Here is a 144,179-nt window from a genome sequence, read left to right on the forward strand (position 1 = left end):
AGGCAACACCCTTCTTTATCATGCCAGCTCTGTAAACATTGATTGTGTAAAGCACTTCTGAAATATCCTGAAATGTAGCATATCATCTGGGATGTTACCTTGGTTTTAGCTGGTGTAATCTGAGGTAAAAGGCAATGTACCCTGCAAGTCAACTGTGTATTTTGGCAATTTCCTACATCATTACTCACTGCTTTGTTCATATATTTCTTTATACCATCCACTATAAATTAAAAAGACAAGAAGTTAAAATAAACCCCTGCATCTCTGCACTCTGTCTAGTACAATGAACTTCCAGTAAGCTTCCTGTTTTCTAAACAGCAGACATGAAGCTTTTGTAATATCTTTAATTAACTATAGTTCCCAGGTCCATGTGTAATTCTGACTGATTTATATTCTCTCTGTTTCTATAATATCCGTTTTATAATAAACGGATGGCCACATCACAGAGGATAGCTCAAATGCAACATGTTCATAAACTTAGCCAATCCAAAGAAATATTATCAACTGATAAAAGCCTTGAAGGAAATTAAATGTGAGGAAAGAGAGTTAAAAATGTATAGCTTAGGGAGAAATCGATGAGGAGGTGAGATGTAAGTCTACAAAAATCAAAATTGTGTCAACAATGAAGCAAGGAATAACAGAGGCATAGGGGTACAAAACTAAGCATGGGCACAAAATGACTTAGGGGAAGATGTAAACAGAATGCTAAGGAACTGTTGGGGTTTATTTACATATAGATCCCTGCAAGTCCAAACATAATCTCCATATAAAAGCACATTCTAAAATTGATTATAGCAGATTTTTTTTTGTGAATATTCTGGAGTAAAAGTGAGAAATAGAGACCATGAAAGAGAACAATCAATCTTCTTGAACTACTTGATCATTTGCCTGCTAATACCTTTTCTCCCACTACTAATTGTATTAGAAAAATACTAAGTTTACAGGGAAGTACCTAAAATTTATAGGGAAGTAGTGTAGTTACTGAAACAAACTAGCATTCCTAATATCAAAATTCCAGGTTTAACCTCAGCTTTAAATTTATCCAGCTGTACAAAGATAATGAAAGGTATGAGTAAAAATTATGAAGTTTTATCTCTGCCTTATACAAGTTACACCTTGTATTACATGTATCACTTGTTAAATGGCCATCATAACGCAAAGGAAGTTTGTGCTATCACCTTATTTTTATCACCAGCAATTCTATAATATTTTTGAAGGAGTTTGGTTTTGACCAGACTGCATATGTTTTTGACAAAGACCCCATGGCCTGACTGTTCAGCAGTAACCATGATATCAGCATAACTGACAACAGTATTTCAGCCACATGAGAAACAAGAACACCCATGGGACTTACTAAAAAACATATAATCATTAAAGCAAGCCATTTTCCCCAGGAACAGATGTTATTATTTTAGAAAACAAAACCTGCTGAAGGAAACTGGAATTTTGCCAGATCTTCTACTTAGAAAGAAAGAAAGAAAGAAAGAAAGAAAAGAGAATAAAAGAAAAAAATAGAGCATTTGAAGATTAAACAACTGTGCAAAATGAGAAAGCCTCCTTCACAGAATCCTGAGGCAAGTACCAAAAGAACTGGGCCAATATTAGCATATGTATTTAGTACACATCTGGAATCAAGGAGATGTTTAGAAAGATTCAAGTGTAGCACCTGTCTTTTATACTAAGTAAAATATAAGAATAAAAAAAATGCAGGAAGGGTAACAGAGGACACCGTTAAGCTGAGATTGAGCAAGCCAGCTGGACTGTTATGATTTAATTAAGGAGAGTATGACTCAGTGGGATTCACACATGGGAGATTATTCCTATCAAATCTGACAGAATTTTTCACAGTGGTAACAAATATCACAGAGGGAAACTGTGGACATAAAAATGATTTGACACCGTACTGCACATTGTTAAATTAGAAAGTTAATGATTAGGGTACATACAGCATGAAAAGCTTGCAAAAGGAAAAAGCTGGCTTTGAAATCAAATGTATGAAATCAAAAGATAAAGTGCAGACCAAATTTTAATTTGCTCAGCTTCATCAAATTAAATGTATCTGCCTACTCCTAGTATCTTTTGGTTAACTAACCATAGAGGCATAATACACCACTTTCAGCAAAACATGAATTCCCATCTTCTACCTAAAAGTGCATAAATTGTACATTATCTAAATGTGACCAATTCTTTCTCTAGATTCTGGTCTTGTATTTTCTTCCTGGGAGCTCACTGTCAAGCTGCTTTATCAGGAACCAGTTTTCCTATGATTCGCAGAGCCACAGAACCGTTGAGGTTAGAATGTACCCTCTGGAGATCATTTAGTTCAACCCCCTGCCAAAGCTGGGTAAACTAAAGCAGGTTGCTCAGGCTCTCAACCAGTTGGGTTTTGAATACCTCCAGGAGGGGAGACTCCGCAACCTCTCTGGGCGACTTGTTCTAGTGGTCAACTCCTGTTAGAGTATGAAAGTTTTTTCCTTATGTTTAGAACTGAATTTCATGTGTTTCCATTCCTGCCCATTGTCCTGTCAGACAGTCTGTCTCTGACTGCTTTAATCCCCTGATAAGATATTTGATTGATAAAATCCCCCCTGATCCTTCTCTTGTCTAGGGTGAGCTCTACCAGTATTCTGAGCATCTCCTCATAATGCTAATTGGTCTCCAGTTGAACTTCCTAACTCTAGTCACAACCCTTTGAGCCTGGCAGTTTAGCCAGTTTTCAGTCTGCTTCAGTGTCCACTTATCTAGGCCATACTTTATCAGTTTGTAGGAATGTTGCAGGAGACAGCATTGAAAGCCTTATTAAAGTCAAGGTAAACAGCATCCACTGCTCTTCCCTCATCCAGTGATCTAGTCATCTCATTGCAGAAAGATACCAGGTTGATCAAACATGATTTCCCCTTCATAAATCCATGCTTACTACTCTCAATCACATTCTTGTCCTTCATATGTTTCAAAATGGTTTCCAGGGTTCTTTGCTCACCACCCTCCCAGCGACTGAGGTGAGTCTGACGGGCTGTAGTTACGTAGATCTTCCTTCTTGCCAGTACTGAAGATACTAGTGATATTTGCCTTCCAGTTTTCAGAAATCTCCCTGAAACACCATGACTTTTCAAAGACTGAGTGGCCTTGCAGTGACATCAGCCAGATCACTCAGCACTCATGGATGTATCCCATCAGGTGCCATAGATTTATGTATGTCCAGTTTGCTTAAATGTTCTCTAGCCTGATCCTCCTTCGCTAAGGGTAAGTCTTCATTGCTCCACACTTTCCAACTTCTGTCAGAGACCTGGGACTCCTGAAAGAAAATCTTACTTATAAAGACCAAGGCAAAAGTGGCATTGAGTGCCTCCTTGTTCTTTGTCACCCTCTCCCTCGTGTCATTCAGCAGTGGGCCCACATTTTACTAGTCTTCCTTTTGCTGCTGCTATACCTGTAAAAGTCTGTTGCCTTTCCCATCCCTCACCACATTCAACTCCAGATGGGCTTTGGCTTTCCTATTCCATTCTTGCATGCATCTTGGGTCTCTATATTCCTGTGGGGTCACTTGTGCCTTCTTTCATCTTTCGTATGCCTCCATTTCATGTTGGAATTGTGCCAGGAGCTCCTTGATCATCCATGCAGGCTTTCTGCCACCTTAATTTGATTTTCTACACATTGAGGTGGACCATTCTGGAGCTTGAAGAACGTAAAACTTTGAAATCTCCTGAACTCCTCTCCAGGACCATCTTCTATGCAATTCTTACTACTAGGTCCCTGAACAGGCCAAAGCCTGTTCTTCTGAAACCTATGGTTGAGAGGCTGCTATCTGCCCAGTTTCCTCCTCCCAGAATCCTTAACTCCACCATTGCGTGGCCCCTGAAACCAAGGTTGCCCCAACCTTTACACCCCAGGCCAGTTCTTCCTTTTTTGTAAGTATCAGGTCCAGCAAACAACTTCCTCTCCTTGATTCCTCAGTCACCTGTATCAGGGAGTTATCATTAATGCACTCCAGAAATCTCCTGGCTTTCTTGTGTCCCACTCTGTTGCCCTTTCAGCAAATATCAGTGGATAATGACTCTGAAGAGTCTGTGAGCATTTTATGGCCATTGTTCCTTCTGTTGTAGTCAAATGTGGTAACTGTCCCAGCTGGGGAGGGGAAGTGACATACAACGGCTCATAATTACACTGAGAATACACTAGTAGATAATCAAATAGGCGCTATTTCTTCAGTAAACCTGCAGCCAACAAAAAGCCTTTCTACTGCTTAATCTCTACAGTGCTGCTGTGTGGCACAGAAGAAATTAGTCAGAAGCTTCCATTTCTATTTTAGGATGGTTAATATGCCAGGGCTTAACAAGAGGGAGCACACCCTATGTTCAGCTGAACGCAAGGACTTAATTATAACCCAAAAGACTGGTAGTTTTCTCATATGACCCTCTGGTGGATTATATCAGCTGAGGCTGTTGTACTACCCAGAAAGTAGTTCTCGAGGAACTCCAGGTCATTGCTTGTTGAAAAACTTCTTTACTGAATACTCCTCAGCTCTAAAACTCATCTCCCTGCTTGGCTTAAGAGAAACAAATTTTGGTGACTTTGGCCCCCAAACTGTACTTTAGTTAACACTGAAGTTATTTGTGTAAGTAAGTCCAAAACATTTCTAGAGAAAAGTTTGTTAAGGTTGAGGGCAGTCACTATAGATAATATCAACCAAATAACAAAGAATGTTAAAGTCAAAGAATTACTCATTTATTTTACCAACAGTAATGTTTACAGCAATGTAATCTGTTACAAAGATAATTTTAAAATAGCCTAATATTTGGAAGGAAATTAAATGCAGGCTTTGACAGTTATCTGTTCCGAAGATCAGAGCTGGGGCCACACATTTATTCTCTGTAATAACATTCTGAGTTCAGTTTGCAGACTTTCAGAGCTCTCAGTTTGGCAGAAAGAAAGCAACACATTCATCTCTGTCAGGCTGATATTGTGGTCATTTCATAGACAAAAAGGAAGATAGTGGGTTCCTTACTAAGAAAATGTAATAACAATGTACATACATTAAGTAATGCTTGGAAAGTTTAGTCCTATAATTTCATGTACATTGTAATACATTTTAAAATCCACATGCTAGCGTGGCATTTAATTATATACTTTGTAGGGTACATGTGTGAAAAGTGCATTGCATCACATAGCTACATCATATAACCCTGTGCCAGTATTCTTCCTCGGGGAAGAAAATGCATAAATGCCCTTTCTGGAGTGATTTGTGAATAGAGGGAGGAAGCCAGAGGAGGAATGTTTCCATGCCACAGTGTTGTGGTACACTTCTATACCATAAGTGCCTCCAGCTGATGAGTAGTCCTTGACTATTTATGTGTATGGAAATATAGCTATTGCTCAACAGACGTGAAGAGAGGATTGTGCAGTACTGACTGAAGGTCAAAAAGCAAATCCCACAACTGATTGGTGCTGAAGATACCAAACTGGACATGTTTTCCTTTATGGCTACCATGGACCATATTACCCAACCTATCTGGGGAGCCAGTCAGTCATAGCTTTCTAGTTGCACTGGTTTACGAAACCTGAGTCCTGAGCTCTGAAAGGAACTGGGGATTGGGAAAGGGATATATTGGACATAGGCTCTGAGTATAAGGCAAATAGATTTTTTTTTTCCCCCAGGCCTAAGGCCTAAAGAAAGCTTCATCTCGTATCTGGATATTGTAGTACCTCTCAGTTCTGCTGGTATATCATCATCTCTGAGCACTGTAAAAGTTGTGTAAATCTGCCGCAGTCAGTATCTCACTGTAGCATATGCTGTTCTCAGAACTTCCTGGAGCATGGACTCAGCCCAGTTAGTGCTGGAATACTTTTGCCAAGCCAGGCTAAGGCTTCCCTGGGGACCTACCTCAGACTTATCTTCAGGAGTGTCAAATGAGTCAGCGCTGCCTCATCCCAAAGTTGTATCATTTGTTCTCTATTCAGAACTACACAGCTCCTCAGAATGTCACCATTTCTGGGCCCTTCCCATTACTGCTCTTCCTGACATCTGCATTGTGACATATGCCATGGAGTCAAAATGCAGATGTGAAAAAACATGTTTTGGTCTCTGACCACATTATCTCTTGTTGAATACCCTTTCTTTTTCCTCAAATCTCGTCTACCTGGTACCCCTCATACTGATCTCTACTGCAGCCTGTGCCCAGAATCATAGCAGGAAAAACTTTCCACTTGTCCAACATGTCTTGGTGTCTCAGTTGGACACGTAGAACATTTAAAAAGCCACCTCTTTATTTTCCTTTACTTAAAGAAGCCTATATGCCTTTGTGTATGCGACTGAAAAACACTGACCTTTCTTACAGGTAGTCACTTATCATACATGGAGACTGAGTTTGTGCTGACTGGTGCCCCAGAAAGCAGCTAGGGACAACCTGAAGGTAGGCTTCAGTGAGTTGAAATTAAGACTCAGCTCCTTCAGCTCTTAAACATAAATAAACTATAGTGAAGCTTAAAAAGGAACGAAGATGTAGGCTTCTTTAAGAACAAAATGCCCTTCAGCAACAAAATGATGCAGAGTGAAGGAAGCATGAGCAGAACAGAATGATTCACACATGAAAGACATTGTGAACTGTGCAGTAAAAGGTGCTTATTGTGCACAGCAGCATCCAATTACATGGGCATCAGTGGGCTTGGCTTACTCCGCTGTGCTGTCACTCTTGATTACAGGGATCTTAAGTGACAGTAAATGTACAGGGAAATCCCAGACTGCTCTAACACAGAAAGATGGCACATAAAGGAGGGATTTACATCATGAAAAGTGGTTACCCAGTAAGTTTTCTGTTCTTTCCATAGAAGTACAACTTCTGATACATCTTCTACTGGCAATGATCCTGACTGGGCTCTTGACATTGACAGTTAGTAGACAAAAATGGGAAATCTAATACAGTTTCTTCAAAGATTAAACTCCTTAAAATCTTTCTGGTTTAGCAAGCCAGCTTTGAAAATGTCTATGCAAGTTTAAGCTTGCACTGTGCATAATCCATCTCAATTTCCATGTTTGCTACAGTGAGTGACATCTTTTTTGTAGAAGGAACCTATTACCTCTTACTGCTCTTTCCCTTCATCTGGTTGTTCATCTGGCATTCACACCTTTGATCCCCTATTACAATTCCTTCTGTCATAACGTTGTTGTTTCTGGCCTGTTTTATCTGTTCCCCTTTTATCTGTTTCCCCTTTCCCCTAGGTGTTTTGCCCTTTCATCCAAAAGGGAGGTTGTTCCTAAAAGCAACTGTTGGGGTCTATTTCCCAAAAACACTTTTGCTGCTTTTGCTCAATGATGTTTAGCAATTCTGCAAGAAATCTTTTGGTAAGATGATCTTTCTACTTTCCAAATTAATTTGGTCCTTCAAATATGGTCCATTCCTGACTAAAGAAAACTGCATCTCTTTTCACACTTACTTCCCAACCTACAGTATGTCTCTGCTAACTGTCTGCTAATATTCCTCTGTTCCTCTTCCTCCAGAAAACCTTTGTGAATCTTCATGCCTAGCCTCGTCTTCTTTTTCTCCAGTATGCTTTCTTTTCCTGATGCCACGTAGATGAACAGTCACCTTTTAATGACCCATTACTCCAAATCTGACCTCTTCTTCCCACCTCAACTTTCAACCTGACACTTAACTTTTATCTGCAAACTCAAACACATAAACTTCAAAAAGCAACCTGGTTACACCCTAAAAATGGTTTAGATTAAATCACCGTAGTATTCATAAATAACTGACTCTGAAGAAATTCAGTGTTTAAACTATGATTTACTGTCAATCTGTGATGACATTTCATGTATATTCCTACAGAGTCTGTCATGCATCCAACTCTACAAAACTGTTTTACTAGCACCTTGAATGCTACTGTAATGCACACAAAATCTCAGCTGATGCCAAACTGGGACAGGGAAAAAGGGAAGCTTTTTGGAATTCAAAAGAACCTTGACAATTTGGGAGGGAGAGTCTGAAATAAGACAAAATTTCATAATGACACATTCAAAAAGTCAGGAAGGTCAAAGCAAATACAACAGAGCAAAATGGGGAAATAAATGAGTGAGCAGTACTGCAGAAAATATCTAGGGTTGTAGCGGTTCACAGACTATGAGATGCCACTTTCAAAAAATGGAAAATCTCATTCTGGGCTATATTATCAGAAGTGTTGTATGCAAGACAAGGGAGGTAATTATTCTGCTCTACTTGTTACTAGTGAGATCTTAGTTCCTGCTTTGGGCACAGCATTTAAAGAAGCATGGACATAGAGACTATCCAACAGAGAGCGAGAAAAATAAGGTTTTGCAAAAACCACAATCTTTAAAGAAGAATTGCTTAAATGATAAAAAAGGAGGTTGAAGGAAGGGGAGAAGAGTCTTCCAGTTTACCAAAGGTTATTACAACAAAGACAGTGATCAATTGTTCTCAGTGTCCTCTGGTGGAGGGCAAGAAGTAATCTGCTTAATTTGCAGCAAAGAGGATTTAGGTTACGCACTAGAAAAAACTTGCTAGTATAAGGATAGTTAAGCTCTGGAACAGGCTATCTGGACGGGCAGTAGGATCCCTTCCATAAGAAGTGTTAAGAACAATTTTGGCTGACGCCTCAGGGACAGGAGCTGCATGTATTTAATGTTTCAAGTGAGGCAGGAGATCATTTGGTCATCTCCTGCATCTTTGATGTAATTTTACTGCTGCATCTATCCCTATTCTATATTTAATAACACTGGACCGGGCTGTGTATCTGACCTCACACTCATGAGCATGTTGATTGCAGAGTTAGCAAAAACTCTTGTGAGAGGCTTGCTAAAGTGTTTGGTAAACGATATCATTGAGTATATTCCAGCCACCTTTGATATAATTAGCTATTTACACACATGCTGACAAGGATCATTAGCAGCACTATTTGATGACACTGTTTCATTATGAACCAGAAAAGAATATGAAAGTAAATTATTACAGGGCAGATCCTGCTAGAGCAGTCTATGACTTTGTCAACAGGTTGCTACAGTATTTTTGACACTGGACTTCTCTAATTTCCAAAGTTCTTGTGTCAAATAATACCCACAGAGAGTACATCATATCTATATTATAAAGTGCAATGTTTTCACATTTGTGAATTTCACCTGTTGATTTTTGTCTATAAAGCTCAGTTGTTTGTGTCTTGTTTACCTTGGAAATCCTCTTTCTCCCCACATGACACTAAGTGAATTCTTGGTTACTGAGTTGCTTTGACACATAAAAACCTTTTCAAATGGGAGGAAACTGTTAGCCTGATATTTTCTTTTGGCAACCTGCATGTTGAATTCACCTCCTTCCTAGATATGACAAGACAATGTTAGTCTCTCAACATGTAATGTGGTTAGCAGGTTTTATTACACCGAGCTTAGGAGCTTTAAACTTTGCAGCGGAATAAGGAATTTTGTAAATTTTTAAGGACACTAAGTTTGCTGGATTTTTAAGTTTAAAAAATTTATAGAAGTGTCTAGCGGTCCAAGGCAAGTGCTTTGAATAAATTAAATTTAAATAAACAGATAAATAATCTGCTTATACTGAGCTGTGATAATGACTGTCACATTTAATTTTCATAATCTTTCACTTTCCCATTTGCAGGACTTTTATTGTGTAATGCCAGTAGCAAGCAGACTTGTTAAAATTTAAAAAATATATTACATGCTTTCTTTCCCAAGGATTAATAACTCCTTCAACAACTCCTTTCAAAACCCCAGTTCTTACTTCTGTGCATTGCAGGCCTCTTATTTTAACAAGCAACCAGTGATGCACACAGAAAGGTGAGAGCACTGTATTTCCAACTAACACATGATCTTGCAACCACAAGATAAAAGTTGGGAGATACTGGGCAAGAAATAATGTCTGCCAAATATTATTACAACAGGACAGAGATGCAAGAAAAGATTGTCCATGCAGACTTAATTAGATAGCTACTTATCATAAGACAGATCTGTCAAATAAAACCCCAAAATCCCAAGAGTTACAAAGCAAAGCAGTCTGAACAGAAGGTGCATAAGACATCCCAGAACAACAGGCTGGCCCAAACATAAGCCAGCTCAATTGCTGCAGTAATTAATGACTGAGGAGCTCAGAAGTTTATATGTTGAACTCCATTGTTTTAAGCTTGTGAAAAGAAGTCTATCCTATCAGATGCTCTCAAAGACCTCAGATACATAGCAGGAGCAAAGTAAATCAAAGTGCTTTTTCCTTACCACTGTAACAAAAAAACCCTCTGATTGATAGCACAAAGACCACCAGCAAGTACAAGCTGTTTTTAAACAGTTTTAGGAATGTCTGTGCTTTGCTCTGGGTCTAGATAGGAAAGGATTCCTTTTAAATGCTGGACTAGCCAGTTAACCAACTGCCAGTCCGTTTATTACATCAAGGAAAAAACATTTTGTTCCAATCCAAAAGTTTTCAGCTTTCACCTAGTATTTGAAGTTATTCATTGAGAGAAAAAACAGCAGCAGCTCAGGACTAACAATGGGACCGGTTGGGATGTGTGCTCTTTACTCTCTTCCATAATAATAGGACTGAGTTCCATTGTATTTGTAACATAGGACCAGAAGTACACACTAAGGTCTGCACAGGCCACCTCATGAGTCTTGGGAAGGGCAGACTGGGATGCCAAGCTTCAGGAGCTGGAATTGTTCAGAGAATCCAAAGGCACATACTAACCTTGTGACAGAGAGGGAAAGAGAAGGGGGCAGAAAATGTTCTGACAGTATTTGTAGTCTTTCATTAGCTCTACCTTCATGTCATGTTTACCATAATTCAGATTTTAAGTGAAAGAAGGCATATTGCATCATGTTCCCAAGTTGTACAACAGATCAGGGAGATGGTAATGGAGCTGGAATATAGGCAAAGGGAATGTAACTTTTTTTTCATTGAGTCAGCAATGCACAGCTGGTGTAAACCACTTGTGTTTACTCCATGCCTTTAATCTGTCTGTAATCTGTAGAATACATCCCTAGAGTCTTTCCTACTCCTTGAATTCTAGAAGCTGTCACTTTAAATTTATTTCTCCCCTTGTCTGGAAGCTATTTTAGTGCAAATGCAAGCACACGTGCTCTGAGCAATGTTCCTAAGAGCAGCTGGCATGAGAGGTACACTCCTGCATATGTGTATTATCTTCTTTCAACAGGCTAGAAACTGGTGGCAAATATTTTTCCTTTTAATATATTTTTGTTAATCCATGGCCTGTTGCAGTGTTCCTTTTCCCCGGTGCTTCCCAAATCATCCCCTATGGCATAAAGCATTGGCCACAGCAGCTTAGTACGCTTTAAGGCGGTACTAGGCTCACAGCAACCAAAAGATCCTGAGGAAGGAGTAACACAAGGACCTGTGCTAGGGATCAGACCTATTACAAGTCTCCTCCACTGCAGTCTTTCATGTCTGCATCTCTTGATCTCCAGCCTGTTCAGTCAACAATTGCTTTTCAACCATGAAAAAAGGAAATCTTTTAGACCCAGGAGTCACACTGCCTCATTTCTGGCTTTCTCATTGCTCCCTGAATGTGTTGTAGCTTCCTGCCTCCCCTTATAGTGCAGATAATTACCCCTACAACCACTTCTCCAGCACTGTCTCTTTCTGTGCCTATTTGTCCTATATTATGAGCTAGTTAGTGACCTCTAGAAAAGCCTGAATTTCATTCCATTAGTCATCCTCTCCCTTTACCCAGTATAAATTGCATTGCCATCATACCTTGCTCCTCAGAATAATAACCTATTAACCTTTTCATCAACATAGAAACCTGCATTCCTCCTATGCTCAAACAAAACTCTGATGGGATCCAGACTGTGTGTGTGGGGGGGGAAGGCTTAAGGAGGAGGGAGACTGGGAACATCAATTTAAGCAGGTAAAAAAAAAATGAAAAAGAAAAAAAATTTGCATAACATTTACTCTGAACCTATTAATAACTAATCAATAAATATCTCCTTGACCCCCAAAACTGGATTGCTTGGAGAAGGTTAAGAATAGCAGACAAGAGTAATCTTGCTGGGCTTTCTTACTCTGTCTAAAACAAGATTTTAGTAGCTTTCCCTGTGAAGAGACAGAAGAGGAACTTCTGGCTAGACAAGCTTCCAGGACAGACATCTCTAATAGCCAAAGGGTGAGATTCCCCTGTCAAAATGGAGATGTTCGTGGTGCAGACTGTCACCTTGGAGCTCATTGTCTGGACTCTCTTTACAAAGAGACAGAAATAGGCCTTTCAAGGGTCACCTCATCTCACTGGAAGATAGGAGAAATGACTAGAATTTCAGAAGAGTTTATTTCCCTCCACTGAATATGAAAGGAGACTCAAAGATTAGATCAGATGCAGATATCCATTCTTCAGACTTCTCAGATCAGGTGAGACAAGCCCCACTAGGTTTTCTAAATCTTGCCCACACATTTCCCATTTGTCCTATGTAACATGAAATACAAAAATACTGGATATAGTATTAAATATTAGATATTTGATTGCTTCACTACTGAGAATAAAATTCTTTAGTAGACCCCTTACTATGTTGCTACTGAGTACAACTGTACTAACTAGGGAAAGAGAGACTGCTGTGATGGGAGCATTTAGAAAACAGATACGCAAGGGCAGCTTTAAACTCTAAAATCAACCCCACTTGACTTGCCTGATATTAACTATACACATAGCTAATGTTTGTTGGTACTTATTATTAATAACCATCACCACATATTCAAATAAGTTAACAATCTTATTCTAAATTAGCTGTAAGTGTACAATACCATGGAGAGGATGCCATATAGTCAGGGCCAAGGGCTCCTGTCCTTGATGATCTCAGTCCATGAGGTGATCAGTTTTGAGAGAGGGGAAGCTGGAATCAAAGGGGAAAATTCTTTCTTTACAACGCTTAAATTCAATGTTTTCTCCTTTTATAAGTGTTTCAGTTTCTAGACAGTTCTTAGCCATTCACTTGTGCACTGCAGTGTGCTGGGGGGTGTTACTTGCCCAGGCTGCCACATGTATCTTGGCCTGTTGGTTTTTGGTTTGTGCTGGGATTTTTTTGGGGGGTGTGTGTTTTTTTCTTTTTTAATCTCTTGATAAGCTGCTGCTGTTGCTGTGCCCCCGCCACCTTACAGCAAAAGTAAGGCTTTCCAGGGTATGCCTCTTAAATCACCAGTAGCTGATCACCAATGATCAACTCATTGCTGACTCAGTTCAACATGTGCCCATATTTTCAAGGCCTTCGCTGCTATCCTATGTTTAAATTGTGTATATAGCTAAAGACACTAGTGTTGTCCCAAAAACTTGGGTCTGTTACCCTGTGTGCGTCACCCAATTCACACACAGAGTCGGGGTATTTTCCTTTATTATGTAAATGCACAAATACAGGTGCATGGTACAAACCAGCACACCGTTGGTGTAAACTAACAGTTATTTACACACAAGATTTTAACATACTTAATCACCTAATACACATTCATTGATACTCTGTGAAATGATTGGTTAAAAGTCTTCACCTACCATGTAAATTACTACACATGCTCACTATGATTTTTGAGACCTTTACTTCCTTAACCTTGTGGGTCGGTGGGTTTCTTGAGTGGGTGGTCTTTGAGTCAGTGGTGGTGATCTCCCCTTGCTGGAATTACCTTTCCCGTAAGTTCACTTAACTTTGGGAACACTAAGCAGTCCTTCACGAAGCAAACTATCATTCACTTTGGGCTTCCTTGTTCTGAGACAGATATCCTGTTTCACGATGCCATAGTATTGTTAGGATAAAATGGGCAAAGTTAATCTTTACCGACATCACTACCTCAAGCTTAAGTTCACACATAAAGTTCATGTAACAAGCTGCTAACAAGCCTAACAGGCAGGGACTAGAGTCTGGCACAGTTAGTATAAAGCCTGAGACCTGTTCCTAGCAATGGCAATACTACTTTTATTAGGACACCAGGTACAAAAATGCTTATATACTGTTTGATAGTTATGCAATATGAGCATGCTCATGTTTGAATTCAAAACAAGCTGATATTAATTATACCCTGCTTCTGGAACTCCTACTTCCAGGGGTGCAACAGACCTCTGATTTGGCTACAACCACCTTCAAGCCCCAGAATTTTTGAAAGCTTCATCTTCTCTAGAAAGAGCTATTGGTCTCAAGTGCCTTGTCCAAAAATACAAGTACTCATTACACTAATGAAGAAACAGTAGCCTTATTTACAATTTATACGACTTCATCCTTCAAACTGCTCTGTTTGAACTAGCAGTTTACTCTATTTTTTTTCAGTGAGACTTCTATGCTTGTTTTTTTTATGGGCATAAAAACTTAAGCAGCGGTTTAAAAAACTGTTACAGAAAAGAAGAAAGAGACTAATCTGGAAAGTCTGAGAACAGCTAACTGTGAATATAGCAGTCTTCAACAGTATAGTTTCACACCCATGATTTAGAGTAAAATTATTCAGAACAATTTGCAACACTGGGGACTAAGTAGCAAGCATAACATTTCGCATATTTGAAAACAAGGGATTTTCTTTTAGAACAAGTATTCAGAAACTGCCAAGATTTCCTGCTGGTCAGAAAAAAAGAGCTCAAAAGGTGGTGTTCAGACTCTAGACCAATGTCCAGCTATGTAACACCTCATCTTAGAAAGGCCCTCCTAAAATTTTTCACAGTGAGAGAAAACAACTGATTTCTTGAATGAAATAACTTCTGACTTCACATAATTCCTCAGCACTTCTCTGACATGGTCTTTTAAAATGTATTTTCTTAAATTTAGAACTTATCATCACCATCTTGGAACTGAGTACCATTTTTTTAAAACATTCAAAGTGATCTGGAAAAGTCTTGCCCTGTGTCTCTCTTCCCTTTTTGGTCTTTTCAGTAAATTTGTCAGAGCACTGGTGATCAGCACAGCCTTATTTATAACCAACAAATCTCAGCCAGAATTTTAGCAATTTCTTGAGACATTTATTGCATGACTTTAGCCAGTTAAGTAGTTGGTTACTTGATCTGAAGTACACACACACTCTCCCTTCTGAAAGGGGGAAGAGGAAAAGGACTTTGATCCTTTAAAAGAGAAGAATGAGTGTCTGCAAGTGATAATTCAATTCTAAAAGCACTCAGAAGAGTTGCCTTCCAGGAATGTTGTACTTTGTTGACTGTAGAAGCAGACCAGTCAAGTGGCTTTGAATAAACTCGTCATGTTGAATAAACAAAAAAGCAGCTTTTATTTAGTGAATAACTATTCCACTTCAAGATGTCTACAATTGGAAAGAACAAATCCAGGCTTTCACAAAGTCCTATTTCTATAATTATTTTTAACTATAGGAACTACCAGATTGTTTTTAACTGCTTACCACACCCACCTAATATCTAGCCTCTTTTTGAGGCAGAAGCACTACCAAATTTTGAAGCTACAATCACTTTGAGATTACACAGAAACAAAATTCTCCCCTCTTTTTTGAAAGAACCATTACCTGTGAACAAAACACAGACAGATTGGTGGCTTTAGTATTCTTAAAACTGAAGATAGTCTCTCATTTCCTCTTTCACCTGATACTTTGTTATGCCATTAGGGAAGGGGACAAGCAATTCTGTATCTTTTATAGGCTGAATCAAACGATGTTTCTGTAAACTAACTTGTCTAACTGAAACATTTTAACTAATTGGTATCAGTTCAAAGTACATGTTTGTACACAGCTGTTTATCCCTGTGACTTTGCGGTTATCCTCCCAGCCCACATGTGCTTCTTGATCTGATGTGTTTTCTCTACAATATTGCTACCAGACTTAAGGAGAATAAGCAAAATTAAATGATTCATTTTCTTTACATCTAAGATTCTTTAAGATTAGGTGAAAGCACCTTCTTCTTCTTTTAAATTCTGTCTTTTTTCCCCTAGACAAAGTATAGACTTAAAATGCAAAAATACCTCTTCCTTGTTGCAGTCAAGATCTGCTACTTGCCAAAAACCAAGAGCAAAGGTAGAGATACACCTTCAGCTCACTCGTTTTCTCACAACATGAAATACACAGGCTGTTTAGGACTGAGATTGCGAGGTAAGATCTGATGCTCTAGAGACCGATTCAGTCTGAACCCTTTCCGAAATCGTGTCCTTCCCTGACACTACCAGTCTGGAATGATAACTAGGGAGTTGAATATCATGGAATAAGTTTTATTTTCTTCCTTCTTTCTCTTCCAAACAGTGATTTCAGAACCTAAATGATTACAAGCACTTGTGTCTTATAAGAGGAGCAAACAAATTAATGTGACTCATTTATTTACCAGAAAAAGGCGTGAAGAGGAAAGAAAATATTTAAGCATCTTCCTAATATTTAGTACTACAGAAGCCCCCCATCACAACACTTAACAATAAATTGGGAGTTTAGCCTCATAACACAGCAAATAAGGAGGCAGGCTTACATGCACACAGATTTACTCAAAGCATTCACAGCTGACAGCACACATCAACTCTAACAGAAAAAGTTATCACTGGGCAAAAGTGAATTAAAGAAAAGAAGGCAGAAAGAACAGAAAAGGAAAGCTCTCCTAGCAACTGAAAGAGCATCTCCTCCAATGCAACAGGGAAACGCCAAATACTTTTCCAACTGTAACAATCTGGTTTCATCAGGCCCCACTGTCTCCCTATTATCACTGTTTAGGCTAATAGTGTTGATTGGAGCAGGCTTTGGTGAGGTGCAGATATTGCAGCACTAATGTTTATTAGTTGTTTAAATGACAGCTGCTTCCTGTTGTTATCTACTTAGCAGAGTGGCCCCTAGTAGTATTAGATTAAAGCTACAAAGCAGGAGGTGGAAAAGGAAAGACAATTAACCCATCAGTGTCCCACCACAAATTCAACATATCAGACCTAACAGGTATTTACAGTGTGCTAATGCAAGGCTCTGAGTGTTAGAGGACTTTGCGTGCAGAGGTGAAAGCACTGCCTCAGAGCCTGGTAGAGACTGCAGGGATGAAAGACAAACTGCAGGGATATAAAGGAAAGGCTTCAAAATTACAAATATCAGGAAGTTCACATTACAGAAGTGAAAGCACCGTGAGCAAATCTTTGCTATCGTTGCCTATTTTGGAGGATATCGATGTTTGAAGTTCAGCCTCCCACTAGTACAGCTGCAATTAGGTACTTTGTGGCCCAAGACAGTCTTTCTCATTAAATGATGTCTTACCTGGTCACTCACCTTTCAGTTTTTAAGTGTTAGAAGTAGATCTTCACAAGCTTGAAAAATCATTCTCCCAGGTTCAAAAATCTAACAAAGGAACTTTAAATTCATAGTCAAAAATATTGCTCTCCTACACAGTAATAGTAGAATTTGAGCTATTAGGTATTTAAGATGTGGACCCTCCACTGTTCAGTAGGTGTTTTCTTCTCTCTTTTTTTGTGAAAAGCAAATTATGCTTTTACATTTTTGTTAAAAGAATTTTTTTCACTTCCTCTATCCTCAGGGTTTTGACATGGAATAACCTTCTTTCCTAGTCTGAAATATATTAAGCTGTGCATCAAAAGAAGCTCAGCTACCTGTTAAATGCCAAAATCTTTGGTAAAATAATGTATTATCTTTTAAAAAATTACATGAGTGAGAAGTGCATTAGATAAAGCATTAAAGGATCAAATTATAAAGTCAGAAAATGAAGAAACTAGGTTAGCAAAATAGGTAAGATTTCTAACCTGATTCAAAACAATAAACCCAGCTGAGCAATTCTTTTGAGTACCAATGGTATTTGATTTCCAGGTCAACTGTTTTGGACCAAAAAAAAAAAAAATCATTAAATGTGTATAAAATTGTGTTTCAGTGTTCAGGATGGGATCACACAGTACACCCTGGCAGTGTATGCTCAGTGGGACTGCCAGATATTTTCCAACTGCGCTGGACTTCTTAAGTAGGCAAGTACCTAAAATTACCAGTTCTGGACAATTTCTCTAGCAGCAGCATACCCATGCAGCCGCTCATGCACTCATTTCTTTGTAGGATCTGGTGTGGTCATTGCCTGCAGCAGAAACGTACAAAGAACAGATGCTTTCTTATTAATGTTGCTTGGGTGAAAAAGAAATAGTGCCTGTTAATGCCTCGAGTCTATGTTTGCCTTTTCTTAGCCATATTCATAGTGAGTCACGATGATCTTAGCAGAAAAAAAAGCACTGATATGATCACAGTGACCTTGTTGGACATATTTGAGGAAGAAGCCCATCTATGCAATTGTAGCAGAAAATGTCTTGTACTGACTGAGAAAAGCAGTATATGTAATAATGCAGTGTTTTCAAAACATGCCAGAGAAGGCAAACTTGCCCCCAGCTTTTATTGTGGCATGTTACATTTCATTACTGTTAAAATCTAGAGGCTGATGAAAGACCTTGTGCCATTTTCCCACTGCATGATCAAAATTCTTCTTTTATTTCTGTTATTTCATGCTTGTCCTTGTCATACAGAAGACCATCTTGACAGCACATCTACATTTTGAAGAGGTTGTCCTAAGTCACCAGCCAGCCAGAGAAATGTGAATTGCCACATCTCAAAGAGCTGAAAATGGTGAAATGAAACATTCATAGTTCAAAAATCAATATCTTTAACTCTTTCATTTCTCTTCACATTTACAGAAAAGCTCCGTTATCTACCACTCCCTCCCACATCTTTTCATGTGTCAAAAGCTCCAATTTTTTCTGTAATAATTTTTGACACTTTCTATGAGACTATTTTCTGAGAATAGGACAATCAGGGCTCTTGAGAAAAAAAGGGTATGTCATGTATGTAATGTAATATTAAAGCAAACAGTTCAGAAGAACTGTACTGATTATGTGAGCAATTGGAAATGAAACCACTGCAAAATTTCTAGTCTTTTGCACCAGGGACTGAGAAATGAGATACCTGAAAGCAGGATTTAGGACTCAGTTTGCAGCAGCACGTACATGGCCTTGACAATTAGATTTGTGACATTTCCCCAGCTCCACTAAACTGCATTTGGCAGAGGTATTATATTGAATAGCATACTTCACTGTGGCCCAAGTAAAACATTTCATTAGAATCCTAGCTTCAGTACACCCCACTATCAATATAAGGGTAACTATTTATGAGATAAGAAACAAGCCTTGAGAAGCTGTGGGCGCTTCATTCTACAGAGCCTTGAAGGGGATGAGAAATTGCTAGATAACTATCTGGCAAAAATGACTGTTAGAAATGAGAACATTTCTAGACAGGTTTCTAATGTGCATAGATTTTCACTAGTGATTGTTATTTTATTAAAGTATTGGCTCAGAAGCTTCACCTGAAATGGTTGTTCTACTATGGTAAGTATAAAATAAACCTCTGCTGTGATGACAGTCAAAACAGATACAATACTACAAAGTGCAACAAGTGAGCATCTGTTTACATCAGTTTGCATTTTTGCATGTGTAAGTGCACCTGGAGCTGATGGCAGGTGAGCTAGATATCTTCGTTCAAGAACAGTACAAGAATTGGCTCAGGTCCCTTCAGTGATTGATTATTTTAACACCTCTTGGAACTCTGGAAAGAGACCAGCGAAAGAGGCCAAATGGCAAGAGCTAGAAAATTATAGGGCAAAGGGCGTGAAATTTGTGCCAGGAAAAATTAAGGGAAGACTGGTATGGTATGCAAACAGTAAAGAATAAAACTATGGTTTTATGAAAAATGGGTCTTGTCAAATAAATGCAATACAATTTTTTAATGGGTCATTAGCCTGATTTATAGAGAAAACTGTGCTAACAAAAAAACCAATCAATTTGTGTGCCTTAGTTTTACACAGCAGTAATCATATGTAATAAAGTTGTAAACTAACTACTAAATGTCTTATAACAGAATGCAGCAAGTAAGCGTAAATCTTTCTCTGGGATCTTTTGTGCATCTCCAGGGGATTTCTTCTTCACAAAATGCTGCTAAATTAATAATATAGAAGAAGACATAAAATTATTTAAGGAAAAACATGCAGATGACACACACTATCAGAACAGAAAATGTGACACAGGTCAATTATACAGACTAACCTGAACTGGTGTGAAAGATGGAGAGCAACTGAGACACATATACTTTACCACATCCAAAGGCATTAGCTTATATGATCAAGAATGTAGGTCGTGTCTGACTAGTGGAATCATATCCATAACAGCCATGTATTGAAAAGGGCTTTGGACTAGTCAGTGAATCAGTTCCATTGGGAGCTTATGCTCAATATGTCAGCTAGGATTGTCCCTGGATGTATGTGTTACCCATGCATGCTAGGGAAGAATTGGGACACTGGTTGATGGAGGCTGGGGATGCTTGCTGCCTTGATTTGTGTCAGCTCTTGACCATTCAACTTTACAAATGACCAAAAACCTGTGAGCCATCAGTTGCCAGGAAGGAAGGTACATGGCTTTTCAAAATATTTTAAACAGTTTTCTGAGACAGAGCTTGGGGTGGGTAGGAGATCAGAAGAGAAGCCAACGTGATGATAGGCTTAGACAGGAAGCATTTGGACAGTCTCTTCATTTTGAAGATGTGTCTGGGCATGGACAGAAATCCAGTCTTGCCAAACTTGCTCAGATCTGCATTTTGAAACAAGTTTTTGGAGGAGGCTAGGGGAGCTGGACTAGGGCAGGAGGAGGTAGTGCACGGTTTTCACCACCAAATTCTTTTATTTGTTTTGACAGTGTATAGAAAATACAGAAAGATGTCGTCTCCCCCATGCATTTAAAAGAGGACATAAGCTTTGTTGTTGAGCTAACTTATCAGAGGAGAAGAATGATAGCCCTGACCTCATCCAACTGCACAGACATGAAGAGACGTTGGGAGCTTTCAGGATGGGCTCAGGCAAATCACTATTTGCCATGTGGGTGGGTGAGCACCAGGGTATCTGTCCCGTTTGCCACCATAATCCCACCATTGACTGGCAGCATGTATGGATTTTGCAGCCAGCCCTATGCCTTTAGACAGAGCAGGTACCAGCAGCCCAAAGCCCACTGGCACCTACAGTCAAGAATATAGATCTGTATGGCGGAGCGTACACATGACCTTGCAGAGTGAGGTCAGGGAGCATGGACAAGAGCCTCTGGGGTTAAGAGTTTTTAGTACATACCTTGTGCTGGGGAGGGACAAGATTTAGCATAACAGAAAAATTTTCCAGAGTCTACCCTATGGAGTGTGCAGCTGTCCTGTGAGTGTTCATTGCACAGCGTACCATTTGGGCTGAACATGCTTATACCTGCAGTTTGCTTGTGACCTATTTATTATTTTATACAGCTGCACAATTCTGGTAGGCACTGTGGCAGTGAGCGCTTCACCATGAAACTCACTTGCTGTGGGGGTTTCACTTTGTAAGTTAATCAATGCAGAACTAACTGCACCATCAACATTGATCTGGTTGTGAAGGCTTTGGCATTATAGCACTGCAATATCCTGTTACTTCCAGGTTGCTTTGCATTATTAGCCTGTGTGCATACTGGTGAATGCCAGCACCTACATAACTTGGCTCAGCAGGTTCACAGGGGGAGTCCAGCAGCACACAAAGAGGGCCTAAGCAAAGATACTTGACAGGAATTTTAATTTTTTCTTAGGTACAAACAACTGGAGCAATGTAACTCACAGGTCAGCAGTTCCTGCCATCAGCCAAACAGCGTATTTGACAGCTTTGCAGATAATATGGGCTGTCCATTTGTGAAAGCTTGCTTGACCCAGGGGGCCATTAGCAAGATCTATAGGTGGAATAGCCACTCCCTGTGACTGAAAGTAAATGCATTTATTGCCCTGGGTTGACCTGTCACACTTTGAATCTCTGGTATCTTCTAATGTTGTTGAAAAATTCACCCACATAACACTCCCACTACTTTCTGGCTAATAAATGTCTCCTTGCTTGTGCTGCTGGCCAGAATCTGACCCTATGTGGCCAGCTGAAACCTCCCTTTGTGTGTGTGAAGGGAGCCTGAGGATAAAATAAAACCAATTTCACCTTTTTGTGTCATTTATTCCCTGAGAAGAGAGGGAGGTACTTGTGCCTGCCAGTCCTCAGTGCAGTCACCCTTCATGGTATGATGCAACTTATCTTCAGGACTGCATTTATATTTGCAACTGCACTGAAATAGATTAACAAGAGATTGTTACATGTGGCTTTGGGAAAGATCAAGGCAGATTTGTGATGCTTGATGGCAGCTTAAATTCAGTCCTACAAAGAACTTTCTGTCTACAGGTAGCTGGTCTACCACAATTTACACAACCTTGGGATTAGGCAGCTCCTGATTGTTGGATAAACACCCATAAGGAGCTTTGTGGACCACTTTCTCAAATGTCAGTACCTAAACGTTGCATAATCCCCTTTTAGGCATCTAAGAAGACAAGCAGAATTTCATGTTTTTTAGGCTTGTCCCTTAACTAACATGTGGTAAAGCCTACACCCCGGGGAAATTTCCACACTGCAAGGTAGGAGGTTGAGAGCAAATTCAGCAAAGTTAAGCCCCTTCATCCTATCACCACGCAGCCCTGGTGCCAGCTGAAGCTGCCCACAGCTGGGGTTCACAGTGCCTGGGAAGGGCCAGGTTGGCGTAGCTGCCCTAGGCAGGGCCTGAGCCTGCTGTGCTAGCCCACGGGAATGAGATCTTAGGTCCTCACTGAGCCTAAGGCTGTTTGCATCACAGGTGATGAAGAGGAAGGTAGACATCAGTCAGTAATGGTTTTGACAGTGTACATAATCTGGGGGTGGGGGAGTGGTGATGTCTGAAAAGCCATAAGTCCTACTGTACAGAATTTATTTGGTTCGTAACTGCTTAGCACACCATTTCACAGGTCGAGAGACTTCAGGCAGGATTCTTTAAACACCAACAGAGGGAAGACCTTCAATGTAGAGTGATTCATGTCTTCCTGAAGGAGGGCCATGATACACTGGGGGCTTAGTTAGGACATAGGATTACATCTGCACACATTTTAAGTCTAGTTTTCCTCAGAATCACACACATTTTTCCCGCTGAGGCTGCACTGAGTGGAATTTGAGTCCTAGAAAAGGTGAAGGATTTAGCTAACAGGAATACTATTGCAGGATTAAAAGTCTAGGGTGTCTGTGATTGATGTCTTGTCAGGCTTCTTGTGTGGCGCCATTCCTGTAATTAATGGGTAAGGACTTTCTAATTCTCCTCAGTGCTGCTCAAAGGGTGCCAAGACACTTGAACCTTCCATAAAATATCACCAAAGGAGCTGGAACAGGGCCGCCAGGGCCAGCTCTAATGTTATGCCATCTCAGTGCTGAAGCCTGAAATCAGGTGTAATGCCCCAGCACTGATGTGATATCCACTGCTGAGGCCGTAGGGCAGCCCTTCGGGGTCTCACATTTGGTTGGAGATGCAGATATTATTCCTGTTGGAATGGCGCACTCGTAATACGGGCTTTCACCCTCCACCTCACACAAAGCCCCATAGATGTGTCCAACACCTGACCTATGTGCCTTATTGCAATGGTATGCCTGTAGCATAATATTTTCCACCTGACAGCATACATGGGGTTATCTCTTCATGACGTGCCCCACTCCTCCCCACCGTAATGGAGCTCATTATGTTGAGGGACAAGTGAGCTGAGTGGTTGGAGTGACAACAGACTTACAGCTGCTCTACTTGGTATGAAAGCCAGCTTAATACCTCCAACTCTTTGTCAGGGTCCTGGTTTTGAAATCTGGTTTTCAAGCCTAGCATGTCTGTTTTGTAGTATGCTCCAGACATCAGTTCTTAAATGTGGATAAGTTACTTGCTGTCTTTATTCAGACAACAGTTACATAGCTCTGGGCACCACTGGCAGGCAAACATTTTTAATATTTGCCAAGCTGTGTGGCTTCTGAGAGATGTTTACTTCACTATATCTCCATCATCTTTTGATGTTAAAACCTGTGTCAGAGTGATTGCATGGAGGCAGTCCTGGAATATGAAAGGGAATCCACAGTGCAATGTAAGATACACTCTTCTCACCATGTGGCAGAAGCAATTCTGTGATACTTAATGCTGAAGAATTCATTTCACTATTTCTCTAAGCCAGCCAAAGGCACCTGAACAACACTTATTCCAGAAGTAGGTGTGTAATGTCACCATAATAGCATCACCTTGAAAAATCAGATAGATTTGGATAATAGGCTTTACCTTAGCAGTATTACCACTGACAGTACATGTTGCAGTATTCTGTATAACAACGTAATCAGGTCCCAGATTTTTTTATATATCTATATAAATGCCTGCATATATATATATATACACACACACACCTGTCTGCAAATGCAGAGCAGTATCACTGGATCCTCTAGCGAGGGATGGAAGCCATAGAGAGAGACAAAAGAACTCAGGAGAGTAGAGACTACAGCATCCCCATACCAAGAGCTAATGGAAAATTAACTTGTATGCTAGCAATATTGACTTTCTAGTATGCTGGTTTAAGCTGCACAAGGTCATTAAAATGTGATAAAGCATTTATTTCCTTACAGCTATTCTACACACCCTTGGTATGTTCAGTTGTGTGAGTACTGTGCAAAGCCAGCCACCCAGGCATGTGTGAGCATCATACAGGGCCTAATATATACCAGCCACCATATCAAGCCCTTCATATACACAATTTATTATTGCATTGCTTGGAGTCCTCAGCCTGCCTTATACTTTCCAGGACATACATTTTCTTCATGCAGATTAAACTATGTGTGATGATATCAAAACGTTGTTCAGCTGTTCACTCATTTCAGAGACATGTGAAGGAAGAAACCAAAGGACTTCAGTGTACACTTACTCACCAAAGCCAAAATTTTGATCAAAGTGATACTTCTGCATATTTACAGGAGCCTTAACAGAACATGGGACTCTTGGCACTGTCTTAAAAAAGTGTCTGTGTCAAGGAACAGTCAGTAGTTTCCTAACAAATAACAGCAAAACTGAGGAACCTACTCATTCTTTAGGACTCAAATGAGGATAACGGCTCAGCTCCTTCCTTAATACTTGCCTTACATGAGATCCACAAAACTGCTGCTAGGGAAGAATAGGACAAGGAAGGAAGATTGTGCACAGTTTATTTTACCCAGTTGTTGACACAAACTTGGCTATAACCTGGATTAAAATAAGTGAAGCCAATTGTGTAAAAGCAAGGCAGTAATTGACTTTAAGAACGTAATTACAGTTTGAGAACAGGTGATTTTAGAAACAGAGAAAGGCCTAACTGAAGTGTTTGTGACATAAAGCAGGAAGAATCATGGACTCATTTTTTACGTAAATATGTTACATATAAATTAGGGAGCTAATAAAATGAAGTTTCCTGGAGGAAATGCTATTTATTGGAACCTTGAAACTGTTAACCCCAGAATGGGCAGGTCTAAGTTTTTGACCAGCTGACATGAATTATGTATCCTATGGAAATCATAGTCACTCTATCATGTACTAATCACTGTTCCATAAAGGTGCGTTACTCACGTTTCTCCTGGGGATAAAGTCAGTTAACAGTGTAACAGCTTTTTCCAAAAATGGAAGCGGTTCTTGAAACACATCAAATGAGTGAAGAAGGGGAAATGAAAGATGATCCTAAAAGATATCAAAGCTGGCTGCAATTAATTCTATAATGGATTTTCATATATGAAATTTGGGAAATGCATTTTGGGTTCTATGTTCTTCCCCCTACATAAGATCATTGGAAAACTTTAATTGGATTCCCCTCCTGTGATGTGCAATGACCCAAATACTGAGCAGAAAGAAACTGCACAAGACTAAGTTTTAGAAGACTAATGTAAAATGAGATTTTTTTTAATGACAGGATGTAATTAATATACAACATAACTCAGGCTTCATTGTTACAAAAGCCCAATGGTTTTGGCTACTGATTTTCTATGCATACAAAACCAGACGTCCAAAGACAATATGCTCACAGAAAACACATGGATTCTGAGAGGAATAAATTCTTCAAGTGGTAAAAAGCCGTAAAACTGTAATTTCCTTGTTAACAAATTCTGCAGTGTATTTTGTCTGGCTCACTTCACTGTCAGGAAGAGGATAAAAGAAACCTTTGTTTCTTGATTCTTGTTGGTCTTGGCCACCACCCCTAATCCTCAATTCCCATTGTTTTGTGGTATTTAAACAGTAACCCCCAAAACTGTGGCAGAATGTGCAAATTCTTCCCCATGCTCCACCCCGCCCTGGGCCTCCAAAAATAGTTCACGCCAAAGGTTTCTCCTCTTTCTGGGCATCCAAAATCAGGGATGTCAAATGGTATCATTTGTATACTAGTTTTGAAATGGCCAAATTTCACTTAAGACACTTCAGCATTCCAGTTGTACTAGAGGGTTCAAATATGGAAAAATATTTTAAAAATCTGGTGAGGTGCCCAATTCGGTCCTCTGAAAGCACAGTGAATCTGTGTAATGTATATTCTATTGGTGCAATCCAGCCTCTTTTTAAACAATTCCAGCAAGAGCATCTCCTCTCCTTTGAGAGTTTTTTCTCTGTTCTATCAGACCTCCATACTGGAATGGTTATCTTCAGATACTCTCTTTTGTCTACCAAGTCATGCAAGTATACAGTCCTCCTGCAGTAGAGCACCTGCAAAAAAGCCAGCACTGGCAAATGTAATTTTGTGTTAAGACAGGCAAATCGGAGACATACTGCAGCTCTTGGTTCATTCTGATAGAAGCAAGGCTTGGAAAACCAGCTGTGTATGACCACTGATGAAAAACAAATTAATCAGATTGGCCTGTATAGAGGAAAATGCAAGCACTCAAAAGAAAAAAAAAATCAATTAAAATCTAAAAATAATCAAATGTTAAAGATTCCTGTAAGAATTAAATCTTTGTTCTGAATTTTTGCCAGAGGCATTGAGGAGAACTACTTTATGATGAGTACAAAACAACAGTATCCTTCTGTGTGTTTAAGTTACCACTGTAACTCCAGTTTATGAACATTTTGGGAGCTCTTGGATTAGTCACCAAATAAAAAAATAAGTTTAGATGTACTTGCATAGCACATTTGCATAAAAGAACAGCTCCCTCCCCAAATCCTAAATTTTTTCCTCTTGACTAGTCTTTAAAACTGCATAAAGGATTCTCTTTCTCAAGTAGCATCTTTTTCGTTGCCGGTAAAACAAGACTGGTAGCAAAAGAAAACTCTAAATAGATCACATGAGGCCATTGGTGGTTCATGCTTTGAGATATGAATTCTTTTATTAGAGCTTTACCTTCTGTGATGTTTTAAGACTTGCTGCAGGTTCTTAAAAATGAATAGGAATTGTCCTATTCTGATCTGTCAGCAGTTTGGAAACTTAAAACATCCAGGACATGTCTCAGGAAATCCAGTTGTTCTCTTTGATCCTAGATTAAAGGGCCTGTTAGAAATTTTAGAGCTCTGTAGTTTCTTACACAGTTCCAATTAATATGACACTTGAGCTTTACTCTGTGAATGTACAATAATGTAGAAAACTCCTTGGAATTCCCTCATCAGCTATATTCTATTTAAAAATACATGTATTGGTTTTATATCAACATCCCTGATCACATTCAATACTCTATTTATACCCTTAGGTTTAGTAATTCACAGAGCTTTAGCTTCACCGATTCTTACCAATAAATCTCAAAATGCATGCATGGTTTGATTTAAGAAAGATATTTTACTTGTGTTTCATACACAAAAAACTCATAATCAACAGTGGCTTAAAAAATTAACACTACTCCACTTTTTCACAAGTGTACAAAAAAGAAATAATGAATTTACATTCAACGGTAAAGCTTAAAGTCCACTCTAATAATAGTTGCATTGACATTCACATACACAAGCACAGAATAAATATTTCAGGATTCTTATAAGAGCATATAGCATACATACAGTACTTGAATTTTACATAATGAGTGTTAGTAGGGTCAGAAATTCATAATCTCATAGAAAAGTAAAACTAAAATCAGAAAACGTTGCGTGGGAGGTAACACCAAGGTACTGCACAGAGCTAGCAGGTCAGTAAATCCATTTGTGTGAGGAGTTCGCTTCTGCTTCTTCATATTAGGACAGTTTGTTTGCAAAGGTGTATTCAAAGTGCAGATTAATGCAAAAAAAAAAGATATTCTTGTATTTATTAATACATGCAAGAGGCAGCCCCCAAGTCACCCGACAGAATAAAGCTGTTATTGGCAAGTGGCTGATATAGTACAGATGTTTCAGGCAATTTTTCTAAAGCACTTTAATAGCAGCAATTGTAATTTATAATGGCTCTAGATTGACTTCTGTTTGGGTTAAAGGGCATCATATTTCTTTAACATTTACAGCTATATTTCTTTATAAATAAATATCTCAAATAACAAATAGCATAGTTAACGTTTCTTTTTTCTCTCTTTTGCATAAGTGTTGTGGAAAAACTCTGACCTTTTCAGAGACATAATGTGCAAAATAACGTTAGAGTGGAAATAGGGACACAGAGCATCACAGTCAGTTACATTCCTGGGATGTCAGCCCAGCCCTTCTTACACTCTGAGGGCTAGCCTTGCCAGGGTAATGCTGGGCTTTAAGGGACAATTTTCCCAATGGCTTGCTTGGTAAGAGACAAAATTTATGGTATCTTAAAGAGCTGTAAATGTGAGGTTTTATTTGCAGGAGTGTGTACAATATATCATGTATAGGACTCAGTATTCCCACACAGTGACTTCTCAAGATTTGAAAAATCTGGTCATCTCCTTTCAGACATTTCCTCCCCAGCCTGAACATCTTTGAACATTTGCGTTCATTAGGCGTTTCCTCTGTTGCATATTTACCAGCTCTTCTTGCATTTTATAATCTCATCTCATATCACCTAGCTGACATCTGCACAAAAATCTTTCCAATCAGATAGAGGGTGCACAACATTAAAACTTTTAAACCTGTCCTGTAAGTGTCATCAAGACAGGAGCACAGGAACCACAGTGCAGAGAGTCCAACCTCTCACTGGCTGTACTGTGAAGATTCTCCTTTTCGGCGTAGGAGAAAGGAAACTTGTGTCTGCTTTTTAGATTCTGAAAACAAGCCAGAGTGGAGAAAAAGAGTTAACACCAGACTTAATAAAGCTTTTAAGACAAAACCTGTTAAGCAATTTAGACAGACACTCTGAATTTCCTGCTGATTTTCTCAAGTCTGTACATAACAGGAAATTTGTTAACAGTAGGAAGAAGTTGGGAGTTGCTACATAGGAGAAATCTGCCATTATTACAAAAACTGGCTAAGTGGTTTCTTTCAGTGTAAACCCCTCACTGGTCACTGTTCTCAGTGGTGCTGTTGCCCTTTTCTTTTTTCTCCTGAGTCTTGTTTCCCTTCTTCTTTTTCTTCTTTTTCTTGGTCTCTTCCTTCTTGCCAAAGGTTATGAAGTCACTTTTGTCAATTTGGCTGTTTGGTGGCTCCTGCCGGATGGAGATGATTGCAGGAGATCCTGGGATAATGAATTTGTCTGGCAACTCACCAGGACCACCTGGTTGGGGAGTGCCCGGTCCAAATTTAAAGGTCACAGCTGTTGCTGTTCACACCAGCTCCCACTGGGGGGGACTCCACCCCAGCCTCAGTCTGAAGTCAACAGCAAGAGCTAGGTTCAATAGGCACTCTTTATCAGCTTCCTTTAAAAGCTATGGCTTTAGCCTGGCTAAAAGCTATGGCTTTAGCCTGGCTCTACATTGGTTCTTCGTTGCCTGGCTGCTCATCTGTGTGTTACTGACTCATTCTTGTCCAGGCTGCTCAATGCTAGCATGCACTGACTCACTCCACACACTGCTGGGCCCAACATGCTCTGGATCCCATTCTGTGCCTTGAAATATGGTTGTTCTCTATGTTTCTTTTGAATTTGAAGTGCTTGGAATAAGAGATTACTGTGATGCAGCCCACTGTAGTACTTTATAGCATGAAACACAAGCATGTGTACTGCATGGCACAAGGGTGTGTTTGAGGGTGTGAAGTCTTTTGGGATAAGGTTAGAGGAGTGTCAAGGGCAGCGGGAGTCAGCCTTGACAGTACGCACATCCATGCTGGATGTCTTAGCAAATCACCCTGTCAGCTATGCTCAGGATTCCTCGTGGAGGGAATGACTTGATGCATCCCAGAGAGGAACCTGAGAGCCAACTAGCACATAAGTATGTATGTATGTATGTATACATGCAATGTGGCTGATCAGCAGACACAGCCCTAGAGCAAAACCACAAGTGAACTGAATTGCATGGGTAGAGATACCACAGGGCTCCTTCAATCAGGGTGCAGAATCTGGTCTCAAAAATATTCATAGTCTTCTTCAAGGCGAGGCTCTAACAACCTGTTCTCTTTTGCCAGAAAATAGGGTGACTCTTTTAAGAGAGTTGTAAAGTTTTTCTAAACTATTAATTTATAAGCAAAATGGGAAAATTGGAAAGGTCTGGTGCCATATTTATGGTAAGTTGTCAAGAATGGATCAGAAGTAAACAATACTTCAGAGAGCTCTCAAACTGGAAAAGTCCTCGCTATTATGTTTCTTTTTTTGTATTGTAATATCACAACATAAAGGATGAAAAACACCAGACTGGTGACTAACTCTTGGTTCTTTGAATTGATATGGTAGAATGGTAGATCACAATATTTTATATAGGCAAATATAAAGTGAAGTTCTGATCCCAGCTTCAGGCTTGCAGTACGAAGCAAGTTTTTAATTTTATTTCCATGATTTTACCAAGATTGAGCTAATCAGATTTAAATGTTTATGTATGTTGTCCTGACAAGGACAATTTTCTAGCATAATGAGATGCAATATAAATCAGATTCTTCTATTAGAGAAAGTCTTAAAACCTGGCTATTTTCTTTTTTCTTAAACTTTGAAAATTCTTTGTAATTTACATAACTCCCAATTTTGAATAGGAACATCATATTTATTTTAGTGTATTATTTTAAGTGTTTAAGGAATTGTGATCAGGGGAAAGCTCAATGCTTATGCATTGATGCTAAAGCCCTCAAATCTGAGGAAAACATTCTTATCTACACTCTAAAAGTGCAGTATCACAAACACAGGACCTGTCACACTTGTAACACTCCTAGTCACACACAAATTCTTGCAATACCACAAGAACAATGCCAATACCACTGATCTGATTAAGTCTCAACATCATTGTATTCTGCATCAGAGCTGTTCAGCTGAAGAGCTAAAGATGTTTGGGGAAAGAAGGAGATGGGATCTGCATTGCTACAAGGAAGGGTTGGAAAACGAGCCAAGAGGGAGTCCATATCCCTTTGAAGAGGAGGCAAGGGCACAGAAAGGAAGAGAAGAAACGGAAGGCCTAGGTGTCCTGCTGGTGAAAGAGAGCAGGAAGAGGAAACAGCATAGACAATCTAGAGGGAGATCTCCAACATCTTGCCGGACCAGAAGATGCTATTCAGTAAGCCTCAGCTACTGACTGCTCTGTAGCCCTGTAGTAGTAATGAAGAATATTGCATTTGCTTTGGCAGCCATTTCCTGAAATGAACAGCATCTCCTGTCTTTTATTCTTTTATGATTCTTCATCTTCTGTAATGTTGTTCATACAATTTTCTGTTTTATGAAATAAAATGTGTCATGCATGCAGTCTTAAGGCTCTCCTGGTTCAAAAGCTAAAGAACACATTTTGCTGCTTGACAATCTTTCTCTTGCCTGGCAGCAAAATAAACACCACTGGAAAGCATGATTCCTTTTAAGCTTTTCCATACTTACGCAGTACGTGCATGTTACAGAGCCAAAGAAATGTGTATACATGACACATCAGAACTGTCTCTGAGACCATCTGTGTAATAGGTTTGGCACATGGAATCTTTGTAAAGGAGGTGATATGACTGCTTGTACAATGTGATGTTTAATCAAGAATTAGAAGAGCCTGTACACTTCTTTTCCCCCTAACACTGTATTCAGTGATGAAGAAGATTTGACTTTATGTTCTTTCCAGGAACTGCTGAAGTTGTTTTAGCGACCTTAACATCCCTAGTCTCAAATATATTTTTTGAAGTTATTATTAATGTGGAAGTGCCTCTATTTCATCACTTGTAGCTTTTCTGTAAATTTCCTACAGTCTTAACTATCAGCTTCAGATTTTTTGCATGTTTCTTGTTGGTAACAGTAATGTCCTAGCAAGCCCTTTCATACTAAATGCATTAATATGGACTAGCTTTCATTTCTGCCTAATAAAGTATTTTGGTCAGGTACATTTCATATTGCTTTTGTTTCTTTGAGATGATAAATTACAAAGGTGAATGTTGTGTCTCTTGGCCTTTTCCCAAATTATTAATCAATTGTCTTTCTCCAGCAATATAAAAATGTGTATTCATATTTCATATATACAATATTTCATATTGTATATAATCAGTTAAGCCCTATTTGACAAATAAATCCTTTCTCCTTCCCAACAAGCCCATGCAACATTTCATTCCAAGCAACATTGGCCCAGACCCAATGCTCTTTTCCCATTCCTGGCAGGAAAAAAACAGCTGAAGGTGACCTCAAATAATTTTTGAACCATCCTTGCTCTGGTTGGGGAGAGCCCTGTAGCAGTGAATAGTCCAAAAACTGCTTTTAAGTTTTACTTCAAAAACCTGAAGTATTACAGGCTTACAACACTCTATGGATCGCAGCGCCACCACAGCACACCTGCAATAACATGGTGTGTAGTTGTGACATTTTGATGTGACCATATTAGGCTGAAGATAGGACATGAGACAATGACAGTGACTTTATATTATCCATTTTACCACATAAAATACACTAATGTGCAAGAATAGAGGGTATCCTTAAGGTACAGCATCGCTTTTTCCTTGCATGAAAACTCTTGCCAGTCTAACAGGGTGCACATACACGTCTGCATTATTGAAATCTAATTCAGAACAGGATACTGACCCTTTAATCTGGTTCTGCCTAGACAAATCAACTCACCAAATGAAGTCAGTAACATTTATCACAAAGCCATCTGACATAATGTATCCAAACACAACAAACCCATCATCATCAACCCTGGAATCAGGATTCTGTCAAGCTAAAGACTAAGGGGGTTTGCTTGCATTTCTGTATGTTTTTTTCCCAGCCCCTGAATATGTTTGTTGTCCATACAAACTAAGCATTTTAATACTCCTTAATACTCACTAAGCCAAAGGAAACTAATTATCCTTACAGCTGTGTGGAGAGCTCACATACAAAAAGACAGAGACAGACAGAACTTAATGAGTTAATGGCCATCATTTCCTATGAGTGGAGCTTCAACAGTCTCCTCGGGAAATTCCCCTTCTGCGTGATTTACCTGATAACATGTGTTGTTTATCTGTATTGACAGGCTGGAAGGTCACAGTTCAGCTGTATTAACAATGATATATGTTTAGGCATTTCAGATCAAGGATAAATGTCATTTACCACCTAGTTTCCAAAGCTTCCTTAAACATCTCTTCTGTTTCTTATCAGCAGGAATTTAACAACAAAAACTTTCCACTTAGATGCTATTTTACATTTAACAGGATTAGTTGTACTTCTCTTGCATATTTTCTGGGTCTTATTGAATGCTTTAAAGTTGTTTGTTAAACTTAGAGGAAAATCTAAATAAAGCAAATCCACCAGCTATATTTATGACATGCAATTTAAAACATTACACTTCTTCCTACAGCTACACAGAGGGGTTTTGCCAGAGTTCCTACATAAAAGCACAGAGTATGGCCATTTCCTGGTGTAACTCAAAGGATTACTTTGGAGATTACTCCTTCTTTTTATTCCCAAGGAATATGGCAGTCTTCATGTTCAATGACCAAATGATTTCTTTTTAAAATGCATGCATGCAGCAGAACTCAAAATCTAGGCTGCACCTGCAGCTCCTGATGCTTCTTCGCCTATGTGTCTGCATGCTAAAATGGGAGATGAACTTTTCACCCCTTCCATTTCCTCGTACACTCACCAAAATACAAGTGTCTCAGTAGACTTTAAATGGAATTTGGAGCAACAGAGACTCTGCAGTCAAGTAGGTCATATATTTAGTTGGGAGGAAAGGACTTCTAAGTTGTCTTTCAAAATACTTCTTTTTCTATCCAGTGACTGTTGAAATGCACAGGCAGGTCTACATACAAAAAAACCCCACATCCTAAATCACCTCTCTGAAAGCTTGAAGCAGTAGGGTACAGTGTCTAGCTACTTTTTTTCTCTTCCAGAGGCATTTACGGGTCATATGCTGTAGACCTCTACCTCTCACAGGACTTGAAAAACACACAAATCTCAGTCAATAGGCACTTATTCAACAAGTCCTAATTTCTCTGAAAGCACCCGATTTCCTACACATTGTCAAATAGAAAGTGTCATATGGATGTCATAGGCTCCAGGATCCCAGAAAGGGAGCAGGTTGCAGGAGAGCTGTGTCACCTCAGTGAGCACAAAACTTCTCGCTCACATGCTCCAGGCAGTCCTGATCTCAGCACACAGTTTTTTCAGAGGTACTTAACTCTCCTCGTGCTCTGTGCAGGGAGCCCAGGCACCTACTACAAGGAACAGGGTCCCCAAAATTTAGCTTGTAGTAGCTGTAGGCACCTAAATTTTTTTTTATTAGATGTCATCCATAGAGTAAGGTATCCCTTTTCTAAATTCAGTCACCAAAAAAGCAGGCATCCAAACTAAACTGTCTAATTTAGTTCTTGCTACAGTCTATAGAGACAAACACCCTCAGAAGTCAGTTCAACTGAACTCCAAAGTACAGGTCTGTCACTGAGATTTACAGCACTGTCTTTTCAGATGTGGCATTTGTGAATTCACTCAATTTGAAGGGTTGGCTTTCATCAGCTTGCAAAACCATCCCAGCTGATATGTGAGTGGAACAAAGTTGAAATACTGAGTGATGGGTACAAACAGTCTGAAATTGAGATGTCTTCTAAATTTGGGGCAAAACGCCTGCTCACAGAACATGTTATCACTCAGCTCACAAATCGATATCCCATTAGGTCTAGGCTAAGTCTGCAGTTTCTCTCTCACTGACATTTTTCTCTTTTTTTGGGGAGGCCACGTGTTTTCCTGTCCCTGTATAGCCCTACAGCTCCAATCTGGTGTTTACTAGGAACAGGTGGTGCTCACTTCCCATAACGCGAATATGGCCATATATTCTGAGTGTCATGTACATCATCTCTACCTCCTATGCCTCTGCTGCTTTCTTAAAGAACCTTTGTCAGAAGAAGGCTAGCTCATGTCAGAACAGATGTGCCCCTGCTCAAGGGGGAGAAGACGAAAGCATTTCTGTGCAGCTCTGTCTCCCTGCAGAGACATTTTTGACTACGTGACATGCTCAGCCAAGACAGCAGCTTGCTGTCACTCTGTTCCACCCCTCCCCACTCACCGCTTTGTCTCTGTCTTCAAAAATTTGGTGGCTCATGGACTCAGGACATCATTTAGATAAAAGCTTTCAATCAAACCATCTATTATTATTAAGTTTAAAGGAAATCTTTTTCAATGTTTTTTTCCTACATACCAGAACATGCCGACTAAAGCCACCGTGAGACTAGGAATACCCTATCATTAATCACAGACCCTTCTGTCCGCAGGTCAGAGTAGCAAAACACATTAATTAAATGAATTTATTTAAAACTGAGATCAGGCAATAAGCAGGATGCAAATTGCAGAGAAAGCTAGTCATTAACCTGATTTCTCTCTTCCCTGCCTCCTCCACTGATGCTGTACTGACTGCAGCTTCTGCCTTTGGCAAGCTTAATGAATATTCACTGTTATAGAGTCTGACATTCTGCACTGATTCTGAAACAGAACATCAAATGCAAACAGCATGCGCTGAAAAACCCTCTCTGTGTCATTTGGAGGATCTCTGCAGACATTCTGGCTTCACTGATCATCCCTAAGCCTTTTTGGGATTAAAATGTCCATTTAATCTTTTTTTTTTAAAAAAACTAAAAAATATCCAAACCAACAACACAACAAAGAAAGCAAATAAAAATCCATCATCAACATGATAAAATGACAGATACTGAACTGAAAGACAGAGAAATGATTCAGTCAGAACAAAGTTGAACCATTTTAACTATCAGTTTGCCAAACAATGCCAACCATCTCTAAGGACTATGACAATTTGGAGTCTTAAAGAAAAAAAAAAAAAAAAACAAACAAAATTCTTGCTCTCTGCCCTTCCATCTGTTTGACCTGTTCTGCACTAATGATTCAGAGACAGGAGGAATGAACAAAATGAAAACTTCTCCCCACCAAGGAGCCTGTAGCTTTAATCCATTGCTTGGATTTAAAGTCAGCAACATTAAACGGGGTAATTATAGCACATATGTTGTGGGAGATCCATAACCCCCCACTGCTCCAACATCCAGATGCAAAGCAGGGGGTGGGCATGTCACTTCCAGCTCCGTCTTGGGTTACTCTCCATGCTGACATTTAAATGGAATTTAAATAGAGATTATCTATCTCATTATAAGAAAACAATCTTACGTGGCTGTGTATTAAAGCAATTGTCTCAGCTACCAAATAGTTCTGCCAGCATATTCTGAGATACGTGAAAGCAAAAATTTATTTGCTTGCTACCACAGCCTACTGTGACCAGAGCACAACACAGGCTAAATGGCTTCTCGCAGCTGCCGAAGAAGCAAACAGAGCCCAGCGTCTGCAGCCCCAAACTCCTCCCACTCTCTTTTCACTAAAAGAGGCTTTTCCTCCCACAAAAACATCAGCCTTCTCAGGTAACATCCTTTTCATGCTGTACTTAGGCCCAGTCCTGCGCCCACAGTAGAATTTGTCTTGGAAAACACTTGTTAGTACTTGCCCAGCACAAGCTTTAACCTTTTCATCACCAAACTGAGGACTAATCTACTGCATCACCAAGACAGCATGCGCACACATCCAGGATGCTCTGTATCATCTTTCCAGCTCTAATCGGATGCTGGACTCTGGGGGATCCAGCATATGAACATTGGTGTCACATGCAGAGGTTGTTAGGGAGAGACTACTCCTGCAATATAAGGTAGATGGATTTTTATTTGGGCATTTCACCATGTCTGCAGGCCCATAATGACCATTTTTAAGAGTTCATAGTTGAAAACACCCCCGCCCCCCCAAACCCCAGATTATTTTCATCTTATAAACACATTGTAAATATAGTGTGGGCAGCCAGAGCATCAGCTGTTCAGCCCTTGTTTTAATGCAAACAGTAAGGTTAAAGGGCAGTGAGTAGTGCAGGAAAACTGGACTTAGTGTTCGGGGGACTGCTGTGGGAAGGGAGAGGGGAGAGGTGGTGTGGGCAGCAGCTGGGGACAATGTTCCCCTGAGGATCTGCAGTAGGTTGGCCTCACTGACACCACAAAAAAGGCTTTTCTTTGCCTTCATATCAAACCAGGTGCTATGTAGCCTCCTTAAATGCCCTAAACAACCATCTGGAGTGGCAAACAGCTACCCAGGCCTCTGCTGAGGGCTGATTTTAGGATTGCTGGGTGACATATCCCAGAAATGTGGACTTTGAGGCAAACCTTTAAAAAGTGGGATGTCTGATTTGTGGCTCAAATCTCCCTCTGGATGTGACCAGGAGGGAGGTGGCATTCTAACGGCTTTCAGCTGGCTGGTGCTGTGTGCGGGTGCTGCCTCTATTATATAAAGACATGAAATACTGCAAAGAGAGCAAAAGTCATTGCAGAAGACAAAGCTCCAAATGTCAGGAGGACAGGAACAGATCTGTGCACTGATTAGTCTGTATTATGGAAAGCCAATTCTGGTTACTGTGTTCTGTCAAATTCAAATAAAAAATAAATTAATTCTTACATACAAGCACTTTTATGTGAAAGACAACAGGCTCACAGACCATCATAAATCCTGCTGTGAAAGTGAAAAGGAGGAAGCGTTTCCTGGCTGCTGCTGCGGCCTGTAACAGTATTCTGCAGACAGCCAACCCCCGCTCCCTTTGCTCTCTGCTAGATGAGCTACTGAACTGAGGCCAAGAGCACAGACAAGCTATCTATCCAGTTGCCTCCTGCCACTGGAGGCCACTCCGCTTCTATGGGGTGATCGCAGGATCACCGGCTTGGATTCCTGTCTACAGCCACTACAGCCATCTTCTGCCTCAGCCCCCATCTTGATGGCTGGCTGTGATTGATTCTCCAAAGAAGGAAAATTTCAGGTCAGGTTACCTGAAGGTAAGACAGAAGGCAAGAATTAGATGTTCTCCTAGCATTGGATCTCCTGGACAGGACTAGTTTGTTTTTATTTGTGTCCACCTTGGAGAGTGAACATTCCTAAGAGAATTCAGTTGAATTCAGTCCCTTCTGCTTACTCTCAACAAAACTGTTTACCAAGTGCCAGTCTCTATAGCTGTGAAAACCTTCTGCAAGTAAACTTACCTTAGCACAATCCATCTTACTGCTGGTGCATAAAGAGGAAAGAGCCCAGCATGGCTGCCAAAACCTAATGATGGTAAGCAAAAGAGAATCCCCACTTTTTAACTGAGCAAAATTAATAGAAAGACAGTAACTACGGAAACTTGAAGCATCATTTTCAGTCTTTCAAAGCAGAACCTAATTTTAACCAACTAATTGGATGCTTGAAGTGGTAGTGAAAGAAAAAGGGACACATTTATTTCAGTGCTTTTAGAGGCATCTATTTTAAATGTGAATGAATGTGTGAGCTTCACCACTTAAAAAGCATAGCATAGTAATGGATCATGGACACTAAGAAATGGTCTTAAAAGATAACTTTTTTTTTCTTTCTTCATCATCTATGTTTAGCTTACAGGCTTCAACCGTTCCTCTTGTACATGGCTCCCACCCCAGCAGCCCAAACCATTGTAATCTCTAGGCCAGATGCCTACAGTGTGAAGCTTTCTGCTTGAATCTTCCTTTCAAAAAACACACAAAGCTTCAGAGAATAGAAAATGCAGTGGTTCAGAGGTTGAAGGTGGCTCCATGCTCTGAACCTCAGAGCTGGAACCTGTTCCCCAGCTCCCTCTGGTTCTGATCACAAATAAAGGGATAATTTTACTGGTGTTTTATGGATGAAAGCTGGAACTGGCCTTTTCTCTATCTGGACCATAAAGGGAAAGAAAGGGTACTATTACTGTTTAGTTTAATTTAGTTTGTTATCCTCAAGGGATTTCTTCATTTAAGAAAGTAAACTACACCATAAAGGCATATAAAATTAATTTAGGCTTAAAAAATCCTTTAGCTGACCTAGTCTGACTAGTTGATCACTGAACCTCTGCAAACTTCTCCTCTGAAAGCCAGTTAACTAAATACTAACCAATGCCTATTTTGATTCTCACCAATATGGCTGTTTCTCACCAATATAGCAACCTGCCCTAAAAGTGGTGTGTTACATTAATACCCTCCACAGGAAGGGGCTGTAAAACTGAAGACATCGCAAGCCTCAAAACACACTCTGGCAGTCACAGCTCTCTTTCCCTTCCACAATATATATATCACATTAGCAGCTTCCTATCATCTCCTGTTAGGATCACATCCCATTATTATTCCTTTTTACTGATATGGGATGAATGGAGCTAATAATATTTCACATCAGCTAAAAAGGAATCTTAATTAAATGTGATGAGTAACTACTAATACAATATGATAAGCCCCCTGGATAAGCACACTACACAGTTTCTCTATTTTTCAGAATCTTTTAAACATTCTCTGAGGAGAAAATGGAGGTGACCTTGTGAAGACTCCCCACATCCATTCTCCTACTGGAGAAATAGCTTTGCTCTTTCAAATGGTTCTGAGGTCCATGCTCAGAGGACTTTTTCTTAGGTTGTAGGTAAATCCAGATATTATGATCATTTAGAGTCATCTGGGTCTTTAACCCTTTAAAGTCGATTATTTTGGTACTGATGAGATGAACAGGACTGACTGCCCTGGAAATCTGCACCTACTGTTTCATGGCTCCAAGCCTTCTACCTGTTTGTCCTTCCCTGCAGCTAAGGTGTCCTCTCTTAATTGAGAGGACAGTACCTGCTTGAACCCTATGATGAAAAGTTTGCATTAGGTTTTCAACAGATGTGTATCTGTGTAGTTCTGCTGAATTTAATAGATCTGCATGCAGTTCTGCTCTGGTTGGCTGTTAAAAGCCAATTTAAATGTGGTTATGATCCTCCTAACTTGTTCATGCTTTATTCTACTTGGTTACATAAATTGAAAGCACAAACTGCTAGGTGATGTGCTGTAAAGGCCATATAATGGTGAAACAAAATAAATTTAACAAAGAGATTACTTGAAGGGGGATAATACACAATTATGGAATATTAAGGTATGGTTGCCTAAGTAAAGATGAGATCAAAGTTGACAGTTGCTTGAAATGGATGGCACCACATTGCAACAGCCATTTTAACAAAGTTGCAGATGCCTTTTGTGTCTTGTCTCTAGGACTACACTTTCTTAAATATTCATCAGATAGTAAGTATTAAGTCTTGGAGGTTTAACACTTATACAAAAAGTGGGTAGAGCCATCTCTGTTAATTTTTGATCACTAAAACCTTTTCAGAATATAGCCCTTATAATCCCAGTTTAAGAGTGAGTAAATGACCTACTTTATATTTCAATTATTTAAATTTTATAGCCCCAGTCATGCTTTAAGACAAGAATGGTTCCCTCAATGGAACTATTGGAGAACTGGCTCAGGCTTGTCCTTCCACATAAAATTATGCTTTACATTATACTCAGGAACTGCTCATTTGCTAATGAACTCTCTTTCAAGAAATGCATTGCTCAAACAGTTGTAGTAACATATCAGAAAGTTATTTATATAATATGCCTGCCATTTCACTTCTCTGAAAGAAATATTAAAAATGGAAGAACTGGCTTGAAATGAACAGGAAGATCAAATCTGGGAAATGAATTATTACACAGAAAGTGTAATGGATGTAAAATGGATGTCTGAGAGCAAAGTAAGGAAAATTAACTTCATTTCTCTATTATTGCTTAATGGCGGCTGACTTAGAAAAAAATCCCATCCTGATTAAATTTTAGAAAATTCACATTTCTTATAGCTGTGATTCCTTTAAATGAAAAGGCAGGGAGAAAATCAAGGACAGACTGTATCTGGATTGAGGGCATAGTTATTTTCCTTCCAGGAAACATGTCATATGCCCAGGTAATTAGGACAAGCTGTCAAAGAATAGAGACATTTAAAAGATCTTAGTGTTTATAAAGGCTAAAAGGGGATGTTATTGGTTCTTGAATCCTTCACTTCAAAAGGAATTTTAAATTACCATCTGGTAGGATCTACATGTAGAATATTTAAAAAATATTTTAACACAATTAAATTTAAAACTTTTGATTTTCCATTATAATTGTGTGTATATACATACATGTTAATATACAATTGGTTCATTTGTTTTGAATTTCTGTGATTGTTGAGGAGGTGAATGGCTTCTTAATTATTACATATATGCTTCACATGTAAATGCACTCAGAACGATGCAGAGAGCAACTCCTGACAGCAACAGGGACCACCATGAAGTGTCAGCCTCATGTACGCCAATCCATAACATGGACAATTCTCTGAACTGCAGCAGATCGGGGGCTGTGCAAGGCACTTTTTTAGCAGAAAGGAAACCGGTGTCGGAGGTGCGTGTATTGATACATTCTTTGCATAAATTGTGGCCTGCTAATACCCACAGTAGTCCTTCCACAGAGGTGGACATACATAATGTAAAAACAATGTTTCTTTCAGAAACTGTAGGCCAAATCAGATGCTTACACCTCAGGAACACTTTAAAGATTGATTTGAGTTGGAAATGGGAGGTGAGACCACATTATTTGCAATTCCATCAAAGCCATATGCAACCAGGGCCTCCTGAACCAGTGTTTGTGATTCCCAGGATGGGCCAAGCCCTCTCCCACCTCAAAAAACACCCCATCTCAGATTCTACTTTCCCAGCATCTTTCCTCAGTCACACCAGTACCAGGTCAGGTCATGGAGGAAAGGGCTTGTTACGTTATCAACTCTCTATCTGGAATAGTAGTTTAATGGGTATTATGTCCCGGTCCATTTTAATCCACACAGACCACTCAAGTTCACAGAGTCCTGATGTGTGGTGCAGCTCACATACGTCAGAACATATGATGATAAATGCATATTCCTGCTATACCAGGGAATAGTTTCTCCCACTTGAGGATCCCCTGCGCCAGGCAAACCAACTCACCCACCAGCTCTCCAGATCTCTCGCTGACTGCATTTGGTGTATGAGTTGGCAACAGTAGCAATTCTTCATTGCAAAGGTGTGAGACCAGCATGTGTCATCAGGGGAGCACAGAGCCCAAAGAGCTGCACCCCCCGCTTCATAAAGGTGGAATTTTTGTCAGCTATTTCAATATATTCCCTCACTGGAAAGGGAAAAAAACCGGCAACTTCTGCAGCAAAAGGCCAGTTGCAGCAAGAGCAGCCATTCATTAATCGTGATATGCCTTGTCCCACTAAGCACTAGGTGTAAATGGCTGCAATCCTTACACCGCTTCATAGTTTCCCTATGATCCACAACTGCAGCACTGAACCTAACTTAAACATATTCCCTCTACACCAGACTTGAAGAAGAAATGGCTTGGGGTAGCCAGCAGAAACACAGTTTGTGACAACAAGGAGGAAAAAAAGCTCTATTTTTATCTCTTCCTGCTGACACATGGAATAGCACACATTTCATTCAAGCATACACGCAGCTGCTCAGTGGCTGGAATTTCTGCAGTGGCTTAGAGACTAGAGGAAGTGCAGTCAAAGCACATATACTGTGTACCAAGGAGAAAAGACAGCAAAAGGATGCTTTAAAATGCTGTGCTTGATCTAGTTCGTTCTACTCACCAGAGAGGCACACAATTCTGAATTTTATATTCAGAAACATGTGTGCATATTTACTGAAACTGGCACTAATATTTAATACCTCTTCCTGTAAAAACAGTATAATCATGCATGCAGATCTTCAACAAGCAGCTATCGACAATTTTTGCATCAGCAATTATCCACTTTGCATCTCTAGTGAAACAACTCAGTGAACAGGCAAACAGATTTGTAGCTCTGTGGATGAGCAAATCTGCCAGTTGCTTAGAGCTGATGTGTCAGTCTTTAGGAGGGGAAAATACCTGGAGAAAGCACAAATATTTTGGCTTAATAGCAAATACTGACATGAACAGTATAGCCTTGCCTATAGTATCGGAGAGAAATAAATAGCAGAAATGAATTATGATGGCTTTACTCTTTTTTTTGCAGGGGCCAGAACTTTCCTCTTGGCACACAAATATTTTTTAGAGATACAGACACAATTAAAAAAAAAAAAAAGGTGAGAGGGAAAGCCTACAATTTGCCAACAAAACAACTGTTTATAAATACTGAAAATAATCTGTGAATTGCCCAGCTGCTCTCTTCAGGTCCTCAGTCATTCATCAAAGTATACCAAATGGTGCCAGGTGGGATGATTTTCTCCTCACTGAAGAAGCTGAGATAAACTAATTGATTCAAGGCCACAGTGGGACCCAAAGTCACCTGTTTGGACAACTGTGTCTGCAATTGCACCCAAACCTTCAGAGCTTTCTTAAGGCAAACCCCACTACTTTTCTCCTCTATAAATAACTTGGGAATTACTTCTTACTTCTCCTAAATGTCCTTACTGCTCCTGCCTGCAGCTTTGATTTAGTGCTTGTCTTCAGAAGCCAAAGTGAATCACCCATTTCCTGCCTCCTAATCCTCAACTATCACAAGCCTATCTGCCTGCTTGCTGCTGCTCCCCCAGGTAATTCTGCTTTGGGCTCAGTACAAAAGCTGCATTAAGAAAGAAAAATGCTGAGCAGGTGGCACTGTCATAGTCTAACACACAGAGAATGGAATCAAGCTTTTTCTCTTGTGGCTGTTGTATTTTAATCACAATTAAATAATGAAAGAGCATAAACTGCAGCCTGAATTTTCTCATGTAGCTTTTCCTACCCATGTGAGACTTTTGTGTCTCTAGTCTTTGCACTGTGGGATCATGTCATGCCCACTCATCCTGCCAATTCTCAGAATATGTCACTTTGTTTAAACATTAGTAGTTTTGTGATTGTGTGAGAATCCCAGATTTCACATGGGGAAAAAAAAAGTTACTTTTTCCTGCTAATGCACCAGAAAGCAAATAAAAGGAACTCATTTTTGTTTTAGAAAAAAAATCATAATTTCTAAAAGACTCTCTACTTGAGGATTAAGTTTTGAGTGTTCGGGATTGGCAGCGTAGGATTGACCCAATACAATTTCATGGTCTGTTTATCCATCCTATTCTCTACAGCATCATTCATTTAATAACAGGTGCTCTCCATTACCCAGGCATCTGTGACAAACGGAACATGCCATGCATGTGCTACCACTGCAGGGAAAGCAACTGCCTTCATAAATCTAATTCCAGCCAACAAAGAGCTCGTGTTTGAGAATCACAGAACTGAGTAATCAATAATCGTGGTCTGCAATACAGAAAAATATGTTCCGATGGCTTCCTTCAAAGCTGTGCGCTATTTACTGGATTCTTTTTCTAGTATTCTAGTATTATGCTGCTTCCCTAAAGGCTGTGTGGACCAACACTATTATTCTGCATAACTGTATCTGGCACTTGACCTGAATATGTTTCTCACGATTAGGCAGTGACATTCTCATCTGGAAACTCTGTTTGTACATTCAAACTATTGTCTCAGCATAAAGGTGTATCCAAGTTGTTCTGAAAACCCAGCTGAATGTTTGCTAGGATGTACTGTCCATATCTCAAAAACTTCAGTGATCGGTATGATTTGGAAGCTTTCACCTTCAGATTCCAGCATCTGCTGCAACTTGCACCTCCCAGCCTATGTGTTATGAAGTGATGGGTCTCTGTCAAGTGGTGGGAGGGACAAACCTCCACACTGCAAATAATAATTACAACATCTTTTTTCCTAACTGCCAACCTTAGCAAAGAAATAAAAGAATGATTAACACATAAATAAGAAATAGCCAGTGGCTACTAGCCTTGATTCTTCCAGGTCAAAGATGAAACACAAGAAGGTCTGCAAAGGAGGCAGAAATTTCTGCTCTGCACCTCTCCCCTGCAGTAAACAGGAGATGTCACTGCCAGGTGCAGCAATTTGCCCCCTTTCACAAATACTAAATTTATCTCAGCACCCAAATATTCCCCTTACCCTAGTCCACATTATATATTTTTCATATGTACCATCAGAATTGCACACTCTCAGACCACACGTTCTGTTCAAAAAAAAACTGCAACAGTTGCCTCTTTTCAGAGTGAATAAAGGCCATTCAAAACACAAACAATCCTCTCTTGTCTCCTCAGCTCCTCTGTGAAAGTAGAAGGAATTTGTACATAGCCCAGAAGGCCACAAACTCAGTATCTGGCAGAGCAGAAAGCAAGCTCTGCTCTATAGGAATACCTATTCACCAGTTTCAAGAATGATACTCTCAAGCATCTGAGCTGACCTTAACTATTAACCCAACATGAAGTGAGCAGCTGGGCATCCAAAAATCAGGACCGAGGATATCTAAAAATTCACAGTTCAGCAGCAGCGCTATATGTTGAACATTGGCTTGACTAGTGTGCCAAAACTGTTGTAGAAAATTGTATTTATATCTTCACAAAAATTAATACCATGGAACTAATACAGCTCCACTGTTTACCAGTAATTACTCTGAAGTGCAAAATGGCCAGTTCTCGGTTCTCTCATTTTGTGCGTGCTACATGATGGCTGCTAGACTTTTTGAAGGTTCAAATGTTGCTTCAGCGCTATATAATCTCAGAATTTAACAAAATCAAATCTATAATCCCTATGGCTTTAGGAAAAGCCTGGGCTCAGGGGGCAAGAAGAAAGAAAAAAGAATCATAACTCTGACAATGTAGAAAAAACAAACAAGAAGTTTAATTGTTTTAAATCAATGATCTTTGGATGTTCAAGTACTGAGCTCTGTACATGGGACTAGTAATAATTAGCTTTCAAGTAACTTCTCAAGTATAATGTTCTGCACAGCTCAAAGGAAAGGTTATTGCTATGAAGCTGAAATGGTAGAGCAAATATTTAATTACTATTTTCTACTCTTCTCAGTTTGTACCTCAGAAGTAGATGTATGAGCAGTCCAATGCAATCTTGCCCACTTTTGCCAGAATCCATCAGCATATTACCCAAATCCCCAGCAGTAGTATCAAAGACTGCTGAAATGTTTGGAAAAAAAAATAGTTTGGCCTTCCAGGCACTGTGTATCATTAAGGGAAGACATCAACTAGATTGGGAAATCTACATTCCATAAATGAGCTAAAAATAAAATTTAAAAAGATACAGGAGTCTCCAAACAACCCTCACCACAGTCTCAGCATTGTAGTTCTTGAACAGGAGCAGGTACAGGTAAGAAGATGACGAGTCAGCCCATGTAAGGACAGAACAGCCACTTGCTTGAGTAGTACAGAGCCTCGTTTTCCATAGAAAGCATGGGCTAAATATGCATGTAAGATTTTCACTCATTTCCAGCATTCAGAAGAAAACCTGGGGCTTGTCCACAACAGTAACTGGATAACCTGTTCATTTCAGTAGAAACAGAAAACAATGAGATTTCACAGAAGTCCAGGTCTCACTGGTCTTGGTCTAGGACTGCTCCTAGAGCATGAGATGCAGTGATAGTCTATGCATTGCATGAATCACAATGGTTCAAAGATGCCATGAGAAAGGGCATGCCAATGCAAGGCTGAGACTCCTACTCATGAGCATAGCTATTCATCACTCCAGGGGGAATGAAAGTCCCTGTCCTTGGAAAGGAATCCCCAAGGGCAACAAGGCAACTATGGCTTGCGGAGGACAAGGAGCACAAGCTGGGGTTCAAAAAGAACAAAATATAAATATAATGTTTTCTGCTCCCCACTCAGATCTTCTGTCCCCCTCTCTCTTTCAAATAAATGGTAAGGATGCTAAAAGCAATAGCTCACTGCATGAAAATAATGCTGATTACCTAAAAGTGAGATACAATGCATGCAAATAGCACTGTCACTTCAACAGGATGGAGGAAAGAGAGTGAAAACTAGAGCAAGGTATTACAGATATGTGGATTACAGAAAAAAAATTATGGCCATGTAGATGGAGAATTCACTAGAAGTGAAGGATCAATGCACAAGGATCTCTATACTGAGAAATCATGAGAAAACCTGTAGCTAAAAGGGTTAATAGTGTAGGAAGGAGAGTGGATATAGGCAGGAACTCTGAATGATTTTTTTTTTTTTTTTTACTTTTTCAAGAATCTAGTCTTGTTGCATTATTGCAAGTCAGCAATCTGAAAGGCTTCCTGGATACAGATAGGAAAGTACAGAATTTGGAAAGGCAATTGGTGACACTATAAACTGCTTACTCCCTTCCTGTCCTTTGGTCTGGGCTTGTCCATTCAGGCTCTCAGTCTCCTGTGGACTACTGGAGTTTTCAGAAGTTAGCATTATTCAGATTTCTTCTGCAGTATTCATCTTTATCCTGACTGCCTCGCCAAATTTTCCTGTCTTGGGGCAGGTTTCATCTCACTTAGATACACTGTAAAGCTGAGTCTGCAATGAAAGGGAGACAGTTGGCTACATTCTTCCTAGCTCAGTAGAAAGAGGCATTTCTAGGGTACGATTTGGGGATTTTGCTCCAGGCTTTCTTTCTTTTCCACTAAAATGGTAATCTCTAAATGGGTGCCACTCAGATGTCTTGGAGTTTCTCTGTTGTCTGTATATATCAACAGCAAAAAATCTTTCAAGCCCTAATGCCCTTAAGCATTTACTGACAGAAATGCCTATCAAAAGCCGAGACAAAGACAGTCAGCTAGTCTGATGAGTCCTCTCATTCTGTCTGGCAGAACACAGCCCTTGCACCACAGTCAGGAAAGACTGCCTTGGGCAGATCCGTTTGCCCTCGGATGGTGGAAATAGCTGATATATTTTTCAATGAATTGTCAATGCTGATTCTCAGTTTACCTGTAGGTTTTTAAATAATTATTTGGCTGTGGATCCATTTTTCTAATTTTAGTGGATATAACAATTTCTTTTCTTCACGGACTCTGTTCTTTCTACAGTGGTATTACTACATCTGATGGCCATCTGCATTTCAGTAGTTTCATGGACTTCACAGTGGATTCTGTTTTGACTTCAGCTTCCTCTTAGAAACATATCCTTAGAGGGCATGAGAAGGGCAGGAAGAACCCACGAGGAGTTCTCCTTCTCTTCTTGTGAATATGCTCATGCAACACTGCAACCACGGGTAAGGCTTACTCTGCCTGCTACGATGAATTCCAAGCAATAGTATCTCATGGGTAGTGGGTTTCTTCTCAACAGCCTGCAATTGCCCACTAGCCATTAAATACTTCTGTTAATACAACACAAGCATTTGGTCACGTTCTCCCATCCAATATTGCTGCTTATCAGTATTGCTGATTATATTGCAGCTGGCAGTACAATCCATCTGCAATAGAATTGGTCATTGATCAAATAGACTGGCTGCACATAAGGCACCTGAATGCCTGGCAGCTCTTTCTGACTAGCGTTATCTACTGAGAATGTCTGGGTCTGCTAAAATCATACCATAGGTCTCATCTTCATAGTAAGTTTCCACATCACCGGGTGCATTCTTGTACCTATTTTTTCTTAGGCTGGGTGGCTACAGTATCCAGACTTAGAGTAAATCTGTTTCCATACACAGTGTCACTGCTTGTCTTTCCCAGCACAGGGCAAAGGTTATAGTTTTAACTAAGAACACAGAAGTCATGGCTCTGTGTATTTTAGCCTCCATCTACAATACAGATGTCAGCATTTCCAGTGGTCGTGATAGGCTACTTGAATAATACTGGAAAAGGAACTTGGTGAACATAATTCAGCTGATCTGTTTCAGCTACCTGCTCTAGAAAGTGACAAACTAAATGTAATATGTCATTTCTCTCCACCAGAAATTGCTTGAGCTCACAAGTTTGTGTGACCAACTGGGATGCTATCGTTTACACCAGAGGTGACTAAAGTTAAACCAAAAACCCACCCTCTGCTTTTTCCTGATTCTTAGTTTCTGTCCTGGTTTCAGCTGGGATAGAGTTTATTTTCTTCTTGGTAGCCGGTATGGGGCTGTGTTTTGGGTTTAGGATGACAACAATGTTGATGATACACTGATGCTTTGGTTCTTGCTAAGTAGTGCTAAGCTGTTGCTAAATAGGTGCTAAGTGGCGCTCACACTGGTCAAGGACTTTTCAGCTTCCCCTGCTCTGCCGGGGGCACAAGAAGCTGGGAGGGGGCACAGCCAGGGGGAGTGCTGACCCAGACTGGCCCAAGGGCTATTTCATACCATATGACGTCATGCTCAGTATATAAGCTGGGGAAAGAAGGAAGGGGGGGACATTGGGCGTGATGGCGTTTGTCTTCCCAAGTAACCATTACGCGTGCTAGAGCCCTGCTTTCCTGGAGACGGCTGAACACCTGCCTGCCGATGGGAAGTAGTGAATGAATTCCTTGTTTTGCTTTGTTTGCGTGCACGGTTTTTGCTTTGCCTATTTAACTGTTCTAATTTATTTTACTTCAATTATTAAACTGTTCTTATCTCAACCCACGAGTTTTCTCCCTTTTACCTTTCTGATTCTCTCCCCCATCCCACTGGTGGGGAGTGAGCGAGTGGCTGCGTGGTGCTTAGTTGCTGGTTGGGGTTAAACCACGACAGTTTCTTACAAGTTGACCTGGTACACTTGCCTTGTGTTCATAGTAGTCAAATGTTGATGCATGCCCTAAAGACCTGAGCATTCCTCTGATATTTTACCTGGGTTTTTTTCTGATTCTTTTTTTTTTTTTTTTGAGTGGCCTCAAAGTCAGATTCACTGACTGTTGCAATGCTTATTCACGCCTGAGGCTCTGCATAAGCAAACCAGGGAGCACAAATGGGAAAAAGGTTCAGTATTTTTGCAAGTTCACTGCAACATAGAGGAACCATGCATGCTGAGCATAGCCTAAGTTGTTGTTACAGTGTAGCTGTAACCCATCTGTATCTCATCTCTAATTACGGAAATCAGTGTCTCCAGTGCTGGAGTTCTATGTTCTTCATGCAGATATCTATTCAATATTCTACTCATAAATATACTTTAAAAATAACATATTTCAGAATAACTAATTCTGCCAGGGGATTACTATACTTTTCAAACCCCTTATCAAATGCTTCATTATTCTCGGACATAGTATCTCTTTCATTGTTTGTGTTCTTACTCAGATAAGGAAAGTCCTGATCTTCCTTTTCTCTTCATTATCTGTTAGGATCAACTCTACAACAAGATCAGTTCTTGTTTCCTCTTTCTGCCACCATGTTTTCACAAAGTTGATTCTCTACAAGGACAACAGTCCTTTGTTCTGAAGATGCAGCTCCACCATTTAGTCTGTGGTATCCCTACCCCTTTTTATGCCAGTATTAGTTCTCATCAGCAGCTAACTGAGTAGAAAATTAAGCCTACACAAGCGTTTTCAGGCAGATCAGCTCCCTGAACCAGCTAACTCTATAGTCAAAGGAGAAACAATGCTGATTTGAGAGAGGACTAAAATGTATGGCAAGAACTTAAAAAAAAAAAAAAAAAAAAAAAAAAAAAGCAAACCCAAAAATCCCAGACTTCGACTGGTAAAAGCTGATACGGAACTACACAACGCCCATACATTTAGTCCACATAGCCTCCCTGAAATGCATGCAAGCTCGTCCCTGCTACGAAGCCTTGCTATCTTCCCTGCCAGCTGGCTCCATGTTTCTTGGAATACAAGCTGGGTAAGAGCAAGGAAGCATCCCGTTGTCCTGAAGTTAAAAACTAACTCTTTTTAAAATTAAAGTTACTTGCAGTAAGCCTGGTCCTACACAGGTAGGACTACAGACATCAGGACAGGGATCAGCTTCCTAGTGCTTCCTCCAAACTCTGGCTTGTGCAGCGTCTCTCCTCCTTCCATCCTCCACAACCTTGCTTAACCATCACCAAAAGAAGAAGAAAAAAAAAAAAAAAAAAAGATGAATAGCAGCAAAAATCTGCGATTTTTTTTTGGTTTCCTAGCAACTCTGCAGGCCAAGTTGGCAGTGATTTTGTACTGAGCACCAATTAACATAGGGTTGTTGCAGCTGTGCTCAAAGAGATACTTTAGAGTCTTTAACTGCCTGTTTCTCTCCTTTAATGCCACAAGTGGAGTGCACTCTAAGGCTGCCTGCAAGATTAGTATGACACAGGAAGAAACTCCTACATTTTACTTTTACCTGCTTTCCATCCTCTGATAATTTTTTACTCCACATGAAGGAACTGTGAAGAGTTCTTAAACTAGTATTTAATTAAAATTAATCAGGGGAAATGAACAAATGGAAAGGAGAATGTGCAGATTAGAGTGAAGTTATTAAAGATCTCCAGCCAGGGCTGACCTCTCATCATATCTACGAAGGACCCAGATGCAGTTTCTACAATGTCTGTTACAAACATTTACCATCTGGGAATGGCAAAAACCAAAATACCAGGCAAGAATAAGGAGGTTAATTGTAAACCTTGATGTGGAGTAAGCTTTTTAAATTATATTTGACATATAATTTGAAGAGTCATAAAAATACATCAAGAAACAAACAATCATAGCATTAGTATTCACGGCTGGGAATATATTTTCCACTGAGAACAGCTACAAAGCTGGTAGAAATGCTCCGAGCTTCCATCATGCTGGCTAGCCAACATGCCTCAGAAAAGATCAGAAGCTTACCTGCATGGATTTAGTCTGCATGAACCATTGGACTCCCTGCTAGGGCTGTCAATTAGTTTCAGTTGTAACAGTGTTTTCTCCAATGTGGCAAATTGCCAGTGGGGAACTGGATTATGATCACCAAATTATTTTGCCGTCAGCCCAGAAGTAAGTAGTTCTTTTTCCCATCAATGGGTCTTCCAGACAGGTTTAGCTGCAGTTTGAAAGGCTGTATACCGAGATGGATTTACAGAGTGGAACAACAGAAACTTGCTTTGTTCTGTCTCGAAACTTCACTACTGAAAATACTTTTATTATGTAACTGCACCTGCACTCTTCAGAGGGGTAAAGACAGGGATCCAGAGTGGACCACAGCATGTGTGGTCCTTGTGAAACTATGACTTTTCTGGCTCCACAGGAAATAAGCTCAATTAAAAGCAAAATGTGATGTTGATCATGGTCCTTTATTTCTCCCAACTGCAGTGAAGTCTGGGAGTAACTGAGGCAGATAATCTGACACTGATGTTATTCATTTATTTTAATTCTTCTGTTTCCAGCTACACATGTGGGAGACTCTGCTACCTACTTAGCATAAATTTGCAGCAAGATCGTAATCTACCAAGAACAGGTAATTTTTGCCATGAAGAGATGACATTATGCATGATAACTAGAGAGAACAAATCCCTTGGAAACCTAATGAGCAGTGTGGTGCTAGCACACTCCTCCTGCTGACAGCCTACGCATGCCACAGTTGCAGGTTACTTCTTTGGGCCAGCTTATCCTCTGGATGTGACTGAATACATTTGACTCCAGGCGTTTGGAAAGGACACTGTTTACCATTACAGTCTGTCTGCTTATACTGTCTGAGATGACAATGGGAGCAGTTTGAAATGGTACGGTGAACACTGAAGACAAAGCATTCAGTTACTGTACTTATTAATTATGACCACTTAAACACCACTGTAGGCATGCAAATTGATTTATCACTAAAATGATGGCCTCTTGCTCCTGGGAGCATACGGGATCATGGAAAAGTAATACTGCGTGAGATAGTGAAAAACTGAGAGCAGGAAGGAGGAGAATGTAATTTGCAACTACAGATCCTGAGATGTGTTTAATGTGTAATGTTCCTTGGTAATGAAAAATCCACTTTGGATTTTGTGTCTTAAAAGCAATGTTGTAAGGTCTGCAGGTAGTGTTTGAAGGAAACCTGGGGGAGGAATTGTTCATTCTGAATTTTTCAGATTTATAATATTTTCAATACAGGTTTTGCCATTTTTCACTCACTACTTTTGTTCAAAACCCCTCTGATTTTATTCTGAGTCTTACAACATTCTGTTCTTCCTTTAAGCTCAGCTACCATATTCAAGTGATTACGTGCAACAAAAATATCAGAAAATTGAATCAAGAGAACTAAAGAAGGTTCAGGATTTTCTTGATTGTTTTTGAGCTCAGCCTATGGTTTCTTGATTTCCAAGTGCTTCCCAATGTATTAAAAATCTGAATGTGAAAAACCTGCTGAAATTACTTGACAACCGGAGCTTGCCTCTTGGAAATAACTACGTATTTCTTTTTCAAGGTTTGAATAACCTAGCTAGAATAAGTGATCCATAGGACCAGGCACTAGACCAAGGAGGTTAGATTACAGGATAAGAAGGTGTAACCTAAGGCAAAATCCCTCAGCCAGCTCTAGTAACCACAGGGACAAACACAGAGAGGGAAGGGCAGAGGACCTCTCCTGCCATTAATTGTCTAAGTGAGCCTAAGGAGATTAGCTGCACAATTAGGTATTTAATCAGTGCCACTCCCAGCCCAGGCAGCAGCCTGTCTAGTGTCTGCTTCAGTATTATATGCCTGAGATCTGACCTTTACATGGAGATTGAACTCCCTTTGCAGCCCCTCAAATCCCACCCCACTCTATGGAACAGCATAGCACACACAATCCAAGAGAGCCTGTAAATCCACCTGGACAGGATTTGCTTGCCACTCGACAAATCTTACTTGTTTTTTCAAGAGCTCCTTTTCTTAACAGTCAAAAAACAAGTCATGAGAGGCAGGCACAAGACAGAACTGGGCCACTAGCAAATGTGAATGAAGCACTTCCTCTGTTCCTGGTTACAACCTTGATCAAAATATAAGCAATTTAATTTCATCATGTTTAAACCACTACTGATGAATTCTATTATAGCTCCAGCCTCCTTGATAGTGTTTGTTCTGGGATGAACTGCAGCTATTAACTGTTTTGCTCTGGTTGCCTTTTGGTATTTGATCCTGGCACTGCATGCTAAGCTGGGGCATGCAGGCTCCGCACAAGGTCTTGCAGGCTGAACCAAGTCTCCCCTGCCTTCTCTGAACCTGTCCTACCTACCTGTGTGAGTAGAAGCAGCACACTATTTTTCTCAGCACAAACACATAGAAACAATTTCCACAAGACCACAAAGGATTTGTGCTTGCTTTTTTTTTTTTTCTTCCTAATAAACCGATTTATTTTGTTACCTGTATGTGCATGCTAAGAGGGGATGCTCTTAGGAATGGGTGACTGTAATTATACAAGACAAGAGCAGAGAAGCTGCACTCAAATTCATTCCCTCCACAGCTAGAGCCTTATTTTCTGACAATTAAATCCCCATAATGAAGGGGATGCCTTTGCATACTGCTATTACTGGTTTACATCTCTCATTACACCCTCTGAGTGCACACAAGTAATGACCGAATGAGTTCAGAGTTTAGCTCTCAAAGTAGATTCAGCATCTCTAGGTCAATGTTACATAAATAGTCAGAATGTGTGCTGGAAAAATACGCACAGTATCGCAGTATGGCTTTCTCTGCTTTGCACAGCCCAGTTCTATTCCGGCAGTTCCACCAAAGCAAGGATACGGCAAAGAGATCAGGGAGGTGCAAGAGAGAGAAACATAATGGATAAGAGGAATGTGAAGCAGCTTCTGCCTGCCTCTTTAAAAGCAGGGCTTGTGAGCTGCTAAAGGTCTGACATCACAGCCAAAGGCCCTGTAAGCACAGCAGTGAAACATGAAGGCTAAAACAATAATCACAAAGTGTTCAGGAATCCCTGACCTAACGGGCTCTCTATGGCTCAGCAGGCTGGAGAGGAGCAGGGAAGGATGCCCTGAAACAGGCTCACAGCTCTGTTATTCTTTGCTCACCCCTGCTGCAGTGAGAGCATCTGGGGCCAGGTGGATGCTGATCCAGTCCTCAGCATCACCACAGAGCACTTTGTGATAAGAATAATTTTAATTTTTCTGCACCTTGTTTTTTTCCTTTTTAAAATGCAATAATGATCATTCCCTTTCCCTCATGTTCCCAGACTGTCTACCCTGCTCATGTAAGTAGTAAGCTCCTTAAGGCAAGGCTTGTCTTTTGCTATTTCTATGGGCTTTGTGTAGTGCCATCTGACCTGAGAGGCACTGCCACACTACAATATTAATAACAGATGCTGAAGCAATGCCCAGTTACAAAAATAAACACATGAAAAATACATTCATGACCCTCGTGTACAGCAAAGTGCTGCACACAGTCAGACATCCATTAGAGGAAGATGTAATATCACAGAGTGGTCTGTACTCCCTCAATCTCTTTTTTCCTTCCATAGCTTGCAATATAAATACATTCCAGATCAAAATTTCTTAGAATTGCTTAGAACCTTCCTTATTTTATCCACCCATTTTCTATCAGATACCGAATTGTATATTGCAAGAGATAACAGGGTTGAAATTCCTCTGGGATCATGAATATAATAGGTTGTTTTAACATTTACTTGAGTATATTTTCTTTCAAGAAAATCTAAAGTGAATAAAATTAGGCCCACAGAGGTAGAGAAAAAAAAAAAAAAACAAAACCAAAACGCACACACAAAAGGGAGGCACAACAGGGAGAAAATAAAGTAGCTGTAAGTTCATGTGCAAACAATTTGATTACCTTCAATTCCCCGAAGTACAAAGAAGCACATGCCTAGAGCAATGGACAAGTGAAAAAGTTGCTTAGATATGAAAACTGGATCTTATTTTATTTACAAAATAATTTCCTACCAGATGTCTAGGAATCAATCACATCATCTGGCAAATCTATTTTTTTGTAAGAAGTGTTGTGTCCCATTCCTCCCTCTTTTTTCTCAGTTACAGCATCATTTGGGGTATGACTAACTTCTAGATGGTAGGTTAATCAGGGTGGGAAACCCGATAAACTAGCTGGAGTTTTTGATGTTTGATTCAAAAGAGTTAAAATATTGGCCATTACAGACATAACAAAACTAAACATAATCAAAATCAGGTACTTTTCAAAAGATGTTACTTTGTTCTTAAAACAAAGAGTAGAGTTAGTAACAGCTATCATATAAGAAACATTTTTAGGTGCAACTGTAACTTCCATTTTGAGGAAGCAGAGAGATTATTATAGGAAAGGATGAATTAAGTGGACAGGGACTATTGTCATTAAACTTTTTCCTAGCAAGCACCTAAATATAGAAATCATAGCCAGCTAAACTGCTTGTGTAAAATCTCTTACTTTATCACTCCTTAAAATGACAGTCTTGAGCTGCAGCAACTTTTGTCCACAGTTTGGGACACCTGCTTCATATTACTCAGTCACAGAAAACCACTAGCCTTTTGCTCCTGTTACTCTTCTTTTATTCCAGGTTTTGGAAATGTTGCAAGTCTCCTGTGTTATTAGCATCTCAGCTAGAGCTATCAGTCTTACATGAACCTTCAAGAAATCTGCATTGGAACAATCACCCCACGTGGAGATAAAAAGTTGGACGTGGTCATCTCCACATCGGCAAATTCAACAACTGGCTCCAGTCAGGGACAAACGTGGCCCTAATTTAAATGGAAGAGCTGCACATGCACAGGGACTTGACTAAATGACAAGATGCACAAATGCATTCTGCATTGCCTGGGGCTAATGAGAAAGGTTAATTCCTCTTACAAATCTTTGCAGCAGGTGGAATCAAGAATTCTCCACAGTATATGAAAACATAAACTCTTTGAAGACCATTCCCTTTCATAGTCAAAATGAAAACAAAGTTTTAGACAGATATATCAAGACAAACAGACCCCACAACTTCGAAGTTTCCAGCATTAGCCTTTTTCAAATTCTAATGAGTCTTTTTTTTTTTTCCTTGCATTGAGTCTTCAAGGACTAAGGTATCACACTATTAAATCTCTCATCCATGTCATCTAATTTACTTCGTACACTCCACTGAAAAATAATGGACCCCATGATAAAGATCACAAATGCTATTTCAGGTCAGTCATGGGTTTTTCCAAGCTAAGAGGAAATTAACAAAATAACAGAAAGTAAATTTAACAGTAGTCAAATCATGACTGCAGTTTCTGTACAATATATTCCATCTTCCCCTCCTTTCTTTGCCCACTCAGCTGAACAGAAATGAAAACTAACATATTCATTTACCTAGTCCTGGCTGCAAATACTGAAAGTCCAAACTGTTGGTTCAACTATAGTTTGCATGTGGTGAAGCAGATGAGTTCTTTGTCAGTTCCTTTTAAAAAATAATAATCAGTATGTCAAGCCGCATCTGTCACAAAAATATTTACGTTTTTGACATGTTCTTTTGAAAAAAATCTTTCTGATTTCAAAATACTTTTCTTCAGCCCAAGCAGCATCTGAAATTCTCAGCAGTCTCCAGCTTCCTTCAGGCTGTCAGAAATGAGAAGCATTTATCACAGAAAATTCTTAGTTCAGCATGAAATGTTGAAAAGGTGATGTGTGGCCAAGCCAGTGATCTACATTTCAGCATTCCTGGAATAACAATACAGAGGGGAGACACAGTGGACAGATGAGCAGGAAAAGACTAGAGTTGTTAGATGAAAAGAAAAAACAATTTTGAAGAGAAATAGGGAAGAGAGAGGTGCATACTTGGCAAAACAGACAGGTAACAGGAAAGAGGTGAAAATGGAGGAAACGGAAGTGGAAACCTGAAGATCAGGAAGTATATAGGGAGTACCCTGGGAATAAAGTGTACTGGGAGTAGGGGCAAAACTGGGGACTGTGCATCCCGTTGAAGGTCTCAGTAACTGGGTAGAATTAACTTGAGAATTCAATGACCAAGGTCAAAAAATGAGACAAAAGAAAGGGATTTAGCCTTATATGGTCCTAGCAGATTATTTCTATTTCAGTATGGTGTCACTGCTCTGCATCTACATGAAAAAGTTGGCATGATTTCCTTCTCCGGACTCTACTGAGCTGGTAGAGATATTGCAGCTTTAAATAATGATTTTAGTATGCTTTATGGGGATGATTTTTCTCCGTGATTACAAGAGGCTGTGAACCAAATCTCTATGATACTTTACTATGTAGGTTTAGGAACTAGTTAAACTGCTTATGACCTTCACTTTGGGGATTTATTATATCACTGATTTGAAGTCTAATTTTCATGACAAATATTAATAACTTGGCTGTTCTGTATTTTCCCTGTTTTCTCCTTTAAAAATATTACACATATTATGACAGTGGTTCTTAGACCACTTAGGTATGCTTCATATAGCCAGTATTTTGGTATGTAGGTATTTCTGGTTTTGAAAGTTGGAATGATGAAATTTCATAGAAAATTGGTTATTAATTAAAACAAGTATAGAGGATACAGATGTGCACAGCTGCATTTTCTAGCTCCTATTTTAAACAGCTGCAACATTCTGCAACAAACCAAGATCCCAGTTCTGTATTCCAGGTTGCTAATTAATTATTATCTTTTACAGCTTTAATCAATGAACTGCTAAAGTTAAGCCAGACCAGTGTTCTGTGCCTTTCTTTGTAAATTAACCTTTAACAGTCTCAAAGCAGCAGCACTTTTGGCCCCTGCACATTCTTTGCAGCAACTGCTTGACAAGTCTTAATTAGCCCCTTTTTCTGTAGATAAGAAAGGTCATTTGAAGAAGGTGAATAGAAACTCACTGACATTTAAGAAGAAATTGTTCTGCATTTATAAACACAATGTAAAACTATATCATATGAAATATGTTGTACCTGAGGTCTTATAGCACTCAGTTAGTTTCTTAGGCTCTTTCTCTTTAAATTGAATTTTTAGAAAAATACTTCAGAAGCCAAGAGCCTTGTGAGAGTATTGTGGTCCCCTGTGAGCTTTTACTGGAGTGTTATGCCTGCTGAATTTCAAGAACAGTGTCTATTGCAACAGTGAGAGAGTCAAACTTTAAAAAAAAAAATCATTCATTCCCTTCTACGCTGATGTTAAATGGACTCAAAGACACAGAGAGATCAAATGATTATTCCATGAAAAGAACAACTAACTACAGTGTAGCTTTCTGTCCCCCTCATCACAATCTATTACCCAGTCTCAGTGTGCCAATCTTCTTTCCAGTGACACATGCTCAGTAGTCACTCAAGAGTCTACACTGTGCCATTCCCAATGCTATCTGTAGACTTTCTAGCATCCTTTTCCAATTGATTCCCTCTACCAGATCCTCTGTGCTCACATTCCTATTCCAAAATTTTTACTGGTGTCCCCCCTCATGTCCTTAGATTTCTCTGCTCAGATCTCTCCTGCTTACACTAATGCCCTGTCTCTCATCTGAGCCCTTCTCATACTGTTCTGCTGGAAGAAAGTATCACTTTCTGACAGAATGTTCTTATTCAAGTAGGATTTACTTGCTTGACATACAAATTACCCTGTGAAACAGAACTGTGTATACCACAACTAGATAATGATAATACTTTCTTCTCCTATCAAGGCATTCTTCGACATTTTTATTAAAATCCATGCAAGCATCCATTTCCCTTTCTTCACAGCTTTCCCACAGACATTCCATTCACAACACTCTACCCCAAACCAGCAGTACAAAACTTACTCGGAGGGCTGACTTTACCTTTCAGATTATTTTGCTTATTTGCCATATTTATACTTGCTTCTCATTTAATTTTCAGTATTCATCACTTATTCTACAGCCCATGCCCCACTGATGGACCTCTTCTGCATTCCAGCTGACTAGAGCAGGAACCATCCTCCAAGAGCAACATAAATCTATCCCAGAGCAACTGTAGTTCCCAGCATAAAACCTAAGAGTCTCTATAATCTTTCAGGACAGTCTGAGAGTATACAGGCGTGGAATAATCCTAGCATGGCATGTGTAAAAAAGGTCACAGTTAGGCAGGAGGTAAGGAACAGCAGGAAAAACTGAACAAAGAGAGGAAAGCAGTGCCAGACACAAACTTCAGAGGACAAACATTGAAAGAGTCAGGCTTGGGGTGATGGGAAACAAGGAGCTATATACATCTTTGTATAAATATTTTTTATATATACAAGCATATATATATTAAAAAAATATATACATACATATATAGCACATACAGTCCTCTTCAGACCTGCAGCTGATCTCTGGGTTTCTTGGTTATAATATTGCCCTGCCTTTTCAAGCAGCTATGAAACCCTCTCCTGCTTATTTCTCTTAAGGAATAGCAGCCAATATTACTACTGCTGTTTACTTGGCCAGTTCAAGGGATAAACATATGCACCATGAATGTCAAGCATGGAGAACTGCCCATGTTGAGATCAGTAGATTCTCACACAGTATAACCGCTTTTTTCATAGGAGTGCTTTAAAAAACAAGGCTACCACCTTTCTCCCCCAGCTAATTACTTGGGAAAAGTAAAAAAAAAAAAAAATGACAGGTATACTTAGAAGAATGTTACCACTGCAAAATTAGAAGCATAAAATCAGCATATTTTAGGATTGCATTTGCCTATGCAACCTTAATTCAGTCCCTTGTGCATATTTGTAAGGCTTAAACACTGAAATCCTAGCTTCCTTGAAGTCAGTGGGCTATTTGCCATGGACTTCAGAGATGCCAGGGTTTTACTCATGGCCTTCATCTATGTGCTTCCAAATTTCAGATGCAGATTCTTCCATGTTTACAGGGCTGTCTGAATGGAAGTGTTTTTTTCCCCTCTGTATATGTGGTGTGTGGCCCAGTGCCTTATTTACTGCACACATGTAAAGCCTATATTGGATAGAGGATTTAAAATTCCTCATAGCTGTTTTTCATCACAAAACCTTATCGTTCTCCTGAGTCTTATACGTCCTATGAATGCATCTTTAGACTCTTTTGTGAAGCACTTGCATTGCCAGTTCTGTGTTGTGACTGGAACCTGGAGCACAGAGAAGCACATACAGATTTGTCTAATGCTCAGTAATTCTAAGCTCTGAACTATGCATAGGTCTGATTTATTCAGAATCTTCAGTGTTGTACATTTAGAGCAAAGTTTCTGTTCATCTTAGTTTCTATTACGAGCTCCCACCATTTCTGCAAATCAAGATGCATTTACTCCAAGTTAGGCATCCAGAAAACAAAGTTCACTCAGATTAGTGGTCACCTACAGAAAGTCCGATATAATTGTCAAATCTGTTGAAGGACATAGACCAGAAACCAGAAATCTGTCTGCATTTCCTGGACTCACTATATAGCATGTGGAGGACAAATGAGATGCCCCAGAGAGCTAAACCCAATGCTATCCTCTACCCAGAGGGAGTTTGAGCCTTCTTGTCCCACCTCACTTGGAAGTATCCTGACTACAAACCTACAAACTATTGGACTGGTGCATAAGAAAATACAAAGAAAATTAAAAAATGAATCGAGATTCACTGTCACCTGCATGAGTGAAATATGCAATAAAGTCAATAGGAGTGTTGTCAGTCCAATGAGGACCAGGTTTTGCTTGGGCAACACATATTTGCTGCAACATCATGTGATGTTCCGAGTACAGCTATGCATTAGGAATTAAGGATTTACTGATTTAACACTTGACTTGTTCATCCTTCTTAAAGTGTTCCTATGACATCATCTTTGAATGCTCTCATTGATTAACTCTCTGAATCTGTCTCTGTGAGGCATCTTATCTGTGGCTTTTGTGGATTGTTAAATTAAATGAAAGGCTTAGTGACAAACTGATTGGGACTAATCAATTGACTAAAACAACTGCACAGAGAATGTGTGCACAGAACAGGCTTCGAAGTGGTTTCTAGTAATCAGAAGTCGAGACCTGCAGCTGCCACAGTATGGCTGATGATAACAGAGACAACAAATAGCTTATCTAGGAGTTTATTTGGACACAGGTGCACTCCATTCATATGCAAATAATATATCAGGAGCAAATGCATTTGTTGACTCAATTGACTGCAATTGACCATAATGAGTTGAATCTTTTCTGAAAAACACCAGTTGTGTATGTTAACCTGAAGAAAAATATTACAGGTCTTGAACCTAAGCCAGAAAAAGAAAGAAGCATTGAAAGAGGTATTTGTGGGAAACTGCAGATGGGAGTCTAAAACAGTGGTAGTAAATTGCTGAAAATGTGGTGCATGAAGATGTACTTAAGCTATGAGAATTAACACAATCATTAATCCTAACTGAGATATCCCCACGAATCGCCTGTTTGCTATTAAGGACCAGGGATATCTGTAGCTTTTGCTTACAAGAGAAAAATATTACCTGACACCCACTAAAAAAAGAGCTAATTAATGTTATGCCAGGGTCACTAATCTCTTGGGAGCAGACAAACACAAAACACCTGAGTCTTCATTGTGCAGGAAAAAAATATTCATTTACGAGGAACTAGATTCACAAAAATCAGATTTAAAGGCAGCTGTAACTAGCATGGATATTCCATAATATGATTTTAATTAGTCACATTTTCCTGTATAGCAGAAAATTTCCTGTTGCTGAAGATATTTCTTGAAAGCTGTTTGAATACATTACCTAGAAATAAAAAAACACAGAGAAACAATGATCTACAATGCTCAGTCCAAGGGCCAAGAGCTTTGGCACTTGGACTGTCACCTCTCCAGCTGCCCAGCTCCACAAGGCCTCCTGCCAGCTTCTCCTCTCACTATGCCTTACACATTTCTCCATCCTACATAGCCACCAACATACAGAGCAGCAGGCGTGACAGGGATGCATTCGTTGCACAAGTGCCTCATTGCATGGTCATGGAGGGAAAGAGCAATAAGAGCCGAGGGTTACTGCTGCTCCTCAAACAAAGAGATGTTCAGGTTCCCAAAGTGAGTCTAAAATGATAAGACCCAAGAAAAATAGTAGGGAGGAGTCCAGATAGCGGAACAGGGCTCTGAGACCCAAATGCCAATGGACCTGGTCAGAAGATGGGACCATCCTACCTTTGCATTTACATTCAAGTACTCAGAAATCTGCATAACCAGCAAGCAAACATCTGGGTGAATATTTGCATCCATACTGAACTTGGTAAAAGGTAATACACTAAGCACTCAGTCAAGGATGATTAGTGCAGCTGAAAAGCCTGAGGGAATCCCTTGTAAAGGTTAGAGTGTACTTGTGGTGACATTTTCAAATGCAAGCTCAACACTTACGCGCCCTTCATAACATGCATGAGCTGTGTCTTCCTGCAACAGAAGGAAGAGCACACAAAAACCAGGTAATTATAGCCTAGGGGCCCATTATATATTATATTAATTTCCAAATCTGTTTCTGCACACAACCCTTCTGCAACACCAGTGCAGGTTTTGCTGGGCACCATTAATTCATGGGTATGTTGTAACTGTGACTGCAAATCCTCAAGTTGCTCCTCAGCCCTTTATCCAGGTAAAATTCCCATTTAAGCTAAGGGAAAGTTTTGCACCAAAAAGTATTAAATAAAGCAGCTTTCACATCTTTTCTGCTGGAGACCCCACTTCTCAGCCTTTGACCTGCCTCTGTGATATGAGTGTCACTCCTCATTTGAATTTCTGGAGGACTCAACAATGCTCGCAGAGCTGTCATACAGGGCTCACAACCCTACGCAGGGCATCCACTAAGTTGACAGCTTAGTTTGGACATGACTGAAACTGTGGATCACACCAGTGACTGGGTGCTCCACTACCTCTCTATATTATTCCTGCTCCAACATAAAAAGTGAGAATATTTTGTTGCCTGCACTGCAAAAGATACAGATGATTTTCTTAACTCATTGAGGACCTTTTGCCAATTCTTATTGACTGCTGTGAAGTAATCAGTCAGAGACTGAGTAAATGAAGCTACATTCTAAAATATTTTTTGTCATTTATTTAGACAAGCAAATAATAGTTTAGTTTCCATCATCCTGTACTAGAGAATGAAAACAGCTAGCAAAACCAAATAGGTCTCATTTCACCACAGAAAATGAGAAGAGACATTCAAAGAGACTTACTGGGTTTGTAAAAATAACAAAGGGAGAACCGATAAGCTCCTACCCGTTTTACTGTTCTTTTGAAATGGAGGGCAAATCAGCTCTAGACCTAAGCATTTTGAAGCTGAATACACACATCAGAACTGAAGCCCTTTCACTACACAAATCAATAACTTCTAAAGGCAGGGTGAAAGCTGGGATCAAGGTATCTTATCTCCAGTGCTCATCTGAGACTGAGTAAAGTAAAAGATGTATTTTATGATTCATTATTCCACTCTATCTAGATTCCACAGACTAATTTACAAGAACTTTACTCAGACACACAAAACAGAAGAAAAACTAAGATGGAAGCATTAGGAAGTCCAGTTCAGTTAACATTAGTTCCTCATATATATTCTGGATTTTCACACCCTTACCTGGAGTAGTACTGGAGACTGTTGGCCACTGCTGATCAGGCCCTCCTGGTCCTCCACGTAGGACTCCTGCCTCCTCCATATGCACAGCACTGAATAAGCATATATTAGATTAGATAATAATAATTAGTGAGATTATACAGTTCCCCTCTGCCCTGGGCTTTATAACAGTTCCCTTTCTAGCTGCCCTTCAAAGGTCATAACTGTTTGTCGCTGCGCTAACAAATTCTGCTGGACCACTGGAGAACTAGGTATTTTGACTCGCAAAAATTATCTTTGATTATTTACTAAAACACAGTTGTGGCATAATTTATAAAACAAACATACCTGCAGGACACCTTGCTTTCATTGACTGGAAGTAGCTAACAAGGAAATTACACAACTTCTTTGCTGTTACGATGTATTAGCATTAAAGCAAATGATAAAAAGTTGGTGAAGTTAGTTCTGAGCTTCTGCCATTACGCTTCTTTAACAGATCCCACCTTCCGGGGCTACTGCATCCTTCTCGTGAGCAATTCAGAAAGGTAAATATAATTTTCTCAAATGCAGAAACTAACACAGCAAATTTTACAGTGTCACATTGTGAGCACTTGGCCTTGAAAGCACCAATCTTGCTATTAGCCAGCACCTCAAATGGAAGGAAAAGAAAAAATCTGCTACTTTTAATGCAAAACTAGGCACATATTTGTGTGCAATTCCTTAGAGAAACAGGATTCTGTGACTGTGTTCCTGCTCTCTGCACATCTGCTTCTCAGGTCCCTTCCACACTCCCAGTTGAACTTAATGGGCAGTTTCAACCAACTATGACAGATGTCAAGGGTTCTATGCATACCAAATTTCTACAAGTTTTATTAAAAATTAGCATTTTGTGAAAATCATCAGCTGGGCAGGTCACACAGGCTCAGAACCTGAGATTTCAGGTAAGGACAGGGGCTGCCGATGTGAGGGAACAGAGGAACACATACAATTTCCCAGAAAGGCTTCATTACCTCCCCTGCTTGTGTGATGACTTGCTTTAAATGAGCTCTGACTTTTCATTAATTGTTCAAGTAACTTCAGGCAAGATCTTGAACTCTGCATAGAAAATAATGTGGATCCACAGGATCATGTTGGGAACACACAAGAGCACGCCTGACTCTGAGGACTGGTAGATAAGATGTTCAGGTAGACAGAATTCCTGCTTCAGGATTCTGCTCCCCAGACTGTTTACTCATTTTGAAGTAAGCAGTCAGGGATTAAAAAAAACCCAACAAAACAGCAGGAACATGAAAGAAAGCAGTTTGCCCAACAGGCCACAGGATCAAGCTTGCTCTTTCTTCCTTTCCTTCTGGTCCCTGAGGTTTAGGTTCCTTTTTACACAGCAGCCCAAATTCAGCTGGAGAGGTACACTGTGCCCTCAACCACATGAAGCACAGTCTCAGGGATGGACAGTCTTAATTTTGGACTTCAACCTTATGAAGACTCTTCAGCCCTGTGGATAATGGATAAAAGGTGATGACTACAGTCCCATTGCACCAACAATTTTGGGAAAAGCATACTGTCCTGCACTTTGTAGTGCCACTAGGAACTACCGCAGCCTTATAATTGCATCTAAACCTGTAAGGTAGTCTTATTAATCATGTCAGATTACACCTGAATATATAACCAGTTTTCTAATCTGCTCAGGAAGGGAGAGCAAGGATACTATTTTATTTAGGCTCTACAAAAACAACTTTATTATAATTCTTTTTTTCCAGGTGTACTGAGTAGCAAATTATAGCAGAGACTGCTTGCAATGTTAGGCAGAGGACTTTCAAAGATGTCTAAAGAGATTTGGACACAGCCTCACTTTTCCTTCTTTGAAAATCCATCTCATATCTTCAAAATGTCCTTTAAATTGTGTTAATCATCTTGATTGCACCATGTGGTTAATAAACCAACTGCAGGAGCAGCATACTTTTATGATAACAAGAGACAAGAAGATGGAAAACGCATCAATGCTGCAGACAGTCTATTGAAACATATCAGCGTGGGTGATTACAGGGAGCTTTAAAGTAAACAAGAAGTGTATAATCACAGTTAAATAATTCAATAATTGGAGCAATTATGCTTTGACAGTCAATGTATAAAAAGGCAGGAGGTAAACACAAAAAAGCACAGATCTATGGTAGTATAATAATAGCATAAGATGCAGTCAGACTGAATCTGTAACACTTGGAGACTGGAAGTGACAGCAGCAGAACTCAGGTGTTTTCCATCTCAGCATATAGATATTGTCAGTCTAGGGCATCAGAGGAGCCAGACAGCTTTGTCCTTTTCACAGAGGGCAAAGACAGAATTCTCCTTCGTATGGAGAAACACCATACATACCTTTGCATTCCTGCCCTTAGGGATGCAGAGTAGCGCCAGTCAGGATTGGGGTGTTTTGGCTGTAGAAACAAAAGCCCAGGATGATGTTGTTAATGTATGTTAAATGTGCTGAAAAGCATATGCATCTGGCTAATTTTGTCAGAAGAGTCTATATGGAGCTACTCGATTTTTGTGAGCATTCAGAACCACTAAATCCTTCTACAAATCTAAAGAAACTTTCAAGTGGACGCACTGAGATTGTCTCTGTAACAAAGAAACTTGTTTGCATGCCAAGGCCTTTGGCTAGAGATGATCTCTGTGGAATGACATTTAATGCTGGAAACTGGTGGACAGTTATTTCATACATTCATCAACATTCTGCGCATAGGAAAAAAAAAAAAACATCGTAAATCCATAATACACATTTGGTTTTTTACCTGATAAGCTGAGGAAACTTGAGCTCCTGCACTGAATAGCATCTGCTTGACGACGTATAAAATACAGCCCCCTGTGAAGGGGACATGTGGGGTAGTCTGTTTGCTGTGAGGTTTCTGCTGGCATTTAGTGTACTGCAGAGGACTGCACTAGATTGTACCAGATTTGCAGACTGCAGCAAGTCTTTTATCAAAGGCAGACGTGTTCTTTCATAATATCAAGAATATCATTCTCCATATTCATGAGAGGGCATAAGAGATGGAAGGGGAAAATAGCCAGCAATACCCTTTGACCAACAAACCTCAGCATATGCTGAACTGCTGCAGAATGGCTTGTTAAATAAGGAGATAATTAAGAAATCCTCTGTTGATCAAAATTTGCTCCAGAAAATCTCTTTTGCATTGTCAGGGGAGCATGACAATAATTTTCAACTACAGCCAACGAATGCAAGCTCAGGTCCTTTAAAATTAAGCCCTCAGCACATAACAAGGTTATTTCTCAGGATTCTCAAGACATTATTCTGGAGGTGATATTGCAGCTAGTGCTTAACTTCAGGCCCTAGAATTCAAAGAGAGAACTTATGTCCAGACATATAATGGACTACACTCATTCCTGGTGTGTCTTGTACAGTGCCAAAGACACAAATAATATATGACAGTAATGGTTTAATTCTCTTCAAGCTATTGGAGGCAGATCAGAAACGAATTTTGTCCCACTACTTGAAAGAGAAAAAGAAAGTGTTGAATGCTCTGAATTATTTAAAGCCAACTCTATCTTTCCTCTTGAGGTTTGGGGTATGCTTTTCCCTGGATCAATAGGTTTTATTCAAATAAAAATGGAGCAATAAAACTTACACTATCACTCTATCACCATATTTCCTGGGTCCAGCATCACTCAAGAGTGAGATGCTCTTGGATGATGCGCATCCTACTATTCTTTATGGTCTGAGTTACACAAAAGGGAGGAGGCTGCTCTTTGCAACCACACATTAAACATCTGTGCTAGCAATTTCCTTCCCATTTAGCCTCCAGTTCTCTGGCATGCTTAAGTTCTGCTGAGTCTAGCAGAAAGTGGCGTGACATTATGCACGGTTCCAGTATTTTCTGATTCATTCAATTTTGGCCACAGTCCCAAGGATGTCAAAGCAACTCTAAAGTCAACCATGTAGTAACAGTCAATGAAAGATAATAACACACCCTGACCAGAACCTCTCCTGAGTTTGCCTTTCTGGATGTATGAAGGGTGCTGACACCAGAAGATTTGGCTTTTCCTCTCCTGGGGATTTTTGTCATAGCAGGGGAACTGCCAGACTGGGGGTGGGGGGAAAGCCCCTTTGCTCTTTTTTGCAATGGGAGAGGTGCAGGTTACTAATTTGCACAGGCTTATAGGCAGTGTGAGGAAGAGGAATCTCATCACAGTCCCAGGCAAAACACAGATGAAGTGAGATTACATCAAAGAGCTGGTAAAGTCTGACACGAGTTGGGTAGGAGTGAGAAAAGAGGAAAATGGCCACTCGCTCACAGTATATAGATTTTTGTTTTTCAGCTGAGAGCTTTCCAGCTCTTGGCTAGAAGACAAAAACCTATGTTTTGTTGCAGTGGGAACTTTCAGACACCAGATCATAAATGGGTGATGATGGCTGGAGAAACTCATCAGTTAGAAATTCATCTTTCATTCACTCCACATGCATGGACCAACACTCACCATGTCAATATAACAGAAACAGCAGCAATTAGGAGATTGTGGTATTTTCAAAGGTTACCATCCGGAGGCTGTGGCATCTTGTGGTTACTCCCAAACAGTTCTCTATTTGCTATCACTTTTTAGGCAGAGCTCTAGTGCTCCTCCCAGAGGAGCAGAGGAACGAAGGAGGGGACAGGATTGGAAAAATATACTCTGGAGATGAAAAGATCTATTGCCACAGTTGACTTTCAGGGGCTGTTTTTTTCGTTTTTAACTGTGGAAAAAATCAATGTCTGGGCTTCTCTACTTTTTGAAGTCTTCACAGCAAGAACAGGAGGAGCAGGCAGCTGGGCAGCGGTCTGCCTTTGTCTAAACCTATTATCACCCAGTTTTACTGGGTGTGCACTGCTTGACTGGGAGCTTTCAGATCTCAGCAAGAGACGCAAGTTTGTCCCACCCTTGTGTTATCACAGGCCAATGTCCTGCAACTGGCAAAATTGGTGAAATTCCAATTTTGTCAGTGTAACTGGCTTCTCCTTTTGTTCTGCTACAGACTGTAATCTTTAAGATCCTCTCATCATAAGAGAAAAGTTGTTTCAATACACCTTTAAATGAGGTTGGGCAATTAAGAGGGAGAAAAGCAGAAAAGCATGACCAAGAATAGAAGTCACAGCATAGTAGAAGAAGCAAACCTGTTCAGTAATATCTTTCCCCAGTTGAGGTGCAGCAGTGTTGCTTCTTATAGATCCATCAGGCATTCACAGTCTGCATGCTTGGGTTGGCTATGAATGGTCCACCTTTACCAGATCACCCACTGAAACCTGCTACATTGACATGAGCTAGCACACAGCACACGGTCACTGTGTCATGCCACAGTATGGCCCATCTCAAAGTAGAACAGTGTCTTCAGCACAGTCCCAGGGAACAGGAGTCTGCACAGCGGCCATGCATGGGCTCCTCTGCAAAGCCCTGTCCCAGGCTTTGCTGTGAGAATTGTAGCTGTGTCATAAATCAACACCACCAGGACAAGGTACAGCTGGCCAGGAAGCATGAGTACAGAGAGGAAGCACAAAGAGGAATACAGACTCTGAAGCAGTCCAGGAGCTTCCCAATTGTATATCCCCATACTCTCGCTATGTCACACAATGCTGACAAAGATAATATTGTTCCTTTTACCTTCCCAGCTCCCAGCTCATTACAAGACCCTGTTTATCACATACCAGCCCATTCTACTATCTTTAAGGTAATCCTACCCTGCCATTTCCCTCAGATTTTTGGAGGCCATGTATCAAGTCCAGTGGTTCTGTCCTTATCACTCATCATTGGAGGTGAGGGAAATCACACAATCCAGCACAGAAGTAACCAACCATTCCCTGTTTCTCCCATCACCTGCTTTTTCTGATTTAGTAACAGCACACATCATCATAGTTGTGAGATGAGTCAGAACCTGTCCAGGTGCCTATAGAAGTAGTTGTCACTGCACTAGGTGAACACCTCACGCCAACAGTTTGCTCCTGCTGGTTCTTCCAGGCACAAGGGTTACATTCTGCCAACCACATAACCACAAGCATTAATTGTGACTAATCATAAACAACAAACCCTATTTGAAAGTCTGATAAACAAAGCGAATGTATAATATAAAATGGAGCCACGTTAGTAGCAAAAAAGCTCATGCAAAATTTTACACGGTTGTTTTCAAATTGCACAGCACGGGTTAATTTAAGAATCATTTCATTGGTTCATGCAGAATAAATTTAGTTGAAAATACATTGTTACAAACATTTTGCTCAGTTCTCTTTTTTAGCTAATACTTTAATACAGTAAGGATTTGTCAGTGGGATAGAAGGAATTTCTAAATTTTTTTTATGTTATCCTGATCCCATATTCATGAAAATCAATGCAAAGGATACTATTCACTTCAGTGGGTGTTAGAATAGTGCCTGCCTGAGGTAGAGAAGTGTGAGTCAAACATTTACAAACAGTTACCAGATGATGAGACTGCTAAAAACATCCCACGCCATTCCTATTTCCACACAAATGCATAACAGAATGACGTAAGGCATATTTATCAAATATATCTGCTTTGAAGCAATAATAAAAGGCCTTTTGGAAGCCCTGACCACATACAACTCTGCTTATTTTCCAGTGAGACAATGCTGACAGATGTGGGGAAACAGAAGCTTCTATTCCTGATTTCCTTCTGTAAATGTTTAGAATTAATTTGATGTGGAGAACAAACTATTTATAGGCTGAACATGTGTTTATCATACAAGAAATCAGAACAGAAACTGGGAAAGGGTGTAATTCAGAAGTCCAAAGATTTTCTTCCTGGCAGTGCTCATTTGCATTCCTAACTCAGAAAACTAAGATGAAGGGAACAGGCAAGTGCATCTGTAAAGTGTATTTAATGAGTTTCAAGAGAAGGAAAACTCCTCTGCTTAATACTGGATGCAAATTTCTGCTGGCACAGCAGTAAGCATCAAATCAAGAATCTGACTGCCCTGAAGCACAGAGCACTGTCGCTGCTTAGCAGAACAGGTTCAGATGTTGCCACTAAACAAAAGAACAAACATTTATAGTTAACCTTTACAATGTTAGCGGGGCTGGACAATTTCCTAAAGGCTTAAGTTCTTGAACTGAGATTGTAAGATATTCCACTCTTAATACCTTTAAAGCCTCTGTGAGAAATCTCTTCGAAAGACTGCTCCATACAATGCTGTGGGTTGACTAGATTTAGACACTTCAAAACACGCTTTCGTTTTAAAGCAGTATCAAGATATGTTCAATGCAAGTGTGTTTTGTTTTTTTCCATGTGTTTAGCAAGCTGGTTTTGAAGTGCAAAATACAGAGGAAGAGCCAGAAGCAGAGCAAACAGACGTAAAACTCCAATGAACCCTGGGTCTTACCATCACTAACATCCAGCTTTTGTTCTTTCTGAAAAGCGTGCATAGAACACCATACAAATTTATTTACAAACATCACATGAAACATCGTATTTTTTCAGCCACATGTGTCACCACACAAAAAAGGGTACAAGGAAATGTATAATCAGAAGAGTTGATATCTATTTCTATCAAGTATCCAGACTGCCCACTCATCGTTAGGAGCGTGCCAGGCTGCCTTCTGGGGCAGAAAACTTTAGTTAAAACATTTGTTGGTTTGATTATTATTCCCTGCATTGAAGGGAAAAGGTTGTCATGAGACGCAAGACATAATAAATGAGCTTAACTGCACAGAACATTAAGAACAAGACAGGAGAGATGAAAAGACAAAGCAAGGACCAGATACTAACTACTCAGACATCACTTGGCATCTTCACAGGCGTATGAGGAAAGGGACTCCAGACTAAAGCACTGAAACCTTTCCTAAAAATGACAGATCATCATGGCAGCAGTGCCCAGTAAAACAAAAAACCAAACCAAAACAAAAAAAAAAATCACACCTTCACACATGCCCTTCACATCTGCATGTGCCCTCCCCCTTTCGAAAGGCAGGGATCCAGGCTGCCCATAACCTCACACAGTGCCAGCAATGAAGCCACAGTATTTTGCTATCTCTATATTTTGCCTGCATTGCCTGCCTGGTCACCCTGCAGTAGTTATTTAGCTGATGAGAGAATGACAACCATTAACCCCATGTTCTGATCCTTATCACCAGACTCCTGCCAGCAATAACTGTTTCTAAGGTTTTCGGTGCAGCTGTGTTACTACATTTCTTCTTTTACAAAATACACTTGATGTGAGATATTCTTATAAACCTATAAAGGACCATACAGGCAAGCAGGGTGAATGCAGAAACACAGGCTGTCTTGCAGAACGAAGTTCCCATTTCACCATCGCAACACTAGCAGTACATGTCAGAATAGTCACATGGGAATCGGCGCTTCAACAGATACAAAGAATTTCCTACCTAACCTTAATAAACTGGGTTTTCCCTTCCACTGCATCTTTCTAATGGCCCAATGAAGTCAGTCACAACTTAGTGTAAAGTAATTATTAGCATCTTTGACCTTACTAGTAAATATGAAATGGACTAAGACCTTATTGCATGGGGTGTTACTGAGATAAATCCCAAATACTTTTGAAAAATTTTTCCTCTCACTATATAAGCATTTGCAAAATATTAGCCTCCGTGAAACCCCATGTACGATGTGCATGCACAGAAAGCCCATTCACTTGGTCCCATCCTCATCACTGAACAACTAATAGAAGATCAAGTTCCAGAAACTGTAAAAAAACAAAAACAAGCAAACAAAAAAAAAAAAAAACCAACAAACAAAAAAACCCCCAACCAAACCACCTGTTCACATTATCCAAAAATAACATAGACATCAGAGATTAACCTTCTAAATCAACACAAGGACAATGATGCCTGTTGCTGTGCTTCACAGGTGAAGGCATGGGCTTTTAAACACTGATTAAAAGTTCACTTTAACTAAAAAGAGAAACATGGTTCTCTGAAGATCTAGTAATACAAAGATCATTATCCTTAAAAAGTAGAATTTGGTGTTGCTAAGCAATAGATGGCATTTTCAGTGCATATGCTGAGCTTGAAACAAGGGAAAGACAGGATTTTATAGTATGTAATTAGCTAGGAACTAGTAATTAGTGAATGCCATTACATTCACCCATTTCCCATGTACACCTGGCATTGATATATCTTCATAGTATGTACTGCCACAGGACAGTTTAAGAAGCAGAGACCTAAGAAAAGAACTTGTGATGAGTAGAACTTGTCAGAATTTCACCTCTGTTTATATCATACAGAACTATTTGAATAACTGATTCCTCTTTTGGATCATAACCCTACACAGGCCCTGATTCATTAATTTGTTCTATACATCTCTCTACTTTTGTACTCCAAGTTTGGGCTGGCTTTGCTGCCACTGCCTGATCTGCACTGGTGTTCAAAACTTGCTAATTCATTGCATTCAATGGAGTAACCCCTAAAATGTGATAGGAATCTGTCTGTTAAACTAATTTCCTACCGGTCTTGCATCCCAAGTGAAGCCATTTTCAATTATTGCTCCTCTTTTTTTCCCCAGAAAATCAGGTTTAAGGTGTATATTCACTCTTTGAGTGAAATATAAGCATACATGCTTATAGAGTATGCCTCATTTTCCCTCCTATATCAAACAGATTCCAGTCATTTTATTATACTCAGAAAGATTTTAAGGTACAAAAACTGTGCAGAAAAAGAAAAAATACCTCCCCCATACCCTGCCACTGTGATTTATAGAAAAACACTGTATTAATTTTAAACGGATTAGTTTTGAATGGATGATCATTACTCTCTAAAAGCATTTTTATGGAAGACATACTAGTTCTTAAGATTTGTGCATCTTTGTGTAACTAAACAACAGTTGCAAAAGATGTTAATATCTTCATATATGAATAAGTATAAAGAAATAAGTTATATGTCCATGGCAAGAATACACAAGTCAGGCTCCTTTCCATCCTACCACAGTTACTCCCCTAGCTTTCCCACATCTGAAGGCATAGCACACATTAGTGCATGAACTGGTCTTACATCTGCCACAATTGTGGCGTACAAACAACACACAGCAATTGCAAAATTTTCCTTTTGTGAACCAGAATTAGTCTCTCCTGTGAGTGCTTCTTGGCTTAGTTTCCATACATACAGAAAGGAAACTGTACAGAGCATGCAAACCACACACTAACTGCAGGCTGCCTGTATGCTAGCATAAAGCAACCATTAATTCTTCACTGTGGGAAAATATTGAAAAGGTTAATACGCTGCTGGTCAAACCATAGGTATTAAACAATTTTCAATAGCAACCCAGCAGGTTAGAAGTTGTCACACTGTAACATAACAATAGTAACTTGCTGTAATTCTTTACAAAGATGTCACTGGATTGTCACTGCAGCATTGGGTAGAACAAACATTATCAAAGGAGGGACTGCAGTTTTCAGACAACTAAAACATGCCCACATTAGTAAGCAAAGCACATTATTGCAATGATCTAAATTCAACAGCTTTGCCTAGGTCTGAAATCAATGAAGTAGCAAACATCTATAACTGCCATAAATTAATCTATTGATTTCCAGGCTAAATACTTTTTAAAAATTTTTTCCTGCAATATTAGTTTTAGCATTAAAAATTTAAGGCCACATGTGTCATTCCCTAGCACTCTGTGGCAGCAGGCAATTTTAGATCTGTAAGAGAAAAGGGAAGGAGGCAATACTCTATACAGCATATGCTGCAAAAATGAAGTGAATCTCAAACAACAGACGCATATACTGAACTTACCAAATGGACCCTGAAAGTCCCAGTATTTACCTAGAAACAAAATGCATTGTACAGATTAGAATTCATTAGAACCACATCTGGTAGCTGTCTGTCAGTGAGCCCAAAAGGTAATATGCTTAATCTGTGTTTTCCAGTTTGAACCTCTGCTTAAGTATAGATTTGCTCAGAGCACCATGCTGACCGTTTATCAACGTAGCCTCACCTCATTAGGAGTAATGGAGTCATTTTTAAGTATGATCAGGTTTTGTGCACTCTGCCCACTCTGTCCTGTCAGATGCCTCTCAGTCACCACTGCAGAGGGACCAGTAGTTCCTGTTGGGCCACAGGTATTGTAAAACATAAAAGTGTCACTTCCTGATCCTGCCGTTAGGCATGCCTTATAGCAGTAGGTCTTAGTGAGAGACCCATTGCCCCTCACTTCAATGAAATGGGGTTGTACTTTTAAACCGTGGGGCAACCTAGCATCGATGTTGTTGTTGGCCTGCTTGTACAATTCAGCAGAGCACCGTTCTCTGACCCCACAGAACCCTGCACAGCAGGAGTCCCCATACAGACTGTATCTGTAGCACTTGATAACAGTAAGCCCAATGATTGTGAAAAGGAAAACGAAGGAGATGGCGCACAAAGCAATAATGAGATAAAGAGTGATCTCTGAGTAATTGCTCGGACTTTTAAAGTGCCTTCTTCTATCAGGGATGATTTTGGAAACTCTGTCCACCACGGCAACAGTGATGGCTACTGATGAGGACATCGGTGGTTCTCCATTGTCTCTCACCTCCACCGTCAGGTTGAAAGTAGGTGTGCTGTCCTCCCCCAGTTTGCGAGTAGTCCTAATCTCCCCAGTATGGAGCTCTACCCTGAACAAACCTGGATCTGAGGTTTGCACCAGGCGGAAGAACAACCAGGCATTTTGTCCTGAGTCCCCATCAATGGCTATAATTTTGGTTACCAAATATCCAGCATATGCCGAGCGTGGGATCATCTCCAGGGCTGCTGAAGTGTTGGTTGAGGTAGGATACAGAATCTGTGGAGCATGGTCATTCTCGTCCTCCACGTAGATGTGGACAGTGACAGTGCTGCTCAGTGGTGGGATCCCGGCATCCTGAGCCTGGACAACCACCTGGAACTCCCTTAGTGTCTCATAGTCAAAGGACCTGACAGCATACATGTTGCCACTATCAGATTTAATGGAGACATAGGATGCGACGGGTTGCCCTTCAATCTCCCCATCTAGTAAAGAATAGGATATGTAGGCATTTTCGGCGACATCTGGGTCAGTGGCTTTGATAGTGCACAGCAAGACTCCGAGGGGCTTGTTCTCAGGGATGTAAACTGAGTACACAGGTTCCTCAAAGTGTGGAGGATTGTCATTGATGTCGGAGATCTCCACATAGATCACCTTCTGGGAGGAGAGAGAGGGGCTCCCAGAGTCAGTAGCTGTAACTGTGATGTTGTAGGCTGCTGCTTTCTCGTGGTCCAGTTTGCCCTGGGTGATCAAGGTGTAGGAGTTCTTGAAGGAGTTGAGTGTGAAGGGGAGGCCAGGGGGAATACGCAGACTCACCTGCTTGTTCAGCCCTGAGTCCTGGTCAGTGACACTCATCAGGGCCACCACAGTTCCTGCCTTTGCATCCTCTGGCACTGGGCTGTACAGGGAGGTCAGGACTACCTCAGGAGCGTTATCATTGGCATCCACAATGTTGACGAGCACCTTGCAGTGCCCAGCCATAGAGACAGGGCCCTGATCGGTGGCTTGCACATAGATCTCATAGGAAGATGCTTCTTCGTAGTCCAAAGTACCATTAACCCGCACCTCCCCTGAGTGTGGGTCCACACTAAAGAGCTGCCTCACCTTCTGTGGGGTGTAGCTGCCAAAGGAGTAGATCACATCCCCATTGGAGCCCTCATCGGGGTCTGAGGCATTGAGTTTGACCACTAGTGTGCCTGGTGGGGCGTTCTCCAGAAGGCTCACAGTGTAGGTGGAGCGGTCAAAGGCAGGTGGGTTGTCATTGGTATCCACAACTCGCACAGAGATCTGGGCTGTACCAGACTTGGGGGGGTCCCCACCATCCACAGCAGTGAGCACCAGCTGCTGCAGGGCACTCTGCTCCCGGTCCAGTGGCTGCTGCAGCACCAGCTCCAGGAGCTTGCTGCCGCTCTGAAAGCCTTTAAGGTCCAGGGCAAAGTGGTGGCTGGGGCTGAGCTGGTAGCTCTGCACAGAGTTGGTGCCCACATCAGGGTCCTGGGCACTCTCAATATGGAAGCGGGCCCCAGGCAAGGCAGACTCACTGATCTCCAGCCGGTAATCCTGGCGGGGGAAGCGTGGTGCATTGTCGTTGATGTCCAGCACCTCCACCTCCACGTTGTGCACCTCGATGGGCTGTTCGATGACCAGCTCCAGGCTGAGGAAGCAGGCGGGGCTCAGCTCGCAGAGCGCCTCGCGGTCCATGCGCTCCCGCACCAGCAGCACCCCGCGGCCCAACTCCAGCTCAAGATACTGCCGGCCGCTGTCCGAGGTAAGCCGCGCTCCCCTCGCCGCCAGTCGCCGGGGATCCACGCCCAGGTCGCTCGCCACGCTGCCCACGAAGGCGCCGTGCGGCAGCTCCTCCCGCACGGAGTAGCGGAGCGGCCCGCCCGCCGCCCGCCCGGCGCACAGCCCCAGCAGCAGCAGGCCCAGCACCACCGCCCCGCCGCGGCTCCGCCGAGCAGCCGCCGCCATGGCCGGCGGGGGTGGGGAGCTGGCGGAGCCCGGAGCCGCCTCGCCCGGCCCTGGCCCGGCCTCACTCCCCGCCGCCGCCGCCCGGTCGCCTCATGCAAGCGGCGAGGAGCGGCCGCTGGCCACCTCCGGCCCCGCCGCCGCCCGGTCCATGCTCGCCGGCTGCCCGAGACGGCGGCTCCAGGGAGGAGGAGGAGGAGGAGGAGGAGGAGGAGGAGGAGGGGGAGGAGGGGGAGGAGGGGGAGGGAAGGAGGAAGAAGGAGGGACCGGGACTCGCCGGATCCGCTTTCTCCTGCTCCAGCTGCTGCGCGGGAGGAGGCGGGGGCGGACGCTAAGCCGCGGCTGGCTCCGGTTCAGCACCTGGGCAGGGAACAGCGGCACGGCCGCCGGCGGCAGCCGCCCCCGCGCCCCGCTGCCGGCGGGACCCCGCGCCTCCGGCCCCGCCGCCCGTCCTCACCCACGTGTCGCGGCCCCTCGGTGAGCCGGGCCCCTCGCTCCCGATGGCCGAGGGCTCTCGCCGCCGAGCAGGGAGGGGTGCGGCTCCCGCGCCGCCGCCTCCCTTCGTCTCCGCCCCGGCTTCGCTGCTGGAGCTTCGGGGACGCGGGGAGAAGTGGAGCGGGGGGAAGGGCCGCAAACCGCCTGCTCTTCTGGACCTGCTGCTGCAGTGCTAAAGTACATCGGCTTGGGAGGGTTAAATCAGCGCAGGGCTCCGAAAAAAAATGGGCCTCCAGCCAGGTCTGGTGCCGTCTGTGTGTTGCTGCAGTATGTTTGACGACCTCTTTCTTGGAGACCTGCCCCTCTGCTCCCTCGGAGATTCATCCTTGCTGCAGCACCGTCCCTCTGCCCAATCCCTGCGGGCCCCCCTGCCCCGTTTCCACTCTCCTCCCACTCAGCTCCCTCTCGCCCTTCCTGCAGCGGCCGTGCCCCACAGCAGCTCGGCTGGCAGAATTGTGCAAGTCACACCCACGAGTTATGAGCATTTAAGGTGGGCTTTGGTTTCTCACCCAATGCAATAGACAGGCTCAAGGTGATCAAGTGCAGCTGGACAGAAGATGGAGAAATGAAACACAATCTGTTTTCCAGTTACAGTTTTTTCCTCCTCTACCCGTGTGATGGAGGACCGACAAAAAACAGGGCCATGACACTGAACAAACTCAGCAGAGCGGTGAGGGTGCTGCAGCTGCAATGAGTTTTACCCCAATGCCACAAATCCCAGCAAAGACAATAAACTTAAGCATTCATTCATACAACACCTAAGTCACTGACATATTTAATGAGACAAACCACAGGACACAGTTCTCCAGGGGTGCAACTATGTTGTACCTACTACGCAGTGCAGAAACTGCTTCTCTGTTAGTATTTCTCTCCCTGTCGTTTTTTTCCTTGCTTACCCCACAAAGCCTTTTGGAATGTCCAATGAATCCTCTCTGGATTGGGCTGGTCTATCAAGGGGAGAGGGTGACGCCAACATTCAGCTAAAACCTCTCTCATTGCCCTTTGTGGGCCTGGGCACCCCTCACCATGTGGGATGACTTTTGAAAGCACAACCTTACACTATAAATCCTAAAAAAGTTTTTACTGTGATGTACCTGATGCACAAACCCCAGAGAACAATTGCCCTAATTCTGACTCAGCACTGCTAAGAACAATTAGCAGTCTATCAGCTTTTATCAGTGGCGACCATTATCAGAAGAGACAACATTAAGAGCAGGATTACCCCATTTATCTTTTGGCTGATGGGTTCATTTACTTCTTAGCCCATTTTTGTGGCCCAAATAATTGCCCTCGTATTTATTCTAATGTGCCCAGTATCCCACTGTCTGGAAATACTGCTGTGGAACCACCTAACCCTGCTTATCTTTCTAAGTAGGATAAATGTAGGTCTGTGCAGACCAAGAAGGGCAGATAGAGATGCCAAGTGCCTAGAACACGTGGAAATGTGCCCATTTCATCCAGTTGTCTAAACAGGAGCCAAACACTTAAAAAAAAAAATTAGCTTCAAATTTTTGGCTAGCTATCCACCTACAAGATCACAATATTCACAAATTCAGAACAAAATGCCCTGACAGCCTCACAAAAAAAAAAAACCCAAAACAAAAAAAAAACCCACCCCCCTGTTAAAAGTTATAAAAAAAGCTATAGCAGCACTAATATGCATGAATTATGCAGCCGGGTGTCAAAACAACTTGCAGTCATCATATAAAACAGAAGCCTGAAGGGACACACCCTCAGTTTTCCAAACAATCAAATAGTGGTTTCATCCAGACAGTCCACAGATCACCTCTGCCCCCATGCTGACGAATGCTCAAATCCTGGCCCACCTTACTATTTACATGCTACCTAGGTTCATCTTTCATCATGCCCTGTCTCTCTGTGGACAGCTAAGACTGCACACATCCAAAGTTGTGCAAAACATGACAGATGTAAAACTGAACAGAGATAATACACACACATAACTGAGCCATTCTAGAACATATTCTATAATATTTTCATTTGCATCAAACATGTTTCTAAACCTCAGGTTCTTAGAAAATTTTTCTCCTAATTTCAGAATCGTAAGTCTTAGGATTGTCTGGCTTATTGCTTTATTGTTAAGTCTTACAGCACCAATAACGTAGGTGCTCTGATTTTCATTTTATAAATTAATATTGTAGCTTGGCTTATATACAGTAGCACTGTACAAATGTAACAGGCTTTCTCAAAATGTTAGCTTTATACAGTTTATGCTGACTACACAGTTTATAAGTGATATACTGAAACTTGTTCTGTTCTGATTAAATGTTCCCTAAGTCCCTTTAAATCTATATAAAATTCATCAATGGCCACAATAATTTTAGTTATTTCCATCAGCTTCAGTGGTAATGCTAAGTCAGTCCTGCAGGCCTTGATTTTTAATTCAGGAAAAACTTGCATTGAGAAAAAACTTCAGGATCCGGTCTGTAGTAATATTGATTTTTCTAGTGCAAGGCAAAAATTGAAACACAGAAAAACATAATTTCAGTTTCAATTGAATTGAGGCTTATGGGATTTCTAGTTTTCTTTTTCCTAGAGTTTTGTTTTCCAGTAATTTCTTGAAATTTCATCTAAGCATCAAATTTTGAAACACCTTCAAATCTTACTAAATAAAAATGTACCCAGTGGGTTCAGATCAATCCACATGAGCAAGAGCATCAGAATCCATCCCTGCAGCACAAACAGCATACCAGGCCCAAATATCCATTTGCCAATAAATCTGATAACTCCTGAAGTGATTGGATACTGCCTGTATGCAGTATCTATATACACAGGCCTATTGGGCTTTGCTGACATACAAAAATTGCACCACTTTAATTAGCTTGGTTAAATTAAATGGTACGAGTCCTTCAATGTGAGTACAAACATATGGGTGTAGCAAAGAATACACTGATTTTACGAAGTCCTGCAGAAGAAAATTAAGTATATATCAGGATAGTAATACATTGACATATATCTATGCTAGAGGTTGTACTAATATAACTATTTTAGTATGAAAAGTCCTCACATTCCTATGCAAGCCTTCCTTGAAACAGTTCTACATATAGATATGCCTGAATATGTAGCAGTGTAATGCAGTGCCACAGAAATATTTCTGTGCAGACATTTCTCTTGGGAGTGATACTATTATATACAGATATAGTTCTGTAGGTATTCAGGGCCTTGAAAGTTCATCCATTTCAAATCACACCTGTACAAGAAATGTACATAACATTGTAACTAAAATCACCTAAATTTGCTTGAGCAGCAATAAATCTGTGTTCAGTTTGCTTCATTGCAGAACACCATGCAGAGTCCTTCCTCTGGCTATTTCTGAGTCTCACACAGAAAAAGGAGAGGGAAAGATATGTTAGAAAACAGGAAGACGTGAAAGTACAACATGTTAACTGAAGAACTCCAAGGTATTTCAACATCTGAAAAGACATTCTGCTTTTTTGTAAATAATTTCACCTTCAGTAAATCACATCCCTGAAACATGGTATCTAATGACTCAATATAATGATGTAGCTCCTTTCTGAACTGGTGGGAAGTCACCAGCTCCAAGGATCGGGCTCTAGATTTTTGCATGTAGGATTGTCAGCATGTAGGTTTTTAGCAACAATGAGATTGCTTGCATACCATATAAATGCACACACAGTTTCTGCCAACTGACAAAACAGCATGCAAAAAAATATGGAGACAAGTCTAGAGGATCCATATAGTTTAGCCATTAACAGGCAGGTAAGCTGTGTCATTCTCTAGAAAAAACTAGATTTTCTCTATGTGCCTGCTTGCATGTGGTTCCTACAGTTTGTCTGCCTTACTTAGAATTAAATCAAGTCCAGAGGAAAGGAACATCCATCAGTCACAGGCCAGATTACATCAACCACAATGGAAAACAATACCCGTAAACTGCAAGGTAATGACTCAAAGTTGTGGAGTTTCCTATATACAGTTTTTTTCCCATGAGATGGTGGACTGTAACACCATCTTATAGCCCACGGGTACTCATGAGATCTATGGGAAAAACATCGTGATAATTTCAGGGGACACACACTACTACTTCAGTCCAATCCCATCTTTCACTTCACTCTCTTGGGATCCCTGCATTCTTCTGCACCCTATTTACTTCAGTCATGCCCCTTCACTCTCCACTCTTCTCTGAAGGAGAATACATACAGGATTGTTTCTGGTGACTTTCCATGTCTCAAGTACTATCTGATCAGGAAGATACTACCTAGAGATGATAAGGCAACGTAAAGGCAGGAGTGAAAGGGATTCGTACCCTACAGTGACTCCCTGCCTGACAAGCCTCCATCAGTCTCAATTTAGCAATGTGAGCTCAGAGATCCCAAAATATGAGAGAGTAGGTTCTGCAGTCAGAACAGAGCCACTGAGCAACCCCTTAAACAGAGCCCTGCAGTTGAACCAGATCTCTTTCAGTATATGGTCTGCATTCTCTGTATGGGATTTTCTGGGGACATGGGATTCTCCCTCTTCCTAAAAATACTGCAGAATGCCTCCCTGAGGTAACATAAACTTCTTATTGCTATGCTCAACTTCTTTGCTCCTATGTTCAAGTCATCTTGCACACTTGAATTACTTGTTGACAAGTCATCTTTTCACATGCAGCTTGCCTCTCCTTTGTTTGAAATAAATAGGTATGGTGCCAAATTGCTCAGCTGGATTGTCTCTGTTCTTTCGTATCTTTCCCTAAATCCATTTTTCACATTGGTATGAATCTAACTGGTGAGAATTTTATTTTGTATCACAAACATCTGAAGCCAGCCTATTTAAAACATTGCTGTTATGGGAACCAAGGCTGCTAAACAGCGAGAAAAAATCCTGTTTGTATTTAGGTCACAATTTTTTTGCAGCAGTGTATTTGCTGTTATTCTAGAAAACAGCATGTAAAGAAAAAGGGGTGGTGGGTCGGGGTATCGAGAGGGATCTGTGTTGTAAACCTGAATTCAGACAAACCACATATAACAAAGATACATAGAAAATACCTTTCTTTGCTTCTCCTGGTCGCCAGTGTGCATTCAATTATTTCTCACTTCTAGTCTAAAATTTAAGGATGGATATCTCTCTGACTCATTCTGTTTGTCTTTTGCTATATTTTTCTGATGACTTCAAAATTCTTTCAGTAATTTATTGACCATAATGTCACATACTGTGCCCTTCTAAATGAAAGGACATTAACAACTTGGACATTGACAGAATGACTTTCACCTTTCTAAAGTCACCACAAAGCCTGTAAGTGCTACTTCTACTGCCAAATGTTTTCTTGAAGGTTTTGGTTGGTGTGTTTTCCTTTATCAGTATTGTCTCTCTGCAGAGCCACAGTCTGTCACTCTTCTATGCAGGCTGTAATTCTTCAGCTCAAGCCATCACCACTAAATTTCAGCTCAGTGAACTGGTTGTGGGATGAACTCTAGTAAAACAAATCTCTTCCAGATGATTACAACTTCATTTGCTTCCCTGGCTCTGGCTACTGCCTCATCCCATGCTTCTCTTCACATGTATCGCATGCCCCTCTTTAGAGTTCGAGAACTGGGACAAAGTTACAAGGTAGCTGTGCCCCTCTTGAAACTGTATATGAACGTGTCAGAGCAGTTGCCCAGAAACTGAAAACTCAATTTCATTTTCTGCTTTAAGGAGTTCAAACTTCTTTCCTTCTCTCCCTAGAAAGTGCCTTCACCATAAGCCACAGGATGTCCTCTACCTCCTTATTGAAACAAGGCAAAAAACTTATGCCATTCTAGGTCAGAGAGAACAGCCATACAAGAAGTATCATCCTGTATCCTAATACCTGAGGTACTCACTTGGAAAGGAGGAGATGATGGTAGAAACCTGTTTTTCCTCCAGTAAGTTTTAACTTCATACTAAGCCACCTTGGGATATAATTCACAGTAGAACTAGTTCTAATGTTTTACAGCTTTTGTGTTACTTCTTACACACACACATCTGTGTTTGTTAGTGATGATAAACTAGTTTCATAGCATGAGTCTTTCCATTTCATGCTTACAGTACAAGATCCTGATGACACAGTGTCATAGACAATGCATAACCAGTATCATTACATCTGCGATAGCACCTTTTATTCTTTGCTATGTTTTTAATCTTTTTGTTGATACATAAACATTGAGCTCTACGGTTTTAGTTTAATTTTACTTATGTCACCTTTTCCCTATCCTATCCACAAAATTTAATTACTAGTCAGATAGTCCTTGAGCTATCTTTTGGGGAGCCCCATTCATACTTGTATATGAAGCATTTCATACATACTATTCTCATGTTCAGGCATATTCGTATTTTGTTAACTTTACACCTCTTATGAGAAGATCTCAAATCTGAAGGGTCTATTTTCCATCTTTTTCTCTTGAAAGCTAGTTCCACTAGAAGATTTTCTACCTTGTCCAACATCATGCATATATCTGCCAGTAGCCCATATTTCCAAGGAACAGACACATTCTGGCACAAAGTGACTTCAAACATTGCTTTATCCTATTAAACAAGATTTTCTACTAGACTTGGATGGTCCCATCAGTCCAAGTCTCTGCTGATGACTCCTGAGCTCTCCTAACTGGACATCCAAGTTGGACTGACAGCTCTAAATCTGCCAGTGTTGTCTTCTTGTTCACAGTCTGGCTTTTAAACCCATCCTTTTCTTCTTTTCTTGTCCATCTATTCTCCCTCTTAAATATTTGTTCCGTATGTTGGTTTTTTTTTCCTTTTCATATTACTAGCCACAGCTTAACTTCAACTTTCCATCTTTTATTTATACTATCCTACCTTTTTTTTAAATTTTGGTTTCTATTCATTTCTCCATCTTGTTGCTTTCCATTAAATATTCTCCTCTTTCCTTTCCATCTTCTACCTCTAGTTCATTAATTTATTTTCTACTCCTCCTATTTTCCTCCTATCTCTTTCCTTCTCATGGGTCATCCACTCACTTCCTCTCTTTATGTTGATTTCCCATATTTATTTTTCCTCAATGTCCTAGGGCTTTTGTGTTTGTCCTTCTGGATACACAAGAAATTTACTGTGTTCCAAAATGATGCTGATAAGGGATGCTGATGTCTCCTTTTCCCTTCATTTTTGTCTACACAACTCAGCTAAAGTAGGAAGCTAAGCACCAAACAGTGGCATGGAACCAATGGAAATAGAGATCTCGTTTTAAAAATAGATAGCGAAAATCAAAGGTACAGGCAAGGAGTAATATGAGGAACAGTCACCTTCTTCAGTGCTGAGAAAGACTGACAGCATTTTATTTAGAGCCTATCAGTGTCCCTCTTTAGTAGGCAAAAGAGGCCAGGTTTGCTTTATAAAAGACTATACAAGTACTCAAGTACTGTGTATGCACTCTCTTGAAAACACATACTGAGTTAACTTTATCTCTGCTTCCTCTTTACTCCTAAGCATCTCTTAGAAGTTAACCACCTAAATCTGAAACTGCCTAGTTTGGATCTGAAAAGGAGCTGGCAATCACGTAGGTTTGTTATCACACTGGTTTAATGATGACCTAAGTTTGCCTTTGAGCATGTTAGAAGTATTGACTGTCAATGCCCTAACTATAACCTGTACATCTTGTGCTAGATCAGATTTTGCTTTTTGGAAGGTCGGTGCTTTCTCCTCCTTCATTTGCACTTTTCTTTCTTGCTCTGCTGTTCACCTAATGACTTTTCCAGGTTTGTTGCATTTCCTAATAGCATCTCCATGAATTCTCTTAATCCGTGAAAATACATCAAGTTAGAAAATGATAAATTCAAGACATAAAAGCATATCTTAAGCTTTAATTTCAATGCTTAATTTATTGAGCCCTGTATCTGGGCAATCATATTCAGTTCAGAGCCACAAAATGGCACAAAAAGACATTGTGAAGATCTCCTTTCCTCAGCAGAGTTGCCCTGCTAAGGTACTAACAGGATTACCACTTGTACTGAATGGTTAACTCATGCTTTTTTTATTCAAAGATTCTTTCACTGCAACCTTCTTTTACAAGACTGCCTTATCCATCCTTAACACATCTTCACGTTACCTAAAATGTTGCAGACCTTCCACTAACTAAATACAAGTTTTAAAAGAAAAACCAGACTCACCTGTCTCACACCTACTGCCACTCTGCTTCCTGGTATTTAAAAAAAATATACACCACCAGCTGAAGCATTCATTAACCTATCACACTAGGCTGCTAGTACCAAGTGCATTTTCTCAGCAAAGCAGACCTACGTGCAGCTTCAGTCCCACGTGACATCTTAAATGCGACTTAAGTGTTTTGTGTTTATTCCCTATACAGGAATGCATTCCAATATACATTCAACATACTGCCTGCAGCCACTCCAGACAGCCCAAGACACAAGTGGAAGTCTAAGGTGCACAATGTGAAGATGGATGGATCATCCAATGGTTACAACTAAGCAGTCTTCAGGTTGCTCTTTCTTCCTCCGTGGCACATCTCCACTCCAAAGCTATATGGGAGGTCAGCACTGAACTACAACTGTCTGTTCCAAACCACCATGATATTCTTACGCAGCAGCAAGCTACAACTTGTTCCTGAAGCTAAATATGTAAAGCAGCACAGAAATGATGAAGGACAGGTTTTCTCAATATAAAATCAGACCCAAAATGCTACTGTACTGAGTTGTACAGGGGTGGCCTAAATTTCAGCAATTTCTCAAATTAATAGAACAAATTATACTTAATCACAGTTAAAAGTGTAGAGATTACTTTCCTTTTCAAGGTTATATTTTAGGATTAACTGCTTAATTGCTGTTTTCTTGATGTTGGAAAAAGTCAATGTCAAATTTCCCAGGAAATCAAATCATTAGAGGTATGCTTTTTAAAACATACAAGTGAGGCAAATCATCACCTCTACCTCTGGCTGTTGCACTCAGACACAATTCCCAGGCTTTGTGCAGCCAGAGGCTCAGCCACTATGGTACTGTCTCTAAGCCACAGTAGGCAGAACTGTCTAGATATCAAGGAAGTTCCTTGCTGCACAATGGACAAGCAACCAAAGGAACAATGAAGGTCTTGCTCTGGATTTCCAGAGTTCACCACAACAAACACAGGCTGGGTACAGGTATTCAGCATATTCAGCCATGACAGAAGAGCCAGATGTGATGTGGAGTGAACCTCTGCATGTCTGGTTCCAGCCTTTCACAGTGCTCTCAGGATTAGTCATTGTTTAGACTTGCAATTCTTTATATGGCGGGAAGGAAGAAACTTCACCACCCCAAGAACAAATGATTGAGGAAAATCACCACCACAGAATCTACCCAGCTTTTAGCACAAATGGGAAAGACTTTGCTCAGCAACATGGCTAAATACCTAACAACCCTCTACTCTTACCACCCTTGCAGTTGTGCTTTCAGCTGCAGGTCTTTGCCTACAGTTCTGACACATGTACCATGATCTCAAGCAGACAGACAGAAAATGAAAACTCTTCAACTATTTTAAAGAGCAGCTGAGAGCCATAAAAGAGGCAGAAGTGGATTAGAGCACAAGCCCCATAAAACATACTGAGTCTGTGAGGATGTTTTATGAGACCAGTATGCTGTTCCACAGCTTTCTGTATCACATGTGTCTGCACAGGAATGGCTGAGCAGGGAAAGTAGGGCAGGAAAATATTTTATTTTGTCTGCTAATTCTCAGCAGGCATTTCTGAGCTTAGAAGATTTTTACCTCAAATCCTATTTTAAAAAAGTCCATCTGCCCAAACTGTGCTGTGCTTGTACGATTTTTAACCTATAACCACATATATGATGGGCAAAATGTTAATACTGCAGATTGTGCTGGTATTATCTGACCTCAGGACAAGTCCCATTGATTTTCTTACTCAGCAGAACCAGGAACAGCATTTGACCCTGACTTACACTCTCTGGCAGTGATTTTGTTTTATATTTGTGTTTCTCTTCAGGGTCCTGGCACACAGTGGGATCCCATGCCCTCCTTGCCCCACAACTCTCTCCTAAATAGACATGCAAATGCTTGTTCTTTTTTCTGTCTTGACTTGTAATCCATGTTCCAGCCATTTTATGCCCTTTACTGTACTTCTAAAATCTCAGTTGTATTTTCCCTTTAATAAGGTTATCAGAACAGCACAGAGAATTGGATTCTAACTGTGCACTTACAAGTAGTACATGATAATGTGCCAAAAGATTGTCTGCCAATAACTCTATGCAAAAAAAGAAAAAAAAAAACAGCAACAATTTTACTTTCTCAATACTTGTGAATACTTTTTCAATAGTTTGAGTTCACTACCTGTAACTAATCTGTCTTTTTCCTTTCTGTAATCCGTGGTATTTTACCTGTACCCATTTATTATCTTTCCTTTTCCATGTGGAGATTTGCAAAAAATGATATAATTAAGATTAGTATGAAGGAAGTATGAATATAAGTGTATGCGCATGTGAAAGCACACAAAGAAAATACAAAATAATGATTAACAGGAAAGGTATGTATTAATTGCTACAGAGCACCCTATATGGGGATTTAATCCAAATGAATGAAGAGGAACAAAATGACCTAAAATAACGTGTCAAGAAGATGGAGAAGAGAACTGGAACCTTAAAATGCACAGCTGAGGAATACAAGAGAACTGTGAAATTAAAGAATTTTACCTAAGACTTGTAAAGGGGTGAGACAAAATAATGATGCAAAAGATCCCAAACAGCACACATTCCTAAAGGGAATCAATGGCAAGTCCCAGATCAGTCTATTATCACCAGTGAATGAGAACCTATGAGCCATGATAGCCAGTGTCCCTTGTCTTCTACACTGCACACAAGTGATCCTGGTCACCAGTGACCATCAGGCACACGAGCTGATGCTTGTGAATATGTGGGTGCGAGTGAGCAAAATCTAGAAAAGAATGAGTGAGAGATTTTGCAGAAGAAAATCACTTTTCCCTTCCAGAAGATCTTGCATTCAGTTCTGTTATACTAATTTCCTACATAACAATTCCAGATTCTTCTGTGTGAGGCAGTATTTGTACACAAGGTCAGATCCTGAGAGGGTAAGGGTTCAGTCAGAAAGGACGAGACATAGCAATGGCCAGAAGATGCTGTGAGGAACCAAGAAAAAACAAACCCAGATGACACTATGTGGAAGGGCCCAGAGAAGAACAAGAAACAATAACTTTTGCAACCCAGAGAGACTTTAAGAAAGGGTTGAGGGTACAGCCACATTAACTCTCTGCTCTAGGTCCACTTCCCCACCTACATACAAACATTAGCACCAGCTCCTGCATCCTTCTTCACAGTTCCTCACAGCCTCCAGCACTCACTGCTGCTATTGCTGCTGGAGACCAGGACTAGATCCAGGTAGCTGGAGGGGTTGCAAGGAGAAGAGCAGGAGGGAGATGAGATGGGAGCAGTCAGTAGCATCTCTCAAGTCACCACGTGGATGGGAACAGCAGCAGAGAATGAGGCAGTGGTGAACAGACCTTAGACAATACAAGAACTGTAACATCGTACACAGTATTAAAGCAGGATTTGGCAGCATGGTATGGAAAAAATCCTGTGTTGCACAGGCTGACAGGCACACCTCTGGGTGAAACAGTGGTCAAGTTATTAAGAAGATGACAGAAAGCCACTGACCACATTTGCCCAGTTAAGGGCCTGTATGCCCAGCTTCAGCACTGGTGAGATAGCTCCGTTCAGATTCACAAGTGCAACAAGTTCACCTCTGATTTACAGCACATAAGAGCATCTGAGAGAACTTGGAAGGGGAAGCAAAGAAAAGGGGAGATGCAATGTGCCCCACCACAGCGGGGTAGATTATGACCAGAAGCCCAGAGGAAGGACTGAGAAAAAATGGCTGTGATGCAGTAACAAGAAGGTGAGAAACATTCCTCGGAGCTAAGTTGGGGCTTTTGAAAATGGGACAAGACAAAAGTGAGATGGTGCCAGAAGCAGTTGATCATGTCATAAAAGCAGGAAGTCAGGAGAACTGGCTTCTGTTCACTGTTACATGAAGGGCTTCATGATTTTTGGCAAGTATCTTAATTGTTTCCTAAGACGTCAGCAATATCTGGGCTCAAATGGCCACTGCAAGATTTAAAGCACTACTGTAAAGGATACTTGGATATTCTCAAGGAAGAAGGTACAAATGCATATGTATAATTTATTATTTGTAATGGGTGCTGAAGGGAGAGAACTGTTTGGCTTTTTTTAAGTATACATTAAGCAAATCTGTTTTCAAACGTCTCTTCAGAATTCTTAAAAGCTCAGGGACACGAAATATTTATGTTTCGAATTTAGTAAGAGTTCAATATTTCTTTCCTTGAGCATAAGGGTTCTTACTGAATAGGTCAGAGTGGTCGACCTAATATTCTTTTAAAAGCTAGACTATATCCAGTGTTTAGCACTAGTTAGTACTATATGCAGATTTACCTTATGCATTTTGCATGGATCATACACATGGCAAACTCATTCTTCGTTACTGAGGGAAACCCATATTGTATGTACCTGTTCCTTCAACAGCAGGCAACGGTTCTGTGATGCAGAGGGCAAGGTATCCTGCCTGATCCTCAGCTGCTCTTCCAGAAGGGCACAGATCTCCCATAGGTCATATCTGCCAACCTTACAGGGACACATCTGTTAGCCCTGGTATACCTCAAATGACACTAGACTTCTAGCTTTTAACAACTCAGCTGAGCTCAGTGTTCCATCCTTGAACAGAGGAAACCACAGCAGGACACGTGAGACTCTGAGTGATAAGCAGTGACAATGATATCAAATGTACACACTGAAACCAATCCCCCCTCCTTGTACTAATCAAAACATTGTCCTCCACAACTAGATAGGCCTGCAATGTCTCAGTGTAATTCTTCTCATTTAATATTCTTTCTAAACAGTCCTGTTTGGAGACAGATTTCAGGATTGAGCATTTGGAGTACAAACTATTACTAGCCACATAGTTAGGAAAAAAATAAAATAATAACTAGGAGCAGCACCAGTGCTCTTCCTCGTTTTCTTTATCACACTGAACAGCGGATGAAGGCACAAAGTTTAGAGGCCTTCAAGTCCAGTCCACCAAGAAGGCGGCCATATCCCCCCAAACCATTAGCACAGTGGTCAAGAGAGGCATTTATGTGGAATCAGAGACAGTCTCCAGCCAACAGTCAAGGTTTGCGAGATCAAAAAAGGCAGCCTGGTTCTGTGTCCTAGAAAGGACACAGTAGGAACAGGAGACTGGGTCTGGTCCCTCTCTTAGGGGTTTATATATTTTAAATAAGAGTACAATCTGAAAACATTTCTGGGAGTAGGAACTAGATTTCAGGAGAAGGTGAGGAAACAGGGACAAGCGCTGGGGAGGACAAAATGAAAGCAGAAAGAGCCAAAAAGAGTTTTGGAAAGACAGGGAGGCACAACCCAATCAGTATTCCTAGCCTTTTGAGTACTTAGTCCTGCAACCATGAACACCATAGTTATCTTCCTGCTGTACATATGCTGGGAGCAATCCTGACATTGTGTTTTCACCAAAGACTTTCAGTTCTTTTTTAGTCCTTCGTTCAAGAGTTCTGGCACATAAAATCACCCACAATGGGAACTCTGCCAAATGTTAATACTGCTGAGTTATTTTCTGGCTTTTATACTGCTGCAATACAGAAGTCTCTACACTTTTCAGTCTTGCTAGAATCTCTCTGAAACAAAGCATCTTCACTCCAGGTAAAAGTATTAAAACAAAGAAGCTATTAGATTTCTAAGCTATCAAACATTGTATCTATTATCTTCCATTGTGATAATTCCATTTAATTACTATACTGTCTCATCATGCAATGACTTAGTTAAGCTGTGTTTATTTATTCTCATCTTTGATAATTCTGATTTGTTCACTTCTCTATTCTTAGTTTCTTACACTCCCTTAATTTGTTTTTAGTGATACTGTGAAACTAGTCCCCCACATGAAGCTTCGTATGGCCTATTTGTTCAAGAAGTAATGTCACATTTTCTACTGATGAATCTCCGCTATGTGGTAACTGACCCTCAAGACTTACAAGCCTCTAAAGTTTTCAGCCAAATTTCCTCCTAAGATAGACTAAAAAAAAAATTGTCTTTGTCCAGCCAAAACACATATCCAGTCACTGGAAGACACAAATAGAGGACAATGGTGTAGTAAATATTCAGTTAATCTAGTTAAGTATTCATTACACCACTGTCCTCCATTTGTATATTCCTAACGGTTGGATTTTTGGTTAGCAATTGATCTAAAATTCAAGCACTGCATGACCCAAACATGTATTTCTAATATACTTTTACACCTTATAAAAGCAACCCATTAGAAAAACATACAGCAAACAAATCTTTTAAAGTAACAATGCCAAGCTCTGCAAAGTTGGAGAACAGAACAATCCTGGGATCAAGGACACTTGTGCCGTATGAGCTCAAGACTCTTCTACATGCAATAGGAATGTAAGACTGGAGGGAGAGGTTGAGCCTTTCAACACTATCTCCTGAGATACCAGGTACCACTTTGTATGACACCTTTCCTATTGAACTCAGTCTTAAAAGCTGGTAGGTGCTGAACCCCACTGGAAGGCTCTTCCTAACTATTACAATCTTTCTTCTCTTACCAGCCTACACGTATCATGGCTATTTTATGCCCATTTGTAGTTGAGAAGCACTGCCTTTTACTAGCTACTTAGCTAAAGGAGTTTCTCCTAGAGAATAAAATAGTACTTGCTAAACATCCCAAGCCCTTCTACTGCATTCTCATTTGACAAACTCTTTTTTCCTCAGTCACATACAGAACCCTTTGCAACATCTCTTACGATTTCTGGCTGTCCTTTTTGAACATAGGTGACAAAAATCAGAACTTGCCATTCCTTGTACTGTGTTGTCAATACTCCCCCAGAACCACTACAAGTACCTTGACTATCCTCCAATACGTTTTCTTACTGATGGAGACATCTTCTGGGCAGCGTATGAGTCATACTGTAATCAATGTGTTTTCCTCCTCAGCCACAGTCCATTCATGAAACCCCACTTGTATTAAAATAAACTATTTTAATTCTATCCCAAAATTTTATTGCATTTTGTTAAGGGATATCAGGACGTCTCCTGCTTTGCTGCTGGAACCCAGCCCAATGCCCCGGGAAACAGGGTCTCTGCCCAGGCTGAGCAGCAGTTGCTGCTCTTCCATTTGCAGGTTCAACGAGGAGCAAAGCTGAACATGTATCCCAGAGACACATGCAGATACACACACACAACACTGACATGGCCGGTCACACGGACTGCCACAGCCAAGGTGCTGCCTTCAACACCACCCACTTACAGGACTCGCACAAGACAAGCACAGACAGCCAAGTCCCCTTCTCCTCTTCGGCCAGCAGAGACAGAGGGTCCCTAGTGAAAGTGTGTGCACACACACCCCTCCCCCCCGCTCTGGATTCACAGCTTTCTGGGATCACACATTCACGGATCCCTCAAGTACCAGCATGGTCCCTCTGCTGCTCAGCACCCCTGCCCAGTTCTTGGCCCTCTGACCCACCCCAAGGGTCCTCTGCTCTCTGGCTGGTCCAGCTTGATGCTCACTGCAAACATGCAGCACTCACACTCATCCAATAGATACTCCACACTCATGGGTCCCCCTGGATACCATGTGCCCCTGCCTGCCAGGATCTAAGGCCCCCTGTACTGTCCAGCTTGAAGTTTGCTGGTGAATACACATGCACACCCCACATACACCCATTTGGGGAAGATACAGGACACTTGCCCCCCAGCAGCCAGCACCAGGCACATGGGCTGTGACCTGCTGTCCTACTCCAGCCATTGGTACTGAGCCCCTCACTCATGCCAGTCCCCCAGTAAGCTGGTTTTTGGGGACACACCCCATTCCCACCCCACTAGCTGGCACTGAGACCCCCACTCATTCCAGCTACTGACACCACAGGCCACGGGCACCTACAGTCCCCATCTGGCTCTAATAACTGGCACCCAGCCCACTCATGCTGGTCCCCCCAGTAGCCAACACTCCAGGTACAAAGTGTGTAGGACCCACCAAGATCCAGAGGGCTATGGCCCCTTAAACCACTGATGCTAGGACCTTAGGTTTACATCCTTATCAGTTGCAAAATCCCAGCTTGTCTGCAGTCTCTTGAAAGCCCATCAGTTAATGGGACTGACTAGATTTGTTTCTGTTATTGTCTCTGTTACACTTATTGGTCAGGTTTTATGTCTCCATGTGTTTGCCTCCCACCCTTTCCTTACCATCCCAATCTGGCAAGGTCCTTAGTCACATAATCTTACTGGAAAACCCAAACATTCTTACACTCCACCTATCCTTACCAGTTAGAGTGACTGACCAGGTTAGTTCTTATCACTACCTTGCTTATCATTTGTCCATCAGGTTTCTCTCTGTACGTTCTTGTTTATGGTTCCTTCGACCAGATACCTTCAAAGGAGCAGACACTCCCCTTCCATGTACCTTTCCACATTTCACTTGAATCCTCCAGACTGTGTACTCCTTCCTATAAGACATGCCAACCTTCAACTGCATCTTTTATATTTCTGTATTGAACAAACGATACTTTTTCTTTTGTGAACTTTCATAAGATAAAGTACATTTTAGAAAAATCCCTCTGGACAGTTTCCCTCTCATACATGTCTCTGGAATTTAAAGTCAGTTCTTTATTTCTCTGTTTATCGTCATCATCTCTAGCTTCTCAAATAGTTTCCCATGTGGCACTTGACAATATTCTTCACTGATGTCCAAATAAATGTCCAAATAGTTCTACACACCACTCACACCACTGGAGTCAGACAATGAAATCTTCATAAAGCCTCCTTCCTTCCACTCCATAAGAAGACAATATATATAACAGCTCTCCAAATACACATACTACTCTTGATTTGATAAAACACTTAACTTGCTATTGGATTTGGATTCTCATGTGTCTTTTTTTTTTTTTTTTTTTTGCCACCTGTTCCACATCTATCTTTCAGCAGTTTCTTTGTTAGCAACTCCAAGTCACCTCCCAGCCTTCTCTCTTCCTCCTACCAGTTCTCATCTGATTTCCCTGAAAAGCATAATATTCACCAACACTTAGCTCATATTTGGTACTTCACTCTGGAACATCTCAAAGTACTTCACAAAAGAACAGTCACAGCATGACTGACATAATTTTAAAATGGGAAAATGACTCACAATGGTCAAGACCATGCAGAACCATGCAGAACCCGTCTGTCTCCCACAACCCAGTTCAGTGCTCTGCTCATAGGATCACTTGGTCTCCTCCTGTGTAATGCATTTCTACACCTTCTGCACTAAAATTAGGGACCCTTCCCTTCCCTGCACCCTGGTCCTGGACTGGGCATTGGGGGTTTTTTTGCTCCCAGTCTTCCTGTTCTCAGCTCCAGCCCCAACTTTGGTCTGGGCCACAATCATACAACTGCAATTATAGTAAGGTCCTGCCAGCTCTTAGCTGAAGCAGGGCTCTATGCTGGCAGGACTCAGAGGGAACTCAGCTTTCCAGCTCTTGCAAGTATCTACCAAGTACAGTGAACAAGAATTTCTCAAAAGCTTGTAACTCAGCCAAGCTTAGCAGATCTTAATGGCTATCAAACATGACACAGACTGCTTCATAACAAATATCAAGCCCTTTTTCCAAAATATGCTTTGTCAAGACTTTTAAAGGAAAGATCATACATTTTTATTACAGGCAAAAAGAATATTTTTTCACTACCCTCTGTCTAAGGAATGATGAAACTGTTCAGTCAAACTTGCCTAACAGGCAATCCTTGGTTCACACATATCACCACCCTGAGAGACTAGAGGGTTTTATAATGAATAGCAGCAGACCACTTATACAGTAAGCAGTAGTATGAACACAGCCTGAAACACTGAAAGGCCTTCATTCATTCAATAATGGACAGAGCTGGAAATATAGAAGTCCATAGCTCCAAAATAACCAATTGCTTTCATTAAACAAGAGTAATTTGAAAGTTGCTCACACTTCTGAATTTCCTTCCATCTCTTTCTGAGGTGACAAGAGTTCTCTTCAGATGGCATATTAACCTATCCTTTGGTTTAAGCAAAATATCCCCCATATAAACAATATAGGCTTGCTACTAGAAGCAAATTCATTTTGAACACAAGACACTACTATATACAGTAATTACTACTATCCAGTTTCTCTCTGTGGAAGTATTTTGAAAAACATTCCTTTTAGAAGAATTAATATTACATTAAAACGTGTGGTATTAAATGACTTGACACTACTTATAGTAGTAACTAAAAAGTGTCTTTCAGGCAGAAGACTTTTATATATAAAATTTTCTCAGCTTTACTGGAAGCATACCAGGCTTGAGTATTAGCAGCAGCCAAACATATACTTGGAACAGTCTAATTGCACAGCATCATGGCTGATAAAAAGGATAATTCTGCTACCTCTGTGGGGGTGGCTGGAAGCCCTTGGTATAGAGACATGAAATGTATTACGGGATAATGTAATAAACAGTTGTTTGGGATTTTTAATGCATTTTAAATGGCCACAAGTTATGGAGATTTTCCAGAGTGCACATAAAAAACGCTTATTCCAAGACTATGATTTATTTAGAGCCAATGTATTATTTTAACAAATGAGAAAAAATATGGCAATGTTTCAGGAAAAAAAAAAAACAACAAAACACAACAAAACCATAGCTATTGTAACTCCATTCTGCTGCTGCTTCTGTTCGAACATGACTTCTGTTCTACAGAATCAGTTAGGAGGGAATAGGGACATTTAAAGGTATCTTTGGCTTTTTCAATGTTTTGGACTGCCATGAGATGGAATCCAAGACTCCTCGAAGTCCTCCAAGTCCAGAAGTAAGTGCTGTGTCATTAAACAAATGACCATCTCCCTTCTCTAATGGCAGAATAGCATCAATGGTAGTCCTGAAAATCTGCATGCCATCTAATCTGGAGTAATAGATCCAGTGTAAAAGTTAAACTTCTCCATGAGTCTTACAATAGTGTAATCTCAGATAAGAATCCCCTGTGAGGGGGGGATAATAAGGCTGTGAAGTGAAGTGAGATATGCTTGCAGGTGCTGAAATGTTTCTTTCTTTCCCCCATGTATGCTTTGTGCTTTTAACAATCTTGTGGTCAGTAGTACAATGAATGAATAAATTCTGATAAAATTAATTAGAATATTGACTGCAAGTAGATAAGTAAGCATTCAAAAGGGCATTACAAAGGAAATTTATGGATAGCATTATCAGTTCATATTTTAAAGGAGAGATTCATGAATTATTCCAAAAACCTCCTTGGTTTTTGGTCCTTCCTTCCTGTAAGGAATTAAACACTCCTTACAGGACTTCAGTTTGCAAGGATTTGTGCAGTTGCCACCACCACAGATAGTTAGCTCTCAGCTGGTATCAATGATACAGTGCAGGCATAGGTCTAGGTAGGTACAGGTTCATTTTGAAGTATTAACAATGATTTCCAGTAAACTGAATTTTACATTAAATCAGAATGATACTTAATCTAAGTGCACTAGGGGAAACAAAAAAAAAGCCAAACACTTCTCTCTTGTTCTTTTTTCTTACTGGTATTTCTAATCTGGCAGTTATCTCTACCCCATTAATTTGTCTGCCTCTTTAGCACTGCTTTCAACAGTTCACTAAATGTCATCCAGGCGAAGCAAAAAAACATTAACACACTGTATTCTTTCTAATCAGGCCATATGTAGAAGATTAAATTATTCAGTATGTATCATGTATGAAAACTGACATTTCCTTTAATCAACTTCCTGATGACATTCATCATTGCTTTCATCAAACAGTGAACCAGACTACAATGATGATATATAATCTCTTTCCATCAACTTTATTTGGGTGCTAGAGTTACCAATAGGTTCAAGACAGACTAGCAGAACCTGTGAATTTTGCAGCAGAAAGAGCAGAAATTTGAAAGGTAGAGTAGGATTTGAGCTACGGATTCTTATATAGTATACCACAAACTAACAGCTGCAGTACAGCCATTTCCACAGCTTCCCATTGAATCGGGATGCTACGCCATGGAGCATCTCTCCTCTTCCCTGTTTACAGTTATGCTAGAACCCTGTGCACACACTACCAACAGCTGTTTCAGCTCTGTCACCAGGTTCATAATTGATACAGTGCTGTTTTATTGAGGAACTCTTATTTATAAGGGGAGAAAGAGAGAGAAGAAAATTAAAATCTTCTCAATTAAATCTCAGTTATATGTAGCTGAGGATAAAGGTAAAATCTAGGCTTCCTGTGGGAGCTGAATTATTAGCATAAATGCTTTCCAGAAAAGCAAAATAGCTATTCTATTGCAGAAAAAGATTCTTTCAGAAGAGAACTCAAGATTGCAGTCAAAAGTAATTTTGACTGGTTTAGATAACAAAACTTTCCCCAAAGCTTGGTATGTGTGGTTTTGATCTCATGCTTGTGCGGCAAAGCAGAGCTTCCTAAACTTGTGTTACTTGAGTACGGTCATCATTGTAGTTGCAGCTGGAAACAGCTGGGTACAACCCAGCATTAGGACCCATGACAGGGGATGCCACCAGCTGTGCATCTGACAGGGAAGGAATTCAGACGTTTTGGCATGACTTTCATATCTTTCACAGTGGGATTTGAGCCTCTCTTTGGAAACATATAGTAGTTTCAGAACCCCTGTAAACACCTCAGCACAGCTTTTAAAAATGGAATAAAGCATTATTTTTGGAAAGTGTAGAAAAACTTTTAAATGTTTACACTTTGCCACATTTCAAAGAATCACAGAAAAAAATTAGGTTGGAAAGGACCTCAGAAGGTCTCTAATTCAACCTCCTACTCAAAGGGAGGAGGGCTAACCTGACAGGTAGATTAGGTTACTCAGGACCTTTGTCGAGTCAAGCTTTGAGTATTTCCAAGGATGGAGATTTCAACACCTCTCTGGGCCCTAGCCCTGGGTTGCAACACTCTCACAAGGAAGAATTTCTTCCTCATGTCCAGCAAGAATTTCCCTTGCTGCAATCTGTAACCATTTCCTCTTTCTGTCACTGCAATGCCTGTTAGGTAGTGGAAAACTACTGTTAATTCCCATCTCGTGTTTTTGGTGTGGTTTTTTTGCATGTGTGTGTGGTTTTTTGTGTGTGTGCGGGGTGGAGTGGGGTGGTGTGGGGGTTTCTTTGGGTTTTTTTTTTTTCCTCCAAGCAAGTTTAACTCCAATATTGGCTGTTTTTCAAGTACCTAAATTACCTACATTAAAGAACACTGGCCCCATATCCTAGATGATAATACAAACAATACAAAAGATAACCACTTGGTGATGAACTATTAATTCATACGATGGGGACTTACAGCTCCAAGGCTCAATAGTTCAATTCAGTTTTTATCCAAAAACATCTGGGTCCTCTTTGAGCAGCTTGAGTGAAGAAAAGCTTTTCCATGAGACATAACATTGCAATAGTAAAGGGTCTCACCAGATTAAGAGCTCCAAAATGATAATATTCCTCAGTGTGGATTTGTATTCTACAGCTATATTCTGACCATGACCAAACTGGCATCTTTCCATGTTCTGCATTAGCTCAGGTTAATTTTTCTTGTAGTTTTTCAAATAAGGTGAGATGCATTAAAGAAATTGAAGGCCTTGTAGAGAAGCGTGATGTTGTAAAAGAGGAGACAGGAGCTCACTAATTCTAATCCCTAGACAAATATATAATAAAATTAAAACAAAGATGAAAGTGCAAATAGCAGTCCTAAAGCAACAACCCAAAATCCTTTGAAGGTATTCCAGCTGGCAACTCAGGTTAGACAAGTCATTCACTAGCGTAATTTTACCTCACCAGTCCAAAAAAGGCAGCAGTTAGATTTCTTCTGACTGGAAGGAAGAAATCACTTTCTTTTTCCATCAGATTTCCTTCCTACCAATACTATATTGAAAACAAATAGCTTTAGAGTTTCATTATCTTTAGGGTATTCATGATTGCTCAACTGAAAAAAAAAAACCAAAAAACCCAAAAACCCCACAACAACAACAAAAAAATCCAAACAAGTGAAGGATTCACTTGAAGGAATATATATAGACAACAGAATTGATATAGGCATGTTCCATGAAACTAGGATTCTACAAAGAAGAAAATTGAGTCAACAGAAGGAATTATGTTTACAACATCACATTTTAATGACTCCTGAAATATTACAAATTTTCACATGATGTAAACCTATTGGAGATAAATAGCAGGCTGACATATAGAGCAGAATTAAGATTATTTGAATAAATTTGCCTAGACTTTCTTTTTCCTTTTTTGGAGGCTGGGGGTGTGAGGGATAGGGGAGGAATGGGTAATGCAAGCAAATGGGATTCTGGCTACAAATCTGAAAACCTTAAAAAAAACCCAACCAAACAAACAACCACCACCTCAGCCTGCATTGTTGCAGTGGTCATTGGGTTTACAATATAAAATGTTAAGTTAGTCTTGTTTCAGCACCTTTAGCATTCTTGTGCTCTTTGCAAGATCCATGGCCTTTCACAAGATTTGGTCACTGAACATTCAACTCATCAATTACGAGTAGCACTTTTATTGGCATTTATCAGCATTCAAAAATTTCCGTTTTTCTACTAAACAAAACCCCCCAAATTCTGCAGTTCTTTGAGGCCTAACCAAATGCCAGATGTTTTGAGTTCTTGGTATCTTTGATATCGTAAGCCAAGTGAAAATGAACAATACAGAAAAAGTGTCCCTGAGCAAACAGGTAATTGAGGGTTTGGGTTTGGGGTTTTTTTTCCCCTTTTCTGTCCAAAAAAGATTCTGCGAAGTACATACAAACAAAAACTGACTCTCATCGAAGTCTATGGAGTGTGATGTTTCAGACAGAAATTTCTTGGCACCACAGAGCCTATGGATAGATCATCCTCTCATAGAATACCCAGTTGCTAAAAACTTTTGTTACATTAACCCATTCTCCTCCCTTCCCCCAATCTCCACTGCACTAATTTTGACTGAGTAATAAATGTACAGGAACATTGCTTTTTATAGGCCAGCACACTTGGTCCATATTGTAGGCACAAACATGAAAACAAACAGTTTTGCTAAATCCCGTAACTTTAAAATAGCCTGTCTAATTTAGTTAGTATTTTCTCAATCATGATAAACCAAAGGCTTAAACTTAAGTCTAAAAAAATATCTTTGTAATCTCTCTCTGCAATCCTCAAGCATTTACCCACGCTTTAGCAACATCTATCTCACATTTGTAGCCCAGCACGACCATCTCACCCAGGAACTGCCCAAGAATTCCATTATCGAATGGAAACCTACTAGAGGATATACTTCACATACCAGAAGTCACACCTTTTCTCCATCATCATCACACAGCTCTGTAAGGTAGGGCACACCCAGCACACTCCTCCATTAAGGACAACACAGAATCACAGACTGGTTGAGGTCGGAAGGGACCTCTGGAGGTCGTCTTGTCCAACCCCATTGCTCAAGTAGGGTCAACTAAAGCAGGTTGTCTGGGACCATTTCCAGATGGCTTTTGAATATCTCCAAGGATGGAGACTCTACAATTTCCCTGGGCAATCTGTGCCAGTGCTCAGAATCCTCACAGGGAAAGAAAAAAAAAAAATTAAAAACTATATCCTTATGCTTAGACAGAACCTCTTGTGTTAGTTTGTGCCCATTGCCTCTTTTCTTCTCACTAGGCATCACAGAAAAGAGCCTGGCTCTGTCTTCTTTACACCCCCTCCCCTTCAGATATTTACATACATTAATGAGATACCCCCAAGACCTCTCTGGGCTAAACGGTCCCAGCTCTCTCAACCTTTCCTCATATGAGAGGTGCACCAGTCCCTTAGTTATCTTAGAGACCTTTCACTGGACTCTCTCTAGTAGCTCCATATCTCTCTTGTACTGGGATTCTTGGAGTATCACAAAGTTAGAAGACTGAAATCAGGCTTATATTGAAATGCCTTCATATCTTAATACTATAGGTCTGATGACAACCCTGTGAATTTAATACCATGTGATGAAAACTGCTTTAACCATAAGGATATTGCACCAATCTCCATATAACTAGTGGCTAGAAAGCAAAGCCTAATAGCTACCTAAAATACACTCCCAAGACACACAGGAAATAGTTATGTAGTTCAAAAGATGAAGCGCCCATTCAGCTGTAAAACGTCCTTGCTCAGCTTCTGCACCCTATAAAGGAATTTGAAAAGTATGAGGAACACCACAGAACTTTTTGGAACCAACAGCCTCAGGTTTCATGAATGAACATCATAAACTTTGATTTTGCAGACCGATTGTGCAAAGATGTTTGACTTTGAGAAGGCAGCTTTTGCAGAACAAGAAAGAAATTAAAAACCACTAAATGAGGCGTCAAGGAAGAAAGACCCATCAGGCTGGGACAAGCCCAGGGGGAGATGGAAGAAATAACAGATCAAAATATAAAAGACATTCCTTTGGAGAAGAAAGGATCCAAAGAACAAAAATGTGTTCATTTCCCTTAGAGAGACTGCTTAAAGACCAGAGAGGACAAACATTTTCTTTATTTCTTAATGTACCTTCTTTCTCCGATATTTAACTTCCACTTGCCATATTTGTCAAATTTGCTGTTATTCTCCAAATGCCTCTGACAGCATCAAATGTTTGAGCTGCTGCCCTGCCCTTTTCTTTGCCTTACAAATTTCAACTGAATATCTTAATTCCCATGTGCCTGCTTGCCTCCTTTTTCATTTCCGGTGTTGGATTTTGTTGCTATTCTTTTGATTAATTGTGACTTCAAACAGTCCTCAAAAAGCCACACTCTTAGCAGAATTCCTTTCATTACATTGAACCAAGCTAACTATAATCCCAAAAATACATAGCATGAGTACTGTTATATTGGGCCACACTAAGAGCCCAGCAGCCTCTCTCCAACAGGATACAGAGGATGCACAGGCCAATAGTACAAAAACATGTCATATGTGGACCAATCATCCCCTTGAGACACCATCCCATCTTATGATAACAAATCTATATTTTCTTCTATTTTCAATATCTTGAGTGGGATGTTGACTATGTGACAAATTACCCTGAGGGAATGGAAATTGCTGCCACCAAGGCAGAAGTAAAATGCAGCATCCTTCAGCATCCTCAAATCCCCACTGCCTGATTTCCATCACAGGTTTCTAAAAGAACCGACAAATAAAAGTTTAGGATTGAGGAGGGTTTGTTTTGGTTTGGTTTTGGGTTTTTTTTTTTTCGTGTTTTTTTAAGATAAACCTGTCAAGTCTGGAGTAGAATGACCAGATTGGAGAAAAGCAACTGCAGTGTCAGTAATTTAGAATCCTGAAAAGGATTCTACACTGAAAAGGAAGGAAAATTCTCATAGATTTATCAAACACAACTATTTGCTAGACTGGTCTTCAATTGTCTTGAATGAAAACACAAACTGAAATTCATCTCATCTATTCTGATTTCAGTAAAACAGTCAATACAGCACTACACTGAAAAGTTTAACAATGGCATGAGAAGTTGGGCTATTCTAACAACAATTGAGGAAGACAATGATATGGTATCATTCACTGCAGGAACACTTGACACCTGTCAGAGAAATGGATGACATCTAATAACCCAAAGTGCAGACTCCCATAAGGTACTACTTAAATCAACTAGTTTCAGTCATTTAAAAGTTGCGCATCCAGTCTCAGCACTAAGTCTAAACTCATATGTTTAAGATGAACAGGATGAGTTGCTCTTAGCAGGTGGCTATGACTTTTTAACACCTAAGGTTCAAACATCAAGCATTTAGATGGATGAAGTTAGGCAGAAGAACCACCATCCTGGGAACCAACCTTCCCCCATCCACCTCCATCCCAAAGAAGTTCTGCAATAATACTTACGTGACTGATCAACCAACATATTACAACCATGGAGACGGTAACTGCCATCCCAAGATGTATCAGGTGATGTATTCCCTATCCCCTGGACAGAGAAGTATTCCTATCACTGTGTAGGAGACCCTTTGTCTGAAATATTATATATAGTTCTGGTCACATATTTGCAATAAATATATATCCACAAAGGAAGAACAGATGCAGAGAATGGATGTTAGCATGATCAGACAAGTGCAGAGGTGACCTTAGAAAAAAGACTGGAAGAGGCTGACTTGTTTAGCTTAGTCAAACAAGGCCTAAGAAAAGATGTGGTTGCTCTCTAAATTATGAGGAAAGCAAGCCCTAAAGAGGGAAAAGAACTACTTATACTAAAAGGATGTTGCTGGCACAAGAACAAATGCCTACAAATTCACAGCAAGTAACTGTTGACAGGATGTCAAAAAAGGGTTTCAAAGCCTTAGAGGAATAACTTTCCAATAGGAATAATGGGCAGAACCTAGTGAATTTTGCAATTAAAATTAGTATTTTTACAATTAAAATTTAAATCTCCAAATTTGAAGATGTACGATCAAATGGTGGCTGATATAGGAAATGACTGGACTTGATCTAAATTGTATTTTCTTGTTCTATGCTTTCATATAAGAATTATTACTCACATCTACCGTCTCTCAGCCCAGGTCACCATGCAATCTCATCCTTCCCTGCCCATCATTGCCTTTGCCTTATATATCTCCAAATGCAGTAACATTACTCTACACATCCCCTCAAGCCCTTTGTCTCAAGCTGCTCCTTCTGTCACTCTCCCTTCCACTACCTCTAATAATTATACTCCAAGGGGGACATCAGACAAGCAAAGTTTCAGCCCAGGCATTTGTAGCCTTTCCTTGACACAACTGGAACATTGGAGCTGCATCCTTCTTTGCAAAAAGTAATTGCAGTGGTCAGAAAGAGGGAAATCTACAGCAGTTTCCCTTACTGAATTTTCTTTCATCACTCTTTCTAGGATTTTTTTGGCCTGACCCCAAGACTAACTTCTATAGCCAAGAAATCTGCCTACACAACTGAATTCCTACAATGTGAGCATAAGACTGCTGGTTCTAGGCAGGTTATTATCAGCACAGACAGAAAAAAAATGGGAAGGTGCTTCACCCTTATATTTGGCTATGTTATGGGGCACGCTCCCCTCAGAATGAGATGAGATGCATGCTCACATGGCCGGTCTTCACTTGTGCGCGTAAGCCACTGATGCTTAGCCTGCAGCAGTTCAGCCTAGATTGCGTGCCATTGTGTCAATGTAAGTGCATCCATTCTTGCCACTGGAAATGCGTAAAATGATTCCACTCCTACTACAGTTTAGCAAGAAATAGTCTCCATTGCTAGGTTTGTGTCTATTTTTGGATGTAACCTAAATATTGAATGTCAAATCACAGAGAGGTCACTACACTCTGAATGTAGAAATATCTTACAGGCTTTTTGTGTAGCACAATGGACAACACAACCAACAAAAGAACTGTAACAATCCTTGGTCATATCACAATCCCAGAAATACTCAGTGAGCTACTGCTTACTTTAGTAATCCCACTAGCGCCTTTGTCTCTAATACAGCACAGTAGCATAGCAGTGTAACATACTTTTCACTTAGCTGTCACTTATGCTACATTGCAGAAAGACTTAGCAAAATACTGGGAGATACAATTACAGTTTACTATACTGCTATTATGGCCATACATAGTTCTATTTTTAGCTCTAACCTAAATAGAAGATGTAAAAGCACAAAAGGGTGCATCTGCATATGTAAAAATCATTCAAGCCTATCAAGCAGATCAAGACCAAGAATAAAGAAGTTAACCTAAATTATAAAAATACATTTAACTTCTGGAATTTCAATTAACTTCTCATATACATAGACATTTTTTCTATCTTACACACACTAAAAACTGTATCCCCCCCCAATTAAAAAAAACAAAATAAGGATATTTAAGTTCTGCTAAAATTACAATTTTGGAGTTGTTTCCAGTGCCTTGAATTCTAGGTATGGAGTTGCTCCCAGTACCTTTTAAATATCTGATGCTTTCTTTTTGTTACATTTATATTCTTAGAGAGCAATACAAGGATCCCTCGTCAGAAGTTCAAAGGGTCACATATGTTTATATTTTTTGCCTCCAAATGGGTCAGTCTGAAAGCACTTAAAGACAAAACTTAGTCAATGCCTAAACTTAAATTTTATTTTTTACTGAAATTTCTACTGATAAACACTGAAAAATTATAATCCTCTCATTTTAATATAAGTGAAAATATTCCTCACTAATAAAATGACTGTGATTTTTCTGCATAGAAATCATATTTAAGTCCAGAGGGATTTGAACTAAGGAACAGTTTTCAAGAATGAGTGGCAGTTCTCCTTCCCATCTCAGATGACGGGAAACTCTTTTCCAAGCATCTCTTTAATATAATTATACTTTGTTTTAAATCTTGGTGAACCTAAAGCATGTACAGAAATGAAAGTACAGAAACTGCAGCTTCTGCCCGCTCCTGATTATTTGAATATGAATACCATTTTAATAACTTGCAAATGTTGCAAAAATATGTAAATTGTATATATACATATATATGCATGTGTATATATATGCAGTTGTTTCTCCAGCGTACTAGCCACTGGAATCATCAGCACCAAATTAATAACAACTGACATCCTTTTGTTTCTAAGGTTAGATAAGTTTTCACAGTCTCTGCCTCTGCTCCCCTACTCAGATTAGTTAATGCATAGCCTTTGGGCTTTCCACATAGGTCACATCTATGGTTACTCATTTCCGCGTATTAGGAGCTAAGAAAATAAAATTGCCAAAGGACATCTCACATTTATTTTGCCCACTATCAAAAGCTCCTGAAAAGGTGTCTCATATTTCAAATTTAAAAATTCACCTGAATGACTGAAATACAGTGAGATGTAATGAGACATATTTTGGTTGTTCTCATGACAGAGATCAGGGATACTTTTGCATTTTTACTATTATTCAGTCCATTAATGTGTTGATAACCTGAGTTTCAAGATCTTGCTCAAGAGGAATACAGAAATTAATTGTGCCAGGTTTTTTTCACATCACCTTTGTTATAGAAGTTTTGCAATTACGAACTACTCTCTAGCCAAGGATATGCCTCCAAGATGCTATCGGGCTTCTTGCAGACACCTTCTGAGTTAAGAGATTGCCAAAAAGGTTTTTAACTCCCCATTACAGAAGTTCTAACTCAGCCTTTTTTTTTGTTTTCAGATCCTCAAAATAATCAGTGATATTCCCAAAGTACACCAATGCATTAGGTATAAACTCTTCTTTACATACTGCCACTGCAATTTTCCTGGACTCTGCAATTTCTTACTGAAAGATACTGACACTTCTGCTTTTGTGAGATTTATTCCACCTGCCCCTTTGCATAGTGAGAGACCCATGACATGTGCAACCCTCTGCCACTACAGAGAACAGAACTTAAAACTGATTATGACTTTGATTAAATACTAGGCAAACCATCATGAGTAAAACAAATAACAAATATTTGAGAAAAGCTCTTTCCTTGTCAGTAAGATTTATGTGGAAAAGATGTTCAGAAAAGAGTGAGAGGGAAAAAAAAAAAAAACAAACCAACCCATAAACCAATTTCACCTTGCCAGCAGATAAATCAGAGAAGGCATGATAAACTAATTGCATAGTTAAGAGCAAATCAGGAATCTTTTCCAGAACAAGGGAAAACTTACTAAAAATCACTACTTGGAAATTCAAGCATTATAAAAGGAAGTGCCATATAGCTGAAGATGTATTTGATTATCCAAAGAAGTTGCGGAAGCTACCCTTACATCAGGGTTCCAAAAGGAGCTAGCCACTTACATGTATTTAAAGGTACAATAATGATTTCAAAAATTAAAATAAACATAATGGTTACAGACTTAGAATAACCTCTAATAATTGTAAATTAGGATAAAAACAACTGAAGGAAGCAGATTATACCATGTCTGTCTAACATAGGTTCTTACATTTGCCTTAGAAACATCTAGAATAGCTCTTAGCACAGAGTACTGGCCTGGACAGAGCCAACAGTGGTTAGTTACTATTATGCACGCTAAGGAAATTTGACAGTCTGCAGGCAAAACATCTCAAAACTTCACAATAATGTAAAGATGACTCACAGCACATATTAAAAATACAACCAGTGTTATTTTGCATATAAGAAAACTGAATCTTGGACAAGTGACACAGCAACACCCAGCAGATCAGACCTGCAGACATAGCCACCTTGTAGCCTTAAACTGTGATCAAAGTAAGATATTTTCTCCTGCAAAGTCACCCATCAAGAAGAAACCAGCTGAGAAGAAACCAGCTTGCTCAGAGGCTCAGAAGAGAATTATTTTAGATTCACAAAACCTATGCATTTCTTGGAAAGAGAGGTGAGCGCTACAAATTACATTTCCTAAAGAGGTGTTGGATGTTGAATTCCTGCTACTCCATCACAGGGTTACTGTGGGCATTGTAAACCAGCATCGTGGCTCAATAAACTACTCACCCCTCAATGAAAAAATTTCAGGAATTGGGGGAGAGGGAAATAAAAAATAATAATTAAAAAAAAATCACAGGCTCCGTACAGTGTTGATTAGAACCAGCCATGGATTAGAAGCTTGCATGGACTCTTATCATGCCCCTACTTAGCTACCTGAAGACAATGAATTGGCTTGCAAGATATTTAGTTTTCACTTACATCTTCTTTACCTTCAGTTATGTCTGAAGGTCCTAAATGTTTGGGGGAAAAAACCTCTTTAGTCATGCCATGACCATATTTCACCCAAAGAGATCTTGGTTTTAGGGAAGACATAAAAGGAACTGAAGTTCCCTCTAAGTGCCATGAAATGACACCTGCTCTCCCGCAAATACCCTAAGTACCTTCTTCTGCACTGACAGCAGCCTAGTGTAGATGCAAGGCCATGTGCCTGGGAGAAAAAAAAGTGAAAGGAAGTAGTACTTACCACAAGGACAGCACTTAACCGATCACTTTGGACCTGCTGCACTTGGATGCAGGGTCCTAGCACTTGTAACCTTGAGCTGCTGGGAATGTTCCCAGCATCATCATTTGGGATGCTGCTGTTACTAGGCCCAAGACCTACAGATGCCCTGTACAAGTACGTATGAGTCAGTTTACCCACACCAGTGACCTCCAGCATGTCTGGTGGGAGGTGGGAGCTGGGAAGCATGTGCACGCTATAGCAATACTTTTCATACTCATCAGCTGGGCAGCAGCAGCCGCTGCAGCAGCAAGTCTGGCAGTGGCACAGCCGCACAATGGCAAGAAAGAGGAGGAATGCCACAAAGATGCAGGAGACACAAGCAAGGGAAATGATCAAGTAGATGTTTGTAGCATTGAGCAGTGGTGGTGGCTCCCCACTGTCATCAAAGTCTGGCAGTGCCTGAGGCAGGGTGTCAGCCAGCAGGATGCCCACCGTCACAGTAGAGGAGAGCGGTGGATCCCCGTGGTCCCGCACCACCACAACCACCTTGTGCTTGAGGAAGTCAGTGGAACGCATGGAGCGTGTGGTGCGCAGCTCACCAGAGTGTGGTGCCAAGTGGAACAAGGTGGAGTCGGAGGATTGGGCGAGGTGATAAGAGAGCCAGGCATTCTGCGCATTGTCCTCATCATCCGCCACTACTTTGGTCACCAGGTAGTCCTCATCAGCCAGGCGGGGCACAACTTCCACAGCTACTGAGCCATTTTGGCTGATAGGGTACAGGATGGCTGGGGCATTGTCATTCTGGTCTGAGATGTAAACATTCACAGTTATGGCAGCACTCAAGGCTGGTGACCCATTGTCCTTGGCTTCCACTTGGAAATAGAAGCTCCTAAGCTGCTCAAAGTCAAAGGCACGTTTTGCATAGATGCTCCCGTTAGCCAAGCTCACAGACAAAAGGCTGGCCAGGGCACTGCCTGCAACTGTGGAATTCCTGAGCATGTAAGAGACCCGTCCGTTCTCCCCCACATCTGGGTCAGATGCTGAGACTTGGTAGAGAAAAGCACCAAGTGGATTGTTCTCTTCCACAAACACATCAAACGTGTCAGCACTGAAGACAGGGGCATTATCATTCACATCAGAAATCTGCACCCAAAGGGTCTTCTGAGTGGTGATGGGTGGAGAGCCCAAGTCTGTGGCAGTAATGGTGATGTTGTACCCACTGATCAGCTCTCGGTCCAGAAGCTCACTGGTGACAAGGCTGTAGTAGTTTTCAAGGGAAGGCTTTAACTGGAAAGGAAGGTTATCAGGGATCTGGCAGGTTACTTTCCCGTTCTCCCCAGGGTCCTTATCCATAATACTCAGCAGAGCTATCACTGTGCCAGGAACAGCATCCTCTGGAATGGGACTGGAAAGGGATGTAATTGTTATCTCTGGGCCATGATTGTTCACATCAGTGATTTCCACCAGGAGTTTAGCTGTGCTGGACATGCCAAACGCCCCGTTATCCCTTGCCTCAATAAACATCTCAAGGAGAGGTCTCTGAACAGCTAAAACGCCATTGACTGTCACCTCCCCAGTGTGCGGGTGAATTAAGAACATTCGCTGTACTTCAGCAGAAGTAGTATTGCTAAACGAATACCTGACCTCTCCATTTGGACCTTCATCCAAGTCTGTGGCATGCACTTGCACTACCAAAGTGCCACTGGGGGAGTTTTCCAAGATACTCGCCCTGTAGACCGAGTGCTCAAATTCTGGTGCATTGTCATTGGTATCCAGCACAGTCACAATGACTGGGACATCACTGGACTTTGGAGGATCCCCACCATCTTTGGCTGTAAGGACAAGTCTGTGAGTGGCTTGCTGCTCCCTGTCTAAGGCTTTCTTCAGCACCAATTCAGGATATTTACTCCCATCCCCGCGTGTCTGCATTTCCAAACGGAAATGTTCATCAGGGCTCAGAGTGTAATTCTGGACACTGTTGGTACCTTCATCAAGATCTTGGGCGTTGGGGAGTGTAAACCGTGCCCCAGGTGACAGGAACTCAGGCACATTTATATGATATTCACCTAAGGGAAAGCTGGGGGAATTGTCATTTATGTCCAAGACTTTAAATTCCATCCTATAAAGCTCTAGAGGGTTTTCTAATACGAGTTCATAATTCAGAAGACAGACAGACTTTAATTCACAAAGCTGCTCTCTGTCTATGGGCTCATTAACAGACAAAGCCCCCGTGCTTGCATTTATATTAAAATATTGCTTACTTGAACCGGTGATCATGCGAAATTTCCGAGCTGAAAGTGCAGCTGCATCTATTCCTAAATCCTTTGCTATGTTCCCAACAGACTCTCCACACTCTGTTTCCTCAGCGATGGAATACACTACTTGCCCGTTCGCGGTGCAGCAAATAAGGCAGAAGACCATTAAATAGACCCGCATTCTTCCTCCCCTGGCTCAGCTCCCCGCAGACCGGCTCAGCAGGAACATAATCCAGAATTTCAGCAAACCCCCGAAGTTCCCAGCACGAAGCAAACAGGCACCGGAGCGCACCGGCGGCAAGGGGAGAAGTTCGCTGCAGGCGCGGGAGCTGCCCCGGCTCCGCGGCGGCTCCCCCCGCCCCGCGCCGCCGGTTGCCGTGCGGGGACAGGCGGCGGCTCTGCTGCGCTGCGCCCGCCGCCGCCGCTCGCTGTGACCGGTGCGGCGGGACCCCGCGCGTCTCCTACCCGCGCGCGGCGGCGGCGGCGGCGCCACCCAGAGGCCGCTGCGACACCTGCGCCGCCGGGGGAGGGGGCTGCGCTCCCCCCGCCGCTGCCCCCCCTTTCGTTTTTTTCTTTTAAACGCCCGACGGAGATCCGGGGGGGGGGGGCTCCGGGCCCCCGAGTCCGCGGCATAGATGCGTTTCCCTGAAGGAGAGCTGCAGAGCAGACACCACACACACACACACACACACACCCCGCCCCGTCCTCCGCTCCCTGCAGGAGAGGCAGCGAGAGGATGCGCTGCCGCACGCTGTCAGAGTACCGCGGTGGAAGAGAAACGCGGATGAGAAGTGACAGGCATCGGCTAAACGTGGGTCAGCACAGTCCAGGCGGGCTCCGGCTGAGCACAACATTTCCCAGAGGGGTTTTAAGAGCACAATTAAAGCGGGCAGTCGACTCTACCCATGTTAAACTTTTTTTTTTAAAAAAAAAGGAAAAAAGACAGAAAAAAAAAAGGGGGGGGGGGGGGAGAAAAAGCCTCTTTCTTGCTTCGCCTTCTGGAGAAGGTAAATTAACACGGATTATTGGAGAGAAGGGTCTCTCCTCTGACGGTCCCCACCTGGATCACCCACAGCCACAGACGAGCTCCCATCCAGCCCGCCAAAGCAGGATGGGGATGGCTCAGGTGGATGGGGGAAAGTGGGAGGCTGCAGCAGCCAAATTACTTGTAGAGAAGTAAATATCGGCGCCAGAGAGGTCTTGCATTTAGAACATACCCAGGAACTGTGGGGAGAGATGAGCTGATGCCACAGAGAGATAGCAGATCACAAGTAAAAAAACAAACAAACAAACAAAAAAAAACAAACCACAAAAAACCCAACAAACAAACAACAAAACCAAAAAAAAGCTCTCTGCTCCCTTAACTTTCTGCAGCAAGGGCACAGTTAGCAACTACCCCCTAAGCAGGTGGGAGAGGGCAGAAAGCATTTCAAAATACCCTCCTGGAAAACCTTCCTGGAATAACCTTCGGCAGCAATTTACACTGATGGGCCTCAAGCCCTGACAACCCCTCCGGTCTGCTCCATTTCCAGCTTCCTTCTGTGAGAGCTTATTATCATGAGATCCTGATCGATCAAAAGCAAGAGGCTATAAATGTGCGACGAGGACAGATCTTAACCCTTCTTGCATTTGCTGTGTTTCTTTATGCAGCTGAGAATTTCCAGGCAAGTGAAAAAGAACATTTCAATTATACATCGTATCAGGGCCTTTCAAAACAGGAGAAAATCAGGAGAACAGCCAAAAGTTCTACATTAAATTAAAAAAAAAAAAAAAAAAAAAAAAATCGATACATCTGTTTCCATCCTCACAACTCAGCAAAACCTCCCAGTGAGGTTCCTATCCTGCCTGCACCAGAGCAAGCCTTGGTCAGCTCCAGCACAAGTATCTGTGGATATTATGATTTTTTTTAACTCCAGACGCCCCTGGCAGTACCTGAATGTTGCATTTTACTTCTACTGCGTTGATGCTACAGCACCCGTTAGAGTGGTGGGGGGCTGAGTGCAGGAGCTGGGGAGCTGGTGTGCATACACCTTAATTCACACAGTATGTACATTTGTTCAATGGACCACTGCACACAGTATACAATATAAGTATTTCCAGTACACTGTTTACCTTGGGGGTTTTTTTTCCTTGATTACTAACTGAAGAAATTCCCCAATTCCCACCTAGTCACCATAAAATTGTCATCCAGACTCCTCCTGCCCCAAATTCGCCCTAGACTTCTCTTCTGCCAAGATATGATGTCATCTACAATATTTGAAAAAGCTGCTAGTTTTACTGCTCTGTAGTGATGCACAGTCATTATAAACACCCTAAACCAATGCAACACCTATTAAAGTCACAGGAAAGACTGATAAATATCCCGTAACATTGGCCTGCGGCAAAGACAAATCCATCCATCTGGGAAGGCTAGGGCAGACAAGTGTTGGTATTGCGGGTGCACATCCAGGTAAGACACACAGACTCTACTCACCCATCTGTGACCAGGTTTGCAATGAAGAAACCCAAGAATTTTGGGCCCAAGATCCTCCTGTTGAACAGATAAACCCACTCAAAGGCAGATTTTCTTTAAATCTTAATATTGGAATAACAAGCTGTGGTTATGCACACCAGTGCCTGAAATACCAGCAGCGCCAGCAGAAACTGATCAGCGAACAATGGCCAAAATCAGTCAAAGTAATTGTACATTTGCCTCTTTCTTTCTCCTTTTGAGAAGTATCTGGCAGCCTGCACCTATCTTGTCTTTAATTCACTCATTTACTACTAATTTACCATTGAAATAACTTCTTCAGCTTTCTGCTACATCTCTCTAATTTTGTAGCATTGCCTAATGCTTGTTTACAGGGCTCTACGGGAACCTGCCTTCAATTCTCTTTTTAACAACATTTTTAAACCTTCCAACCCTGCTTTAGTATTCTGGCATTCCTTGTCCTGTTGTCCTTTTCCACGCTCTGCTGTGGACAGTGATGTCCCCAGCAGTCAGGCAGCTTAACTCACTGAACACGTGTGTTGCCAGCACCATCTCAACACCCAGGTCCTACCGCACTGCCTTCCCAGTCCTGCCTGGATGAGTGCCTGATCCACACACCGCTCAGGTAGACAGCTCTGGGCCATGGCCAGACTCCAGTGCTTAGTAATATTAAATATCCAGGGCCAGTTACACCACTGTCATTCCTGCCGTGAAGCAGTAACACCATTGTGCCATGGGGGCAGGATCCAGTCTTGCCCTTCGTGCAAAGCCACCGCTCTGCTTGGCAGAGTCCCAGGCCTGTTCCTCCCTGCCTGTTCCTGGACAGTACCCTGGAGTGAGGGTGAGGGAGGGAGCCCTGTGGAGACAGGGTGGCCTTGCCTCAGCCCCATTCCCCATGGTCTGTGAAGCGTCTTATTCCCCCACACACCTACTGCCTGGGGGACAGTCCTGGTATCGCTCCTCTTGGTTTGGCTGGTCGCTGATGTAATTTTCCAATTAGCAAAACTACTAGCCACTTGTGCCTCGGGAAAGGAATTTGGGAGGTAGCTAAAAGATAACAAACTGTGGAAAACTAACGGCTCTCACCTTGAAGAAGAGCTAACAAGCCGATAAAAGTGAACATCTTGGCACCAAAGACTGGACGGTGGCCAGAGAAGATAAAACTGCAGAAAGTAGGTGAAAGGTAAATGTGGCGAGGGGAGATCACGACCACCGACTCAATTCAGGACCGAAAAGACTTGCCCCCCCCACCTGAAAGGAGCATGCATGCTACTTTACATAGCAAGTGAGGCTAATTTAAATACAGTAAACCAACAGTGTATGAAACGTTAATCACTAACTAATAAGTGTAAATTTAGGCAGGTTTATACTAATCATATAGCCTGATAAATGTGCTGTAGTTTATATGATGGTGCTCGTGCGTGCGTGATTTGTGGAATTATCACCGAGCACCCTGCACAGAATCAACATCTCTATAAGAACCTTCACTTCTCCTCACTCTTCTCCTTTTTTTCCTCACCGAATACGCCTGTTGGCAGGACCAATGCTGGATCCAGGACTGGTGATTCTCTTTTCCTTCTCTCTCTTTCACTTTTCCTAAGATGATTAAGTTGTTAAATTGTAGTCAAGTACTGCACGGCCTACCTTGACTTTCCATAAAACCACATAGCTGGGGTGGATATAACCGTGAGAGTGTTGGCAGGTATCGAATATTTGTACTCAGTATTTGTCTCTATAGAACCTTTCTACTAAAGCTGGTGTTTGTGTATGGACCTTGAGTGTTGGCTCACCTTAATCCACACCGAGAGGATTTGTGAATCTTAGTCACTCCTCCCCCCTCCTCCCTCCTCCCCAGGTGGGACGTGACACAAGGGCACGGGTCCGTGGTCTCTCTCACCGCTACACAACCCCTCTCATCACATCTGGCTCCCGATGTGCTTACACAGTGCTTCCTCCGCGTCCCTCCACCTGACAGGCGGTTGCAGCGCTGCGTTTACACCACCTCAGAGCCCCAGCATCCCTTACGTACTCCTCCTGCCCCGTCTTATACTTTCAGCCAATCATCCCCTTTTCCGGCAATAAGATGTCATCAGTCCAGCCGTGCACATTGTGCTCGGAACAGCGGTAGCGGTCAGAAGAAACTGTTAAGGGAGCAAAGGCAAAAAAATAAAGGTCAATAGTAAAACCGGGTTACGTCGGGGCTGTGGAGCTCACGGCCGCACCACATGAAGGGCCACTCGTGTTTGAACGTCATCATCAACGTCAGCAATGATTTTAAGGTGCTGTGTCTGCAGGCAATGCATCAGAGGCGGTGCAAACGCGGAGCAGTGCCTTCGGCGGAGGTTTGCAGGACGCGTCCTGCTCGGTATTGAGGCTTGGGAAAATCCCAGGGGCGCCCACCAGAACCGAGGAGCCCCACTGGTGCTAAATTAGGACACGGCGCTTCAGCAGGAGACAGCAGAAGGCTCTGAATCCGTTCGGGGGAGCAGACGGAGTGACAGCCCCACGGTTCCTCCTCCGAGGGGAACGGATAAGGTCTCCGCGCCGGCAGCCTTCCCCGGACCGACGGGCAGTCCCAGCCCTCATCTCCACCCGGAAAGGAGCACGTGAAAAGCTCGTACGCTGACGGGAGCCCGAGAGGGTCTGCCTGCGCACTAAGGAAGACCGGAGTCAGAAGCAGGCACTCCTCCTCGGACCGAGTCCAAATCGCCAGCGCGGAGCCGCCGACAGAGGTGCAAGGACCCCGCCGGCGGGTTTCGCATGTGCGCTCCTCCGGGCAGAGATGAGCCAGGACGGTGACACCCCCAGCGACGCGAAACACCGGGCTCCTCCCGCTCGGGACCCGGCCTCGCAGGCAGCCCGCGCTGGCCCCCGTGGGAGCCGTCCCCCGTGGGAGCCCCCCGCCGCGGGCTCACTCTCAGCCCCGCGCCTCCCCCAGAGAAAGGAGCGGGCGGAGCAGCTCTGCCGTTGGCCGCAGCGCCGGGCTGATCCGCTGTTGTTCCCGCAGCTCCGACACCCCCCGCTCCGCAGAGGCAGGCTGTGCCTGCTGGCAAAGCGGGCAGCGATGTCAGGATGCCCTTCAACAAGCCACGGGAGCTCGCAGCTGCTACGTGTGGACAGCGGGAGCAGAGATAACTAAAAGGAGCCCGGGAGAACAATCTCGTAAGCAGGGGATTTCTAGATTTCAGCGAACCCCACGAAAATCCTCATTACCCACATCAAGCCACAGAAATACGGACTCACAACGTGCCATTTACTATATCGTTGGCGCAAGAATTCGCCTCTTGAATGCGAGGGCGGAGACTGGTCTATTTAACCCCAGTTAGAGACCACCGGGCTTGGCGGAAGATGCCGGGGGGACACCAGCGACAGCGGGTACGGGGGACCGGCCCCGCTCGTGTGGCGGAGCAGCTCCGAGCCAAGCACCCGGCATCTCTCGCAACTCCTCCGGCAGCCGTGCCGGGCATTTCCCTACCTGTAAAATCCCCAATTCTGAGGCTGCAAAACAACCTCCGGCCGCCACGGCGGTGCCGGCGCTGCAGCCGCGGCTCCGCCGCCCCTCCCGCTCCCGGAGCCGCCCGCCGAAGCGCTCTACAGCGCCCCCGGCTGCAAGCCCTGCCTCAGCTGCCACGACCGCATTGTGCCCGATAACACCGCTGCTTATCAGCATCATTCTCCAAATGAGAGAACGGGATTGAGAGCGTGGGCTTGCAGCGACTGACAGCCCTGCGCGAAATTGTTATCTTTTATTCAAGACACTGACTGGATATTCTAGCGCCTTCTGTTAACGACACATGCCCAGACTATGCTACGAAGTGAAAGCATCCACGAGCTGTTTCTGAAGTGAAGACTGCTTTATGTTTCTAAAAGAAACACTGAAATGTTTCCTGGCAGCGTACGTCTATAATAAATCCCGTTCAGATCTTCAATTCTTTATTGCAGTGAGAGAAACCAAAAGCAACCGTACGAAAGCCAAAGCCTCCCCTGCCCCAAAGGGTCGGCATTAAGAGACTCCACATCGCCCTTAACCATAGCCCAAGGAAACGAATTGCTTCCCACACCTGTGCGCAAGTGCTGTGTTTTTCCATCCTCTTCTACGGAATTAGTTAAACCTTCTTATAAACTTAACCAGGAGATTCTCCTTTAGGAGATCACGGTTTGCTGTCTCTGCCTTCTATCGCATCCATGTGAATTAAGGAAAGAGACAGCTCTAGAGCTCCGGGACAAGCCTTGCTACTCACAAGCGAAGGTAGTTCACGCACACTTAAGAAGTGATGACCCACTCCCCTTAAGCACATCAGCTACCGGACATGATTAAAGGAGACTAGAAACACAATCCCCAGCAAATAAACAAAGAACTCAAACGTAAAGCCCTTACTAAGAGATCTAAAATAGGTGCAGGAAGGAAAGAGAAATTCGTGGGACACGCTCACATTTTCCCATGGATCAGAGGGAGATAACCCACTCCTACGATTTTTTTCAAGACCGACACAGAGTTTTCAACTTCCTTTACTGGATTTCGGTACCCCTAAAAGCACCATTCTTGTCAATTTGGAAGCAATGATCTGCGATTTTATTTTTTTAATCCACATCCTTCGTGTAAAACACTTCTATTAGCACAAAACCCAACAAAATGTACTTTCTCAAAAGACATATATCGCGGTACAGATATCGCTTTGCCGCAAAACTATGGTAGTTATCCAAAAGGGTGCCTTTGGCGAACTTAACGTCTAACACGAAAAAGAATGATAAAAACGTACTGCTTGTTCTTGCTACCCTGGCAGCCCGACAGACTTCGTTTTCATGCTATAAAAATCAGAAATAAGAAATATTCGCTTTTCCCTGTAGGAGTTGTATCCAGTTTCTAACATCGAACAAGGAACACAAAACATGATCCTAATATCTCATCTCAAAGACTGCTTTGGAGCTGGTAGCGATGAGAACAGAGTCTAATCAGGTCCATTAGTGCATGGCCAGGATCAGCTGCTTCGATAACGGTGTTAAAACAACCCGGTAATTAAGCAATCACTCTCCACACAGGGAAATCAATGTGGAAACCAGTACCGAAAACTTTTCTCTAGATGAACTTGTTTTTCCCAGCTTCTTATGCTCTACTGCCGGCATAACCAAAAGTTTTCAACCTACCATCTCTAGACTATTCAATATTGCATATAGAACTCTTCCCTTCTGCTTTTCCCTTAACCACTCTTCCTCCCTCTATTGACTTCCACCAACTTAACAATTTTCGACTCTACTTTCCACAACACGTTACTGGGGTGGATGGGGTAGAATAGACGCCACAATACTACGAAAAGAACGAGATCAGGTCGTGGGAAAACACGCAGCGAGGTCAGGGAGCACCCCCTCCCTCAAACAGTTCTCCACTTTTTCATACAGCGTCCTGTGTCTCACTCGACTTTCCCCTACGTTTTCACGAGACTTCCAAAATCAGAACAGTACTCATGACGTCCACCAACGTTTCCTCCCCTCACTACGCCCCATAACTATTATTTCATGTACTTCAGCTCCTTAAGATTGGCGAAACCCACCAACCAGCGAGCTTCTGAATCAGTAACAACCCGAACGATCCTTGGCACACATGGACCAGTGCATTCATCAAACCAAGCGTAACCACACCTGGTTTCAAAGGTAACTACTACCCTAATTACAGTCATCCTGAGGGAGCTACCAAACTCCTGAGAACCTCTCAGGTGTTTTCACACATTCAAAGACGCTAAAAAAAGGAAATAAAAGATCCGCTAACACCTACTACTGCCATTTGACGTAAAGTAGCGGAAGTAAAATCTTCCAACGCTAAGAATACCTTCAATTGTAACATCCTACGCAAAGGAAAAAAAAAAAAAAAGGAAAAGGAGACATGGAAATTTTGCAAGGCATTCAGATAGTCAATGAAATTTCAAAAGGCGAACACGCACGTCCAAGGCGGGTCACTACGGCTAAATCCAACAGCAATACATGGCTACGACTCACATTATAAAATCATTACCACAGAAAAGGTGTTTTAATACATAAATGAGCCATGAAATGTGATAGACAAAAAGAACTATCCAAGAGAGAAAAAAAAACCACCCAGACATATTTGCAAATACACTTACCATGCCTGAAGTAAGTGGGGACAGAGACGGCCCCTTCCCAGCAGAACCGTTTTCTGCCGCGGCGCCGGGCGGCGGCAGGAAGTTGGGGCTGAAAACCATCAGGTCGCTCTTGCCCGCGCCGTCCGCCACGCACAGGCTCCGGCTCTGGCGCTGCGAGTACGACCAGCTCCCCACTTCGCTGGCGCACACCAGCGTCGCCGGCCCGGGCCCCGACAGCACGCCCGCCCGCGCCGACCACCGCGACGCCCCGTACAGCACCACCGCCAGCACGAACACGCTCGACACCGCGCAGATGGCCACCACCAGCCACACGTTCGTCGCCGCCGCCGCCGCCGCCGCGCCGCCCTCCGCGCCCGCCGCCGGACGCAGCCCCGCCCCCGGCGACGACGACGACGACGACGACGAGCCCGCGGCCGCCAGCGCCGCCTCGGCGCCCTCCACCAGCGACACGCTCAGCGTGGCCGTGGCCGAGCGCGCCGGCTCCCCGTGGTCCCGCACCACGATCACCAGCCTCTGCCGCGGGCCGTCCGCCTCCTCCAGCGCCCGCGCCGTGCTCACCTCGCCGCTGTACAGCCCCACGCGGAACGGGCCCTTCCCCCGCGGCTCCCACAGCTCGTAGCGCAGCCACGCGTTGTAGCCCGAGTCCGCGTCCACCGCGCGGATCTTCGCCACCACCTGCCCCGCCGGCGCCCCCCACGCCGCCCACGCCCACAGCGCCCCCGAGCCCGGCCCCGCCGCCGCCGAGCCCGCCGCCACGGGCCCCGGCCCGCCGCCCGCAGCCGGCAGCAGCGCCGGCGCGTTGTCGTTCTCGTCCACCACGAAGAGCTGCACCGTGGCGTTGCCGCACAGCGCCGGCTCCCCCGCGTCCACCGCACGCACCTCGAACTGCAGCACCTGCACCTCCTCGTAGTCCAGGGGCTGCAGCGCCCACAGCCGCCCGCTCTCCGCGTCCACCGCCACGTAGCTCGACGCCGGCCGCCACCCCCCGCCCGCCGCCGCGCCCCCGCCGCCGCCGCCCTCCGCCACCGAGTAGCTCACGCGCCCGTTGCCCGCCTCGTCCGGGTCCCGCGCCCACAGCCGCGCCAGCTCCGCGCCCGCCGCGTTGTTCTCCCGCGCCAGCACCGTGTACACGGCCTGCGCGAACGCCGGCGCGTTGTCGTTCACGTCCGACACCGGCACCCGCACCCCGCGGCTGGCGCGCAGCGGCGGCGCCCCGCCGTCCTCCGCCCGCACCTCCACCTCGTACTCCGCCACGCGCTCCCGGTCCAGCGCCTCCCGCACCACCAGCGAGTACGAGCCCGCGAACGTCGCCACCAGACCGAACGGCGCCGCCGGCCACACCGCGCACCGCACCCGCCCGTTCGCCCCCGAGTCCCGGTCCGACACGCTCAGCAGCGCCACCACCGTCCCCACCGCCGCGTCCTCCGGCACCGGCACCGACAGCGACGTCACCCACACCTCCGGCGCGTTGTCGTTCACGTCCACCACCTCCACCACCACCTTGCAGTGACCCGACAGCGGGGGCCAACCTTTGTCTCTCGCTTCGATTGTAATCTCGTAACTGTTAATTTCTTCGTAGTCTAATTTCCCTTGAAGTCTGAGTTCTCCTTTGTTTTCGTCGATAGTGAATATTTCTTTTACTTGAGTAGTGACACGCCTACTAAATAAATATTTAATATCACTATTGCTCCCTTCGTCCAAATCCGTGGCACTGAGCTTGATTAACAGAGTCCCGAGCTCTGAACCCTCTAAGAGTTTCACTTTATACACGGACTGGTTGAACTGGGGCGCGTTGTCGTTCGCGTCCAGCACCGAGATCACCAGCTCCATCGTGCCCGACAGCGACGGCCGCCCACCGTCACTCGCCGACAGCAACAAACGGTGCACAGCATCCGTCTCGCGGTCCAGAGGTTTCGTTAAAACAAGAGCCAAAGACGCGCTCTGGTCATTATTCCCCTGGTGTTCGAGACTGAAGTGCTCCGTGGGGCTGAGGGTGTAAGACAGCTGCGCGTTGGCTCCGATATCTGCATCCGACGCGCCCTCCAGCGGGAACCGAGACCCCGGCAGCGACGATTCCGCGACTGTAAAGGCTTCTTCGTTCACGGGGAAGAGCGGGGCGTTGTCGTTGATGTCGGTGACCTCCAGCTCCACGTGGAAGACGCGCAGCGGCCGCTCCACCAGCACCTCCAGCCGCAGGGCGCACGGCGCGCTCTTCCCGCACAGCTCCTCCCGGTCCAGCCGCGAGCTCACCACCAGCGCCCCGCTCGCCCCGCTCACCTCCACGCTCGCCCGCCGGCCCTGCGACACCAGCCGCAGCCGCCGCGCCTCCGCATCGCCCGCCTCCAGGCCCAGGTCCTGCGCCAGCCGCCCCACCACCGTCCCGGCCTCCGCCTCCTCCGGCACCGAGTACCGCACCTGCCCGCCGCCCAGCGCCCACGCCGCCTGCAGCACCAGCACCCGCACCACGGGCACCCACCGCACGCCCATCGCCATCGCCGCCGCCGCCCGCCCGGGCCCCGCACGGCTCCCCGCCGCCGCACGGACGCCCGCCTTAAGGGCTCCGCGGCAGGCGCGGGGCGCCGTTCCGCGCTCCGCCGCCCCGCCCGACCCAGCCCGCCGCATCCTGCCGCCCGCCCGCTGACGGCAGCCGTGACAGCGGCTCGGGGAGGAGCTGCCGGCTTCCCGCGGGCTCACGGCGCCTTCGCAGCCAACAGCGGCACCTGGTGTCGGGCCGCGGCTCCTTCTGAGAGCTGCCGCCTCCTGCCGCCCTCCCGCGCCCTGCAGCAGCGCTCCGCTCGAGGAAGGACGGGCCATGGCTCCGCCCGCTCGGTCGACAAGCTCCGCGATTTCCCATCGGAACATTTCTCTTCTTCAAAAACGATAATAGGTTCTCTCCTCTCTCTTCTCTTCTTCTCTTCTTCTTCTCTTCTTCTCTTTCCTAAAGGCACTTTAATTGATATATACTTGCCAAAATGTTTCCTAAACGCCTACATTAACCCAGGAATCACATCTGGGAAGGTCTTCACTGAAAAAATAATACTCCATTTCTGATCCCCTGACTTTGTCTTCCCCACACGTTGTTGAGGAGGCATAACTCAGTTTCCTCATTTCTTTCTTTCTTTGCAAAGAGATTTCAGCTGTTTCCTCTCCAGAAGACGACTGTATCCTTGATCTTCCAGCTATGGAAAGTACTGAGATCTCCAGAAGAAATAGATTCACAGAAGAAATAGATTCGCATGGAATTTATTTGTGTCTAGTGCAGCAAGGCTGAAAACAAGCAGAAACTGCTTACTTTTTCATGGCTTAGTGACAGTGATGTAGCTGAGCAATCCCATGCACTCTCCTTGGTTTTCATACAGTAAATAATAGAGTGAGGACATGATATTACACGGAGTATCTGTGTCTGTCCATAACAGAATGGTTTTGCCTTTTGAAGCATAGGTCCAACCTAAGAAACCAGCAATGCATACAAATTCGAAAGATTTCAACTCCATCAGTGATTTCCTAACTCTATGTCAGACTAAACATAATCCACATAATCCTCTCAGAAGGGTGAAATAGCTCAGGGAACCTGAGCTCTCTTGTAGTCTTGATGTGTCTCAGTAAAGTATTTCCTGTTTTATTCCCCTCTTGTAGCTGCACAATGAATGACGAGTTCTTTCTTACCTTTTTAGGCAGACAGGCACTCACAGTAGAGTAAACCAATGTGCCCATTGCTGATGGAGGTGAGCCGCTGCAGGATACAGTACAGTCATTCACACATCCCATAACTGAAGACAATACAAAAGGGTTGCACCACTGCTCTGGCAAGGTACAGTTTATCCTACAACATGTTCCCAGGCTCCCACCTCATCCACTGATATAAACACGTCAGGGCCCCTTCCCTACACAACTACGGACACTTTCTGCTACCCCACCACACAGGCCAGGTAGCAACATGAAACGGATGATTTTACACAATAGTGACTTGCTCGTTCTACCACAGAAGCATCAACGATGCAACAGGAGGTCAAAACAAAATGAAGACATCAAATGCTAAAAAAATCCAGGTAGGCCTGTCAGTAGGTCATCTTTAATTACACCTGTTGCTATTCTAACAGTTGTCTTGATTTATTTCCAGGCCTCCATTGTCAGGGCCAAGTTCAGGGATCGCAGTTCACAACTTCAGGGAAGCAGGGCTGGAAAAGCAAACAGGTTTTCTCCAGCCTCTCAAATCCCTGCTGTATTGCCAGTGTTTCTGTATCCCTTTCTATGAAGGCAGAAACAGAAATTAAACCTTAAGTCTCACAGCATTCTCTCGAGGTAAACATCACCTTAAGAGACTACAAGACACTGAAGCACAGTGATGGCAAGGGGCACAAATTCTGAAATCAGTCAACACTATTTGGCAGCACGGCTCTCACTCACAATTACTGACACATCTCCTGAGAAAGGCAAGCTAAGCCACGCTGTCTATGGGAGAATCAGGAGTTTCAAGTGTCATCCCAGTTCATATTCACATGATCATCACAAGGCACACACACAACGAGGCACAAAATAACAGTTTATTTTAAAAAGTATTCTCAGGAAGAAAAAAAAAAAAAAAAAAAACAACAAAACAAACAAGAAAGGAAATACAAAGCCTACCACTGCAGGGTACATGGAACTAGCAGAGTCATGAACCATAGCTGAGGTGCTCTCTAGCAATACTTCTTGCCTCATATAACACTGTGTCTGCATGTTTTTCACAGCTGCCTTTGTTGCTGCTCTTCTGCCATTACATATGTTGTATTAGAAAGTACATTTACATCATACTTAGAAAGCAACAACACAAAATGCTTCTACTATCTTTTCCATGTAACTCTGTATTACTTCACAAACTAATATATGCCATACAAGGTGAACAGAGAAGAACCTGGAGTACCAACTGTGGTCACCTTGAGTGACCTCTGTTTTAGAGGAGAATCAAAAAGAAGGACAGACTTCTGATCAAGGAAAGACTGGAAACCTGCACTTCGCAGCAACCAAAAGCAAAAAGTTCATTAAAACTGTCCTACCTGCAAGACAGGAAAATGTACACAGATGAAGACATCATATGCAAAATGAAAGAAGGCTGAAAGAGGCACTTAAGAGTTGTGATTAACTACACAGATGGCAGGAAATCCAAACCTGGTCACTTGAGTAAGATAACAAGGTCAACGCCCCAGTCGGGCAGAGATCTTCGCCAGGAACTGTGCCATTTAGAAGCTCATCTCAAAAAGTCATGGAGAGTGATGTAACAAAGGTTATGGGAGATATTACCCTATGGAGCAGAGTTAAAATACAGGTCTGCTGAGAAGAACTGCAGAAAGAGCTGATGACCTTGAAGGCCTACATGGGAAAATGGCAAAATATTTTCCATGCACGACACCACAAGGCTGAGCAGATGAGGAAAAAATTTAGCTTCAACAGACACTGTAACTGACTCTGAGACAACCATTTAAGGTTCTGAAATAACATCTTTAGCACAGAGAAGAGAGTGATGTGGATATATCAGCTCTGTTCTCAGTGCCAATCAAAAGGTAAGACTTAGAAGACCATGGAAATAAACAATACACTTCATTCAACTTTGTGGAAATATAAGGTTCAGCAACACTTTGAATATTTTGTGGAGGTCCTCCACTTCTTAACATGGTAACAAGAAGAGAGCAGATAGGGAAGAGTTTCAGAGAAGGCCAGTAGGATGACCAAAGATTCAGAGCAGCTTCTGTTTGAGGAACATTTCCTCGTGTTAAAAAATAAAAGACTGAAAGGGAATATGACAGAGATCTTCAAAGCAGAAGTACCATGAAGGATGATAAGAAGCAAAGACATGAAAAATTAGATAGGACAACACCGCGAAAAAACCCATCCAACTTCAACAGTGCGCCTTTCAGGATGGGTTTGGACTAGACATTTCCACACATACTTTAAATCCCAACCTATGCTCTTGATCTCCCTATCTCCTCTACAATAAGATATGAGGTGCTACAGAAAACAGCAGCCTGCCATGTCACACCTCAGCTAGAAACAAAGGAGTAAACTGTCACTAAAAAAGATAGTAGCATTAAGGTCGTGACGCCATGGAAAATGGCTGCAAAATGGCTCTGAGCAATTCCGTGCTCCAGGAAGATGAGAAAGAGGCATAAAAAACTACAGCACTGAACCAGCTTGCAGAGGAAGAAGACACAAGGAATATTGCAGACAGCAATCAGAGAATAAGAACCCGCCAGGAACACACCGCCCCCAGGCCCGGGGCGCCCAGCCCGGCTCCCACCAGCGCCTCCCCAGGGCGACGGCGAGCAGGGCGAGAACGGAGAGAAGGGGGAGGAGGGGGAGGAGGGGGCGAGAGGCGAGAAAGGGAGGGCCACTGACCGTGTCCAGGAGAGCGGGCGGCTCCGGCTGCGTCTCCTTCGCCGCGGCGCCGGGCGGCGGCGGGAAGTTGGGGCTGAAAACCATCAGGTCGCTCTTGCCCGCGCCGTCCGCCACGCACAGGCTCCGGCTCTGGCGCTGCGAGTACGACCAGCTCCCCACTTCGCTGGCGCACACCAGCGTCGCCGGCCCGGGCCCCGACAGCACGCCCGCCCGCGCCGACCACCGCGACGCCCCGTACAGCACCACCGCCAGCACGAACACGCTCGACACCGCGCAGATGGCCACCACCAGCCACACGTTCGTCGCCGCCGCCGCCGCCGCCGCGCCGCCCTCCGCGCCCGCCGCCGGACGCAGCCCCGCCCCCGGCGACGACGACGACGACGACGACGACGAGCCCGCGGCCGCCAGCGCCGCCTCGGCGCCCTCCACCAGCGACACGCTCAGCGTGGCCGTGGCCGAGCGCGCCGGCTCCCCGTGGTCCCGCACCACGATCACCAGCCTCTGCCGCGGGCCGTCCGCCTCCTCCAGCGCCCGCGCCGTGCTCACCTCGCCGCTGTACAGCCCCACGCGGAACGGGCCCTTCCCCCGCGGCTCCCACAGCTCGTAGCGCAGCCACGCGTTGTAGCCCGAGTCCGCGTCCACCGCGCGGATCTTCGCCACCACCTGCCCCGCCGGCGCCCCCCACGCCGCCCACGCCCACAGCGCCCCCGAGCCCGGCCCCGCCGCCGCCGAGCCCGCCGCCACGGGCCCCGGCCCGCCGCCCGCAGCCGGCAGCAGCGCCGGCGCGTTGTCGTTCTCGTCCACCACGAAGAGCTGCACCGTGGCGTTGCCGCACAGCGCCGGCTCCCCCGCGTCCACCGCACGCACCTCGAACTGCAGCACCTGCACCTCCTCGTAGTCCAGGGGCTGCAGCGCCCACAGCCGCCCGCTCTCCGCGTCCACCGCCACGTAGCTCGACGCCGGCCGCCACCCCCCGCCCGCCGCCGCGCCCCCGCCGCCGCCGCCCTCCGCCACCGAGTAGCTCACGCGCCCGTTGCCCGCCTCGTCCGGGTCCCGCGCCCACAGCCGCGCCAGCTCCGCGCCCGCCGCGTTGTTCTCCCGCGCCAGCACCGTGTACACGGCCTGCGCGAACGCCGGCGCGTTGTCGTTCACGTCCGACACCGGCACCCGCACCCCGCGGCTGGCGCGCAGCGGCGGCGCCCCGCCGTCCTCCGCCCGCACCTCCACCTCGTACTCCGCCACGCGCTCCCGGTCCAGCGCCTCCCGCACCACCAGCGAGTACGAGCCCGCGAACGTCGCCACCAGACCGAACGGCGCCGCCGGCCACACCGCGCACCGCACCCGCCCGTTCGCCCCCGAGTCCCGGTCCGACACGCTCAGCAGCGCCACCACCGTCCCCACCGCCGCGTCCTCCGGCACCGGCACCGACAGCGACGTCACCCACACCTCCGGCGCGTTGTCGTTCACGTCCACCACCTCCAGCTCCACGCTGCAGTGACCCGACAGCGGGGGCCAACCTTTGTCTCTCGCTTCGATTTGCAACTCGTGTAAACGGACGTCTTCGAAGTCCAGGGCACCCGTCAGTCTGATCTCCCCCGTTTTCGGATCAATGGTGAATAGATCTTTGTTACCAGCAGGAATCGAACTGACGATGCTGTAGGAAAATTCCTTATTAAGACCCTCGTCCGGATCCGTGGCGTTCACCCGCGCCACCAGCGTCCCCTCTGCAGCGCTCTCCGGCAGCTGCACTTTATACACAGACTGGTTGAACTGGGGCACGTTGTCGTTCGCATCCAGCACCGAGATCACCAGCTCCATCGTGCCCGACAGCGACGGCCGCCCACCGTCACTCGCCGACAGCAACAAACGGTGCACAGCATCCGTCTCGCGGTCCAGCGGTTTCGCGAGCACGAGGAATACAGATTTCCTGTTTTCATCAGAGGATTTAACATCGAGTGTAAAGTGCTCCCTGGGGCTGAGTGCATAGGAGAGCTGCGCGTTGGCTCCAATATCTGCATCCGACGCGCCCTCCAGCGGGAACCGAGACCCCGGCAGCGACGATTCCGCGATGCTGAGGTTTTTCCGGGCGGCGGGGAAGAGCGGCGCGTTGTCGTTGATGTCGGTGACCTCCAGCTCCACGTGGAAGACGCGCAGCGGCCGCTCCACCAGCACCTCCAGCCGCAGGGCGCACGGCGCGCTCTTCCCGCACAGCTCCTCCCGGTCCAGCCGCGAGCTCACCACCAGCGCCCCGCTCGCCCCGCTCACCTCCACGCTCGCCCGCCGGCCCTGCGACACCAGCCGCAGCCGCCGCGCCTCCGCATCGCCCGCCTCCAGGCCCAGGTCCTGCGCCAGCCGCCCCACCACCGTCCCGGCCTCCGCCTCCTCCGGCACCGAGTACCGCACCTGCCCGCCGCCCAGCGCCCACGCCGCCTGCAGCACCAGCACCCGCACCACGGGCACCCACCGCACGCCCATCGCCGCCGCCGCCGCCGCCCGCCCGGGCCCCGCACGGCTCCCCGCCGCCGCACGGACGCACCGCCTCTCCTGCCCGCCCCGCGCCGCCCCCCCGCGCTCACAGCCGGGCTCTCCGCCGCACCGGGGCGGAGCCGCCTCGCCGCTCCGCCGACGTTTCTGAGCCTGCAGCGACACCGTGTGCTGCTCCGCCGCCGCGCACGCTCCCCACCACCGCCCGCCACTCCGGCCCCGTCACGGTCATCTCCTCTGCCGCCTCTTCCTTACGTTTTCCTCTTTCTTCTTTCTTTTTCCTCCCTCCTTTGCTCTTTCCTTCTCCCTTTCTCTTCCTTCTTTTCTCCTTCTTTCTTCATTCAGTTGCCTCTTTTTATTCGTTTCTATCCTTCTTCCTTTCTTTCCTTCTAGTTTTCTTCTCTTCCTTCTCTTCCTTCTCTTCCATCTCCGTTGCCTTCTTGCCCCGCCGTCCCCGAGTCTTTACTCCCCTTTCCCTTCGCTTTCCACCCTTCTCTCTGCTTTACCCCCGCTCCCAGCTCACCACTCGCCTCCAACGCCGCGGCGGAGACCATCACAGACGGAGCCATCAGCGCTAATTACGGGCCATCAGCGCCGGAGCGCGGTGCTCTGACCGTGGGGGAGGCTGTTAGGGACCAACTCCGTTCTGAGGTAAGGTCCGTGCGTTCTGGTAATCTCGTCTATCGTCCGTTCATTCGTTCATTCCTTTTTTCCTTCCTTCCTTCTTTTCTTCCTTTGTTCCTTCCTTCTTTCCTACTCTTTCTTCCTTTCTCCCTTTCTTCCTTTCTTTCTTCCTTTCTCTCCCTCAACACCTCTCTGTGAACAGTCACAGCATCCATGCATGCTAGGAAACTCATTTATCGTTTCTTATTTTATCTTCTTCCTCTCTATTGCTTGCTTCGTTCTTGCTTGCTTTTCTTTCTTGCTGTTATTTCTTCCTTCCTTACTTCCTTCTCTGCTTTCTCCTCTTTCCCTTCTCCTCTCTTCCCTGTCCTTCCCTCCCCTTTTCTTCTTCCACCCTTTTTGCCTCTTCCTTGTCTCCTTTACCAACATCTTTTCTATGAACCAAGGGGGGAGCTCTTGGGACCAGCTCCGTTCTGCATCTAGACGTAAAGTCGGTGCAGGCTGGTCATCTTCTCTATCGTCTCTCCTTTCCTCAACCTCAGTTGAGGTTGCTGAGGTCCTCAACTCCATTCAGCCTGTTGAGATCAAGTCAGTGCATCCTGGTAACAGTCTCAAACATCTCTTCCTTCCTGCTTGCTTTTTATTCGTTTCTATCCTTCTTCCTTTCTTTCCTTCTAGTTTTCTTCTCTTCCTTCTTTCTTCTCTTCCTTCTCTTTCTTCTCTTCCATCTCCGTTGCCTTCTTGCCCCGCCGTCCCCGAGTCTTTACTCCCCTTTCCCTTCGCTTTCCACCCTTCTCTCTGCTTTACCCCTGCTCCCAGCTCACCACTCGCCTCCAACGCCGCGGCGGAGACCATCACAGACGGAGCCATCAGCGCTAATTACGGGCCATCAGCGCCGGAGCGCGGTGCTCTGACCGTGGGGGAGGCTGTTAGGGACCAGCTCCGTTCAGCGTCTAGAGGTAAAGTCGGTGCGGGCTCGTCATCTTCTCTATCGTCTCTCCTTGCCTTCCTTGCTCTTCTTTCTTGCTCTCTTCCTTCCTTGCTTTTTACCTTCATAAGAGTCCTGCCTTTCTTTTTCCTTGCCTTCTTCATTCCTCTCTGCTATTCTCTTTTTTCTCTTATTTTTCTCTCTAACCTCTTTCTTTCCTCCTTCTCTTTCCTTTTCTCTTCTCTTTCCTTCTCTTCCCCATCCTATTTTTTCCTCCCCTCCTCTTCTGTTTCCATCCTTGTCTCTCCCGTCCTTTCTTTCCTTTTCCAAACTGTTTTCCAGATGTCCAAACCATGCTCGCATTGAAGCATAGACATGCCCTTTGGCAAGACCTCTCCTTCCTCCTCCTCACCCCTTTTCATCAAGACTTCCACAGCATCCCTGACTACTGAGGTTGCTGAGGTCCTCAACTCCATTCAGCCTGTTGAGATCAAGTCAGTGCATCCTGGTAACAGTCTCAAACATCTCTTCCTTCCTGCTTGCTTGCTTCCTTGCTTCCTATTTCTTACTTGCAAAGATTCCTTCCTTTCCTTCTTTTTTCACTCCTCCTTTCTCTTTCCTTCTTCCTTTCTCTTCTCTCTTCCTTTTCTTTCCTTGCCACACCGTGTCTCATCTTTGCTTCCCCTTCTCTTCTGCTTCCATCCTGTATCTTCTGTTCATTTCTTCCTTTACCAAAATGTTTTTAAAAGGTCACCACCATGCTCGCCAAGAAGCACGGACGTGCCATTTGGCAAGAGCTCTCATTCCTCTTCCCTACCACCTTCCATCTCTCTGGGCAGGGAACAACCTTCCTGCTTTCCTCCCATCCATGCACCTGCAACTTCCCCTCCCATCAAGGTGAAGGCCGCAGTCTTCAGCCTCTAGTCCCCTTGAGGACCCAGCAAGGCAATCATAAGCCACCAAGGTAACACCGTGGCATTTTCAATGAGAACATATTTACTCCAAGAAACGCATTAGAAAGGCCACCTGTCCTTGCTGCCACCTGCTCACCCTGCGCCTGCAAGCAGCAGGGAAGCAACGACAGCAGGCAGTGGTGCTTTGCTGTTCCACACCTACAGGCATTACAATCCATTCAACAGTCGATCGATCCAACATGAAGATGACACAATTGAACAGGAACAAAAATGTTCATCAGCCTCTCAAACACATCCTCTTTAAGGTACGACTTATCTGCACCATCAGTGGTGGTGTCTTCAGAAAAAAGAACAACTTTCACAACAGGAGAATTCGCTTTGTCCCTTAACATGATCAGAGATTTCTGGGGATGCTAGACAGGAAAAAATGATCCATGTTCTCCAAAAGCACTGAAAACGCTGGACAGTGTGTAGTGCTCCCTTAGGCACTTCTACCAAAGGGGAAGCAGAAGGAAGATCTCAAAGCTCAGGACACTGGAAAAACCTTCCCACACACTCACGGGAAACCCACAGAACTGTCTGCAACCTGACACATGCCACAATTCAGCAGTCTGCATCTCATCCACTGTTGCCAATGTGAGAGGGAAAAAAAAAAAAACAAAAGGATGGACAGGTTTGGTGAGAGGAGAGAAGAAAACCAAAGGATCCCATCCCACTCTATTGAAACGCAAGCTTTGCCAACATCCTGAATACGGAGACCACTTCTTCCCCTCCCTACCAAGACTGAGACCACAGAGAAGAACAAGGAAGGCTCAAAGAAGGCTCACAGCATGATCCAAATTTCAAAAACCTTCTGCTTAACCAACAACATTCCACATCCAAAGCAAGTACCTTAAGACGCAAACGGCAGTGATCTTCTCAAGCAGTAGTACCATGGAGAAGAACAGTGTGCAAGGATATACAGAACTTCTGGAGGTCCCGAGAGGATGCCGGGCAAGCAGCCCTGTGTGCCGGGGCTCTTCTCAAGGTTTTCTACTGGCATCCTCTATCCTGTGCCATGGGAAATGGCATCTCCACAGCTAAGCAGACATTCTCCAGTCCTTCCCCAGGGACACAGACCGTGTTCGACATCTCCATTTCCATCAGACAAGACTCTTCCCCAATCAAAGACACCCTCCCCGTGACACACATGCCCAGGCCCTACTCGGTACCACTTGCAGGATCACTGCCACAATACCCAGACAGTCCTCAACCCCAACAACATGCCCCAGCTCTAAACCCTGCAGTGAGCAGGACTCAGGCCTTTGCACATCCTCACCTTCCCTCATCATTTGCACAAAGAACATATGGAAGGCTGCAAAGCCACACAGCATCTGGCAGGCTCTTCCCACTTCTGTGAACTTCACCCTCAATGCTTTGGCCTTTGCAGCAATCTCCGATGGAAACACCACACAGCTGCACATCAGAGTTCGTAAGCATTCTGTCACTAGAGCTGTGACCGCTCGCATCCCACTCCACACAGATTTCCTTCTTTGACAGAACAACACTAAATGCTGAAACGTAAGCACAATCACGACATCAGCTGGGTGAGAGAACTTGTACCATGGAAAACCAGAGCTGGGCTGGGCTGGAGGGTTTGGCGTGTACGTGCACGTAACCAAATGAGTAAAGCATGACAAGCAGGCACACCACCTGTACCGCCGCCAACTGTGCAAGTGCACAAGGAGGGGAAGTCAAGAGCACAAAGATGACACCCACCTCCTCATGGCCCCTTACAAATCCTGCCTGAGGAGGAAGAAGGAACCATCATGGCAACATCAACAGCTGTGGAAGCTGCTACGGATGCCCACCACTACACAGAGACAGCAGATTCAAGAACTACCCTCCCACAACACCCTTCCCAAAGCACGAGCAAAAACGTTCATCAGACACTATTCAGCAGTCTGCATCTCACCCCCTCTTACCAACACATCAGGCAGGCAGCAGCACAAGGGACTGTCTCTGGTGAGACATATTCAGAACCTCAAAAGACACTGTGGGCATTTCAATACCACACACTCTCTCAACAGCCAGAAGGCCTCCAAATCCAGACACCTTGGGAGCCTGGGAAGGATCCTGCAAAAGAACACTCTCTGCCCATCCTGCCTCATGCTTTCCTCTAGGCATCCTCCATTCCACATTCTGGGACATGTGTTCTCAAGTCAAGCACATCATCTCCCATTCTTCTTTTCTTACGACATCGCCCATGACCTACCCAAGGATTTCTACCTCCCTCAGACAAGTCTTCCCACTGCTCAAGGTCAACATTCACATCAGGACATGGCCAGGCCCTACTCAGTGTCACTGCCACATTCACCTCTGTGACAGGCCACAGTTCCCTTTCCCACCTCAGGGCTCACACCAGCTTCGCAGACCCTTCCCAGCAATGAGAGCACCATAAAAACCATACAGATGGTATCATATGCACTGTGTTGAGCAGACTCTCCGTAGTTGACCCTTCATGTTTTGCAATGCTTCAGCTATCTCAGATGGAAATGTTACACAGCTGGCAGCTCCGTTACTCACCTGAAATGTTACACACCTATTGGTAGAGATGGTGTCAGGACAGCTCTAATGGCAATGGGCATTGATTTCCTTCTGTGAGAGAACAACCCAAATGTTGATGACCACAGCAACTGTCATGGATGAGATCTAAAGTGTAGGACAATTTCGGGTTTTTTAAAAAGAAGGTTTCCGGGGCTGCCATAAGGCTGTCAATGCTGATACAACTACTGAAAGACTATCAAAACAGGCCCAGCATACATCACATCACATCACGTCATTTCTCCAGCCAGGAATGGAAGCCTAGAACATGGTTTGGGCAGGATTGGGGGGGTGGGGGGGGAGAAAAATCCCCATTTCTGACACCTACTTTGGGTCAAACTCCTCTCCCTGACCACTTGACACTACAAACTACAGTAACAACATACTTGGAAAAGAAGATGGGAAAATTCTGTGTTGTCTTCTCTGCTTTCATAATGACTCTCGTGGGTGAATTAGAATGGAGAAATGAGACCACGGGGAGAGAAATCCCTGGAGTCCCAATTGTCACCTTCCACCACATCTCTTGCAAAGGAGAATCAAAGAGGACGACAGAGTTTTCCACAAGAAACCACATCTGATATCAGCACAGTCAGCAGTCAGAAACGGTAATATGGCAGGAAATAATTCCTGTCACCACCACAGACTGCGTGTCTTGCACTCCTTCAGCAAGCTCGGGTGGAAACGCTACACACCAGCAAGCAACAGCATTTGCAAAGCCCGTGTTCTGCAACCTCTCGTCGCAATCCGCTGTGATTTTATTCAACTCACACCCAGAACAGCAACCCTCAGCTGCGGACGGTAACTGCTGCTGGGGGCGGCAATCCCCTCACTTTTTGTCCCCCCCACAAGCAAGAGCCGAGGGGCTCCGGCAAGGACCCGAAGGCAGATGCAAAGGTCCCAGTAACAGCCTTAAGCACCCGCCAAGCACCCACCGCCCCCAGGCCCCGGGCGCCCAGCCCGGCTCCCACCAGCGCCTCCCCAGGGCGACGGCGAGCAGGGCGAGCAGGGCGAGAACGGAGAGAAGGGGGAGGAGGGGGAGGAGGGGGCGAGAGGCGAGAAAGGGAGGGCCACTGACCGTGTCCAGGAGAGCGGGCGGCTCCGGCTGCGTCTCCTTCGCCGCGGCGCCGGGCGGCGGCGGGAAGTTGGGGCTGAAAACCATCAGGTCGCTCTTGCCCGCGCCGTCCGCCACGCACAGGCTCCGGCTCTGGCGCTGCGAGTACGACCAGCTCCCCACTTCGCTGGCGCACACCAGCGTCGCCGGCCCGGGCCCCGACAGCACGCCCGCCCGCGCCGACCACCGCGACGCCCCGTACAGCACCACCGCCAGCACGAACACGCTCGACACCGCGCAGATGGCCACCACCAGCCACACGTTCGTCGCCGCCGCCGCCGCCGCCGCGCCGCCCTCCGCGCCCGCCGCCGGACGCAGCCCCGCCCCCGGCGACGACGACGACGACGACGACGACGAGCCGCGGCCGCCAGCGCCGCCTCGGCGCCCTCCACCAGCGACACGCTCAGCGTGGCCGTGGCCGAGCGCGCCGGCTCCCCGTGGTCCCGCACCACGATCACCAGCCTCTGCCGCGGGCCGTCCGCCTCCTCCAGCGCCCGCGCCGTGCTCACCTCGCCGCTGTACAGCCCCACGCGGAACGGGCCCTTCCCCCGCGGCTCCCACAGCTCGTAGCGCAGCCACGCGTTGTAGCCCGAGTCCGCGTCCACCGCGCGGATCTTCGCCACCACCTGCCCCGCCGGCGCCCCCCACGCCGCCCACGCCCACAGCGCCCCCGAGCCCGGCCCCGCCGCCGCCGAGCCCGCCGCCACGGGCCCCGGCCCGCCGCCCGCAGCCGGCAGCAGCGCCGGCGCGTTGTCGTTCTCGTCCACCACGAAGAGCTGCACCGTGGCGTTGCCGCACAGCGCCGGCTCCCCCGCGTCCACCGCACGCACCTCGAACTGCAGCACCTGCACCTCCTCGTAGTCCAGGGGCTGCAGCGCCCACAGCCGCCCGCTCTCCGCGTCCACCGCCACGTAGCTCGACGCCGGCCGCCACCCCCCGCCCGCCGCCGCGCCCCCGCCGCCGCCGCCCTCCGCCACCGAGTAGCTCACGCGCCCGTTGCCCGCCTCGTCCGGGTCCCGCGCCCACAGCCGCGCCAGCTCCGCGCCCGCCGCGTTGTTCTCCCGCGCCAGCACCGTGTACACGGCCTGCGCGAACGCCGGCGCGTTGTCGTTCACGTCCGACACCGGCACCCGCACCCCGCGGCTGGCGCGCAGCGGCGGCGCCCCGCCGTCCTCCGCCCGCACCTCCACCTCGTACTCCGCCACGCGCTCCCGGTCCAGCGCCTCCCGCACCACCAGCGAGTACGAGCCCGCGAACGTCGCCACCAGACCGAACGGCGCCGCCGGCCACACCGCGCACCGCACCCGCCCGTTCGCCCCCGAGTCCCGGTCCGACACGCTCAGCAGCGCCACCACCGTCCCCACCGCCGCGTCCTCCGGCACCGGCACCGACAGCGACGTCACCCACACCTCCGGCGCGTTGTCGTTCACGTCCACCACCTCCAGCTCCACGCTGCAGTGACCCGACAGCGGGGGCGTCCCTTTGTCTCTCGCTTCAATACGAAAATCAAATATACTGACTTCCTCGAAGTCCAGGGAGCCCGTGAGACGGATCTCCCCCGTCTTCCGATTGACGCTAATCACGTCTCTTCCACTCTGGGGAAAAAAGTTGGTCGCCGTGTAGGTCACCTCGCTGTTAATTCCTTCGTCCGGATCCGTGGCGTTCACCCGCGCCACCAGCGTCCCCTCTGCAGCGCTCTCCGGCAGCTGCACTTTATACACAGACTGGTTGAACTGGGGCGCGTTGTCGTTCGCGTCCAGCACCGAGATCACCAGCTCCATCGTGCCCGACAGCGACGGCCGCCCACCGTCACTCGCCGACAGCAACAAACGGTGCACAGCATCCGTCTCGCGGTCCAGCGGTTTCGTTAAAACAAGATCGGGTACAGTATTTCGCTCATTCGATTTTTGTAAATCCAGACGGAAATACTCCGTGGGGCTGAGGGTGTAAGACAGCTGCGCGTTGGCTCCGATATCTGCATCCGACGCGCCCTCCAGCAGGAACCGAGACCCCGGCAGCGACGATTCCGCGATGCTGAGGTTTTTCCGGGCGGCGGGGAAGAGCGGCGCGTTGTCGTTGATGTCGGTGACCTCCAGCTCCACGTGGAAGACGCGCAGCGGCTGCTCCACCAGCACCTCCAGCCGCAGGGCGCACGGCGCGCTCTTCCCGCACAGCTCCTCCCGGTCCAGCCGCGAGCTCACCACCAGCGCCCCGCTCGCCCCGCTCACCTCCACGCTCGCCCGCCGGCCCTGCGACACCAGCCGCAGCCGCCGCGCCTCCGCATCGCCCGCCTCCAGGCCCAGGTCCTGCGCCAGCCGCCCCACCACCGTCCCGGCCTCCGCCTCCTCCGGCACCGAGTACCGCACCTGCCCGCCGCCCAGCGCCCACGCCGCCTGCAGCACCAGCACCCGCACCACGGGCACCCACCGCACGCCCATCGCCGCCGCCGCCGCCGCCCGCCCGGGCCCCGCACGGCTCCCCGCCGCCGCACGGACGCACCGCCTCTCCTGCCCGCCCCGCGCCGCCCCCCCGCGCTCACAGCCGGGCTCTCCGCCGCACCGGGGCGGAGCCGCCTCGCCGCTCCGCCGACGTTTCTGAGCCTGCAGCGACACCGTGTGCTGCTCCGCCGCCGCGCACGCTCCCCACCACCGCCCGCCACTCCGGCCCCGTCACGGTCATCTCCTCTGCCGCCTCTTCCTTACGTTTTCCTCTTTCTTTTTCTTCTTTCTTTTTCCTCCCTCCTTTGCTCTTTCCTTCTCCCTTTCTCTTCCTTCTTTTCTCCTTCTTTCTTCATTCAGTCGCCTCTTTCTATTCGTTTCTATCCTTCTTCCTTTCTTTCCTTCTAGTTTTCTTCTCTTCCTTCTTTCTACTCTTCCTTCTCTTTCTGCTCTTCCATCTCCGTTGCCTTCTTGCCCCGCCGTCCCCGAGTCTTTACTCCCCTTTCCCTTCGCTTTCCACCCTTCTCTCTGCTTTACCCCCGCTCCCAGCTCACCACTCGCCTCCAACGCCGCGGCGGAGACCATCACAGACGGAGCCATCAGCGCTAATTACGGGCCATCAGCGCCGGAGCGCGGTGCTCTGACCGTGGGGGAGGCTGTTAGGGATCAACTCCGTTCAGCGTCTAGAGGTAAGGTCGGTGCGTTCTCGTAATCTTGTCTATCGTCCGTTCATTCATTCCGTTCCTTTTTGCCTTCCTTCCGTCCTTCCTACTCTTTCTTCCTTTCTCCCTTTCTTCCTTTCTTTCTTCCTTTCTCTCCTTCAACACCTCTCTGTGAACAGTCATAGCGTCCGTGCATGCTAGGAAACTCATTTATCGTTTCTTATTTTCTTTATCTCCTTCCTCTCTATTGCTTGCTTCGTTCTTGCTTGCTTTTCTTTCTCGCTGTTGTTTTTCCTCCCTTCCTTCTCTGCCTTCTCTTCTTCCTCCTTCTCCTCTCTTCTCTCTCCTTCCCTCCACTTCTCTTCTTCCACCCTCTTTGCCTCTTCCTTGTCTCCTTTACCAACATCTTTTCTATATCACTACATCACTCTCGTCACGGAGCACAGACACGCCCTCAGGCAAGACCTCTCATTCCTCTTCCTCACTACTTTTCATCAAGCCTCGCACAGCGGCCCTCAGCACCGAGGATGCAGAAATCCTCAACTCCATTCAGCGTGTACAGATAACATCAGGGCATCCTGGTAATCTCCTCTATGGTCTCTTCCTTCTTTTCTCATCCTTCTTTATTCCCTCCTTCCTTGCTTTTTCATAGAATCATAGAATATTGAATCGTTTAGGTTGGAAAAGACCTTTAAGATCATCAAGCCCAACCGTTAACCTAGCACTGCCAAGTCCACCACTAAATCATGTCCCTAAGCACCACATCTACACATCTTTCAAATATCTCAACGCATGGGGACTCCACCACTTCCCTGGGCAGCCTCTTCCAGGGCCTGACTACCCTTTCAGTGAAGAAATTTTTCCCAATATCCAACCTAAACCTCCCCTGGCAATACTTGAGGCCAGCTCCTCTTGTCCTATCGCTTCTTACTTAGGAAAAGAGACCAACACCCACCTCACTACAACCTCCTTTTCAGCTCAGTTGTAGAGAGTGATAAGGTCTCCCCTGAGCCTTCTTTTCTCCAGACTAAACAACCCCAGTTCCCACAGCTGCTCCTCATAAGACTTGTTCTCTAGACCCTTCACCAGCTGTGGAAAACCTTGTCAAAGGCCTTACTAGAGTCCAGGTAGACAACATCCACAGCCTTTTCCCTCATCCACTAAGTGGGTCACCTTGTTCTAGAAGGACATCTGGTTAGTGAAGCAGGACCTGCCTTTCATAAACCCATGCTGACTGGGCTTGATCACTTCGTTGTCCTGTATGTACCATGTGATGGCATTCAGGATGATCTGCTCCATAACCTTCCCTGGCACCAAGGTCAGACTGACAGGCCTGTAGTTCCCCAAATCCTCCTTCCAGCCCTTCTTGTAGATGGGTGTCACATTTGCTAGCCTCCAGTCAACCAGGTCCTCCCTGGTTAGCCAGGACTGCTTGTAAATGACAGAAAGCGGCTTGGTGAGCACTTCCACCAGCTCCCTCAGTACCCTTGCGTGGATCCCATCCGGCCCCATAGAGGCGTGTGTGCGTGTCTTCCTTGCATACAGTCCTTCTTTTCCAGCTTCCATTCTCTTCCATTCCTTCCTCTTTTTATTTCCTGCTTCCTTTCTTGTTCCTTTTCTTCTCCTTTTTCTTCCACATCTTCCTTTCTCTTCCTGTCATCTTTTTTCTCCTTCCTACTTCTTTTCCTTCACTTCCTTTTTCTTTGTTGCCCCGCACTCACCTACCCTTGACTTCCCTTCTCTTCTGCTTCCATCCTTGTCGCTTCTTTGCTTTTTATCCTTTACCAAAAGACTTTCTACGTATCACTGCTAGAACAACACAGAGGCCATTGGTCTCCACAGAATACCTCTCACTCGTTTGCATGATCCACCTGTCACACAGCCAAACAAAAGCCATGAGAGTAACACCACGGCATTTTCACTCAGAACACCCCCTTGACTCCCAACACACCCATCCCGTGAAACAGATTGTGTTCCCTCCTCCATCTGTCCTTGCTGCCACCCGATCACGCTGCGCCTGGAAGCAGCAGGAAAAGAACAACAGCAGGCAGTCGTGCTTTGATGGTCCAGTCCTACAGGCAGTACAATCCAGGCAACAGTCGGTCGATCCAGCGTGAAGGTACCATGACTAAACAGGAACAAAAGTACATCTGTCTCTCAAACACATCCACTTGAGGTACGAGCAACTTACCTGTAGCACCACTAGTTGCTTCTTCAGAAAAGACACATTTTCAGGACAGGAGAATTGATTTTAGAGGACATTTTCCCTTAACACGATCAGAAATTTCTGGGGTTGCTGGATAGTAAAAAAATGGCTCATGTTCTGCCAAAATTTTGAAACCGTTTTGCAGTCCACTCCTTCAGCTCTGACAGGCTTGGTGCTGTGACCACTGCCATGGGGTGCCCGGTCCAGTGACTGACCACCCTCTCAGTGAACAACTTCTTCCTACCGTCCTAGCTGAACTGCCCCTGACGCAGCTTCATTCCATTTCCTCATGTCCTATCACTGGTCACCAGAGACAGGAGATCAGCACCTCCCCCTCTGTGGCCCCTCTTGACAAAGTTGTAGACTGCAATGAGGTCACCCCTCAGCCTTCTCTTCTCCAAGCTGAACACACCAAGTCACCTCAGCCGCTCCTCATAAGTCTTCTCCTCAAGACCTTTCACCATCTTGGTCACCTGACTCTGGACACACTCTAATAGTTTGATGTCCTTCTTCTATTCAAGCGCCAAAACTGCACACAGTACTCGAGGTGGGGACGCACCACTGCAGTGCAGAGTGGGACAATCACCTCCCTCAACCAGCTACCTATGCTGTGCTTGATGCACCCCATGACACGGTTGGCCCCTTTGACTGCCAGGGCATGCTGTTGACTCATATTCAACTTGCCATCAACCCAAACCCACAGATATCTTTCCACAGAGCTGCTCTCCAGCCTCTCGTCCACCAATTTCTACATATAACCAGGATTACCCCGTCCCAGGTGCAGTACCCAGCACTTGCTCTTGTTAAATTTCATCGGGCTGGTGACTGCCCAGCTCTCTAGCCTATCCAGATCTCTCTGTAAGGCCTCTCTACCTTCGAGGGAGTCCACAGCTCCTCCTAGTTCAGTATTTTCAGCAAACTTACTTAATGTACATTTGACTCTCGCATCCAAATCATTTATAAAGACATTCAAGAGCTCTGGCCCTAAAATCAAGCCCTGCAGCACCCCACTGGTGACTGGCCGCCAGCCTAATGTAACCCCATTTACTGTAACTCTTTGACCCCAACCTGTCACCCATTGCTCTCCCAACATATTATGGACACGTCCTACGACAAGTAGTATGACAGATGTATGCTGGACATTTCATCCAGAAGGATGCTGTCAGAGACAGTACCAAAAGCTTTGCTAAAATTCAAAAAAACCCCACATCTATTGCCTTCCCTTGCTCAACTACATGGGTGACCTTGTCATAAAGGGAAGTTAAGTCAGTTAAAGAAGACTTTACCCTCGTGAACGCGTGCTGGCTATAACCAAGGACTGCAGTCTCTCTCAAGTGCTTTTCAGGAACTCCCAGAATAACCTTCCCCATAATGTTACCAGGCACTGAAGCGAGACTGACACGCCTCTAGTTACAAGGGGTTTCCTTCTCACCCTTCCTGAAAATTGCAACAACAGTTGCCAGCTTCCAGTTGACTGGCACCTCTCCAGGCTCCCAAGACCATTGAAAAAGAATGGAGAGAGGTCCCGCAATAACATCCGCCAGCTCTTTCAGTACCCTGGGATGAATCCCATTGGGCTCCATAGACTCAAGTCTCTCCAGCTGGAGCAGCAAGTCTCAAACGAGTTCAGGGTTGGCAGGGAGTTCAGCATCCCCCCAGTCATGCTCTTCCAACACAGGGCTCCGGCGGTCCCAGGGCCCATCATCGGTGTTAAAGGCAGAGGCAAAGAAGGCACTAAACATCTCTGCTTTGTCTACATCCCTCTTTGCGAGGTGGCCAACCTCATCAAGTAACGGACTAATGTTCTCTCTGACCCTCCTATTGCTGTTAACATATTTAGAAGTGCCCCTTTTGGTTGTCCTTCATGGTGCTGGCCAGCTTGAAGTGAAACACAAGCCCAAGCCCCAGGTACTTGGACATCTCTGCAAACAGGCTCCAAAGAATCCAAACAACACAGGGGACTCTCTCATTCAGGAGCTCAAACCCATCACAGACCAGCACAACAATCCTCCATGAAGGCTGAAAAAGCAGGGGGCAGCCACAGCTCCTGAGCACTCTTCATACACCTTGAGGAAGAGCTATTCTTCCTGACTCACTTTCACCTGCACGCTGAATGGCAAGCACAAACAGTGCTGCAAGAACCCTGTTACCCAAGGGATTTAGTCCCCATGGAATACCTCTCCTTCGTTAGTGTGATCCACGCATCACACAGCCAAACAAAAGCCATCAAGGTAACACCATGACATTTTCACTGAGAACATCTCCTCAATGCCCAACACACCCACTCAAAAAAGTGTACTGAGCTCCCTCCTCCCTCCATGCTTGCTGCCACCTGCTCACCCTGTGCCTGGAAGGAAAGGAACAACAGCAGGCAGCAGTGCTTTGCTTCTCCAAACCTACAGGCACTACAATCCAGGCAACAGTCGGTCGATCCAACATGAAGATGCCACAACTGAACAGGAACAAAAATGTACATCTGTCTCTCAAACACATCCACCTCCAGTCTCAGCAACTTACCTGTAGCATCACTCGTTGCTTCTTCAAAAAGCAAATGTTTTCACAACAGGAGAATTGGGTTTAAGGGACACTGTCCCTTAACATGATCAGAGATTTCTGGGGATGCTGGACAGGAAAAAATAACTCATGTTCTGCAAAACCTACACAGTCCTTAGTGCCCCTTATGCACTTCTATCACAGGGGAAGTAGGAAGGAGACCTGAAAGCTAAGGACATTCTCTCAACATCAACCTCAGCTCAGGACACTGGAAAAACCTTCCCACACACTCATGAAAAATGACCCAAATGTCTGCCACCTGACAGATGCCACAATTCAGCAGTCTGCATCTCATCCACTGTTAACAACACGTTGCCAAGGTGAGAAAAAACAACAAAAGGGTGGGCAGGTTTGGTGAGAGGAGAGAAGAAAACCAAAGGATCCCATCCCACTCTACTGAAACGCAAGCTTTGCCAACATCCTGAATATGGAGAACACTTCTTCCCCTCCCTACCAAGACCGAGAACACAGAGAAGAACAAGGAAGGCTCAGAGAAGGCTCACAGCATGATCCAAATTTCAAAAAGCTTCTGGCTGACCAACAACATTCCACATCAAAAACAAGTGATTAAAGGCACATATGGCAGTTATGTTCAGATATTCTCCAGTCCTTCCTCAATGACACAGACCGTGTTCGACACAGCATCTCCATTTCCATCAGACAAGACTCTTCCCCAATCAAAGACACCCTCCCCATGACACACATGCCCAGGCCCTACTCGGTACCACTTGCAGGATCACTGCCACAATACCCAGACAGTCCTCAACCCCAACAACATGCCCCAGCTCTAAACCCTGCAGTGAGCAGGACTCAGGCCTTTGCACATCCTCACCTTCCCTCATCATTTGCACAAAGAACATATGGAAGGCTGCAAAGCCACACAGCATCTGGCAGGCTCTTCCCACTTCTGTGAACTTCACCCTCAATGCTTTGGCCTTTGCAGCAATCTCCGATGGAAACACCACACAGCTGCACATCAGAGTTCGTAAGCATTCTGTCACTAGAGCTGTGACCGCTCGCATCCCACTCCACACAGATTTCCTTCTTTGACAGAACACCACTAAATGCTGAAACGTAAGCACAATCACGACATCAGCTGGGTGAGAGAACTTGTACCATGGAAAACCAGAGCTGGGCTGGGCTGGAGGGTTTGGCGTGTACGTGCACGTAACCAAATGAGTAAAGCATGACAAGCAGGCACACCACCTGTACCGCCGCCAACTGTGCAAGTGCACAAGGAGGGGAAGTCAAGAGCACAAAGATGACACCCACCTCCTCATGGCCCCTTACAAATCCTGCCTGAGGAGGAAGAAGGAACCATCATGGCAACATCAACGGCTGTGGAAGCTGCTACGGATGCCCACCACTACACAGGGACAGCAGATTCAAGAACTACCCTCCCACAACACCCTTCCCAAAGCACGAGCAAAAACGTTCATCAGACACTATTCAGCAGTCTGCATCTCACCCCCTCTTACCAACACATCAGGCAGGCAGCAGCACAAGGGACTGTCTCTGGTGGGACATATTCAGAACCTCAAAAGACACTGTGGGCATTTCAATACCACACACTATCTCAACAGCCAGAAGGCCTC

At 43.8% G+C, this 144,179-nt stretch overlaps 4 protein-coding genes and 1 pseudogene across 5 annotated transcripts in view; all 5 read right to left on the reverse strand.

Moving 5' to 3' along the window:
- Positions 1-28,901: 28,901 nt before the first annotated feature.
- On the reverse strand, positions 28,902-77,571 carry LOC309596056 (protocadherin alpha-C2-like; the record flags this gene model as incomplete). The annotated part of the gene is given in 5 exon segments (XM_082323802.1): positions 28,902-29,427; positions 29,429-29,485; positions 64,135-64,231; positions 66,489-66,547; positions 75,058-77,571. Coding segments are annotated over 5 exon segments (2,979 nt in total). The 3' UTR covers positions 28,902-29,175.
- A 22,491-nt stretch (positions 77,572-100,062) lies between these two features.
- LOC309596204 (protocadherin alpha-C1-like) lies at positions 100,063-111,304 on the reverse strand (the record flags this gene model as incomplete). Its single annotated transcript, XM_082324047.1, has 3 exons — positions 100,063-100,125; positions 108,890-110,934; positions 111,130-111,304. The coding sequence occupies 3 exons, from the start codon at positions 111,302-111,304 to the stop codon at positions 100,063-100,065; spliced, it is 2,283 nt and encodes a 760-aa protein (XP_082180173.1).
- Positions 111,305-124,730: 13,426 nt separating this feature from the next.
- On the reverse strand, positions 124,731-128,556 carry LOC309596205 (protocadherin alpha-2-like; the record flags this gene model as incomplete). The annotated part of the gene is made up of 6 exons (XM_082324048.1): positions 124,731-124,745; positions 126,082-126,216; positions 126,511-126,744; positions 126,862-126,987; positions 127,108-128,295; positions 128,347-128,556. 6 exons carry the CDS (start codon positions 128,554-128,556, stop codon positions 124,731-124,733), a joined length of 1,908 nt encoding a protein of 635 aa, XP_082180174.1.
- A 2,693-nt stretch (positions 128,557-131,249) lies between these two features.
- LOC309596206 (protocadherin alpha-5-like) lies at positions 131,250-139,980 on the reverse strand (annotated as a pseudogene). Its single transcript has 3 exons — positions 134,583-139,980; positions 132,350-132,486; positions 131,250-131,368 (listed from the first exon to the last, which is right to left on the reverse strand). The product of its transcript is annotated as a protocadherin alpha-5-like (transcript).
- Positions 139,981-141,867: 1,887 nt separating this feature from the next.
- The window catches only part of LOC309596207 (protocadherin alpha-5-like), a gene marked incomplete at its 3' end in the record, with an annotated part of 6,358 nt that continues 4,046 nt past the window's right edge, over positions 141,868-144,179 (reverse strand). The window contains exons 2-3 of the mRNA XM_082324049.1: positions 142,432-142,483; positions 141,868-142,050 (exon numbers count right to left, since the gene is read on the reverse strand). Of these exons, the coding sequence (XP_082180175.1) occupies positions 141,868-142,050; positions 142,432-142,483 (235 nt within the window). The remainder of the gene's footprint in view (positions 142,051-142,431; positions 142,484-144,179) is intronic.

The sequence above is a fragment of the Platalea leucorodia genome (genome assembly GCF_965183815.1).
Source record: "Platalea leucorodia genome assembly, chromosome: 11".
Classification (NCBI taxonomy): Eukaryota; Metazoa; Chordata; class Aves; order Pelecaniformes; family Threskiornithidae; genus Platalea; species Platalea leucorodia.